Raw genomic sequence first — 144,179 nt, 5'->3', positions numbered from 1 at the left:
ACGCATGCAATTGCTTTCACACATAAAAATATATCAAGTACAGCACATGTAGGATTTATGGAAATGTAAAAGTACCCTGACATTATTTTGTTTAATGACAACTGTTCTATACAATGCAAGGGTTGTCACTATTGACAGAGTAGATGATAGAAAATTAGCAGAGAAAATGCAAGCTTCTCTCAGGCCCATCCATTCCCTCCTTCTTTGTTTTTCTTGAGTGCACAAGAAAGTACAACTTCAAAGTATGACTCCACACACTATTAGTGCTAAAATGTAGTGGTCAATAGGGAAGGCACACAAAATGCCTTCTTTTGATTCATCACCCAAGAAAACTGTTCTCATAGTCATGAAGCAGGAAAGTTCACTAAACAACTGGACTGTACAGTGGTACTTCGGGTTAAGTACTTAATTCGTTCCGGAGGTCCGTACTTAACCTGAAGCTGTTCTTAACCTGGGGCCTCCTGCTGCCGCTGCGCCGCCAGAGCCCGATTTCTGTTCTTATCTTGAAGCAAAGTTCTTAACCTGAAGCACTATTTCTGCCTTAGTGGAGTGTGTAACCTGAAGCGTATGTAACCTGAAGCGTATGTAACCCAAGGTACCACTGTACTGATGATAACAAAAGAATCTACAAAATGCATTGAGCATGTAATGCTAAACCAGATCATTAATCAGTTGGCTTGTTTCAATAAACCATAGTTAACGCTAACCACAATTTGCCAAGAATGAAGACAGTGAAAAGCCGCATTTAGAGGAAAATGTAAGTAAAAGCTTCCAATGGCCTCCTTGTGGTATGATTGATGAGGAGATAGGATTACAGTTCAAGACTGATAAGGAAGTAGTCCGGAAATACCTAGCTACCTTACATGAGTTCAAGTCTTTAGGCCTGGATTATTGCACCACAACAGTCCTCCATCTATCATATTTGAGAAATCCTAGGGGGCAGGTGAGGTGCCACAGGACTGAAGGCAGACAAACATCCCAATTTTAATTCATCTCTGCATGACTCAGTAGAGAAGCATTCCAAGATGAATTAATAGATCTAATGGAAAATTTTGATATGCAAGATTCCTTTGTAACTATTCTCTGTGTCAAGTTGGAAAATTGTTATAATTTTGCACTGTCTGGTTGATTCTCTCTTTTGTTCCTGAAAAATACAAAATAAATGCATATTATTATTATTAAAAAGAATAAACTCTGACAGACTACTTTTTAGATTGGGCTACTATCTTCATGGATTTTGGGAACAGTGTGGAGTTAATTGTGCTGATGTCAGCAAAATAGTTGAGAGAGTTCCACATGATATTTTAGTTAGCAAATGGTTAAATGTGGATTAGGTGGATAATTTCATCAGGTGAATTCACAGCTGTTTGGAAAAACCATACAGTGGTACCTCGGGTTAAGTACTTAATTCGTTTCGGAGGTCCGTTCTTAACCTGAAACTGTTCTTAACCTGAAGCACCACTTTAGCCTATGGGGCCTCCTGCTGCCGCCGCGCCGCCAGAGCCCGATTTCTGTTCTTATCCTGAAGCAAAGTTCTTAACCTGAAGCACTATTTCTGGGTTAGCGGAGTGTATAACCTGAAGCGTATGTAACTTGAAGCGTATGTAACCTGAGGTACCACTGTACTCAAAAAAATGTTCACCTATTATTCCTTACCAAACTGGAGAGATGTTTCAAGCAGGGTGACATCCAGGGCTCCGTCTTGGACCTGGTAAAATTCAATATTTTTACCAGTGATTCCAATGTAATCTGTATCAGATTTGTAAATGACACAAAACTGTGAGGAATAGCTTAACGCCTCAGAAGACAAGAATAATATTCAAAATGACCTCATTAAAACTGAACAGAAAATAAATTGAATTTAACAGAGACAAATGCATTTAGTTATTTTCTTTTTAATAAATACTTGTAGGATGGGGCTTGGCTGTAGTGCATGTCAGAATGTGATCACAAACTGGAGTCAGCAGAAACATGGCTGAATAGGGACATTCTTCAAATACCTAAAGGACTGTCATATAGAAAAGAGCAATTTCAGAGGGCAAAACTAGGTCTAATGGGCTTAATTTACTAGATAACTTTACTATAAAGTTGGCTATAAGGAAAACGTAATGATAAGAAGAGTATGATAATGGATCCAACTACTTGCTGGAGGTCTTCAAGCAGAGTGGGGATGCTGCCTGCTTGGGACACTTTAGCTCTGGATCCCCTGCATTGAGCAGAGGGTTGGACTAGCTAGCTTCCCAAACGTCCTCAAACTCTATGGTTCTGTGGGGAAGACACAAGCCTGAGGCTCATCCATCAGACATGTCCCCACTGTTTACAGAAACTGTATACAGGAATAGTGTCCCATATTTCCTTCCATGGGGCATCCATGAAAACAACAGAGAAATTGCAGCTCAAAACTCCCCGGGATTTTCTGGGTTAACAGGGTTCCAAACAGATTTATTTTTTTCCTGAAGGTGAATAACACTGAACTTCTATTAGATTCTGCTAGATTTCCAGAAGTGGCTTATCTGTTGTGTGAAAGGTCATATGAAATGCAGAAATTATCAGGTAGGGAAACATCAGGAAAAATGGAATAAGTCCTGTCTGAGTGCTGCCCTAGAATAACAAGGACTTATTTGGTGGCAGCGGAGAAGATGTCTTTCAATTTGCAGTTCCCTTGCATGGAATTGCATGCATGGTCACGCTGAAAATCTGGTTGGCTTATTATAAAATATACGCAGTGGAAATGCAGGGTTTTTTTAAAATATAAAAAGCACATTTAAGCACCATTAAGGATAAATTGGATTTGGGCACAGAGTTGAGTATTTTTAAGTCTTAGGACGTGTGTGCTTATCTTGCTCACTGGCTTTTAATTACATCCTATGAGCTCACTCGAAGCCTTTATTCGTGGCTTTTAGGTAACATAGCACAGGCACCAGGCCATGTAACCAAGCTAACGAGGTGCACAGACAAATGGCAGAGAGAACTGTCACAAACAACAGCAGCCCAAATGCTTTCCCAGAGGATTTGGATATGAATTCAATCAAGAGGATGAGGAAAAGTAACAGCACCAACCCTGCCTTCCCCAAACAAAGAGCATCTGCTCTGAGGAGTGCTTTCTGTATGGAATTACTACCAAAAAAAGAAAAGAAAAGATGTATAGCTTAATTTGGGGGGACTCTACTAAGACAACCAAACACCAGTTAGAAAACAGTATCACATTAGGGAATTTAAACTTTCTTTCTTTATCTTTTTCTTTTGCTAGCTCTGAGAATCACTATCTAGCTTAAATTCTCATACTTTGTCCTTTCTTTATTTCAAATGGTTTCCGGAAGAGACATGTGTTTAACTACACATCTTCACTTCAAAAATGAGCAGAACTCTATCACTTAATAGAATTTGCATTATATACTGAGCAAGAGAGCTGGTATTTATTCCTGTATTGTCCTTTACCATAGAATCTTGTGGATACTGACAGGAAGGGTGGATATGTATACGGGCCAGGCTGGATGCCAAACATAACATGATTTGAGCCATGGTGTATAGTGCAGCCACCAGCCTGTCACCCGCCATAGCAGCCATTTTCTCTCCTCCTGTAGCCTGACGCCTGAGGGGAAGTTGCAATTCTTTCTGAGGGGGCAGCCAGCAGTGGGCAAGCGAGCAAGGAGGCAAAGCATTAATGTGCCTTCCTCCTTGCTCTTGTTTTTCCTCCTCCACATCTTTGGGGGGGGGGGGAACACCTATCAGCTGAATGCCTGAAGTGCAGCAGCCTCCTTAGCAACATCAAAAGCAGCATCTGAGTAGCTGAGCTCACTGCCATTCTCCTTTCCAGGAAATTTTGATCGTTAAATGAAAACAATAAATGGCGGCTGGAGCCTTGGTTATGTGGCACTGCCTACTCATCACTGCTGCCACCTGTCTGGCAGTTCATACAACCCCCCCTCCCACCTCAGGCTTACGTACGTCCTGGAGTTTGGAGCTAACAGATCCACTGCTAGTTTTCTAGAAAAAGAGGTGCCAGGACTCACCATGAATGCCTCCCTTGTTCTCTTATAACAGCAGTGGTGCACACCCGAGAGGTGCCAGAACTGAGTCCTGGCGAGTTCCGGCTGGAAAAAAAAGCCCTGAACAGATCCGTTGCCTTCATATAGCACGCAGTTATGGAATTTGCTTCTTCGGGATGTGGTGATGGCCACCAAATTAGATGGCTTTAAAGGAGCGTTGCACGCATTCATGGAGGGTGACTGTCTATTCTACTAGTTATGACAGCTATTTGTCTGCTACCTCCAGCATTAGAGAAGTATGCCTCAGAATGGCAGTCGTTGGGAGCCGTGAACAAGAGTGTGCTATTGTGCTCATGTCCTGCATGTGTGTTTCTCAGAGGCATCTGCTTGGTCAGAAGCATTATGCTAGACTAGCTGGGCCTTTGAAGTAATACAGCAGGGCCCTTCTTGCATTCTTACAATATGTTGCCAACTCTTTTATGAGGCTTTGTTGAAAAGTCAGAAACTAGTTTTATCAGAATTTGGTCCATTAAAAAACCTTCCGTTCCAGAAAATGCTGTGAATCTGGGAGCAGCAAAGGCATGATTACCTCTCACGTGAATGTACAAGGATAATGTCCAACAGTATCGGGCTCATAAAGTGATTGAATTTTAATCTTAGCAACTTGGTGTTGTTGAGAAAGGAAGGGATGGCTTGAGAGAGAAATGTATCAGTTTTCTATTAAGAAAAAAAAGTATGCTTTAGCACATTTTACAGCTATTATGCATAGTACTCTGTAGACAAGACAAAGGGAGGCTTTTTGTCACCAAATAGCTAAAAATCTTAATAGATAATCTTTCAGTCAAAGCAGTTTTGTGAAGCACTTGAATGACATCAAAAGCTTGCTAACCAACTCAATTTTACGTGGATTTGATATGGATTTTCTCACCACAGCATTTGTTTGAAGTCTGCCAGATATACCTCTCTGCTCCTTCACCCCAAAGCATCTCTGTTCTATATTTCAAGGTAGATTAAACTTTATTTCAAGTCCGAGTCAAAACTGTTCTAAGAAAAAAGAACTTGTTGTGTTCAAAGTCGCAAGAAAAATATGCTTCATTTGAAGCACTCTCTTTCCTTGAGTTTGCTCCTGCTCACCTGATCTCCCTACAGCTCTGTTGCTGCTGCTCCTGCTGCATACGGCAATGGAGGGTGGGATGGGTGAGGCAGTGGCTAACTTTACCACAACCTCGCCAACTTTACCACAACCTCGCCCCTTACTGGCACCATTCCAGAGGCTACCATAGCGGGAAAGTGCTGGCTATTTTCACCAATCTTGCCATCCCCCTGCAGGCCTTAGCAACACCTCCTATGCTGTTTCAGAGAGTCCTCCAACTTTCCAAAACAGGGGGCAGAGGGCAAAAATCACCACCTCCACCGTGACAGTGGGTGCACCCCTTGAGCAGAACTTTCTAGGTTCCTGCCCCACAACATTTCCACTTATGGGATCCCTAGACAGAAGCCTGACTTTCTAGTTTAAATGCACAGGATTCCTTTCTCATTCTGCTCTTGTACAAACATAATGGGGAACACCCCAAATTTATTACTCCCCGCCTGCTTGCTGTTATTTCCAGGTATATACCACTGCATCGTTTGTTTCAACTGCAATTTGAAATATAGACGGAAGATGAGCAATGTCTCTCCCCCCCCCCCCCCCCGGTTATTCTCATTAAGACCTGCAGAGCGCCTTCGTTCTCATCCTGTTCTCTAATCCCTAGTCTTCCTTATTGCCCTGCCACCGAGGGAATTATTACCTACATTCTTCAGGCTAATAGGATCATCTTAAGCTTTTACCCATCCTCAAAGCTTAAACATTACAGAGAAGAAAATGCGTACAGATTCTGATCTCTAAATCTGTGTGTATGAGTGCGTGTCCCGACTGCCAACGCAATCAAGTAGTCAGAAAACTGCTTCCTTTCCACTTAATATTAGGGAGCATTGCCCTTTCCACTGAAGTTTTAACAGAGTTCTATTGATTCATTCACAGTAGCCGCTGGGTGTTTTGCAGCAAGTCATTGATTAATCAAGCTCCTTCCACCAGTCCAGGCAACATGTTTTCTAGTTCTAGTTAAGGCGACTCATGTACTTAGCATTAAGTAGGCATATAAGTAGTTTGTTAACTCGGCCCAACCCATTGACACTGAGCAAAGGCCATTCAAATGTGCAGCAACAGTCTCCAGATTGGCTTTGGTATCCTTTAGGAATCATTTCTCTCCACCCCTATCGTTAATTATGTTATGAATGAGGCCCAAAGCTTTTAACTAAGATGTAGAAGTAGATTAATTCTTGAATTCAGTTTTCTGCCTACTCAAACAGCGGAGTTAAACTGAGATGTTATGTACTGGGAACATATATTCGAGACAGGCCTCCTTGATGAATATGTCTTATTAATAAATGTACTGTTTAATCAGAACAAAGCAAAAGCAATAGACTTAAATTCAGGTCTCTCTTACCTCATTACTTCACCAAAACACTCCACAGTCAAAGTGGAGGACCATTGACCTGCTTGCATAATACACTGTGTAATAGTGAAGGCCATTTTTAGAATTTTGATGGAATATATATGAAAAAAATACAAATCCAAAACAACTGCAATAATTGAAATGAAGGCCATTTTGAAGGCATGCTATTTTGACTATCACTGCTGACTCTGATTCACATCTTTTGTCCAGTTCAAGTGGCTGACATCTGGCAGCCCTTTCCAATGTATTTATTAGCATTAAAACAACAACAACAACAAGTTTCCACAGTGCCGGATTACCAAATATGCAGAGTAGGCACCAGCCTATGGGCCCCATGCCTTTTAGGGGCCCCATGACTGGATCAAAATTGGTTTATTAAATTTTTTGGTTGGTAGAATAAAAAACATATTAGGAGATAATTTGCGAGGGGGTCCCCAAGATTTCGACTGCCTAGAGACCTCCACATGGTGTAATTTAATCTGGCACTGAGTTTTCACAATGAAAAGAGGAGAAAATACAGTGCCAACTCCATCCGGATTCTAAATCTCACCAAAACTAGATTCCATCTTGTCGCTTAATCAGAATTACTAGGATGAACATTAGATCGTAAATCCCACAGAGCACTAACTGCATATTAAAATTCCCTAGGATCTTAACAGTATAGTTTTTTGGCACAAGCCCAAACTTGTCATTTGTTGTAGGCTTTGATCATCAGACATTTTAACTGTATCTTGTGAAAATATTACAGCGTTACTTAACAATACTTCTAATGAAATGCGTCCTTTCTGAAAAGCTCCCATCTGTTCAGTTCTTGGGAAACGGGGAACTGTGATGATCTTGGACCCAGAAAGAAATCAAACTAATCGCACATTGAATCATACACTGAAAACAACAGAGAAAAGAGAATTTTATTTCCCTTGCTCTTGCGGGGGGGATGACACATTAACACTTCTATAGCTTGTTCCCATGAATGGGCTTTCCCCCCCAGAAGCAATCCACACAGGGACCAGCTCCCAAGTAAATGTGCGAAAGACTGCAACCTTAAAGATGTCTGGAAGTTTAAGAGATGTAATGCTTTGATCCTGAGGCTGAGAAGTGAAAGCCTGTCTGATCCTGATCCTCCATAGCATGGTAAACCTATTTTGCTATTTCAGTGATCTGAACATACTTTCTGCTTTTATTCTGAGGAATTATAGATGCACATTCCTTCTAATACCAGCCTCACCATCATCAGGTTTCCCCTATCCTGCCCTTCTCTTAGCAGAGTTCTGGGTCTTAACTAGACCCAAAGACCTACTTCTTCCATTATGTATTATATATGTCAGTGGCCTCATCCCCACATTATATGTAATTCCATGCACAGGAATGAGTCCAGGATAAGTATGAGGAAGCTGTGGCTCTCCAGTTTCTGCCAGACTACAACTCCCATCAGCCTCAGGAGGCATAGACAAAAGTCAACATCTGGAGGGCCACAGATTCTGCATCCCTGCTGTAAGGACTCTGGAGCAGGATGATAAGCACATCTAGCACTGCAAACTGGTGGGAGAAACTGGAAACTCTGGACTTCTGTAGAGTTTCTTAGCATATGGGTAACCTGTCCGAGATGGAATCAGGCAACCTTCTCACAGACAAGGTTTGATGCAAGATTCCTCTGTGTATTCCATACAGTGACCTAGAGCATGGATAGGCAAACTAAGGCCCGGGGGCTGGATGAGGCCCAATCGTCTTCTCAATCCGCCCTGTGGACGGTCCAGGAATCAGCATGTTTTTACATGAGTAGAATGTGTCCTTTTATTTAAAATGCATCTCTGGGTTATTTGTGGGGCATAGGATTTCCCCCCCAAAAAATATAGTGTCCCCCCCACAAGGTCTGAGGGACAGTGGACCGGCCCCCTGCTGAAAAAGTTTGCTGACCCTTGACCTAGAGGGATTATTCCATTCCCCATTCGATGTGTATGTGTGGTCACTGAATGAGATGCAATGGTATTGTAAGAACACCAAACAGTTATATCTCTTCTATGATCTCTGATTTTCCACCACAGTTGCCATCCCATGTGGACAAAAAAGGGTGTAACTAAATGTCACTTCTAACAAAAATAGAACGTCAAATGAACATCTATAAATTGGACAGTAAAATTAAAACTTCACCTTTCCTTAAGTCCTGTTGATTATATTTCAGAGTGTACACATAACAATCCTGTGAGGTAGTTTAACAATATAATGACTGGGCTTCATCACTGAATGGGAATTTGAACCTGAGTCTTTCCTGTCCTGGCCCCAAACTCTTAACCACTATAGCACACTGACTATTGATAATATTTATTTGAAACCATGTTCCTCATTTTGCTAAATGTGAATTTCCAGTACTGTGGGGGAAAGCAGCAAAGAGTGTGAGGCAGCACTAGCTTTCTTGTCTGTTGTCTTACTTTAATATTTCTGGAAGTTTGTTTGATTTTTCCACATAAACGCTTAGATACACTTAGGTGGGTGTCAAACTACAAAATAAATAGCTGGGTGTAGGTTTTAATAGTTTTCTGGATCCCTATTTCATATTTTTAGTCAGAATTTAATTCCTCCAGCACATTATAAAAAATAAAAAAAGCTATTGCTTTGGATAAGCAATTGCCAGAGAACACAAGCAATTGCTTTCTGAATACATTTGCCTGGTTTCGTACAACCCTATCAAGCAATAATCTTAAAACTGTTAGGGCATAATCCTGGTTTGTAAAGAAGACCGTGGGATTGTGGGACACCTTCTGAAATGCTGATAAATGGAGGCAGCACTGCCATCCTGAACACATTTCCCTCTAAACCGACATAAATTTACATTTGAAGCACACAGGAAATTGTTGCCATTTTAAACTAGCAGCAGAAAAAGCTGCACACCGATGTGCTTTTTGCCATTTAGGGAGCTGCAGTACAGATTAGTAGATGCAGGTTGGTTTTGTAGCCCGCAGACATATTATCACTGTGCGTTTCCCAGCTTTGCTGAGAAGCTCTAAACTGGGGAGCAGGTGTGAATAAAGCATGTATGAAAAACTGGCAGAACACTGAATGTGACTCGTGGGATGAAAGCCGGAAAGTAATAATAATAATATCGCCGAGAAACAGATGCTGCAAATTCTAATGTTATTCCAGCACAGCTACAGCCAGATTCAAATCCATATCAACAGGGCAAGCATCTCATACGTCAGCAATGCAGGCAAACTCAAATTGAGTGCACATTACCTGGTTATCAGTGTCTAGCTTTCACTTCTGCTAGTTTGGAAGTTAGCTGTCTTTACTAATTACTCGCTGTGCTGCTTCTGCTAATTACCTGCCTGGAGACATAACGCTTTGTGCTAAGATTCCACGGAGAGATCTGAGAGGTTGGTTGAGTACCTGGGTAAAAGACATCTTAAGGAAATGCAAAGAGAAAGATGGGGTGACCTTCTCCTTTTCACATCACACAGACAAGGGCTCAGGCAGCAGTATCGCACCGTTTTACCATTTGTATAGACTCTGCGGAATTTTATTTTGCTACCATTTAAGAAGCAGTTAAATATGAGTGCTCCATTTATGTAAGGAAAACATAATAACTGGATCTTTTCTAAGAAGTCAGGAGAGGAATCCCAAAATCTATAAGGAGAGGTGCGCATTATACACATACAAGCCAGATTTTAACTTAGAGCAGATATTAAAGAGGTTGCCATTCAGAAATCTTTATCTGCATTGATAGCTTTCTTTTTATTCTACCCCTTGACAGGGAGCCGTGGGTGCTTGAGAACCCACACTAATATCATTGTGGGGGCCGGGCACACATAAAGTCAATGGGCAAAGCCAGAGAGAGGCAGCCAGCCAGCCTCTGCAGCGCTACATCTGAGAGAGAAGCAGCCAGCCAGCCAGCCAGCCAGCCAGCGAGGAACCCTTTTCAAGGTGGAGGGGGACTCAGACATGGAGGCAGAATCTCTCTGCCTCCGAGTCCAAGCCCCTCCTGATGGAAAAGGGTGACTGGCTGGCTGCGGAGAGGAGGTGGAAGAGGAGCCCCCCTCATCAGTTTATCTGGATGGCACATGGTCACATTCCATTCCTTCCACTATTTACAGACTAGCATACAAGCTGCAGCCACAAATAACTTACAGAGTATGTATCCAAACCCTGCCATTAAAATTCCACACTGGAGTTCTTCCTCAGCACACAGTTAAAAGCAAGATCTTTTCTCAAATTCAGCCTCTTTACCGCATCTGTTCAGCAGCAGTTCATTCTTTCTCCACCCCCCCACACACAACTGCATTCCTCCAACAGCAATCCAAGAATAATTTTATATAAAGTCCATTCAGCCTCAGTCAAGGTAGGGGGGCATAGTAAAACCTTGTTAAATTCCTTGTTGAGCATAAATCAAAAGCCTCCCCCCTCTTTTCATTCAATTCCCTTGTAGATTGTTCTCATGCAAATAAAGACACCCCACGACCGGGGCAGACCTCTTTTTTACACCCCAAATCATTGTTGAATTAAACGAAAAGAAACATTTTTTTTAAAAAAAGAAAAAGAAAACAATGTTCCCTTTACAGTTCGTTAATTCTTGCTTTGAAATGTCAGAAAAGTTACCACTTTGATGCACGGAGCTTGGGGCTTTCCATCACGGAGTTGTGATGGAGCCTTGAGCTTTTGGCTCAATCTCTCACACACCCCGCTCTTTTCAGAACAGCAAGAGGGACAACAGAACTTGCAGTTTTGTGCTGCTGGACCTCTTGGAACCCAAAAAATACTTTTGGGCTTCTTTAGGTATGCACAGTGCCTTTGTGTTTCCCCCTAGGCTCTTGTGATGAGCAAGCCGTTCATGAAGAACAAAGTTCGCCGTCTACCGCCATTCCGAGGTAACCCGGAGGTCTGCAAATCCTCCTAAAATTAAATTCCTTCAGTTGTGTGCATTACGAGCAAGCAAGAAGCAGCATTAGCAGGACAAAAAGACTCACCTGTCTCAGACCCTATTAAAAAAAATGTTCCCTAAGACAACCTTCTGATGGCACATATCCTCAGTGTCACAGTAATATCAGTTTGTTTCAGAAAAGTTAATTCACAACAGCAGCCTTTTGCTTTTCTCATGGTTGCTCTCCATATGAGCTCACACAGAAGACACAAGGGTAGACTGATCTGATGAGTTCTTCTTTGCCATGTATCCAATAAATCAAGATCATTACACAGAACAAGATTTCCAAGTGTTTATTTAAAAAGAAACAGTGGAGCTGAACTACTTCTCAATTCCCAGGCTCTGATCCAATTAGGCTGAAACCAACATATCATTAACATTAATTGGATGCACCAAACCATTTCATCATAGATTTATTTCACATGTTTATATATTATTTAGAACAAGAGGGGCAGAATGTCATGTGCCCTTCTGAATTACAATTGAAATCCCGTGGAAACACTAAAGATAAAGTGCTTGTATGTGTCAGTCACAACGATACAAGCAAAATATGCTGCCAGATTTTGCAATATCAAACTACATTCCTAATATGTACCGCTTAAGTACAATCATTCTTGAAGCACTATCATGCCAAATGCCAAGATGTGATGTTGAACAAAGTTGTGTTGTACATCTTACAGTGCTGAAGTAAGACTTTCAAAATGCAGTCTCTATTAATGTACTTACACCCATGCACAGTTTTCAACACATTATGATGTGTTCATAGAAACCAATACAGTCGTACCTTGGTTCTTGAACGGAATCTGTTCGACTTCCGAAAATGTTCAAAAACCAAGGCACGGCTTCCAATTGGCGGCAGGAGCTTCCTGCACTCAATCAGAAGCCGCGGAAGCCATGTTGGACATTCAGCTTCCAAAAAACGTTTGCAAACCAGAACACTCATTTCTGGGTTTGCAGCATTCGGGAGCCAAAACGTTTGAGTCACAAGGCGTTCGAGAACCAAGGTGCTACATTAGATCCATCAGATAATGGGGAAAACATACAGCATGGGGTACACTTGCAATCCCCAATGAAATGAAAGATGTATTCCAACCATCTCACTTACCTCAGGGAGGCAGGGCAAGGCATCAAATGTTGCCAAGGGCTGCCAAAAAAGGCCTTGAGGACCATGTTGAACTGCCCTGATCTAGTTAAATATTATCTATGCTGACATAGGCTCTCCAGGATTTCAGACAGGGCCTCCCAGGCCCACATAGAGAGGCTGGGGTTTGAACCTGGGACCTTCTGCATGCAAAATACGGACCCAGGCCCTTTCCTCTAATGCAGGTGTGAGAAACATTAGACACCCCAGATGTTGCTAGACTACAACTCCCTTCACTCCTGGCCATTGGCCATGTTTGCTAGAGCTACATCTGGAGGGGCAGAAGTTCCTCACTCCTACTGCAAAATGTCTATTAAATATATTGAAGTTATGTGGACTTCAATATATTTAGGGGACTTAGGACTTAGGGGGTTCCTGCTGTCTTGTAAATACTGTGCTTAATATGTTTTCAGTCAGCTGTGTACAACAGCAGAAAGGAATCCAAATAGAACTCCCCATGCCTAGGTTTTGCTCCCATCAGCTTCCATTAGGCTGGAGATCAAACCACAGGTGCTACTGTCATTCCAAATGAGGGGCTTCTAAATGGATCTCCATTCCCTGTCAAAAGAGCAACCTTTAATAGAAGGGCAGCAAAACGGTTTAGAGACTTTTAGTTAGCAGTAAATATTTAAAGAGCAATAGGAAGGGAATGGAGTAATAGCCACTTTAGAAGAACGAGAGAACAACCTAGCCTCTTGGAATTATAGTAAGGGGTGTTGTAGTCATGAAGTATATAGGAAGGATGAGTGTTCTGAATTATGGCCTATATAAAGTGCTGGCACTAAATGTGTCATTGGTTTAAAAAAAAAAAAGGAAAGGAAAGGAAAAATGCAAAGGAAAAATATCCATTCAGCTTTTTGTTTTATCAGTACAGGTTTAACCATTTGGGTTGCCTGTGGTGGACTGATTTCTATAACCCAGAGCCTGGCTTAGGGATGGCTATCATCCTTCAATGATTGGCTTTAACACCGCAAAGGCTGAAGTCCAGGGAGGTAGCTGACCATACATTTAGAATCATAAAATTGTAGAGTTGGAAGGGACCACAACGGCCATCTAGTCCAAACCCCAGCAATGCAATGATATTTTGCCCTATATGGGTCTTGAACCCATGACCCTGAATCTAGGAATCCATAGTCCATCTGGGGAGAGGGAAGGCTGCACAAAGTCAAAGATGATCCAAGAACTGACCAGATGCTGCCGGGGAAGACTTCAGACAGAAGGCTCCCAGTATGATATAAGTGTCCATCAAGTTCTAGATGGAGTTGGAATGGCTGCTCTTATTACATCTGAAGTGGGGTGTGTGGCCATCCTAAGATAATGGCCCTTCTGAATAAGCATTCTCTGGCAACTGAGCACATTTACCCAACTCTGGGTAAAGAAAAGGTTCCACGGGCAGGATCCGGTCAGGCACTCAGAGGCTAGGAGGACACAGTCATCCTGACAGGATGATAAAATGTGGGTTCAGGTGTAATAAGCCCTGGCCCACAGGTTCTTGATGTGCTTACTGAAAAATAAATAAATAGAATGTGGTGCTTCTTTATTTTTCATATTTCATTAACTTTAAGCTGATTTAAGATCCATATACTGTAGTAAATGTAAAGGTAAAGGGACCCCTGACAGTTAAGTCCAGTCATAAAAGACTCGGGGGTTGCGGCGCTCATCTCGCTTTACTGGCCGAGGGAGCCGGCGTTTGTCCGCAGACAGTTTTTCCGGGTCATGTGGCCAGCATGACTAAGCCGCTTCTGGCAAAACCAGAGCAGCGCACGGAAACGCCATTTACCTTCCCGCCAGAGCAGTACCTATTTAGTAACAGGATATAAATTATATAAATATGAATATACTAAGAATAAAATAAAATAAAAATTATACTAATACAACAGTAACAACAACAAATACTTCACAATGGACTGAACTAACTTACTAGTTTACTTAAAGGATAATTTCTACTGTTTCACATATACAACCTTCATAAAATTTATAGTTTGTCCCTCTGCAGCACTCACATCTGATATAAACTAGGGCTGAGGCAGAGTATCTCTCAGCAGGAAGTCAGGGGTGAATTTGGGAATGTACAAGGTGTGAAGCCCCACCCACAACTAAAATAATAATATCAATTTCTTCTTCTGTAGTTCACAGCCGCAAGAGTTGCTACCATTTTACAAAAGTGGCCAAGTTATCCCGGCAATGTGGAACTGTATCCTGTCTTCTAGGGCTGTGCTCTGGAGGACAGAACAGGGAGACTGTACAGCATCGCCACTTTGGAAGGACCTCCTGTTGCCTAGGCAATATTATGGTACTACGCTGTATAGAACAGCACTAAAAAAAATAAAAATCAATGGCAGTAATCATTGTAGCTATGAACAGCCACATTAGAAATCAATAAATAAACTGGATTTTTTAGCTAAGTAGGTTGGCTGCAATGCAACTCTAATATGTGTTAATACAACTGTAGTAAAGTCAGGCCTGGTGCCAGTAGGAACATGCCAAGGGCACCAGGGACTCAGAAGAGGCCCCTTCTCAGGCTGACCTGACCATGTCACCACTTGCCATCTTCCCTGGATGGCCATTTTAGCAGTGGGCAGGTGGCAGTGCCAGTTTTGAATAAGAGCTGAGGTTGGCTCCCATCTACAGCATCTGCCCACCATCTTAATTCACCCAAAATGCAATGCACAGTGCCTTAAAGTCTAACCCAATCCATATATTTCACAAATCTATAGGCCAGGGCATTGCATTTTGGGTAAAGTAAAATGGTAGACAGACACCACAGATGGGAGTCAAACCTGGGTCCCATAGAAAAGTGACGTTGCTGCCCGCCCACTGCTAAAATTCTTGGGGGGGGGGTTAGCAGGGGAGGACCATGAGTGGTACTGCTGAAAAGAAGAGATTATTATATAGTTGTGGCAATGATGGGTGAGTATTGGAGGGAGGAGAATCAATAAGCAGAACCATGTTGAGCGTCTCCTCAAGTCTGGCGGCAGTCCTGGGTAACATAGGTGATCAAACCTTTTATTCTCACTACATTATTTTGAACCTGCCCCACGCCAAGAAGTTCAGCATGCTTTGTTTGTCACCTTCCCAGCACCATGATAAACATTTTGACTGCACCCAGCTGCTTTGCTTCAATCCCACTGATCAGCTGAATTTAAGCAACCCAAACGTGTGGCAGCTTATTTTCCATAAGCAAGTTCACCAAATTACATCCTACTCCAAATTTGTATTTTCATTACTTTCCAACTTAATAAAACCTCAAACACATAAATATTGCTGGAAAGCATGTGACAAAAAGACCACAAGGTCTAATCAAAGTGAAATTAATGAGAGGTTTGTTTCACTTGACATTTATGATTCTGTTAATTAGGGGGGGTGCTGTTCACAAGACACAGTGTTGTAGTATTTATAGAATTGTTGAGTTGGAAGGGATTGCAAAGGTGGAATCCCTTAAGCATACTTAATACACAGAAAAATAAGAATCTAAAGCAGGGATGGGGAGCCACTGGCCTTCCATATGTTGTTGCACTACAGCTCTCAGCCTCCTTGTCCTTTGGCCATCCTGGCTGAAGCTGAGGAGGGCTGGAGTCCAACAGCATCTGCTGGGCCACAGGTTTCTCACTGCTATCTAAAAATTTCCCACTTTGATATCCTAAATAAGCCTCTAGCCTATTCCACCTTTTCCATCCCAGCTAGAAGCTGTTGCTTGGGATGGAAAGTAGTGCTCAGCTCTGCTCCTTGATCCCCTGGAGCCTTGTGGAGTCCATCCTCTGGGACTTTTTATGGCAGGGGTGGTGATGACCTTCCAGAATATATTGTCCCCTTCACCACAACCCTGGAGTAAATGTTAGAATTCCTGCTCTGTGATTGCAGTCATAGGATTGTTGTCTTTCACATGACGGTATATGTTTTAACTCCAGAGAGTGGGAAGTGACGGAGACAGGATGTTTGTGTTACTGTGTTCCATGAAGTGGGACTATTGTCCTTTGTTCTTTTTCTCTTTGCTGTCTGGTGCTAGAGAGAGAGGGAGCCATGTTGCAGTGCTCCGTGTGTGTTTATATGTAAATAAAGTAGATTAGCCAAAATGCTGAGTTGCTGAGGTCTGTCACGCAGCTGCGCAAACTCTGCGGATCCCTAAGTATGCTGATGTCTGTTGGCATCGGTCGCTGTGATGTTCAGGCTGAGAAAGCTTTTGAAGCTCCTGAACAATCGAACAGGAGGGAGGGAACATGCCAGACGGGCATGTGTCTCTGTCAGGGTCCTACTCAAGTGTAGGCTGAGCTCCTGACAGTGAAGCCACTTGCAGGACGGTTCAAGATTATGACGCACTTCGGAAATTAGCTTCTATGTGTTCAAAGAATGCAATGGGTGGGGAAATTGGGGGGTCATATTGAGGTTTAGCACAATGTGCATATGCCCCCCCTTCAGACCTCCTGCCCAATGCACCACAGTCTGATGGGGACAGTGACACTGGGAGCAGGAGCAGTATGCATGCCTCCCGCCCATTATTGCTTGAACACGTGAAGGCATATGTCTTTTTTCTTTCCCCATTTTCTTTCAAACTCTTTCCCAAGGTGCAGTTTCATGAGGATCCAGGACTGTGCTTAGAAGAGGGAATCTGCAAGAGGGAGAGGGGCATGGCGGGGGGGGGGGGGGAGGAAGGAATGATAGACAAATACTAACAGTGCAAATAAAGTTCTGTAAAGAGAGAAAATAATTGCATAGACATTTGGGTGGAAGAAAATTGGAAGAAGTGAGCAAAGTTAAGTTGTGCGGAAGAGAAAATGCATATATAGAGAAAAGCAAAAGGTATATTCAGAATTTGTGCTTGCACAAAGAGGAACACAAAAGTGTGGAGGGAGATCATTCTCTTAGTGGAGCCGTATTATTTTATTCCTGTTTCCAATACCTTGGGATTTGACTTGCTTCAGAAAAAATGGTAGCAACATACCATTTGGTATTCCGCTTCTGGCAGCAAAATGTCTAGAACCATCACTGCTCAGACATATTTGGATATATTATGTTGTTATCTTTCTCAGTGCTTGCTTCTAGTTATTCTGTATTTATGTTTATTCCATTAGTCTTCATAGGCTTGCAACACAGAACATCAGGGAGCTCACCGGTTTATGCTTGCTGAATATGTAACGGGACTTTTATCCCATAAAATAATTGCTTTCCACTCCGAAGCAAGTGGATTAAAAAATGAAAAGCTGTTGATCTTGATGTTTGACCATGTTATCATCTAGATATTCAGTAAATGATGTGAACATGTTAAGTCTGGCTCTTATCTGTTATACTAGATTAACCTGATTGGAGTTTTTTCTCTGGCTTTTTCCCCCCTTTCATTTGTTATTTCTGGACTGATACTGATGAACTGCTTTCACAAATAAATGGGACTGAAAGTGCAGAAGCCTCGAGAATTCTTTATCACTGCAATTTTCACAAGGTTATAAAAGTCATGCTTGGATACAATCTTGGAAGTGCTTGAGCAATTATCTATAAAATGGATGCAAATAAGCCTTATCTATTATAAATTAGAAGCTCCATACACCTGTAAAGGATGCCTTTGACAATGGGCAAGGGACGTTCAAGCAGTCTATCTTCTCCCACCATTTCTAATTCAGCTTTGCCCCTTTCCATCCCGCCAACAACACCAAATGTATATTTATAATGAAAAAAGTTTATAAAGTATGCATGTATGTTTATAAAGAGAAAAAGTGGAATATAAAAACAAGATCATGTTGCTAACATTCTGAAAACCAGGTATATGGTTTCCTCTCATTTCAGAGCAACAGAAAAGGAATTGTGAACTAGTGCCACTGCCATTATTTACAGCAACACATGCAGGCTTTGCTCTTAACTTCCAATTTTCTAGCTTATAAGTAGACGGAGCCAACCAGGACCCTGGATCTGGGGGGGGGGGGGGAGTGGCCACTACTCTTTCCCCATGGCCACAACATACTGAGCAGACACCCCTCACCCCCTGCCACAAATCCAGACCCTCCAAGTGTCCCTATTTTCCAGGATGCCATAACATGTGACCACACACTACATTGATCATAGAATCATATAATTGTAGAGTTGGAAGGGACCCCAAGTGTCACAAATTTACAGCCAATTCAATTTAGGACTCCTCATTCCCAAGGACATTCCCAAAACCATCCAGAGGCTACCGGCACCAGATTCTGGGGCTATAATAACCAAACGTGCCTGCTGGCTGGATTTCCAACTGAGCACTAAAATGCCAGAGTTTTCAGCAAATTGCTGCAGAAACATACTCTAGTGGCAAAACCCCTTCATATCATTTAGGGAGGAAACAGTGTTGCCTTTCTATAATCCCCCAGAACATAAAAAAAAACCCAAACCCTCAAATGATGGGGCTGTCTGTCTCTTTGTTCCCATTCACACCATAGACGTGTGCAATGAAAATGTTAGTATTCAGAAATGCATTACCTGCTAGTACCTCAATCACAGGGTCTTTCAGCCTGTCTCCTGATATATTGCAAAATTCTTTCATGAGAGGAAAAAATAAAACCAAGAAACTCTGACATTTTTCTCAACAGTGCCCCTTTATAGCCAGCTTTCTTTCAATGTGTTAAGTAGCATGCTTTCCATATCAAAGGCAGGAGGCCAATTTGGAAACACCTGACACACAGAAGGCTTGATTTATTTATTTTCAGCGTTCAAAATGGAGGTAGTGTTGTTCTATCCCATATTTTCTCCATTGCAAGTCATTCACAAGGTATGGGGGACCTTTAGCTCTCCGAATGTTGCTGAATTACAACTCCCCTGGTAATGCTTATTGGAGCAGATGGACATTGTAGTTCAGCAACACCAGCAAGGCCAAGAATGCCCCTTCTCCCTTTACCAATGAAAAGAAGTGAATCACAGAAAGTGGTTTTGTGGCAGTAGATGTGCCTAATTATTGTCTTCCAAAGTATCTACTTTATTCCCAGGTTAAGAACGGAAAGCGAAGTGCTGGTGGACAACAAAAGAGGTTTAAATACACTCTTAAGTCAAATCTCAAAAAATGCAGCATAAGCACAAATAAATTGGAAACATTTGAAGACACTCAAACTCAGGATGAAAGGGAGAAATGAGCTAAGGGGAAGGCACATTTGGCAAATCCTCACTGTGATCAACTCCCGCCTGGAAACCTATGTCCCCACTGTGGAAGGACGTGAATTGGCCTCCACAGTCATTTATGGACTCACTGTTAAGACCATAGATTCAGGTAGGTAGCCGTGTTGCTCTGACGCAGTCGAAATAAAAATAAGATAAAAATAAAAAAATGTCCAGTAGCGCCTTATAGACCAACTAAGTTTCTTCTGATATAAGCTTTTGTGTGCATGCACACTTCTTCAGATACCATAAGACCATATTCATGGAAGACAATCTAACTTGGTTACAAGTGGTCTCCAAAGAAGAAGCAGCTACATGCACCTAGAAATTCAGTGCATAAAGAATTTCTTAGTCATGTAATCAGAAATTCATTATATAAGGTCTGGGTGAGACACAGAAGGCTGTTAGAACCGAAAATCCCATGGTGGGTATCACCGTTAGAAGTGATATCGGTCAAAAAGAAAAATACGACAGGAAGGTTGGCGACATATCAGCAGTTCCTAAAGGAGGAACAGGGCCAATTAAAATTAAGACCATACAAAGAGGTGACCCAATACTACACCACATGGTTACAATATCATAAAATTGCCCAAATATTTAATCAGGACAAAGCAATAGGATTTGAAAAAGAAGAATCAAAATTACAAAAAGTATTATTACAAAACTCAAAAAAGAGTATATCCAAAATGTATAATTTATTATTAGAATGGGAGTTAAAGGATGAAGAAGTAAAAGAAGTTATGACTAAATGGGCATGCGATATAGGTTACGCAATTCGGCTGGATCAATGCGAGAAATTATGGAAATGTGACATTAAATTTACGGCATGTTATACAATCAGAGAAAATTTGATGAAAATGGTGTACCGATGGTACTTAACTCTGGTAAAATTGGCTAAAATTTACAAATTACCGTATTTTTCGCCCTATAGGACGCACTTTTTTCCCTCCAAAAATGAAGGGGAAATGTGTGTGCGTCCTATGGGGCGAATGCAGGCTTTCGCTGAAGCCTGGAGAGCGAGAGGGGTTGGTGCGCACCGACCCCTCTCGCTCTCCAGGCTTCAGGAAGCTATCCGCAAGTTTTGCAAGCCCGGCGGGATGTCCCGCGGGCTCGCAAGGCTTGCGGGCAGCAGCCTGCAGCCCAAAAGCTCGGGGGACAGCGGGGAGGCGCAGCGCCGCCACCCCGCTATTACCCGACCTGATCTGGAGGCTGGCGGGGGGGGGAGAAGCAAGCTTGCTTCTCCCCCCCTGCCAGCCCCACAAGCTCGGGGGATAGCGGGGAGGCGGAGCGCCGCCACCCCGCTATTGCCCGACCTGATCTGGAGGCTGGTGGGGGGGGAGAAGCAAGCTTGCTTCTCCCCCCTGCCAGCCCCACAAGCTCGCGGGATAGCGGGGAGGCAGAGCGCCGCCACCCCGCTATTCCCAGACCTGGTCTAGTCCCACAAGCTCTGGGGATAGCGGGGAGGCGGAGCGCCGCCACCCCGCTATTCCCCGACCTGATCTGGAGGCTGGGGGGGGAGAAGCAAGCTTGCTTCTCCCCCCGCCAGCCCCACAAACTCGGGGGACAGCGGGGCAAGCTGTCCCTGAAGGCAGAAGAGGGAGACGGAGCGCTCCATCTCCCTCTTCTAGCTTGGGGATGGCTGCGCAAAGCCTCTGCAGGGCAGCGGAGTGTGCTGCCCCACAGAGGCTAGGGAGGCTGTCCCTGAAGGCAGAAGAGAAGAGGGAGACGGAGCGCTCCGTCTCCCTCTTCTAGCTTGGGGATGGCTGCGCAAACCTGGGGGGGAAATAAAAAAAATTCCCTTGATTTCCCTCCAAAAAAACTAGGTGCGTCCTATGGGCCGGTGCGTCCTATAGGGCGAAAAATACGGTAAAATCAAATACCTATTGGAGATGCAAGAAAGAAATAGGAACAATGTTTCACATGTGGTGGTAATGCCAACCTATTTAACAATTTTGGAATGAAATATATGAAGAAAACAAAAAGATGTTTAAAATATATTTTAGTAAAAAATCGGAGGCATTCCTTTTAGGTATAATCACAAACGATATTCCTGACAATCAAAGGAAAGTATTCCTCTATGCGACAACAGCTGCCAGGATGCTTATAGCAAAAAATTGGAAAGGGAGAAAAATTCCATCAATGAAAGAATGGCAAATTAAATTTTGTGAATATATACATCTGGCATGATTCACAGCATTCATAAGGGGACAATCGGACCAAAAATTATTAAAAGAATGGGGATGTGCTAAAGAGTATATGAAAAAACATTGTTCTGGAATAAGCATATCGGTATGTAACGAATGAAGCTTTGCAGGGTTAAAGAAAGAGAAAAATGGTGCAAAAAGTATAAAGATAGAGGTAACCTACATTAGACACAACAATTTAGAAAGAGTAAAAATTTCGAGGTCTTAGAACAAAGGAAGGAAGTCAATATGTGTATAGGTACGTAATGATTAGAATGATGATATGGTTTTATTTGTAGATGTGTGTTTTTGGTTTTTGGTTTTTGGTTTGTTCGTGTGGTTTTTCTCTTGTGTTTTTTTCCCTTGTTTGTACTGTTTTGTTTTGGATTCAATGTTTGTAATTTTTGTTGTAATTTTGCATTGAAAATAAAAAATTAAATAAAAAGGGGGGGAAAGAAGAAGCAGCAGCAGCAGCTACAGAAATATTGTGTAAAGTGGGCGTAGTTTGGCCCACAACTGCAGAAATAAATCCTGCCCCAGGACTATTGTAGTATTACTAGCAATTTCATTTAACAGTGCAGCTAAATTTTAATTAGCAAAGCACATCTTGGGGAAGTTTAAAGTCCTTCAGTCACGACAAGTAGGCACAGTTTACAGCTAGCACAGAAAAAGGGGTTTTGCAAATGGATGCATCCTACTCTAGGTGTAATGTTCAGAAAGTAACTTCACTTGTATTATGAGAAAGAACAGATGAAGGACCCTGTGTGAGAGGCAGGGAAGGGAAGATCTCCCTGGTTGGGAGGCTGGGAGAAGAAAAGAAAGCTCCCAGGTGAGAGCTGGGAGGGTTGGCCTTTCTCTGTGTGGGAAAAGCTAAAATTTACCTGTGAAGGAGGACTTTATAATCTTTTACTCTCTCTCTCTCTCTTGATCCTTTGTTTTTGTTTAGATTAGTGTCCCCCCCGTAACGTATTATGAAAAGTCTTAATCTTTTTTTCTTTTTTTTTCAGAGAAGTAACAGAATATGCCTGTTGTCTTTGTCCATTGAGTTTTCTTGGCAGGGATACTGGAGTGGCTTGCCGGTTCCTGCTCCAGGTGGATCACGTTTGGTCAAAACTCTCCACTATGACCTATCCATCTTGGGTAGCCCTGCGCGGCATAGTTTATAGCTTCTCTGAGTTATTCAAGCCCCTTCGCCATGGCAAGGCAGTGATCCATAGAAGGGGAAGAAATGGAGGCAGTGAGAGATTTTACTTTATTGGGCTCCATGATCACTGCAGATGGTGACAGCAGCCACGAAATTAAAAGACACCTGCTTCTGGGAGAAAAGCAATGACAAACCTAGACAGCATCTTAAAAAGCAGAGACAACACCTTGCCAACAAAGGTCTGTGTAGTTAAAGCTATGGTTTTCCCAGTAGTGATGTATGGAAGTGAGAGCTGGACCATAAAGAAGGCTGACCACTGAAGCATTGATGCTTTTGAATTATGGTGCTGGAGGAGACTCTTGAGAGTCCCATGGACTGCAAGAAGATCTAACCTATCCATTCTTAAGGAAATCAGCCCTGAGTGCTCACTGGCAGGACAGATCCTGAAGCTGAGACTCCAGTACTTTGGCCACTTCATGAGAAGAGAAGACTCCCTGGAAAAGACCCTGATGTTGGGCAAGATGGAGGGCACAAGGAGAAGGGGAAGACAGAGGACGAGATGGTTGGATAGTGTTCTCGAAGCTACCAGCATGAGTTTGACCTAACTGCGGGAGGCAGTGGAAGACAGGAGTGCCTGGCGTGCTCTGGTCCATGGGGTCATGAAGAGTCGGACACGACTAAACGACTAAACAATCAACAACAACAACAACAACAACAACAACAACAACAGAATATATTCTGGGAAGATCAGAAGCAGTGTGCTTTTCCTGTTATGTGATCTATAAGGGGCAGGGGAGAATTAGGGTATAAATATTTCTGTCTTTTATCAAATAAAATCCTGTCATGCATTTGTATTCTAAAGGGTCTCTAGCCTAAAAGCTGGAGGTAGCTTCTTTCACCAAGTCACAAATGCACTAATAAGCCAAAGCTGCTGAACAGCCTATGTTTTAAAGGCTTTGGGAATGTGGTTTCCAAGCAAATGCTGAAAAACACACAAGCAGCTTGAAGATTTTTGCTGGCTCTTGAACAGCAATGGGAAACATGTGAGAGCTGCATGAAGGCTTTGACAAAAGCCACAACAAACATTTTTACCTTGCAACATTTTGAAGTGCCTGAAAGCAGAGTCTTCTTACCCTTTTGTCCCCATTACCACAACTCATGAAGCCAAGTTTAAGACTACTGTCCTACATAGCCCACAATTGCCTGTGTACTCTTGTCTGAAAACAACTCTCTGGGGTGTCAAGTTGAGCTGCTGCCAAGTTCTTTGCCCGGGATCCATTTTTTAAATAAACTAAAATAAACTGGAGATAACTAGAGATTGAACTTGGACCTTCTGTATGCATAAACCGGTGTTCTGCCACTGAACTTTCAGCTGTTTGGGCTAAAGGTTTTGGCGCTTGAAAATGAAAGACAAGAGTGGCTGTAAAATACCATCTGTTTCTCAAAGGTATTTCCTAGCTTAATAGTGGTGAGTTGTTTTTTGCTTTGAGCGTTGCAATTTAGCCTCCAAGATTCCACACTTAGCCTTACTCTTTCAGCCCCCCTCTTCTTTCTCTGCAGTTTGACAGAACACTAAAAATAAGACCCCCACTTCCCAAAGCCCCCGTCTAATGGGGCTGTATCACAGTGTTATGACATTCCAGGAACGCTGTTGGTAGAAGTGAATGGTGACTCACTGACTCCACCCCCTGAGAATTGCTACCAGCAGCAGAGAAACATAGGAAGCTGGCTTATGTCTTACAATTCCATGTGCTCATTCAGTATTGCCTGCACTGACAGGCAGTGGCTCTTTAGGGTTTTAGACAGCCATCTCAAGCCTGGGAGGTGCCTGGGATCTTCTGAATGCACAGCAGATGCTCTGCCACTGAGCTACAGCTCCTTCCTTGCACAATATGTACATTTTAAAAAAGAGGTTATTTTTTAAAGGGTGGGAGGGGAATCAAAGGATTAGCTGTTGCTGCAAACCACCAGTTAGCACAAACCCTTGGTGAATATCATAGGCCTTTCCAGAAAAAGCAAATTGGTGGCAAAAATGGTGGCAAAAGTAGCATCTTGCTACTTTTTTTCTTCTTAATCTTAGAATGTCCTTTTAGATTGGCCTCATTTTCACACTACATCTCAAAACACAGAACTTTAGCCAAGGCTGGCTGTATGTGTGCAAAGAACCCAGCCATTGCATGAACCAACATGATGTTGAAGTATAGCTTTTTTGTGGCAAGGGGTTAGGAAAACTGAAAAATATTTCTCAACATTCATTCACATAGATTTAGAAAAGATTTCATGGCATAGAAAGGCAAACTGGTTCAGACATGGTTTTGAACTAATTTCCTAGTGTTATTCTTGAAATTCACAGCATCACACAGCTCTTTGACAACGCCTCAAATTTCTGTTAAAAAAAGGCACTCAGGCCCTTTAAGACGGGGGGGGGGGATGAAAACCAGGTTTGCTCTCAGCTAATTGTATTTTCCTCTGACCTTGTTTACAAGTAGTTTGTGCACGTGGCGGCAGCAGGAGGGGGGACTCTTTAAGTGAAAACATGTCTTTTGACCTTCAGTGCCTTAGAAGGGCATTCCTCTTTCTCATTCCTACCTTAATTTTCATAACACCGCACTGCTCATTTGGGAAACATGAAAAAGTATGGCTGGGCCAATTCCTCCAAGTTATTTGCAAACTCTTGGCGAGATACAGCGTGATTGAAATTCTATAATGCCACTGTTTATATTATTGAAAACAGAAAGCTGTCAGCTCCAGTATTATGGATGAAGCACAGAGTTCAGCACTTCAGATGTTACCTTTTGTGTCTATTTACTTTCCGGCTTTGAATCCACAAATACTGTAATATTTGGAGCTAAAAAGCTGATGTGCGCACACATACACACTATCTAAATATTGACACACATCTCTTTAATGCACTGGGTCAAAAGATTTGATTAGGAGAAATGATGTGTGGGATGCCCATTTGTATATATGAATTCATTTCAGCTGGGAGAATTTAAAACCACTCATTACAGTGATACTGAAGGCAATCAGGAGAATTACAAACAGACACCTTGGAAGGAAGGCAGTGGGTGGGGGGAATCTATCAAACGTGTTTTTTCACCATATGTGACTTCTCTAGTCAAGGGCTAGCAATACTTCCTGGACTGCAGCTCAACTCCTAGAAAGACAGGAAGTCACCTTATACCGAGTCAAATTATATTGGTCCACAGAGCCCAGTGATGTCTCTCTGGCTGGAAGCATCATTCCACTATCCAAGGCAGAGCTGTCACCCATCATCTGCTACCTTTTGGAGAACATGTTCATTACTAAAAAAAACAGTGCTGCAGCTGGTAAATAAGGTCTCAGCTGAGCTTTCCTGAATATTCGTCCATTAGCTCACTTACTGCACTAACATTTCTTGAGAGAGTCAGGCACATTTGAAAACTAATGTACATCTGGGGGGAAAGCACATTCATCATTTCCACTTGGAATTCCCTTCCTGTTAGAAGCATGTTTCAAAGTGAGATAGACCTGTACCTATGAGTGGACTTGCTTAACCTGATGGATTTTAGTCTTTTATTAATTTATTGCTGTGGTCAATTAATATGTTTAGACTGCATTTCCCTACAGATCCCCCCTCCTGCCTTCCTGCTATATAAGATGAGTGAACTATACCTTTGCTGTTGCCTCAAAGTGCTTTTTCTGCTAAGACGTCTTTACATCAGCTGAGGATTTAGCCACAGCTCAAACTGGCTTGACTTGGTTTTTACCCATTGGTCTCATGCGGAAATTTGCAGTCCTTTAGACAGCAATCCTGAGAGTAACCTCCATTGTGCTTACTTCTGACTGCTTAAGTCCAATTTCAAAAACCCAGCTAGCTGAAATGCAAACCATTTCACGAAGAAGTGTGCTCACATTTTAACTGGGTATGAAATAGGAACCCCACCAAAGACGTATGCAACCTCTGCTTGATTGTTTTCCTCATTCTCTGAAGATCCTCTATGCTAATCTATAAAAAACTTGAAAGCCTCGCTATCACTTCGTTCAGTTTCTTGAGTAAGGAGGATCCATAAATTTCCCTGCATTCCTCTGTGTTCCCCCTCCATTACACCACTGGCCTTACTTGAAGCTGCACCAATGTAGCAGAACTCTGGAACAGCTAAAATACTAAAATGTTTGCAGCAGCATCGTGAGAACTCCTGAAAGCCTAAACTTGATATTGAGGATTTCCAAACTGGCAAAGTAGTCAAAGCTGACAAATGTAAGTGCTTATTAAATCATTAATAATAATATATTCCAGGAGCTGGCATGCTTCATATGCAGATGCTGAATACTTTATTCAAGTGAAACCTTTGTCTGACCTTAAAGACTGCAGGCAGGGAAAAAAGTGGTTATGTAAGAAGTGACAGTTAAAATTAAACAAACATTAAAGAGGCAACCATAAAGCCAGGCAGAAGTGAAGGCTGGGCCAGGGGGAACTTGTCATCTTTGTCTGATGGCCTTTCACTGAAAATATTCCTACCCCAAGAGAAATTGCCAATTGCAAAATCAGCATTAAGGACCTTAGGCATACATACACACATCATATTAATAGCCTAAACTCAACTTGCTATTGTGTCACCCAAAGTCTTGTTCAAACACACACGCAAGGCTTCAGTCCTAGGCATTTGAATAAATTATCACCAATCATTTGCCCAGATTGTTTGTTTAAAATTCAACTTCTGGATGTGTGAATAGCAAATTATATATGGCATTTGTCCCTCATAATGATACAATAGCAGTATTGCAAAAACCAGAAAGCAGTGGTTTTAGGGCTTTCAAGAGGCAGCTGTTTCCACACCAGCAGTTTTCTTTAAATAAAATAAAAATAAAGGCCCTGTTTATTGTTGTTGTGTTTTTAGAACATTCCTCTGGCTGGTCTGACTCATAAATAATTATCCAGCCTTAGGAGCATGGACTTGTGGTGCAGCTAGCTAGCTTTATTTATGCTTAAGTCAGGTGGGAATCATTGTGTAGATGGCAATGGACGTTATCGCTCATAGGGAAGGATCAGGGTCACAGAGAAAGTAAGGATGTGGGGTTATGCTACATGGGATGCATGATTTGCACTCCCTGGTGGCTGATACTTTATCCTAACTGCTAGAAAGCAAAATGACTTTCTGAGTGCAACCTTTTAAGTTTCACATGAGCTTCCTGCGCACACCCACACCAATGCAGGGAACAAACACTGGTAGCTTATTTCAGGGGGGGAAACATGACTTACATCACCATGTATAAACAGCACCCAACAATCACATTTCACATAGTGAGTCAGATCATGAATGCTTCACCTGAGGCTTTCAAAGCTGTCAAACAGAGATAAAGTGCCATGTTGCATAGCTACAAACTTCTAGCATCCATCTGTCTCTGGAAACAATGGAGGAGTGTGCCTTTTGGGGGTGAAGTCAAACTGTTGGAAGGTTACAGCATCTGCTGTGACTATAGAGACCGATACAGGAGAGACATGTTTTGTTGCAGCTGGGGCAGATGAAGGTGTCTGGTTGTGCTGATGCAGATGCACCATAGTGCTTATTCTCACTGCACTCTTTCCATCGGTCAATCCTCCTCTGGTCACTGCTATGATTGCATGACCAGATAGCCTCTCTCCAAGCACTGAAGTCGTCTGCAAGGGATTCCCACATTGCAGGGTCAATGTTGCCAGCTTTCATGTCACTCTTGCAGACATCTTTGTAATGCGGAGTTGGCCTGCCAACGGGCCTGGTGCCTGAAGCCAGATCCCCATAGATCACGTCCTTGGGGATCCTGCCATCTTCCATTCTGTGGCCATGACTAAGCCAGCTTAGATGTCACTGAGACAGGACTGCAAACATGCTGAGAATGTGGGCTTGAGAGAGCATATCTTTCTTTGAGACTCTGCCTTGCCACGTGATGCCCAAAATCTTTCTGACGCACCGCATGTGGAAGGCATTGAAGCATCGCTCCCCCTGACCCATGCCCTCCCTATATCAGCTCATGAGAGTCAAGAGAACCCCCCAGATCAGAGTGCTAGGGGAGAAGAGGGGCGATGGAGCCATCTGGTGAGCAGAAAAGTTGATACTGGCAGAAAAATCACCTCAGCGCAACACTGAATTCCACCCAATGTAATTTATATAAGATACCTTTGTAATTTGGCATTATTAGAACTTTAGTAAGCTTATTATTTTTCTTATATGTACTTTTGTAAAATGTGTTAGCTGTCCCATCCCCCCAAATTTCTTTTGTAGGGCAGGGTTAGAAATGTTCTAGCCAAAACACAAGAAGTAAATGGGGCTGACTTCATCATTCTCTTAAATAAAACATATCATGGGTAAATAAATCATGAAAACACATTTTCACTGATGTTTCATGCAGTTCCTACATTAAGTAGGATGTTTCTTTTTTTGCTAAGACCTTCTCTCTATATTTTCTCTTCCCTGTCTTAGGTAATGCTAAGGGAGGAGGCCATTGATTCATTAAAAATGCTTCCACATGCTGCTTCTGTTTCCTTGATCTATTCAGCGGGCACCTTACCCTCTTCTCTCTTCCTGCTGTGTGTACAGAGGTCCACCCCACCTGTCCCACTCACATGACTGCCAAAATTGGACCAAATGTTGGACTTTCATCAGCTTCAGTCTAGTGCCCCTACTGGGGCATTTGCATTGCACTGACTTCCTTGCCACCTCACACCGCCAAGTAAACAGCGGCAACTCCAGCAACTCAGCTGTCAGGAGGTCAGATAAGTGGATAAGTGCCACTGCCCCATGACACCATCCACTACTGTGACATTCAACACTGACATTTGGGCATAAAAAATATCTGTTTTCAAATCCCAAGTGCTCGTAGGGGAGGTTTCTTGATTCAGCCCCACCATCCTCCAGTATTTCGTAAAAGAAGAATTTCAGTTAAGTCAGTTTGTGATCAGGGCTACATAGCATAAAACCCTCCATTCACGTTGTTGTGGCAAAGCTGATTGAGGGGCAGGGAATGAACTGTAAAGAAAATATGTGTAGATTTTTTGGAAGGTCTTGCCTGTTGATTTGCATTAAGTGTAACAGACCACAGGGATTGTAGGAAAAGACCTGCCAAGGAAATTAAAAAACATTTTCATGTATGAGACAACAGCGGCAAGAGTCTTAATAGCACAAGGATGGAAGAATGAGAAAATCCCAACTAAAGAACTGTGGCAAGAGATACTGATGGACTACGCGGAATTGGCAAAACTGACACATAAACTACGTGACAAGGATAACTGTGACTTAAAAGAAGAATGGGAACCTTTTACGAAGTACTTAAAGAAACAACAAAATGAACTGGACTCCTTGGCAGATTTTGAATTCACAAACTCTTTATTGGTAATATACTGATAGACAAACTGAGGATTTTTACAATTTTACAACATGCAGAGAATAATGCGTGCTGAGAAACCAGAGAGAGGAGCTGAGGGAAGTCTGGGGAGTGGTGGGGGGGGGGTTCTCTTTAGGGGGGAGGTGGGAAATGGGGGGAATGAGGATGATTTTTTTTGACAAATTGTTATGTTGAAATCCCTAATAAAAAATATTTTTTTTAAAAAAAGTGTAACAGAACGCAAGACATGGGTTTTTGAGTCAGAAAATAAATAGGTCCCCCGATGGTTGGCATAGAACAAATCGTAAAAAGGCTGGGCAGCTAGAAAAATCTCACAAGGTACTTGATTGAGGAGCATAACCCTTGTTTTTGCTGAAAGTATCTCATATGTACAGACTCAACCTTACAAAAATCAAGCAAGGTCCTTCAAAGGGAAGCATGGAATGACTTAATTAAAAATTGAGTGTGAAGATCTACGAATGTCAAAAAGTAATGTTTTCCATCGGAATGGAGAATCATGCCATGCAAGCCAAAATGTGCATTTGACCCTCATAGAACTAAAATTTGCACAGTGCTGCTAAAACTTGGGGCTCAACCACATTTTTGCTTAACCCATATTTTGATTGTATTGTGTACCGATTTATTCTCCCACGTCCAATAACTTTTCTCGTTGTTCAGTGGTTGTGCCTTGCAAAAATCTGATCTTAGCCACTTGAACTGGTTTGATTAAGCAAAATTTCTCTTTGGATTTTCCGCACATCTGATAAGAGCTGATTCAGCAGGCAAGATTGATATTTTGCAAGGCACAGCCACAGAACAATGAGAAAAGCTTTCATATCAGGGGGAATTAATGGGTACACAATATGATCAAAATACAGTTCAAGTGAAAATGTGGATGAGCCCAATACTCTTCTTCAACTATTCTCAACTCCCAGAATTCTGTCCACATATTCAGATCTTTCCGAGTATTACTTATGGAAGGATTTTAGGCTTAGAAATGAACCCTGTTTTATTTTCATAACTTGTGTGGAAGAAAGTTAAAACTTAGGTTTCACATGCAACAACTTAAGCAGGAAAGAAGCAACAAAATTATAGTTTATTATTGCATGTTATACAATAAATGACCTGAATTAAGGATGCAATGTGTTTTTTCTTCCAAAGAATATCAGAGTTTAACATAAATATGAACAATTCTGCTGTGCTTCAGTCAAAATAAAACTGATTTTTCATGCTAAATATTGAAATGCCAGTAAAGGTCAACAGGTTTACAAAAAGCTTTAAACAATTACAATTTTAATTTAACTGGTTATCTTAGATTTATTCATATAAACAAATATACTGGGAAAGGTGGTTTAAATTACTATATAATAGAATTGTAGAATTGAATGGTACTCCTGAGGGTCATCTGGTCCAAACCCCTGCAATGCAGGAATCTCAGCTAGAGAATCCATGACAGGTGACCATCCAACCTCTGCTTAAAGACCTCCAAGGAAGGATAGTCCACCACCTTCTGAGCTTGCTCTATCTTGACCTATAGAAATTTGAAAATGGCTATCATATCTCCTCCATCTCCTCTTTACCAGGCTAAACCTACCCAACTACTTCAACCGCTCCTCATAAGGCTTTGTTTCCAGACTCTTTTATCTTCTTGGTTGCCCTCATCTGCACACGTTCCAGCTTGTCAACATCCTTCTGAAATTGTGCTGAGAATTGGACACAGTACTCCAGGTGTGGTCTGACCAAGGCAGAATACAGTGGGACTATTACTTCCCTTGGAGACTATACTTTTGTTGATGCAGTCTAGAATATCATTAGCTTCTTTTGCTGCTATACACTGTTGACTCATGTTAAGCTTGTGGTTTAAACATTCTCTATCATCATCATCATTATTAAGAATTTATATACTGCCTTTCATTTCAAGAAAAAATGTCAAGGAAGTTCACAAGCAAAAAAAAGCCAACAGCAAAATATGAAAAACGAACCAATTATAAAAATACAGCTACCTTAAAATTCATAGCAAACAACTTCACTGAAGCAGCCATAATTAAAATATATAATGAACAAGTCCATTAAATCAGCTTAACAGTTAACAAATTTTAAACGACAACCAAAGCAGGAGATTCCAGTTGTGTTCTTATGGCCCCTGCTTATTTCCATGGAACACACAATGGAACCTGCATTTACTAGTCTGTAGAGGTGAGGCAAGTTAAATATCCCTAATACTGGATGGTAGTCAGAAAATTCATTTCTGAATTGAGGCTGTCAATGGCTTGCAGGGTTTATATACTTCCTGGGAGTGAGTCTGCTTGAACCCAATGGTGCTTACTTCTGAGAAGACGGCACACATAGTATTGCAGGGTTAGTGAGTTAAGCAATCTGCACATTACCTCTACCTCTCCTTTAAATCAGAACCAGTGAAGGCGGTGAAGGTCCTGTGTGAGTGTCTGGAGGCGGTTGGAGGATGGATGGCGGCAAACAGATTGAGGTTGAATCCTGACAAGACAGAAGTACTGTTTCTGGGGGACAGGAGGCGGGCAGGTGTGGGGGATTCCCTGGTCCTGAATGGGGTAACCGTGCCCCTGAAGGACCAGGTGCGCAGCCTGGGAGTCATTTTGGACTCACAGCTGTCCATGGAGGCACAGGTTAAATCCGTGTCCAGGGCAGCTGTGTACCAGCTCCATCTGGTACGTAGGTTGAGACCCTATCTGCCCGCGGACTGCCTCGCCAGAGTGGTGCATGCTCTGGTTATCTCCCGCTTGGACTACTGCAATGCGCTCTACGTGGGGCTACCTTTGAAGGTGACCCGGAAACTACAACTAATCCAGAATGCAGCAGCCAGACTGGTGACTGGGAACAGCCGCCGAGACCATATAACACCGTCTTGAAAGACCTACATTGGCTCCCAGTACGTTTCCGAGCACAATTCAAAGTGTTGGTGCTGACCTTTAAAGCCCTAAACGGCCTCGGTCCAGTATACCTGAAGGAGCGTCTCCACCTCCATCGTTCTACCCGGACACTGAGGTCCAGCACCGAGGGCTTCTGGCGGTTCCCTCACTGCGAGAAGCCAAGTTACAGGGACCAGGCAGAGGGCCTTCTCGGTAGTGGCGCCCTCCCTGTGGAACGCCCTCCCACCAGATGTCAAGAGAACAACAACTACCAGACTTTTAGAAGACATCTGAAGGCAGCCCTGTTTAGGGAAGCTTTTAATGTTTTGATGTATCATAGTATTTTAATATTCTTTTGGAAGCCGCCCAGAGTGGCTGGGGAAACCCAGCCAGATGGGCGGGGTATAAATAATAAATTATTATTATTATTATTATTATTATTACAACTTCCACATGGAGGTCATGGAGAACAGCATCCTTTCAGGCCCAAAATCAGTCTCCAGCTGAATCACTGCCATAATGTGGTGAATGTCTATGATGTGACCACATTAGTTTTGATGTTGTCTTGTGGAAATTCTAACACACACTGTGGCAGATACAGCTGCAGATATGGGTTATTCAGAGTGCACAGGCTGTTTGCTCTGGCCTTCACAAGGAGAGTGTGTCAGGCATACAGAGACTTAATCTATCCAGTTTACCACTGGGGGAAACTTGTTTGTGTCTTAAAATTCAGTTATTTATCACAGCACAGCTTAGAGAAATGTAAACACAATTAGCAGTTCATGCCTTAATTGCTCTATAACAAACCCCAAAGCACACTGCTACCAAAGTAACCATTTATATCCTATAGCACCCCACTGATAGTGCTGCATATTACCTCCAGATGTGTCACAGATGTGCTGATGAAAATCTTCACAGTTTAGTGGGGAGGGGGCGGGAATGCAGAAAGCAAAGTAGGCAATAATAATTATGTCATTTCCATTCAATGTAACTGTTATTTTTAAAACATGGCTTAAAGCGCTGACTCACAGTGGTGTCACTTCAACAGTTAAAAAAACACAGACAGAGGGAGAAATCAAATGGCATGACCATAGGCTGGAGGCAAAAGAAAATGGCAGACACAGAGAAACTGATCACAGTGTGCTTTGCTATGGATGCTGGGTTGGTTGCAGATTTTACACAGAAGCAAAGATTATAAATGTGTTTCACCCAAAAATTAGTTCACTGCATAAAATAACAGCATCCTAAAATAAAACAATAAGTGTGTGTGTGTGTGTGTGTGTGTGTGTGTAGGACTTCGCTCCCAAGACCACTTCCAAGGCACAGGCAGTTTCTCAAAAGTTGTTTGCTTGCTCCTATAGATGCTACCACAAAGAAAACAATTCATAATCACACTTAATATTTTAATTGAGCCTTAATATGCATGCCCACTTAGATTTCTAACCTATAATATTTAATGCGACTTCCTCCCAGGTAGTTGGATATTTTAAAGAAGAAAATTACAAAGTTCTTTTTACATATTTATTATATCTTTTAAAAAGCTCAAAAATGTTTCTCAATTTGTCAAACTTACATATAAGTCAATGTAATTTTCTCTTCAGCTTATTCAATGTAACAATTTAGTTAGGATATGGTGGGCACAAATTAACAGTCCTTTGAAAAGATTCATATAAGAAATGAAGCATATATCAAAACAATAAAACATAGGACAATATGCACCCTTAAGAACAATTTAAATGAATTTAGTGTTTAGTAATGTCTAGGACAGAATGGCCAGACCTTTGCTGTATATATTGTTAGATGTATGTATTAGAATGACTTGCTTTTATGTTTAATTTGCCATAAAGAATGTATTGATGTTGTAATAGTAATGTTGTTGGCATCAGCCTGTCTTGGGAGATAATGGAAGTGTGTGCCTTCAGGGGTGAAGTCAAACCGTTGGAGAGTTACAGCGCCTGCTGTGGTTGTAGATACCAATTCAGGAAAGACATGTCGTTGAAATTGAAAAAGGGAAGAAAAGATTCATAAAAGATGCTAAAAGTTTTTTTAAGCAGCTAATAAGAAACTTACCTCCCAGATCTTCAGAAGTAGCAAGAGTTCCTTCTAGGGTTGCCATATTCCAAAGAGCAAAAACCCAGAAACCCCCACCACTACCAGCATCAGAGCACCCCACTACTACTATCGCGCATCACCATCAGGCAACTGACGTGAGCCAGCTCTGTGCTGAGAGAGATAGATGGGATGGAAGGAAGGGAGAGGGGGGAAGAGAGACAACAATGTCGAAGGGCACTGAGGAGGGAGGCAGCTGGCATGAGCCAGCCCTGCGCTGAGAAAGAAATCAGCATTTCGGCAAGAAATCACCCCCGCTGCTATACGGACATTTTGCTGAGTTCCAAAAATTCTCCCCGGACACCATTTTCAGGAGTGGAATCCCAAGTATGTCCAGGAAAACCAGGATGTATGGCAGCCCTAGTTCCTTCAAGACATTCCCAACAGCTAAAAAATGCTAGACATGCCTTTGAATTGATAATCTCCCAGTCAAGTTCCAAAATATAGTGCAAGATACCGTTGCATAAAACCCAAGAAGACAGGAACAGGCTAGACTGTATATAGCTCACATTGGCTCCTGACAGCCACATGAGCTTGTGGTACTCCACATATCTGCAGAACAGGGAACAACAGTTCTGAAAATGCACTCCCAGGCTACTCAATAAGGCCTATCACAACATTCCCCCAGGGTTCTTCCAAGCCTGCCTCTGGTAGCAATGCTGCAGATGGTTAGCACAGAGCTTTGGCTCACCTTCTGCTATGATATCCCTATCCCTGCATAGTGCAACATCAGCAGGAGGAAAGTCTGGCTGATGGGGAAACAATGTATTAAAATGGCTCAACCAAACACCAGAACACTTTTAGTACACAACTTTGGTAGTACTTTGGGTCCCGCTGATGGTTGTTGTTTTTAGGAAGCCAGGCCCCCTCAAGGTTCAGAGGACCACACGTGACATTAGGGTGTTGCGTCAGGCCCCCTCAGTTGCTGGCACCTCTGTTGGACTCCAACTCCCACCAGCCCCAGCTGGTATGGCCAATGCTCTGGGACAATGGGACTGTAGTAAAACAACATCTGGAGGGCACCAGGCTCCCTGCCCCAGGCCTAGAGTGTATAGGAGTAATTTGTGTGGAAGACTAATAATGCCCTTAATCTATGCACAGGAGGTGATGTGTAGTAGTAGCTAGCAGCTAGGGTAGCAATTGCACAGCGGTGTACACTAAGACAGGAAGTAGAAACTTCCAATAGGAGATGAAATCTCTGAATTTGAAATCTCACAAGAAAGGCTAATGGATGAAAGGAAAGGGAGTTGGGGGGAAATCATGAGAATAGTAGGGAGCCTTTATTCCCAAAGTATTTAAAACCCTTTGATTCTACTGCCCTACTCAATGTCCCTAAGACTTCATGGTTTTCAAATGGCCTCATAGCCATTTTATTCATCCAAATCTCACTGCTTATGTGGACTCTCCCTAGCCTAATGGTCAACAGTGCACTCTCTCTCTCTCTCTTCCATACTATTTTCAGATAAATTATCTATACTGTGCAACAAATCTGCAAGAAATTAAAGGGCATACAGTGGTACCTCGGGTTACATACGCTTCAGGTTACATATGCTTCAGGTTACAGACTTCACTAATCCAGAAATAGTACCTCGGGTTAAGAACTTTGCTTCAGGATGAGAACAGAAATCATGCTCTGGCAGCGTGGCGGCAGCGGGAGGCCCCATTAGCTAAAGTGGTGCTTCAAGTTAAGAACAGTTTCTGGTTAAGAACGGACCTCTGGAACGAATTAAGTACTTAATCCGAGGTACCACTGTATAAGCTTCAGAAGATCTGAGTTTAGCACACCCTCCCTTTCTTTTCTTTTTAAACCAGTAATCCCCAGATAGTAATAAAGATACACATTCATTTCACTGGAAACATAGCCCCTTCTGGATATAGAATTCCAAAGAACAAAGGGGAAAGAAATCACATTCTATATCTTGCACATCCCTTCAATGTTAACATGGTCAACGAAATCCCATCAGCTGATCTGCTAAGGAAGTGCAACTCACATTCTGTAGTGCTCTCTGGAGATGTTTTTGCTGAGTGTGAGACAAAGAAATATCCTCTATCTGGTGCTTTTCCGTTACTCGTGAGCCATGAACATGCCCTGAAATTGCGTGCCTAATAGCATTGTGAATTATCACCTTCTGCCACTAAAAATATCCCCTTGATCACAGGCTGCCTTGGACAGAGCTCTGTTCTTAGAGGATGCTATATGAATGCTGGCCATTGTAGAAATGTTTTGTACAGGTAAAGAGAAATCTTGAAGAACAGGGGGGAGACCATTATTAAAATAATGACCTATGCCCCTCAATTAAAATGATATTAAAGCAGAGTGTAATCTTTCAGTAATATGTAATCATTTCAAAGTGACTGGAAAGCTTTCAAGAGAGCCTAGTAATGAGTTCCTCATTACCTGCAAAAAGACCAAAGCATTTCGGAAATGAGATGGCAAGAGGAAATGCTACAGTGTTGTGCCTGGGTATGTTTCTTGCCTGGTACAGAATAAAAACCATTGTTTTAAATCTAATTATGGTTTCATGATCAGGTTCCCACTATTTGCAGTAGAAAAGATAATAACTTGCTATCAGTGGCTACAACTTTTATTCCTCCTGGGCATGACACAGCTGCCCAGCAAGTAAACATTTAAATAAATGCAAGTTATTCTGCATGTATGCTCCCTCAGCATTCACCAACATAGCATCTAAGGGTGCAAGGATGCCCTTGAAGTCTCTGCCCAGTGCCTGAAAAGCCTCTGGGGCATGTGCCCCCCTATTTCCTCCTTGGCTATCAGGTGGTAAGGGTTGTTTCTCTCTTGAAAAGAACTGAAGCTGAAGGAAGAAGTTGGAAGAGTGACATTCTTCCCCACATCCTCTTTCAGGTCTATGTGCTTTTAAAAGACTCAAAATAATTCTGCTGGATCTGGCTTTTACTCAGATCCCTTGGGGAATCTGAATTTCTGCCTGTTTTGTAGCTGTTAATGACACACTAATCTAGAGTGGCTATTTACGATAGTCAAAAAAGGAGAAACACAACCACTATAATAGTAATTGTGAAGAGGGCATGAATTTGCATAAAATTTGCTTGTACACCAATGTGGATATTGACATAATTCAGCAGGCACCTTCTGTGTTAATTTTAAAACACCTGCTGAAAACTTTTCTATTCTGCCAGGGCTATGCAGGCAATTAAGAATACATCTTCCCACAATTGATATCTGATGTTGATTGATGTCAGTTAACTTTTTGTATGCTTTTTATTCTATGTTTTATGTATTATTGCAATAAAGCACTTTGAAATTTTTCTCTTTTTTGATATAGTGGTGAGAATCTATATCTATCTAGCTATCATCATCATCATCATCATCATCTATCTATCTATCTGTCTGTCATCTATCTACTGTGTGTGTGTTTGTGTTGTAGAGGCAGGGGTGGGGGAATAATGTGGAAACCTTATTTTGGGATTGCTGTGATTATTTTTTTTAAAAAAATAAAATAAAATTAAAATAAATTATGAGTATCAGGAATTGGTCCCATCCACAGGCTTTTATTTTCTCAGAGCAAGTATGAGCTTCTGAGCAGCACAGCTCAGAATTGGCTGAAAGGCAGAGAAGTGTGGAGAAGAGGCACTCTCTCTCTTGACTTTTAACTGGAAGATGTCATGCAACAGTGTCACTCCCATTGTAACAGCTTCTGGGTAGAGTGCCAAACTTTGCTTTCTGTTGTGTACTGACTCTTTAAGAAGTGAGCCTAGAAGGCATCAGCACAAGCAGGCCATGTGAGTGAACCAGAATACACAGTTTCACTTTTGTGTCAGACATCTGTATGTGGGGCTGCATGATATCCTCAAGAGGAAAATCCTGAGCCTATATGGGTCACTTCCTAGGGTCAATTCTCAGATGAGTTGCACTTGTTTTTGCTTTCTTTCTACAATCGAAGTTTTCCCAGTGAGTTGCAATAATAATCAATAGCTGAGGTTAAGGAAGGCAACTGGTACACGATGCTGTTATTGCATTTACAGTTGTGCCATCCTACAATACATTTTCAGCCAGAACAACAAAGCTTAGAAGATGGCAGACAAAGCCCACTCGCTTCCCTCCCTTCACAGAGGGAGGGACAGGAAGTGGGCTTCCTAAAGATATATCCACCTACTGTACAGTGGTACCTTGGGTTACAGGTGCTTCAGGTTACAGACACTTCAGATTACAGACTCCGCTAATCCAGAAATAGTACCTCAGGTTAAGAACTTTGCTTCAGGATGAGAACAGAAATTGCGTAGCGGCAGAGGGAGGCCCCATTAGCTAAAGTGGTACCTCAGGTTCAGAACAGTTTCAGGTTAAGAACGGACCTCCAGAACGAATTAAGTTCTTAACCCAAGGTACCACTGTATATCCTAGCCTGGCTACCTGAGTTGCCAATTTAGAGCTGCAACAGTGACAACAGGCCACATTAATGAATGGGGATGGCTCACCACATATCACTTATATAGTCAAATATGGCATAAAATAGGGAGTTAAGAATGTTGACCAAAATACAAAGCAACTGGTGCCAACTTTTTTAATACTTGCTGTATGACATTCAGCAGTACATATTTTTGAAAGCAAAAACAAATTCATCTTTACTTTGGATGCCTAGTTCTTCCAGCATCCCAACTTGCAATTTGCGTGGCAGTCAAATGTAAAACAAGGGTAGAATGCTAACACGTTTCAGTTTTGCTCACTTCGTTAAGCATTCCTTTTGTGAAAATGTACATGTGACATGCTTTCTTTCTCCATTTAACACTAAGCTAATAGTCTCCAGATTCTAAGAAACGGGTAATAATGGTCCATTTCATATTAATAGCTAGATATTTTTTTTAAAAAAAATGTGCAGAAAGCCAGCAAAAGGTAAAGCTGGATTTAGTCTCTGCCAAATCCTTCCTTTGTTCACCTTAAGTTTATCTACAATTCCAGCCAAATGGAAATCCCTGACAAGAAAACAGAAATGATGTTCCAGGAACATTGAGAGAGGCATTTCAAATCTTCTCCCACAAATCCTCATGGCTGCTCTGACTGACAAAGATGCTCAACAACATGCAGTCACAAAGCTATCTATAAGAGAGATCTGAAAAGCCATGCTCTGTGCTCTCTCCGTTTCCAAAATATGAAATAGACAAGTACATTCAATGGCTATCAAATCTGCAGGATTGGCTATAATTCCCAGGAATGGATGCTGTTTGCTCTCTGCCTGTAGTCACTAGTGTTGTTTTGCCATATAAATGCTACGAACAACTTGTTTTTGTAATTTCTTTTGCCTTCAGCCGTGCAGGAGAGCCTTCCCATAGCATTTGACGTGAGCATGATGGTGTAGAATAATAAATGTGTCTTCTTTTATTGCCAATTACAAATCTAACGAACAGGCAAACTAATGTTCTTACTGAGGTTTGGGTGGGAGGCACAGTGAGATAAGAAGTAAATATTATACAGGCTTTGTAGCACAGAATTGCAAATTCCAGACTTCCCTACTCCACAGTCTTCTCAGCCTATCAAACTACAATGGTACCTCTAGTTAACGAACTTAATTCGTTCCAGAGGTCTGTTCTTAAACTGAAACTGTTCTTAACTAGAGGCGTGCTTTTTCTAATGGGGCCTCTTGTTGCCACTGCGCCACTGGCACACGATTTCCGTTCTCATCCTGGGGCAAAGTTCTCAATTCGAGGTAACTCTTCCAGGTTAGCGGAGTTTGTAACCTGAAGCATTTGTAACCTGAGGTGTTTGTAACTTGAGGTACCACTGTATGTTCATCCAGACCACAACTATCCCATGGGAAAGTTGTAGACTCTTCTGAATTTCCAAATCCTCGCAAAATAAATCTCCTTTAGCTGTGTATAAACAGGGGTGGCATAAACTCTTTCTTAAAGATGTTATTGCAGAGATGGCTATATGTTCAGTGTACATGCACAGGTGAGAAAGTAAAAGGTAAGATCTGGGGTAAAATTCTCACATCTTTGTCCCCGGACAACTTGAGGTGCTGCACAAACAGGACAGAAACCACTCTTGTTTAGGTGCCCTTGTGTCTCTCTACAGCCATGCCAACCCTATAAACAGAGTTAAAAGTCTTTTTTGCTTGGGAGTTTCACCCAAATTCCTTATGGTTACCCATGCATGTCAGAACATTAGCCAGATATTTGTTCTCTATAACTACTGGCATCTTTATAGATGAGGTCTGGTGCAGTGAAGAATGATTTATTTTGTTAGTATTTGGGAATTTGAAAGCATCTTTCTACTGTTCCCATGGGGTGGTTGTACTCTGGAGTCAACGTAGTCTGGCAGACCGAGGGACAAACTACATGTTACATACAATCACATTTAGCATGTCTGGGGGTTTTTTGTTTTTGTTTTAAACACAGCCATGCGGAGAGCTCAGTCAGGATTGGGACAACGGCAGGCAGAGTGGGTGGTTGACCCTTTTACCCTGCACCACATTCTCCATAAAACTCACACCTCACAAGATCCTGTTTTATTTACTAATTTACACTGTTTCGTCTGTGGCTGAATTAGATGTTTTGTGTGCTGTTTTAATATGCTGTGATTTTTTTTTTTAGATTTGTATTACTATCTGTACTTTTTCACATTTTTAGTCATTTTGACTGTGATGTCCTGTCAGGGACTGGACTGAGGAGGAATGGTGGGAGCCCCCCCCCCCTTTTCTAAACATTCCCAAGGGCAGGAGGACAGTACAGTATTGATTTAGAACAGTGGTTTGCAGAAGGGCATAGTCCAGAGGGGAAAAACTGGGTGAGGAACAGCTAGAAGAGGAAACACCAGGAGAGAGAGAGAGAGCTGGCAGATTCAGTCTCCTAGGACAGCATTCCTGACCCTCCCCCCTTCACCTAAGACTAGAGGGGCTTTGAAAGTGATAGAACAGAAAACGCATTGGCAACAAGCTCAGATTACCCGATGTAGGAGTGATGCAAGTTAATGGGGACGGAGGGGGTGAACCTTTACTGGGAGCAACACCGTTTTTAGAGAGATATGCATTCCTTTGTCTCTCGCTGTGATTATTAAATAACTTATCTGGTAAGAATGCTCCTTTCGTTTGATTTGCTTATTTACTGCCACCGGGTGAGGGATCCGAATCCCCAAAGCCTAACACGTACATTCCTTTGGAAATTGGTTGACTTGCAGCAGTGGCATATGTGGCACTGTGGAAGCATTGAGCTTCGCTCTGAACATCACCACTGCTTAGCCGGGTGATGCTGAGGAGGGGCAGCAGCAAGGTTGTACTGACAACTAGGCCAGAGCACCAGATGGGCAGCAGTACTCCCATTGGTGCAACGTTGTGGCCTTGACCTCGCCATTGCCCAGGCTCATTCAGGTAAGCAGCAGCAATGTCAATTTCAGGATGGGGACTCTGTGGCTCCGCCCCACCATATAAACAGCTGCTGAATGGGGGGGACACACCCAAAAGTTAAAAAAAAATATGTGGCTGTTCTCACCATGTCCTTCTGGCTTTTACACATTGATCATAGCAGTGTTATGCAGAAGACACATTTCCTTCCTAATATATTTTATTACAGGTAGAACTGAAATGACATCTTCAAGCACCCTTAGAATTCACAATATTGTTCCAAAGTAGCAACCAGATGCTGAACAGCTGCAGTTTAAGCTCAGCACACGAGTGAAGAAAGAAGCCAGTCTCAACGTTTCAGCGTAATCAGGCTCAAACAAGATATGTGCTCCTTGTTGGGAAAGATTATACAACAGCGATTTCTCCTATGACAAGAAAATGGGATGTATCAGCAGAGAGAAGAGGAGAAAATAGATTGCTGCAGAGTGGAAAACAGAACTTCTTACTGAGTGTACAGTTCTGGAGAAATTCAGAGCCAAATGAGGCTTTAGAGATCACCTGAGGTTTTGCCTAACATTTGCAGGGAAAATTGGTATTAATTAAAACAGATTTATTGCAGAAGGTAAGAAATATGTCCAAAGAAAGAAAGAAAGAAAGAAAGAAAGAAAGGAAAGGAAAGAAAGAAATTCAAGCTGTGTACAATGGAATGTGGTTTGAAAATCCCAGTTGCCCAGCATTATTGAGAGTTGGTTTCTCAGGTTTCTTTCCAAACCCTTTTTTCTTTAAACTTGTTATAAGTCTTATTGCAGAGAAAGGAAAACATATCTTGTTAATGAAGGGGGGGGGAGGCGGGGGGGGGAGAGAATAGCTCTAGCAGAGCCATGAATCTAAGACATACAACAATGCATTACTTCTGCCATCTGGAGGCCTCTCATAAAAATGTCCTCTCGATGATTTAATCTGTCATTGGCCTGTCAAAGCTTCTTAGCTACATAACAACTAAGTTCTGCAACTGCTGCATTTCCTCTTTCCCAACTCATGAAGAAATGCCATGCCAAGGCACAGCCAACCTTTCAACTACTGCTCTGCTGGCTTGTTGTAGCCCAACGTTCCCCCTATTACAAACCTGTCAAGCTCCTCTCTTCTCCGCAGACATCAGATTGCACGTCTCCCAGTTTTTCAGCCGCTTTCAGCATTTGACAACATAATAAATGGGACCGTACAAAACATCCCAGCACAGATGCCGAAGCAAAAACTGATTGGTGGTAGGAAACCAGCTTGAAGGGGTTATGGTTTTCCCGATCCCCATGTGCTCTCCACATTTCTGTTACCATTAGCACCGATGCAGGACTGCAATAGCTCCTTGACGATGCTTATTAATATGTTCACTATGGCAACTGTCAATAGGGTTTGGAGTCTACTGAATCACTGCTTGTAAAGAGTGAATGTATCATAATATAATCAACCGTGAATACAGCTTGTCAGTTGATGGAGAGCAAGAAAACAATTCCCCTTGCTTTCCAAGGGTTATGAGTCTTGAAGTAGAAAGAAAATAAATGGGAAGCAAAACACAGAAATGGGAAAACAGGGTACAAAGGCAGAGGACTGACTTTGTATGCAATACTTTCAGATCAACACTTAGCCATGACACATGCTGGGAAGTCTTGGGCAAGACGGTCTCAAGTAGCTTATGCTATTTCCCTTTGGGTTTTGTGAGCATCTATATGCTGTGGTTGCTTTGTTGGATGGTGAGGTCGCTCAGAAGGTAATTGGTTCCAGCTCAGAAAGTAATTGGTTCAGGCTGCCTTGTGGGAAGTAGGCGACATCTGTATGGAGAGGCCAAGAGCACCTCCTTTGCACTGGGGCAAGATGCCAGGACCGGTCCATGGCATCTCTTATTGAAGGACCTTGGCTAGGAGGATTATGAAAGACATCTGCCTGAAGGCAGGTTTGAGTAGGGGCTGTCTCATTTTTGGATTCCATTTTTAATTTGCTTTTGTTACATATATTTTCAGTGACATATGCTGATACATACATTTTAAGTTATTGTAGTATATTTTTTTTTTACAAGATAAGTTTGGATTGTATTCATTGTTGGTCATATTCAGAACAGACTCATTGAAATTAATGAGCATGACTAACTTAATTTCAGTGGGTTTACTCTGAGTAAAACTTAGGCCTCATCTGCACTATACATTTAAAGCAGTTTCATACCACTTTGAACAGTCATGGCTTCCCCCAAGGAATCCTGGGAGATGATAGATGATAGATGATAGATAGATAGATGATAGATAGATAGATGATAGATAGATAGATAGATAGATAGATGATAGATAGATAGATGATAGATATAGATAGATGATAGATAGATAGATAGATGATAGATATAGATAGATGATAGATAGATATAAATGATAGATAGATAGATAGATAGATAGATAGATAGATAGATAGATGGATAGATGATAGATGAGAGAGACAGAGATCACCCTTCATTGCAAGGGCTCAGGGCAGTTCTAAGAATAAACTAAAAGATAAAAACACAAGTACTTAAAACAAACCCAACTCAATAATGACCACCACCCCTTTCCCAGTGTAGTTTGTTAAAAGTGCTGGGAGTGGTTAGGAGACCCCTGTTCCCCTCACAGAGCTACAATTCTCAGAACGGTTTAATAGTCAATCCCTCTTTGTGGGGAACTCTGAAGAGATATGTGGAAATGGCATAAGAGTGGAGAGGAAGCACTGAGCAACAACTTACCTTGCCCCTTAGGCAGCAGTCTATGTAATACACTTTCCCTGCTTCTTGTCATCTCTTGAAGCATGCATGGGAAGGAGGAGGAACAAAATTAATGTAATCTGGACAAGAAACCCAGAAGGGACAATTTCAGCCCCCCAAACTGCTTCACTTGTAAATGGGATGTGTATAACAATCATTACCCTACTTTTCTGCCTTCTCCAACAAAAGAGAGAGAGAGAGGAGGAAAGTCTGGCAAAGCTGTTTGGAGCCTGATTTACCTCAATTTATCAGATTATCCCCAAATTGAATAAACCTGAATTTACAGGGGACTGTTATTTGAAGGTAATTTTATGTGGACAATGCAAATTAAATGGGAACACAAACAGCTGCAGGGTGGACAAGCCCACGGCCATCCTTCAAAATGCACACTTCTGCCAATTTAGTGATGAGTTCTTCATCCAAATAATCGAAATGCACATAGCAGGGTAAAGTGTGCAAAAAGAATATGAAGCATATATTGATGACAATAACATGAAAATGCCTTCTATTGGAGGAGATTGTTTGCAAAAACGTATAAGGCAAAATTGCATACAAGCATGTATATTAGTATAAAATGGCATGAAAATGCTGGTGAATTTTCATGAGTTTTTTTAAAACAAACAAACAAATGGAATGGCAATGTGGAGAACTGAATTTAAGATTGGAAAAATGTGAACTAGAGAGAAGCCTACATTGACAGATCTGCTCTTCCCTATTCCTGATTTTTCACTACTGGATCTGAGGGTGTTCTTGTTGCTATCCTCGCTTCAAGCATTGACCCTCCTCCACCACTGCCTAGATATCAATGGGATTAACACAGGAAGCAAACTTTCCCTTCACAGAGGCTGATGGCTTCACTACTTCCCTGGGTGGCTGTACTCAAATACAGACTAGTTTTGGTATTTTGTCCCTGTGCCAAGACAGTATGTTATCTGGATCCATATCTGCAAATGGCGAAGCAATATACATTACATATACTCAAGTTATAGTCAGTTGGAGCTGCTGAGCCACATGTAAATATATTATTGATTTTTCCCCCTTCCAGATGGTGCAATTCAGAAAAAAAATTGTTTTTAAATTATGCCTTGCAGAGATGCTGAGAAGTGCTGCTAATAACAGGCATATTTCAAGTGAATACTGACCTGCTTTTCCTCCCCATCAAGCTAATGCGTCCAAAGTACTGCCAGTATTTTGTATAAATTACCTGCATTGTAAGAACTTAAACTAGAGCCTCTGCTTCATTAGAGCTATTTAAGTACCATCTCTTCCCAACAGCTTATTTAGGTTTCCAGTGGAAGTCATAGATGGGTGCAGAAAACAATCCAGTCAAATTGCAGAGAGAGAGAGAGAATTCATCGCAATCTTAGCCCTAAAATTAAGCTGTGTTATTTTTTTACAGCAGCCCAAACTAAGTGCCTTTGCTTCGATTCAACAAGAAAGTAGAAAAATGAATGTTCATGCACTGGTCTGACATAGACCTTGTTGAAAACGACTCTCCCTCTCTGCACATTACGAATGAAACTAGCTGCAAGCAGAAACAAGTATCCTCCCTAGGATTGCTCTCTGGAGCAAACCCTGACCTGACATCCTGTAGTATTATGCTAGAAGGGAATTTTACATAGAGAGTGCCAGAGGAAAGGAACACTCACTCTAAAAATTGCCTGCCTGCCCTGTTAAGAAATGGAGGCTATGGCATTTGGTTCTGTTGGGGAAGCAGCGCCGTAGCATGGAGGGGCAGCCAGAGAGGCCGTGACGACCCGGTACACATTTCTGAGGGGGCACTACCAGGCACCCCCCATGACAGGCTCCCTCATTGAGGCCAGAACTGTAGGGAGGCAAGCCAAGCTGTGCCCTGTCCGGGCCCACGCGGCTGGGGGGCGGGCAGCGGTGCCTCCTCCTCATTGCCGCAAGGAGGATGCCGCCACTAGCACTAACAACCAAGGAGAGGCAAGAGGCTCCACCTGGATCAGGAGGGAGAGAGGCAAGAGGCAGAAGGGCAGCCTCATTCTCTGGGGTTGTGGCTCCAGCACGGAGCAGCGGAAGGCAGATTGATCTAGTGGGCAGGTGGACAGAGGCAACAGGTGAGGAGTCTGATGGAGGCGGGCTCTGTTCACCCTTTGTGCACGCTCTGCACACATCCTGCAGGTGCACGCCTCCACCCCAGCTGTCCAGTCCACCAGGGGATGCGGCACTTGCCTTGCCTTGCCCTGGGCACCGGCAACCCACGCTACACCATTGTGAGGAAGACTGTGCTCGCTTGGTTCTTTAGTAATGGATTACATTGGTATCACACCTCTATTCCAAGGAGCATAAGATGGCATACCTGGTTCTCCCCCCTCCCCATTTTTATTTTCACCTCAACCTTGTGACAAAGGTTAGGCTGAGAGATGGTGACTGGCCCATGGTCACTCAGTGAACTTCATAGCTGAGTGGGGATTGAAGCCCTGGTCCCCCAGGCTGTAGTGCAAGGTTCTAACCTCTATACCACATGGACTCTACCTTTGCCCCTCTTATCTACCTTGTTCTTTATCCACCTTATTCTTTTTCTGATGACACCTCTGGATTTCTATAGCCACCAGGAATCTGATGGTGGCATCAGGCCTTTGAGGCTGAAATCATTAGGCTTTGGAGGAGGAGTGTATCTAAGTTGCACATCTGTCACACCATCCCAGCTGGTGTGTAGACACGGACAAGGAGAGGTAATAGGCACTTAATCCTTAACAATTTCTTAATCCTCAGTGACCTTTAGTGCTCCTGTTATCTCAGAGATAAAGCCAGAAGGGCTGTTAGCTTCACTGCATGTCTTTGTGAAGAAGCACAGTGTCTAGCACGGGTTCTGAGCAAAACTATAAGGTGCAGGGTTTTCTGGAAGTGAAATACCAACAACATGTTCTGTGGAACAGCATTCCTGTTGAGATAAAATAGGCACCTGCTATCTGTACTCACCGGAAACAATTGAAGACATTTTTGTTTCGATAAGCTTTTCCAGCTGGATGAAAAGGTCTATGCTGTAGGTGTTTGTTTTGTACTGCTTTTAAGCTTATTTTCAGGGGTGGGGGTGATGTAAAAAAAAGTAAAACTATTTTTGGTTGTTTTTATAGCATGTCTTTAAATCGCCCTGAAACATATGTAAAAGGTGAAATAATAATAATAATAATAATAATAATAATAATAATAATAATAACAATAATAATAAAAAAAAATACTACAGTCATTCCATAATAGACATAAGGTTCAAAACTGGATTAGTAGATAGAAAGATATCCAAAGTAAAAGAACCATTATTTTGCAGGTTTGGGCACTCTGCATGCAATATCAGCTCATCAGTATTAAAGACAGACTATCCATAGGCACTGATAATATTTTTATGGTCGCTGGATTACCATAGTAGGGATTCTCTGTCCCTCTGGGTTTGACAGAAGCTCAGCAGGACCTATCCCATCCTATATCTGTTGCAGTATTCCCTTTTCTCACACACAGTGATATAACACCATTGTGGGCAGGGATGAAGAGAAAATGTGCTACTGGTCCACCATCAAGGTGAAAGTGACTGTCTGTCACATAATTCCAGTTTAATAATGAGTTCTTTCATTGCTAAGTGTCTGGAAAACCATGTGCATGATCCCCTTTACGTTTGCACTTCTTCTGTCTATAAACATGAACAGATTTGTAAATGAATATGACCATAAAATAAACTGATTTCATACACAGAAATTGAGTGTGCGGTGATGTTCACATATTCAACCATTCACTGACAATAACAGATTTTCCGTAAGCTCCCTTTCAGATATTCTTAAAAGTAACCTGGATAGTACTACGGTGCAATACAAGCATCCTTAAACAACTTTGTTCCACATTGAAAGGATAAAAGGATGAAGAACTTCCTTAACATGCTATAGAAAGAAAGAAAGAAAGAAAGAAAGAAAGAAAGAAAGAAAGAAAGAAAGAAAGTCAAAGTTACCTGGATCAAACATGAATGATCTGATATATTACTTGATGCATGCCATATTTAAAAAATAGTGATTTGGGAGTTTCAGCTGGGAAATGGGTTATAAATCCCAGTCATAAAGAAACAAATACCACAGCCTCCTCACCATTTGTGAAGTAAAGCAGGAATGAGGAATTTGTGGCCCAACAGATGTAAACTGACTACAACTCCCATCATCCCTGATGGCAACACTATCTGGGGCTTGTGGGAGTGGGGACTCCAAAAACACCTGGAGAACAACAAGTCCCCCATCCCCGGATTTAAGACGCTATCCATTTTGAGCATTTTTCAGAATGGGTCTAAAATTACAGTGGTATCTCGGGTTACAGATGATTCAGGTTACAGACGCTTCAGGTTACAGACGCTTCAGGTTACAGACTCTGCTAACCCAGAAATAGTACCTCGGGTTAAGAACTTTGCTTCAGGATGAGAACAGAAATCGTGCTCCAGCGGCACGGCGGCAGCAGGAGGCCCCATTAGCTAAAGTGGTGCTTCAGGTTAAGAACAGTTTCAGGTTAAGAACGAATTAAGTTCTTAACCTGAGGTATCTCTGTATTTGCAAGGATCCCCATATCTTTGTCCTGGCTATGAGCCATATATTTCTCAAACCAGGACCCAGTTTGTAGAAGAATCATATAGGTGTGGCCTCATGTATATGGCTTTCCCCTCTCCTTCACATTTATTTTGTCACATATGCCTCAGAACAGAGGTAGCCCAGGTGGCATCCTCTAGATCTTGTGGACTCCAATTCCCACCATCACCATGCAGCATGGTCAGTGGTCAGGGATGACGGCTTTTGTAGTCTAACAGTATCTGGAGATACCAGGTTGGACATTCCTGCATTTGCATGTGTATCTGTATATGCCCAGTACTCTACCAAAGCACTGTTTTGGGATTTTATCTTATATAGATTATTTAGTGCTGTTGTTACTGTTTTCAACCAACAAATAAATGTACTTCCTCTTATCCTTTCCTTATTTTTTGATGGGGGGAAGCTCACAGGACATCAGATGTATACATGCACATTTTGGTAACTATTCCAAACACTGGTTGGAACAGTTATATGGTCTCAGTGTTGCAGTGTGTGTCAGAGATCGCTATTAAGGGTCAAGTATCTGGTTGCCACAGAACTAGACTACTTCTGCATTGAGTTCCTGGCAGATGGCAAGTGAAAATGCCCGTGTGTTAAAAACTGGCTGACACACTGATGCTTAGAAAAGTAAATGGCCTCAGACAGACCTCCTAAAGAAAATTCTGATGGAAGAAGCAAGTAAAGGGACAGGAGATATTTCTGGAACTAGTATGGACAATCTTATGTAACAGGAGGCGAGGCTGGTTAAATACAGTAACTTCTGAAGGTTGAGCGAGAGAGAAATACACCCATCAGAATTATACATGGCAACTCCTTTCCAACGCAGTGGTACCTCGGGTTAAGAACTTAATTCGTTCTGGAGGTCTGTTCTTAACCTGAAACTGTTCTTAACCTGAAGCACCACTTTAGCTAATGGAGCCTCCTGCTGCTGCCGCGCCACTGGAGCACGATTTCTGTTCTCATCCTGAAGCAAAGTTCTTAACCCGAGGTACTATTTCTGGGTTAGCAGAGCCTGTAACCTGAAGCGTATGTAACCTGAAGCGTATGTAACCCGAGGTACCACTGCATTTTTATTTATATGAATTGCTACACATGGATCACAGAAATGAACTTAATATAAGCAACTCTGGGCTGAGGAATGTTATATTCAAAACTGGGAATATAGTGAATCAGCCCCACGGACACTCTCTCTGGGGTTACAGAGGTCTGGCATACAAGAAGGATGTTTAATTTAGCTCCATTGTCTGGCTCTGAAAATTGACACGGGTTGGCTTTCTTTGGGGCTCACTCTGAGCTACTTTAACTTGGATGAACACTACCCTGCATCTTCTATTGTTGGCACATCCAGGGTTTGTTCTACTTCGTGTCAGTTGAAATCAATCAGAACATTCCCACTGGCTTCAGTGGGAGTTGGAGTCAGCCTTTAATCGCTATGTTTTATTCATCAGAGCGTAGGAAGATGCAAGAGCCTTGAACTCATTTCAGCTGACCTGATATTCCTTATATCACCAAAGCTGGTAGACGCGCTCCACCTGCCTCCAAATTGCAGTTTTGAAAAGCCAAAGTTCTCCAAGGTGATGTGTAAGATTAAAATAAAAAGCAGATTTGGAACAAAAATGAGGTGTGAGCACAAAGTCACCTTCTAGATGGCATTCATGAACAAAAGTCTGCAAGCCCAACCATGCCATTCACCACTTTGAGGCTTTGACATTTAATCCAGACATCCGTCCGTCCGTCCGTCTATTTATTTATTTATTTTACTTATTTACAGCAGAGAGAAGCCACATGGAAGTGCTCAACTCTGTTGATTAACATGGTAAGCTGCCATGTGTACTCGCAACAAATCAATCTTGCACCAACCTTTGCATATGTGTGCTGCACACAAACAGCAGCGTAGGAATATACAGGAACCAGAAAGGCTATTTTGCCTCTCTCTTTTTCAGAAACTTGCTGATGTGGACATAAATGAACCTATGCATGATGGTGGGGATGGTTCTTCTGAAGCTAATCCAATATCTCTCATTCCTCCTCCCTTTTTTTTCCAGAATAAAAATGAAAATATGAAGTTTCACCACCACAGGCCCTCTCTCCCTTATCAAACTTTTGTGTGTTCAAATTTAGTGACTATAAACCTTGGGGAAAGCATGAAAGAATGGATTACATTATGGAAAGAAGGGCAATGAGCATATACAGGATTTATTTTTTTAAAGCATAATATGTATTGATCTGGGATAAAATGGATGGTAGGTAGTCTACAAAGGCGTTTTAGGAAATTCCATAACAGTCTCTGTTCTGGACATTTCACCTGATGGATCTTCCTGAATCAATATGTATCACTGCATGAAATGAGGCTTTTCAATAAACTGCATCTAACAGTGTCCCAATATTCCTCACTCAGATTTAGGGGAGTAGGACTATTGGGCCCTGGCCAAAATTTTCTAAATGTGGAAATGGTTGTGGCAATTCTCTTTCATCTTTAGCACAATATCTTCAGGATGTGAATGATTTCATTTCAGAGACAGCAACAACAATGAACAAAAAAAATATGAATGAATGTAAAGTTCTCTGGGGCTTTCTTTCCCATGGAAGTGGAAGAAAAGAAACTGTCCCACATCATGAATAAAATAGCCCATATTTATACATCTCAATCAAAAAGGAAGAAAAGGGAGAGGACTAGGAAGTGAAACCAAGAGTTACACTTGGCTTAGAATGGTGACCATGCTTTACATTCCCTGCTTTGTCCAAGAAGAATAGATTCAATTAATTCTTAAAGAGTTCTTTACCCATATCATCCAGTCACATTCTGAACAATTCCCCCCCCCCCCACGCCTCTTTTCTCATCCTCCTCCCTTCTCTCTTTCAACTGCTAAGGACAAATGTCTTAAACACAACCTGATAAGGAACTGTTCGGAAACATTTGAAACAGAGAAAACTCAGGCATACGGCTATATAGACAAGTACCCCTTGAAACACAGGATTTCAAGATGATAATTTGGTACCTTCTCAAACTGGGCCATCTTTGTGTGTTTACTTGGAAGTAAAAGTATGACTGTGTTCAATAAGCTTACTTCCAGGGACTCGTAGAAAGGGTTGCAGCTTGGCAGAGCTGTGGGGGGGGGGGTGATGGGGAGACTCCAGAGTGGCTGTACCCTCACATCCTATTTGGAAACATAACAGAAGAATGAGAAGAATTAGGAACCTTTGGGTTTAGTAGAGCATCCTCTTTTGGCCTCCACTGCTGGCAGTACATCTACACATGCAGAGCTTTCTGCAGGTGTACTGTGCCTGTGTCCTGTGTACTGTTCCTGTGTCCTGTGTTCTGTCACTGTATGTGCTTCTCCACTGGCAGGACAGCATTTTATGCCACATCATATGAGCCCTCAGCCAACTGAATGCTGATTGTAGGGTTTCAGCTGTAACTGTCACCAATTGCACTCCGTAAAATAATTCATATGCTAGTAAATTGGTGGCATAAGTGCCAGAAACTTTAAAATATGATCTGCTAAATGGTTTCTGCACCTTTATTATGAAAAGTATACTGTGAGTTTAACAGCATTGTTATTAGGCAAAGAAAACATGTTTTCAAATGCATTTTCAACACTTCAGTGCCTTACTGACTTCCATGTAAAAATTTCAATGCAGATTCTATTACAAAATCAGTGACTTCAAAACCAAATTTAAGGTGTCTGTCAATAAAAACAGTAACATTTTGTGTTCCTACATTGTGTGAATGTTCAGTGAACAAATGCTCCACCAAACAATGTTCCGTGTAATTTATCATTACTCTACCTTTGGTAAATACTACTGTCAGCTCTGCTAAATACCTCTGCATTTGATTGCTGATATTCTTGTTTCCCTTTATGTTACTCAGTATATTAACTCTCAGCTTGTAATAAGCTCACAGCAGTCGAAGACCTCTTTTTTTTTTTAATCTGATGAGTCTTGATGACTTGAATAACTTGGTCTAATTAGCTCTAATTGTTTTCTCTCTGTGATAAGAATAAATTGGTTAGATACATCACAGTTAACATGCTTTAGGAATAAAATAAATAGTGAATGGTTTGGGCAATAAATGATGACATATGGAGATTTTCACTGCAAGGCTTACAGCAGTAATCCAGCAAAATGCCCGAACTAATTACCACCACCACCACAAATGATGTTGTTACAAGGAAAGAAGACATGTTGTTGGTTATCAAATGATAAAAGTAGATGTATTCAGATCTATACCCACATTTGTTTTTATAGAATGGAGCTGCATCACTTTGGCCCCATGTTGCAGATACTCTCTGGAAGCAGGTTCATACATCCATGTTTGTCACTTGACTACATAAGTAGTATATGACTTACATATATGAACAGACACCAAAGAATTAACACTGCGGACAGAACATAAATGCTTCCTTACAGTGGCTCAAATACATGTTTTTGAATGAAGTCAATCCCATCTCCTGCTGCCAGGCCTTATGGTCTGATTCACACTTGCATGTCCCTCATTTGATGGCTGTGTGCATGAATGACCCATCCCAGAAGGTATCTGTATTGTTAGCAAGTCCAGCATCACACCTGACATACCTGGGCACCTGCAGGGGCCCACACACCCCTCCATGGCTCAAAGGGAGTGACATACCCTTCCGGTATCGCCACTGAGATTTGCCACCTCTTCAGGTGCCTGGCAGCACTAGAGACACCAATTATCCTCTCCCTAACATCAGCAGTGGTGCAGTCATGGGATGGGAGCCAAGGCACTTTGGCTTGTCCACTTTGTTCCCATTTTATTACACCACCATTGCTACAAGGTAAGGCTATCCAGGGGCGAAGGTGTGGTTGCTGGCTGCAGCACTTCAAGAAGATGAAACTGGAATGGGTGGGGGGCATCACTGGGGGCTCAAGTTGGTACAGGGGACTAACAGTGTCAGTTCCCCCACCAGCCATCTTTGATTCTCTATCTGACATGAAACACACTGTCCAGTTCTTCTTTAAAAAGCAACTGTCTTTTAGATGCTCTCCCACTGACACTTGTGTAAACCCAACTCTCATTGAAATCACCCAAACACATATGTGAGATGCTTACATGGTCTCCTGTCCATGCAGATGTTCTTCAGGGATATTTGGGTCCCTTTTGACCTTTTGATGTTATTTTCATGGGGAATATCCAATCTATGGATTGGAATTCACCACAAACAAGTTAGCATTGACAAATGAGGAAAGTGCAAACTTCCCACAACTAATTGGGGGCTGGCTGATGAAAGTACAGCACACTGACAAAATGATTAAACTGACCAAATTGATTAGGACAGGAGAAGGTTGGCAAAGTCATAAAGATAATAAAATAAAATAGTCTTCTGATTTGGCGTAAGACAACCAAGAGCATTTTCAATATAGTATTTTCCATTGTTTTGCTCCCCACAATATAACTTTATTTAGTTTTATTTATAATTTCTTGCTTTTGGGGGTTTCTCTCTGTCATGAACATTATATTGCTTGTTGTACATTCTTGATGCATTGTTTGAATCTCTATATATGATTCTAATTTTGAAGCTCACAACACTGGGAGAAAACAACAAAACAGCCTTTTCTCTACCACCACAGCGTGCTTCTATCAAACTATTCCTAGTAAAGCTAATTATTCATTTACATGTAATAATTGCAAAACAATGTAAGCTATGGTTAATTTTGTTCTGTTAATTTAATGAATACATTGAAATATGCTATTTAAATTTAAACATGCTTAATCTTCATTATTACCCCCTGCTCAAGACATTATGGATCACTCTCAGTAGGATAAAGCCTTAATTTTAGATTAAAAATAAAAATTAACTGAGATAAAAAAATGAGGCTTACTAGTAACATTGGCTACTGCAACATACTGCCCATAGGACTGTCTAGAAATTTCAGATATTGCAGGATATGGTGGCTCAGTCCTTGATTATAGTGAAGTACCACACATGAACAGACTATCCATTGGCTCCTTGATCACACTTTAAGGTGTTGGCTTTGATATTTAATGCCCATGTTACATTAAAGCTAAGATGGCCTCGGCTCATTGAATGCCTGGGTTAAGAACTTCCTGGGAGCTGCTGCTGTGAGTTTCCTGGAGGAAGAGTAGGATGTATATTTAAATAATAATAACAGTAAATGGGCTGCACAGTGTACTTTAAATGACTGGCTATCTAGAGGGATAGTGGGGGTGTGCTCTTGGAAAACACACCTGTCTTGCTAAGCCTTCCAACAAAGCTGTGACTGGAAAAATAATCTTCGAACCTCATATTCAGCAGTGGCTAGAGAAATGATTTGCTAGGCAATTCTACAAGCAAACACTGTGTCATGATATCAAAGGGAGGGGAACTGCTATGGGGAGGTGTGGCAGTGGGGGTCAGGGCTTGCCACAGACAAGATCATGTAAATTTAAGGTTGGTGACTGGATAGTCAGCCTTGCTGACATCAGAAGCCACAGCCCATGCCAGGGAACTTGTACAGTGTTGGTTGAAGCACCCCACACCTCCACCACCATCCTAGCACTGAAATATGAGGATTCCTTTCTCTCCTTAAACAGCAGTTATACTGAGCTAGCCACTGTGTTGTGTTTCTTTCTGTTCCATGATTAGTTAAGTTGAACATGCAAAGCTGTCTTATGCCAAGTCAGAGCCAAACCACTAGTTTGTCCTCTAAGCCAGGGTAGACAACGTGGCATAGCTGTCAAATGTCCCTTATTTGAAGGGACAGTCCCTTATTCCAGCGCCATGTCCCACTGCTGTCCCTTATTGATAGATGTCCCTTAAATGTCCCTTAAATGATGTCCCTTAAATTTCAAAGGGAGCAGCTCCTCTCCCTCCCTCCCTCCCTGCCAGCCAGGGAGGAGGGAGGCTCCAACTGTGTTGCTTGGCTGTGTTGCTCACCCAATAAGAAGTCTAAGAACGACTGGGGGGGGGGTGGAGCTTGCATGCCTTGTGTGTGGCTAGTTAATGCAAGCTGAGGGGGGTTTTGAATGCTGGACGCCATTTTGTTGCACGTGCTGCTGCAAACTTTGCAGTGCAAAGCCAGGCCGGGGAGCCATCTTAAGTTGAGGCTGCATAGGCCTTGTGGTGCATGTGATTCAGATTCTATTCAGTTGAACCTCTGGTTACAAAGTTGGTTGGACAGTGTTCTCGAAGCTACCAGCATGAGTTTGACCAGATTGCAGGAGGACAGGAAGACTGGAGTGCCTGGAACAGGTGAGGCTGCAGGTCCCTTATTTTGGCTGCTGGTCCCTTATTTTCAAGGCTGCTGGTCCCTTATTTTCAAATCTGTAAGTTGACAGCTATGCAACGTGGTGCTCTCTAGATCATCTCCAATGATCTCAGGCAGTACTGCCAAGGGGCAGGGAGGGGCAGGCTTGTACTTCAACAAGACCTGGAGGGCACCATGTTGGATGTCCCTGTTCTAGCCCAATGTGCACTCAAACTGGCAGCATCTCTCCAGCCTCTGACTAGCTCTTTTCCAGCCCAACAGCTGGAGATACATTCAGCCAGACCAGGGGGTTTCCATATACAGTACATGTTCTATACCCCTGACCTGCAGCACCTCCCAGCACCCAATTGGACCAGACTTGCAGCGAGCCACAGAGTTTATGCATCCATCCTGCTTTTGACAACTGTTACTTAACACTATATTTAAAACGAGCTGCTTCTCCAAACACATTTTCTTGAATGTGCTGCCAAGGATGAACAGAAGGTGTGAACAAAAAGATCCAAGAAAATGGTTTTATTTGTCGAGTTATGGAAAGATTTCAGGTATTCCGCCAGCTATCATTCCCATCCTGATTCTCTCTCTTTCACCCACCGACACCCCCACACTCCCCTTTTCCCGTTTTTGACTGATGAACACCAACAAAGATCATATTAATCCTGTGAAGTTTAATTTCAGCCTCTTTTACAGAGCTGTCCTGGGGAGTCATGTATTTGTATTCCTGCTCAATGGGGTTTTTAATAATGCAATTATCAGAATTGAGTGCCAAGACACCCAAGACTCCTAAGTGCTATGTATTTCTGAAAAATTGAGGGCTTCGTGATGGCTATAGAAAGTTGGGAATGATTTGTAGCGCAATCAGGTTCACACAAAAGCAAAAGGACAAAAAAAGGGCTTCGTAGCAGCACATAATGCGTTTCAAGAATAAGAAGGGAGGAGAGAAGGTTTGGGGAAAGGAAAAAAAGGCCACCATTTTCCAACTGCTTAGTGACCATGTTCACCTTCAAAGTACAGTACTGTACTACATCAGGATGTATTTTTGTTGTTGTTGTTCAAACCAGGATTGGCAAACCTACACCCTTCAATATGTTATCAGGCTCCAACTCTCAGGAGCCCCAGGTAGCATGGTCAATGGTCAGAGATGGTGGAAGTTGGTCACAACATCTGGTGAGCCACAGGTTCTCCATCTTTGGTTTGAGATGTTGTTGGACTACAACTTTCATTATCCCTGTCCATTGGCCATATTAGCCACAGCACATGGGAGTTGGAGTCCAACAACATTTGGAAGGCCACAGATTCCGCATCCCTTGACAACACCCTGTAGATTTTTAGTTTACAGATTTCAGGTCAAGTCAAGAAAGCCATTGTGGCTTCATCACGGAATTCAGCATTATCTGCTGGCTTTGGATAACACAAGGAAGGAAAAGCCATTTTTCACTAGAGTTGCCACCTTTATGGTTAGTCTCCTATCCTTTTCATAGCTGTATGACAGGAAGAAATGAAATAGTGGAAGCTTGTTCCAGAGTGAAACCCTGTATTCAAGTAGCTTCCCCATCAAAACTGCAATATGAAGGCCCACCGATTAATGGGGGAAGGCAGGGTGATTAAATCTGCAATAAAAACATTAATTGATTCATCTAGTGATTAATTCAAGCATTGCTAATATTCTGTTATTTTTAAAAAATCCAAACAGGTAATGGAACCTTTCTGAAAAAAACTATGCTTTTGTTCATGCTTCTGCAACATCAATGAAAAGAACGCACTCACAGCAACCTAATCAGACTCAAGTTCTGTGAAAACACTGTTCCAATTCACCAGACAGTGACTAAATACTACAAGATATATTTTCAGGAGGAATGCAATTCTCTGTGCTGGCTAGGAATTGACTAGATGGCCTCATAATAGTTCTTCTGCATCTCTACATTATACTATTTCAATGCTAAGTCATAAATCATGCTCAAGACAGATTTATATGTTTGCTGCCATGAACCTCTGAAGTGAAGCCAGGAAGCTGCAACACCACAGTGAAACCTTAATAGTCTCCATTCCCACCCCTTAATCTTTCACTAGCAGGGCTGGGGGGGGGGGGATGCCAAGTAAAGCAGAAGCCAACAGTTCATAACTGCATTAGCGTGACCAACAGTCAAAGAGCAGGAGGGCAAATGAAAACAGCTAAAACTAAAACAAATAATGGACTGAAATTGTGAAAGGTGGCAAAAGGAAGTACAGAGTGGCTGATGTATTCAAATCATTGCAGCTTCTAGATAAGGCTGCCAACCATTTAAGATCTGTAGGGCTATGAAACATTGCTTCCCATATATTCAGGATGATCTGCAATGGTGACTGATGCCCATTGGGACTGATAGGAAGCATGCAGGGCGGCAAACAGTAGGTGGTTCTGGAGACTATGAAAGGTCGAGCCAAGGAATCCTACTTCTGCCCCCATTTCCCTCCCTGGTGAGTTATGCTAGGGCAAGATTCATGCTGAGGAGGAATTCCAGTTCCATGACTGTCTTTTTTCCACTGGCTTCATGCTGAGGAGGAAGCAGACAGCCAGGACCACACTCTGGACTGGTTGTAAGAAGGCAGGGGGAAGGAATCAAGACTGATGTTGGTGGGGCAGTGCCCCATTTCCCCTAATGGGCCACTGATGTTCGATGTTTCCTCTGCCCCCGGAGCAGCCACAGCTAACATCCACATATTTGGGATAAGGAGGCAAGAATGTGACATCCATAGAAATATAGGAAGCTGCCATGCAGCAAGTCAGACCATTGGTGCACTCTTGTCTACATCAGGAGTGGGGGACCTTTTCAAGCCTGAGGGCTGCATTCCCTCTTGGCCAAGGGCACACTCCAGCAGTGGGCATGACCAATAAAAATGTAGGTGTGGCCAGCACACATGCACCATTCAACTACACCAGGCTTCCTCAAACTCGGGCCCTCCTGATGATTTTGGCCTACAACTCCCATGATCCCTAGCTAGCAGGACCAGTGGTCAGGGCTGATGGGAATTGTAGTCTCAAAACAGCTGGAGGGCCAAGTTTGAGGAAGCCTGAACTACACATCAAACTACATGGCCTCCTCCCTACGACTCAGTTGTTTCTCAACTAGTCTCCAAGGCTAGGGCTGATGGGAGTTAAGAACATCAGAAGAACCTGATGGATCGGGCTAAAGGCCCATCTAATTCAGCATCCTATTCTTACAGTGGCCAACCAGATGCCCGTGGGAAATCTGCAAGCAGAACTTGAGCACAAGAACCCTCTCCCCTCCCACAGCTTCCAGCAAGCGGTATTCAAAGGCATACTGCTCCAACCATGGAGGCAGAACGTAGCCATGATGGCTAGCAGCCATGGACAGCCATATCCTCTACGAATTTGTCTAATCTTCTTTTAAATCCATCCAAGTTGGTGGCCATCTCTGCCTCCTGTGGGAGGGAGTTCTATAGTTTATCAATGCGCTGTGTGAAGAAGTACTTTCCTTTATCAATAATAATAATAATAATAATAATAATAATAATAATAATAATTTATTTATACCCTGCCCATCTGGCTCGGTTTCCCCAGCCACTCTGGGCGGCTTCTAACAAAATATTAAAATACAATAGTCTATTAAACATTAAAAGCTTCCCTAAACAGGGCTGCCTTCAGATGTCTTCTAAAAGTCTGGTAGTTGTTTTTCTCTTTGACATCTGGTGGAGGGCGTTCCATAGGGCAGGCGAGAAGGCCCTCTGCCTGGTTTCCTGTAACCTCACTTCTTGCAGCGAGGGAACCACCAGAAGGCCCTCGGCGCTGGACCTCAGTGTCCGGGTAGAGCAATGGGGGTGGAGACACTCCTTCAGGTATACTAGACCGAGGCTGTTTAGGCCTTTAAAGGTCAGCACCAACACTTTGAATTGTGCTCGGAAACGTAATGGGAGCCAGGGTAGGTCTTTCAAGACTGGTGTAGGTCTTTCAAGACCGGTCTCGGCAACCGCTCCCAGTCACCAGTCTAGCTGCCGCATTTTTGAATCTTTTGACATCCAGTTTCAATGGATGTCCACGAGTTCTGGTATGATAAAAAGATCCCGTTTCTGTACCACTTCCTCCATAGCATGCATAATTTTATACACTTCTATCCTGTCACCTCTTACCTGCCTTTTCTGTCAAATAAAAAATCTCAAACACTTTCCCCACAGGGGATTTGCTCCATCTAGTCATAGTTCAGTATAATCTGGAGGGCGAAAAGCTCCCCACTCCTGCTGCAGATGAACTAACAGCCCTTCTCAGGAGAGTTTCATATGCCTGGTATCCATATGACTAGATAAGCACTAGGTTTTGGGCTAACTAGGTTGTATAAAAGCTGCCTTGAAGAAAATGAACCTGTTTAGTCTGGACTGCAACAAATCTGGGGTTCAAGATCAAGACATGAAATAGATAGTTAGTTTCACAACTTAGCTGATGGTATCCAGTGATAGATAGTAGTCCGTAAGGTTTTCAAGCAGCACCTTTGGGGATAAAAAGCAGCCAGGGAAAGGTGATTTCAGGGTGTTTCAGAATAGGGCCCTGCAGCTGCCTTTTCTTGAGAATAAAAGTGTCCATTTTAAGCACTAAAAGGGGGGGGGGGAGCACAAATAATGTAACATGCAATTTGGCCCTTGGCTGTTTCTTGTGGTGTAACATCAAATTATACTCAGCATTTCAAATGACTAATTTTTATGTTAATTAACAGCATGCCACAAATTCCCTCATGCCTAATGGATGGGGATTGGAAAAAGCAGCCCTCAAGATATTACACATTACAGACTTTGTTGTTTTTCACTGTGTTCTGAATAGCATATTCTTTGTTTTGTTTTTTAATGCCGATTTGTATGATTGAATTGATTGGAGACTGGCACGTTCAGTTCTGCAGATATAAAGAAAGGGGCTGTCAGTCGCCGGGGCAACAACAGCAATTTCTAAGTTGTCACTTTCACTGGTTGGCTTGAATTTGTTCATTACTTTATTGCTTGAGACCACGTCAGTTGCAAATGCATTCACATCCTTTTTTACCTGGGTGTTGCTGTCCTTCAAACCACTTAATGACCAGCTGATCGTGATACTGTCTAGACTCTGAACATAATAATGACAAAATGTGTATTGGTTGATTCTTTCATGGATATTTATTTTCCATATTGGTATGAAGTTACTCTTCCCCAGGGAAGGTCGAGAAATTCTTTTGTGTAGACCAGCTCTCAGCATGACTTACTTTTAAGCCTAATGATTTGCATCCAATGCAAATTGATTACTTGGTATAGGATGCTTGTGAACTGGCATGTGGTCCATGAATAGATGCATTTCAATCAACACAAAGGTCAACAAAATAATTGCTTGCTTGGAAATCTGACTCAAAGGCTCACAACAGATGCAGCTTGAAGTTATGTGTCAAGGCATGGAGGAAGGTGACACAAGATAAGTCTGACGGAAACTGCCCTGCGACAAAACAATTTGTGGCTATGGGAAAGGGCCATGGCTCAGTAGGAGAACATCTGCTTTGCATACAGCTGGTCTCAGGTTCAATCCCTGGAGAACTGCTTCCAGTCAGTGTAGGCAGTACTGAGCAAGAGAGATCAATAGTCTGACCCAGTATTATTATTATTATTATTATTATTATTATTATTATTATTGAATTTATATACCACTTTATACCCGGGGGTCTCAGGGCAGTTCACAGAATAAAATCAAGACATAAAAACCACAAAATACCTAATAAAAATAAAAACAACAACCCAATAGCCCCTACCCCACCAAAAAACACATTTTAAAAGGGCATAGGATGTAGATTGGATCATCCAAGGCCTGGTTAAAAAGGAACGTTTTTTCCTGGTGCCTAAAGGTGTATAATGAAGGTGCCAGGTGAACTTCCCTGGGGAGGGCATTCCACAGATGAGGAGCCACTGCAGAGAAGGCCCGTTCTTGTGTTGCCACCCTCCGAACCTCTCAAGGAGGGGTGTAAAGTATATCCCTTTGTTCCTTTGGGTGTCCAGAGCAGCACTGTGCATGTCAAGAGGAGATATGTAGGAAAATGTGTCAATGAGCATCCTAGCAGAGGAATTTCTTGCAGCCATAGATTCGTGACGTTCATATTTTCTCATTCTAAATGCTACCCCTCGCTTCTGAAGTTCATTATTTGTACTAAATGTGGGAGAAATGCCCCAGGCCAAAATAAAATAAACTGGGAAGGGAGAGTGAAATGGTTTATTAGCACAGCATGTCTCTTCAATGAAAACAAACGTGTGCCTGGAAATGGCTCATTTTGAGCACTCCGTGCACCACCATGCGCAGAATAAATATTCCATGTTTGGTAACAAACGATACCTCTGCATGATGCCTAGGCACAGACTGTTGATGATTGCTCTTGATTTCAGATTTTCACTCCCATGCTGTGCTTGTCAGGATGGTATGTTATAGACGGGCATTCACTTAAGGCTGCTTCAGACTGAGCATTTCAACTTCCCCACATGGAAAGCACTTCTTTGCAGGGAAATGCATGAAAAGCACAAAGCAGCAATTGCTTGTGTGTCTTTTGGGTTGCGCTGAGCATTCAGCAAGAGAGATGCACATAGACATCATTGGACATGAGCATCCACATGTCCTCTTTTCCAGGGGTAAAATTTGGGACAAATTGCATTTATTTGCTTTGAATGGCCGTCATAGCATCCTCTTTTTTGCTCTTCAAAATATGGCAACTCTACACACATCTCTCCTGTGGTCTGCAACTCTGAAGCTGCTTACTCAATAGAAAAATTGTCACATGCAAATATAAGCAAATTATCACATCACGTTTGTATACCACTCTTCCTCCAAAGAACACCTGGCCAACATGTCCTCACATCAACTTCCCAAAGGTCATGCTGCACCTTCAAAAATAAGCATGGGTTTCAATCCTGATTTCCACTCCTGTTTCCAAAACTGCACCCACCATACTACTCTGGCTGTCAAAGGAAGAGAAAGCTGATATATTGAGCCATCTGCCATGACCTGCAAGCAGCCTAGAGAATCATTGCTGGTCCCATGCGGCGTCCAGGTGTGCTGCGCCTGTGTGCTGAATGCTAGGGAAACTGTCTAGCTGGCAGTGCCCATAGTAACCAATTTGTCTCCACCTGGGTACTGGGCAGATTGACTGGGTCATGCACAATTTAGCACTGGCTGCCAGTTTGCTTCTGAGCTCAAGTCAAGGTGCTAACCTTTAAAGCTCAAAATGGCTTGGAACCTGGCTATACTTTAAGGACCACCTCCTTCTGTATATTCTTCTCCACATGCTTCAATCGTCATCTGAGGCCCTCCTCCATATCCCTCAATCTTGCAGGCTTGTAAACTAAAATAGCTTAAGAAAGTTCACAAAAGAAAAGGTTTCCCCTTCCCTGACCTCCTAGCAGACCCTGTGTCCTATCCCACAATGTTCAAGAGGACCTCCTGACCTCCAGAGAGACTTGGGGGTGGGCAGTGATCGGGTAGCTGCAAGGGGAATGAGAGTATGGCACATTCCCTTCTGTGAACTTCCTTAAATTAACTTACTGGAGGGTCCAAGCCTACAGGTGTCAACATCTTGGTTGCTAGGTGGTAACTGCTAACCCACCTGGAAGATGGAATGAGTCCCGTGACCTAGCCAATGGTTTGTGTAAAATAATGCAAGTTTTCACATCATGCATTCTTTCTCAAGCATTGGTGTTCGAAGCAAAAATGAGAGGTGAAATTACACAGCGCCTTTGAAATATGTTCTTAAGAACTTATGCTGCATCCTCCATTGTTAATGGTGATCTAGCTCAGGAGTCAGCAAATTTTTTCAGCAGGGGGTCGGTTCACTGTCTCTCAGACCTTGTGAGGGTCCAGACTGGGGGGGGGATGAATGAATTCCTATGCCCCACTAATAACTCAGAGATGCATTTTAAATTAAAGCACACATTCTACTCATGTAAAAACACACTGATTCCTGGACCATCCGTGGGCCAGATTTAGAAGGCGATTGGGCCGGATCCAGCCCCCAGGCCTTAGTTTGCCTACCCATGCTCTAGCTGAATTAAACATACACTTACCTAGCTGGCTATAAAGTGTGAGTGGTTGATTTGGGGTTTTTTAATCCTAAATGGAGCATGCAAGAGAAGGTAGTGCATCTGTCTCTCCCTCCCCTAAACCAGGGACCTCACTGTGCTCTGCTGTTTTGAGCCAACCCACCCCCAACCCTAGACCAGCTTCCCAGTTCTACAGGAACTAAACTGTGAACAATAAAATGCTTGCACACTCTCCAGAACAAAAGTTGATCGATAAAAATGTTCTTATGTATTTTGTGCACCTGGCTCAGTTTGGCTATTTATAGAATCGTTCCAACAATAGAATGCCTAAAGCTCTCGATCAAAATCCCCACCCTAAAGAATAACATTCCTAGCAGGAATAACTTCAGGATATATGTTTTAAAAAAGCAGAAACTTCCAGGGTTGCAAGTATCTTGATAACAAACTTTGTTACTTGCCACAGTTGGTAGTTCTAGAAGATACTGAAAGATTTGCCAAGGCCCTGCTCCTTTTATGTTTCTGTCACAACAACGCCCATATACTAACTGCATTCACCAAGCGCTGCTTATTTGCTGCAATTAGCATCAATGAACTTTAAAGGAAGTTATGCAGTTATGTCAGGCTGCAGCCCTAAGACACACAAGAGAAAGCCCCACTGAATGCAACAGGACTTGCTTCAAAATAAAGATGTATAGCAGGGGTGAAGAATCTCAGCCTCGGGGATAATGTGTCCTCCATTTGGCCTACTGATTGCTAGGAGTGACACAGATACCATAACTGAAGACCAACTGAACAGCTGTGAGCCAGACATTTTAAGAGACGAATGTCCAATTGTGTGGGAATTCTTGCTGCGGTCAATAAAAATAACTCCCTTCCCTCCCACCATATGGCTGGGCTCTGTCAAGGAGACCTTGATCAAAACCCGCTCCAGAAGAGTAGGCCAAAACCTAATCGTAATTTTTTAATGATTGAGAAACAAGAAGTAGAAAGGTTCGCTACTGCTGCCATATTGAAGGATATAGAACAAGGGTTATTAATATGCACCGTCCAGATCAGTGCTGGAATCTCAATGCATCCCTGAAAATAGGCAAAAATAGACCTATGAAGGAATACTCAATCTATAGTGGTTTCTAGAGTGCCCTGGATATGTCCAATTCAGAACAAATTAGAGATAATGGTCGCTACACTCTAGCTCCTTAACCCCTTTGCGGTGACCCCATTTCTTATTCAGTGCAGGGAGCTGCCTCATATGATCTCAGTATAATAAAATACCCACAGCAAAAGGCCAATACCCCAAAGTCCACAAGAAACAATCAAATTCCTAAGAGTGTCCAAAGTTTAATTTAAAAAAGAATCCAGAGATCTTGAGATGTAATAAATTGCCTGGTTCCTTTAAGATTATTTATATTTTTTAAAAAAACTCTCCTCAATGTAAAAGCAAAATTTTCACATGCACTCTATGTGCTTTTTATAAGCTTTCAAAATTAATACCAAGAAAATAAACAAGCATAAAGTACACAGTGTTTCTCTGCTTTTAAAATAAGTATTTTTGAATAACTGAACTGACACTTTTTGTTCACTGTCCTATAGTTTTTACAAAAAAAAATACTTCACAATAGCACAAAAGCATCTGTATGGTATTAATGGAATTGACTAATTCTCCTAAGCCCCCCCCCCCCCACCGTCTGTTCTGTTATCTTAGGATAAATTGTCATCTTAGAAGCTAAAGAAGAAAAAAAGCATTTTTAAAAAAGATGGGGGAAGTCTCTCAGCTTATTTTGGATCCAGCAGTTTGGATCAAGTAATGAGGCACAGAACCCCATTACGGAAACTGCCACCCACACCATGACAAGACTTACTATGAAAAGAGCAAGAGAGCAACAATAGGAGGAGCTGGCGCTGGCTAAAGATTAACTGAAGTGGCTGAATTTAAGCAGAGGGTGCTGTTAGGTGGGTGGCTAAATCAAAAAACCCAAAAAAAGATGCCGAGGCCACACAAAAAATAGCAAAAAAATCTGGGTGACAAATTTAAGACACACAGTTGCAGGAATTGTTGTGACAATGGGAAAGTTTGGTGTTCGGGTGCTTATATGTCAAACTTAAGACTCTATTTCTTATCCAGTGTAGGGAGCTGCTTCATATGATCTTGATATAATAAAATACCCACAGCAAAAGGGCAATACCCCAAAGACAACAAGAAACAACCAAATTCCTAAGAGTGTACCAAGTTTAATTTAAAAACTGCTCTTTAGTGCTCAATCAGAGCAAATGACCATTGGGTTTTCCATTCACCTCCTTGGACCTTTGGTGATCTCATTTTGAAGGAAGGCTATGTTTCAGTTCTCATCCTAACTGGTCTCCCATCCTTGCAGGGGAGAATACAGTAGTTGCTGCATACCCCACCAGGAAGTGGTCTGACCATGGCAATGGAGTGACATCCATACACACTCCTGTTTCCAGACCCCACCTCTCTCCGCCTAATTCAAGGCGCACTGCTTTGTGCTTTGAACTGGTGATGATTTCAAACAGGTGCATGGTATCCATGGAAGCCATGAATTCCTGACCCAGACCTGACCCATCCTCAGGATGGATGTTGAAGCCAGTCAAAACCACTCCTGAGACCACCTGAATACAATACAATACAATACAATACAATACAATACAATACAATACAATACAATACAATACAAATATTGGCATTTTATTGGCATTATGAGTTAAAACATTTCAAAACCCTGGGATAAATTTAAAAGAGACAGGAGTGAGGCTGTCGAGGATCACAATGTACTCAATTGTTCTGCTTCACCCTGTCTATTCCCTAGAGAGATGATTCATTAAGAAGCCTTTTGGGTAAGATGGCGATTGAAAAGGAAGCCACTGAAGCAGTAATGTCCTTGTCCCTATCCGCTAGGAGGAACCTCGTTTGGCTTTCTCTTGGAGCTGTTGGTCACAGGTCCAATATCTTGCTTAGTGTCTGTTTGCGGAGTCTGCTGTGCAAAGGGCAGTGAGACCACCTCCGTCCGAGAGGCTGTTGAGCAGCTGAATGGGCAAGTACACCGACAGCATCCCTGATCTGTCTCTTTAGCTCAACACCAAAACTAATGCAGAAAGTTAGTGTTTAATGGTTGGGGGGGGGGAGTTAAATGTCTAATAGTCAGGCTCATAATAATATAATAATAATAAAATACTTTACTTCTATTATTGCTATGTCTTGTTTTTCCCCTGTCAATTACTACTATTAGGTAATGCAAGAACAGACAATAGGCACTGTCATTTTAAACAGGATTGGTGGCTATTTACCAGATAACTAAAGACTCATTTGATTGAATGCATCATTGGATTCAGATACTGCCTTGTTATTTTTTATTCCATAATGCTGTCATTTTTGTATGTTCCAACACTATTAGATTTCAATCATCCACTTTGCTCCTTTTAAGGTCATTGCTTTTATATTACCAGTCAGTTGTAAATCCACACATTCTTTTCGATCAGAAAGTAAATGAAATTGGGTCTCCTGGCTGTGCAGCCAGAGACTAATGTCTGCTGAAATGAATGATGAGACTCAGTTATCCTCTGGTGCTTCCACCTTTTCTCTACCTTCCTCCACAACCTGCTACAGGGAGCACATGAGAACATAAGAAAGGTCCTGCTGAGTCAGACCAATGGCCCATCCAATCCTGCACCCAATCCTGAAGTCCTAGAAGGACTGATAAACATTTGCAACTGCACGTGTAAATGTATGAGTTGTTCATCTTTAAGGGAGAGGATAATTCACAGTTGTGTGCTGTAGCTGCTGTCCCCCATTTTTTAATTTGCATTTCATTTATTTGTTAACATTCTTATATTACATTGGTAAACGTTGTCATATTACATTACAGGACTTACTATAATATAATTTCCAACATGTATACAAAAATTATATACAAATTTTATATACCTAGAAAGAAAATGAAACAAAAAAGAAAGAACAAAGAGAAAAAACAAAAACAATTTTCCCCCAAAAAATCGTATACATACCAACACACTAGACTTCCTGTCTTTCCTGCTGTATATTCCTTTTTTACAAATGAATGTACTCTTATTATTGTATATTTCTTTACATATTATCTAATACATTCCTATATCAATATGTTCTCTTAGTCTTATTTCTCAACTCAGTCTCACTCTAACGTCAATTAAATGCTAGCATAGACAGTGAACCTTTACTGTATTTTTGAACATATGTTTTATATCTATCCCACTTTTCCATAATTTTTTGTTTTGAATTGCCTCTCAGGGTATTTGTTAACTGCGCCATTTCAGCACATTCTTTTAGCTTGTAATGCCAGTCCGTTATTGTCGGGGCTTCTTGTTCCTAAAGGCCTTCGGGATGTCCCTGCCAACAATGCTTAACAGAAATGCCTCTGGTCTTTTTTAAAAAGTTACTCCAAACATTTTTTTCAACTCCTCGTAAATTAAGCCCCAGAACACTTTGATCTTCCTACATGTCCACCACATATGATACATGTCGCCATTACTCCCACCACACCTCCAACAAGTATTCACTAAGTTTTTTAACATCTTTGATAGTCTTGAGGGGGTGAGATACCATCTGTGCTGCATCTTTAACATATTTTCTTTGATGTTATAACACACCGTAAATTTCATATTTGTTTTCCAAAGCTCTTCCCATTTGGCTATCATTAATTGACATCCAATGTCCTGTGCCCATCTAATCACTGTTTCCTTAACCTCCTCCTCCTTAACTTCCCATTCCAGGAGGAGTCGATATATTCTCAAAATTACCCTGATTTTATTATTTATTAATTCTGTTTCGAGTTTAGAGGGCTGATTATCAAATCCAATCTTTTTATCTTGTTTAAATATTTTGTATATTTGATGGTGTTCCAACCAACCAGAAAGCTGGTCTTTTATCTCCTCATATTTTCTAAATTTAATTTGGCTGTCCTCTTCTAATGTTTCCAACAGGATCAGACCTTGATTTTTCTACCCTAACATTCCAACAGTGGCCAAGCAGATGCCTCTCAGAGAGAGATGAGGAACCCTGTCGTCCTCCAGAGGCTGCCAGACTCCAACTCTCACTAGTCCCAGCAAGCATAGCCAACGGTCAGGGATGATGGGGGTTGCAGTTTAACAACATCTGGAAGCCACAACTTCTGTCTTCCTGGTCTAGGAAGTTCACAAATAGGGCATGGCTATCCATGTAGGTTGTCCCCTTGTGTAGCATCTCAGACTTGTGGGGGCAATTTATGTGAACTTGTTCCTCTTCATAGGAGCCTACTGGGTCAGGCCAGTGGCTCATCTAGTCCAGCATCCTTTTCACACAGGGGTCAACCAGATGCCTATGAGAAGCCACAAACAGCACCCAAGAGCAACAGCATTCCTTTCTCCGGCAATGGGTATTCAGAAGCCTCCAAACAGTAGAGTGGTCTCTCCTAACTTCCCATCTCTTATACAATTAAGGCAACAACTTGTTCCTAGATACTGCTACTGTCCGCGGGCTCCCATTAGTTCCCCTGATCACTAAAGAGAAGCGGGGGAACAGAGCCCAGAGCAGCAGGAGTCTCCTGCGACGTGTGGCATTTGTTCCATTAGCATGTCACTCTGTACTAATGCAGATGGACAAAGATCACCCGCCACTTCCAAAGGTTAAAAGCTTTTCCATTTCGAACTTTCTGCTGAATGTAATTTTGTAGAGATAAAGCAGCACCAGAACATAAAACCGTGCCCTTTATTCCTGTACATACATAATTCAAGGACACTAATGAGAATAGAGGAATGTGGCACTGTGACCGCATCGAGGGACTCTTCCAGGAGAGGGCTGCAGACAAAGCGCAAATGGCTGGCCTTTAATGACTCCTCCTGCATCGCTGCGACGCGGAAAAGGGTTCAGGGGTTCCAGTCCAATTGTCTTAGTCAAAAGGCTGCCTTTGGAAGGCTTCTTTGGGGGAGGGAAGGAAAAAAAGGGGGAAGAGTAAAAAAGAGGAAGTGTTAATTGCAACCAAGACTGGCCGGTACACAAGTAAGGCCCATTCTATTATGATCTGTGTATCATGCAAGAAGGGTAAACTTTTTCTTAAAGGAATCTTTAGGAAATATCGATCTTATTGGGGGGGGTAAGAACATAAGCAGGGACGCGGGTGGCACTGTGGGTTAAACCACAGAGCCTAGGACTTGCCGATCAGAAGGTTGGCAGTTCGAATCCCCGCGGCGGGGTGAGCTCCTGTTGCTCAGTCCCTGCTCCTGCCAACCTAGCAGCTTGAAAGCACGTCAAAGTGCAAGTAGATAAATAGGTACCACTCTGGTGGGAAGGTAAACGGCGTTTCCGTGTGCTGCTCTGGTTCACCAGAAGCAGCTTAGTCATGCTGGCCACATGAGCTGGAAGCTGTCTGCGGACAAACGCCAGCTCCCTCGGCCTATAGAGCAAGATGAGCGCGCAACCCCAGAGTCAGTCATGACTGGACCTAATGGTCAGGGGTCACTTTACCTTTAAGAACATAAGCTAGGTGTAGAGCAGTTGTAGACATCAGCCTTGCATGTAGAAGGTCCCAGGTTCAATCCATAGCCTTGCCAGGTAGGGCTGGGAGCAGGGCTGTCTTAAGCACATCCAGTGCCGTGGTGCAAAGATCCCTCCGGTGTCCCCCTGGCAACTCCAAAACAAGGAAGGGGGCAGTGGAAAATGTCCTCTGCCTCCCCCACTGCTCTGATCCCCGGCGTGGTGGCAGTGACCAAGCAAGAAAACGTGCTGGCAGATATGCTTTCTGGCGTCAGGGCACCAGAGAAGGCAGCCCAGGAAGGCTGCGCGCTGCCTTTCACCAGGAAGCAGGAGGACGACAACCGGGAGCAGGGCTGTCTTTAGCAGATGCAGAGGCTTGGGAGGGAAGCTGCACAGCTTCCATCCTAAGCCTCTTTGGGGATCACTCTCCTCCTGCAGAGGCTTGGGAAGGAATCTGCATGCCCACCAGCCATATAGTTGGCCGGGTGCAGCTGGTGGGCATGCAAGGAAAGGGGAGGCTGCTGGCACTCGCTAGGGCGCCCCTGAGAGGCCGGTGCCCTGGCACAATGAACCACTAAGACCAGCTCTGGCTGGGAGAGATCCCTCCCCGAGACCCTGGGGAGCCACAGCCAGTCAGGTAAACCGCAGATGGACCAATGAGTCTGACTCAGTATTAGGCAGCTTCCTATGTTCCCAATAAATACAGACGACATAGTGTTAGTGTAGGGGTTTGTGTCAGCAGCATGTAGATAAGTCCTTTGCTTACACACACACACGTATGTGTGTATAGAGAGAGAGAGAGAGATTGTGAGAGGTTAGAGCAGGCTTCCTCAACCTCGGCCTTCCAGATGTTTTTGGACTACAACTACCATGATCCCTAGCTAGCAGGACCAGTGGTCAGGGGTGATGGGAATTGTAGTCTCAAAACATCTGGAGGGCCAAGGTTGAGGAAGCCTGGGTTAGAGAGCCCAGAGCTTGATTGGTTGCATTCAGTTGGCTGCAGTGTGGCTTGTTTACATGTGGGAGGGGGTGGATTGCTGGGTCAGGTTAGCCATATTAATTTGTATGCCATTGTGGAAGATACGTCATTGCCTTGTTGTGCACAAAAATGTCTCTCCCTACATGTAAACAAACTGTGAAAAGTGGAGGTGTAATTTCCCCCATTTATTTGCTTGTTTTATACCACTGTAAATAAAGACAGAGGACAGAGCAGTGCAGGTACAAAAACTAGCAAAGAGCTAGTATAGTGGCTAAGAGACGGGCATTCCAACCTGATTAGCAATGCGTTTGTCAACCAAATTTATAGGTGACTCTTCATTATGTAGGAATCACAGGATGATTTCTGGAAAAGTGTAGAATTCCTGCCCCACAGCGTGCATTTAGCACCATCATTGAATGGCTTCCAGTGTAAAACATTCACTTCTTTACCACCCTATTCAGCTGATTGTAAATTATGTTGACTGATTATAATGTATTTTATACTGTCATAACCAACCCTGGAGCTTTACAGTAAAAGGCAAGTAAGAAATATCATCATCATTATCAAACAAACCAACCATATAGTACTAATACACTAACATGCAATATAAAACAATTTTGGGCTGACAGCATCAGATCAAACAAAGACCTTAGGTATAAGTGGAAACCACAATAAGTCAAGTATCTCCAGACACCTGAGATAACAGGTATGTTTTCACTATCAGAATTTCTTAGAACAAAATTTATGGCAAGTGTCTACATTTGATAAATGCTTTCATACTAATAATACTTGAACCAGATTCAGAGATGGGGAAAAAGAGGGGATTTAGTCATGGCAAACAATCCACTTAAAAATGGCCACCTGCGTCCCATGAGGTGGCCCTATTTGGAAGAAAAGGTTACCTATGACGGCTTTCTTGTCCTTGTCAAAGCCATCAGAGAGGCCTGGGCTGAACTTGGTTTGCAAACACAAGAATGGTTTTAAGGAGGTAGTCTGCTCCTTCTAAGTGTACAAGAAAAGAGTTTTTCTATCATCAAGGTAACATGTGGAAGGTTATGGCGAAAGGTGCTTGCTTCTGGCTTCCAGCTGCAAATGGATCATTAGAGCCAGTGAGGATTAAAGGTGCACTTAGCTAACCTAGGAGCACTTTTTCCATTTGATGGTGTGTTTCCTGGAACAACTCTACCCTGGTTTTCAAAATAGCATAGAATCAATTCAAAAAGGACGACTCTTTGGCAGGATTGTTGGAACAGTGAAACAGCATCTCCTATGGAATGTTTAAAGGAGTGGCTTTAGGAAGCTACAACCCTGGTGAACCTTAAGCACCCATTGTTGTAATCATCATAGGCTAAACTGTGGCCTATAAGGCCAGTGCTTTTATATGGCTGGCTCACTGAGGCCAGCATTTTAAATCATCATGAGTGAACTTGATTTTATAACCAAAACAAGCAGAGAGACCACCTTTTTCACCTTTCCTGTCCCTTGACCAGCAGTTTGATGAGCAAGTGCACATATGAACAGGTGAAGTTATCTCTCATGGAGATGCTTTGTTAAGGAAAGCTGCAACCACTCAAATTCTGCTTGTGGTAAAAGCTAAGGAGATCATTCAACATTTAAAAACTTCCCTATACAGGACTGCCTTCGGATGTCTTCTTAAGGTTGTATAGTTAACTCCTTGGCTCAGGGATCGCATAGCTCCATAACCTCCAACATTACTCTGATGAAAATAGGGACGTCCTAAGGAAAAGCAGGACATTCTGGGATCAAATCAGAAACTGGGATGGCTTCTGTAAATCCAAGACTGTCCTTGGGAAATAAGGACACTTTGGTTGAATATACACACATATAAAAAAAGTTGTGAAAATGCTGTTGTAAAAAACGTTTTGAAAAACATTTTGAATTTGCCATGGCTCACAATCGCCTTCTAGACACATTTGTATAATGCACTTTACAACACACTTAAAATGTTTTATTTGCAGCTGTGTAGCTGAGTCCTTGGAGGACCAGTAGAAAAGCTGGCAACCCAAGGCAAAAGGTGCTCAGAAAAAAGCTGGTTTCCTCAGTTTATATTTCATACTGCTCTTTCCTAAACACAACAAACTGAAAGAGTGGAAAGGAACTGACTTGAAAATGAGTGAGGAGGGGAGGCTGGGAGAAAAAGTGAGAGAAGGGCACTGAACAGAGAGTGGCGTTAACAGGATAAGGAGACGGTAGCAAATAAGACAACCTTTGCAATGCTACTTGGGTCTTACAATCCTTGGATAAAAATGCTCTTCACCACAGCTAATAGGACCCTACTTGCACATTCAAGGGGAAGGGGGTGGAATTTGCTTCATGAGACATAAAGTAAGAGCTTTTGAAAGAGATTGTATTTCAGATACCTGGCAGGTAGCAATAAAAAAAAGTAAAACAAAATGGTGGAAATTTACAGCCTCTTCACTTCAAAGACAGTATTAGTGACCTGCGCTTTTGTTGGTGTCCCCTCCAATAGCTGTAACTTTTTAAAGCGTTTTTTGTTTACAAGGTAGCAAGGAATGTGATTTATTTTTATTTTTTTTAAAAAAAGCATTTCAGAGTGCTTCAAAAGTGTATCTTGATAGCACTGTCTCCTTTTGATCAACCCTTGATAATTGGCTTCTTTTTAAACAAGTATAATTCTGTTTTCTTCCAAGATCAACCATAATTATGCATGGCAAGTTTCTGAAATGTAGAACTTTTTTTGTTTTGTCTGAAAGAAAGATGCTTCAGTTGCTACTGTCCACCCACATTTTCAAACTGGCTTTTGTGGGGATGGGGTGGGGGAATGAACAGAAAGAAGCTGGCAGTTCTGTTAACCCCCTTTAGGCTGGAGTAGAGGAAGCACACAGATTCGAAAAGCAGGATTGGATTAGGGCCCTCTCCTCACATTTCTCACCCACACCCACCCACACACCTTTAATGGACTTTCAGAAGATAGTAAAAACAAAACAAAAAGACGTCTCTGGGTTGATAGAAGGCTGGTGGTTTTATTTTAAGTTGTTAAATGGTGGCTTTATCTTTTTAGCCTTTTACGGAAAAATGCAGAGCATAAATGCTTTAAATCTTAATTACGTTTTCATTCTGACCATTTTTGTTTTAATGGGATTGTTTTGTTGTGTAATTTAACTACTGTGCACAATGTTCTCTAAACGGTTCTTATATTTTGTAAACTGTTTAGGATCTTATTTTGGCATTATGTACATAAATAAGCAGAGGAACACTGCTGGTCTCCGATTGGTCGACAGTGACGAATCAGCCTGGGGATTTGCACTCTTCCTATGAGATCCTGCAGGGGTCAGGCACATAGAATCAGTGAACCACACTCCTGAAAAATTCTCTACCTGGAAGCACCCAGTGAGATGATATGGGACTGAAACCAGGCTACACGGGCTGGTGCTCAGGCTGATGAGCTCACTGAGCATGTAAATAGGCCAAGTGGCTTGTTTCTTATCTGTATTCCTTTCCTGAGGACAGAAAATTCTTCAAGGCCATAAGGATAGCTGAAAATCCAATAACCTCAGGTCAGCTCAAATGCCTCATTAGGTGTTGTTGTTGTTGTTTAGACGTTTAGTCATGTCCAACTCTTCGTGACCCCATGGACCAGAGCACACCAGGCACTCCTGTCTTCCACTGCCTCCCGCAGTTTGGTCAAACTCATGCTGGTAGCTTCAAGAACACTGTCCAACCATCTCATCCTCTGTCGTCCCCTTCTCCTAGTGCCCTCAATCTTTCCCAACATCAGGGTCTTTTCCAGGGAGTCTTCTCATGAGGTTGCCAAAATATTGGAGCCTCAGCTTCAGGATCTGTCCTTCCAGTGAGCACTTAGGGCTGATTTCCTTAAGAATGGATAGGTTTGATCTTCTTGCAGTCCATGGGACTCTCAAGAGTCTCCTCCAGCACCATAATTCAAAAGAATCAATTCTTCAGCGATCAGCCTTCTTTATTGTCCAGCTCTCACTTCCATACATCACTACTGGGAAAACCATAGCTTTAACCTTTGTCAGCAAGGTGATGTCTCTGCTTTTTAAGGTGCTGTCTAGGTTTGTCATCGCTTTTCTCCCAAGAAGCCGGCGTCTTTTAATTTTATGACTGCTATCACCATCTGCAGTGATCATGGAGCCCAAGAAAGCAAAATCTCTCACTGCCTCCTTTTCTTCCCCTTCTATTTGCCAGGAGGTGATGGGACAAGTGGCCATGATCTTAGTTTAGGTAAGGGATCATTAATATTAAAATGATCCATCTTGACTTTTGCTGGAATGTTTGTATAGCAAAACAAAAACCACACACACACACACTTTGCAAATAGACCACACGTGATGGAGAGATGGAGGATCACATACAATGGTACCTCGGGTTACATACGCTTCAGGTTGCATACGCTTCAGGTTACAGTCTCCGCTAACCCAGAAATAATACCTCGGGTTAAGAACTTTGCTTTAGGATGAGAACAGAAATCACGGGGCAGCAGCGGGAGGCCCCATTAGCTAAAGTGGTGCTTCAGGTTAAGAACAGTTTCAGGTTAAGAACGGACCTCCAGAACGAATTAAGTACGTAACCAGAGGTACCACTGTACACACTTTAAATGCTGGCTGTCACCTGGCCTACTGTAAAGCACCTGGGAGTTTTAATTTATTTGTATGTTTCAGACTGCCAGTGTAAAAACAATCGCTGGAATTGGGAAGGGCAAATCTGTCTTCCATTATGTAACAGGAAAAATGGCAATTAAATTAAATGCACTGGATAAATAGAAACAACTCCTATGGCATTTGGAATCTGGATATATGTTATGAAATCATTTGGGCACGAAGAAAGTATTTAAGGTTGAAATCCAAACACCCTTTTCAACAGGCTGGAGGGTGGCAGCACTGGATTTGGTGCTAACATCACTCTGCCCAGCCCTTCTGGCCTCCAGCAACACCAGCATTGCTCCTCCAACACAGAGCTCCCCCATTCTGTTTGCTGAACAGCTAGGCAGAACTTTTGCCAGCAAGGCAGACCATGGAAAGGGAAGGAAGTGACATGCATTGCAGGGGGTTGGACTAAACAACCCTTGGGATCCCTTCCAACTCTATGATTTTATGACAGTGTGGAGGCCAATTCATGCTTGATTATTGCTGTTTGCCTGCCATCCACCACAGCTGGCCTGTTTAACCCTACCATTCCTCAGCAGGGGTTAAAGTCACAGCCCTTATGCATTATTTTCTCTTTCTACCATTCCTAAATCTCTGCTGCTGCAACTTTGTATATCTTAGGTTTGTGCTTTCTGGTTATATTTAATTTTGTCATTTCTTCTCAGAGAATTTGATGCAAGCTTTCATCATTTCAAACTGTTCTAATTGTGTTAAACTTTCATTTGAATTAGTCATATCTTACGGCACACATAACATGTCCATCTGTGGAGGCAGAGAATAGGACGTAGCTGAGAAAATGGGACAGCGAGGGCTCTGTGATGGGAAAGAAGTTACGGTAAATAGGAAGTTGGATCCTACAGGAGAAACTAGTAAGGACAAACACATTTTACCTTCATATTTTTCTCCACCCTTGTCCCAGTGTTAAATACTTATCTGTGTTTTTCCTGCCATTTTCCTCAAGGAGCTCAAGGTGGGGTAGATGGCTCTCTTCCTACTTGCTTAATTCCCACAACAATTCTGTGAGGTAGGTTAGGCTGAGTGGCAGAGGCTGGCACAAGACCAGCGAGTTTCATGATTGAGGGGGGATTTGAACCCTGGTCTCCCAGGTCCTAGTCTGACACTTTAACCATTACACCACACTGGCTGTGTGGTAAAGCTATGACAAGAGTGCTACACAAGGTAATAATGTGGAGTCTATATTAATTAAGTGATACCAAACTATCCAACCATGGAATGCTACTCCGGTTTCAACAGCTTCAGAAACTTAGGTAGCCATAATATACTAGCAGTACAATCATATCTACTCAAAAGTCCTGTTGAGTTCTGTGGGGCTTATTCCCAAGTTATGTAGTACAGGGCTGCAGTCTAAATAAAGGGGTGAACAGGTGGTACACTACTGGTTTGATTCACCTCCAGCTGTTCTTTTTGTTTATCCCTATGCAGTCAATTGTTTAAACTTCAAAAATAAATAGTAACAAAAACAATGTGTCTATACAGAATTTTAATTCAGATGGCATGTTCAAGAATATTTCCTAATGACTGACCATGTGCTAGGAATTCTGGCAAGCCATCTTCTGGTTCTGACAAGCTTGTTCATCATCAAAAGCTTTATGGACAGAAAAAACATGAAGATTTACTATGGCCTTGAGGATAGGCTTCGGGTGGAAGTTGAATTCTTTACAACTTGACAACTGAATGAGATCACTTTTAGCTCAGTGTCTGGAATACAGAAACTTGGTTTCATTCTTAAAAGCATACTAGTGGTGCGATCCTATGAATGTTTATTCAGAAGTAGAGTCTACCTCATTCATGTGCGTTTACTCCCAGATGTGTGCATACTCTTGCAGTCCAAGGCACCAACTGGCATATCAACCCACATTTGCTTCCAGCAAGAGGATGGATTACTAAGCCAGTTAGAAAAATGAAGGTGTACAGCTCAATCATATGCACACATATTCCGTTGCAACCCAGGGATTTAAACAGAAGCGCAATGATCACACAATGTAAACACATATTGCAATCAAATATCAGTAGGTGTAGAAAGCAAGTATCAAATGTTCATGAACATTCAGTAGATATTGAAGGCTTTTTACCTTATGCCTGTGCCAATGCCAGAAGTCCACCTGGCACCATGGTGGCAGCCACAACCAAAGCTTCCCCCCAGCAGCTGGTATGCAGTCCTTATTGTTTCTGCACTTCTAAAGCAGCTAAAGCACATTCCTAAAATGTTCACTTTACAGTGGTACCTCTGGTTAAGAACTTAATTTGTTCCGGAGGTCCGTTCTTACCGTTCTTAACCTGAGGTACCACTTTAGCTAATGGGACCTCCTGCTGCCGCCACGCCGCCACTGCCACACGATTTCTGTTCTCATCCTGAGGTAAAGTTCTTAACCCGAGGTACTACTTCCGGGTTAGCGGAGTCTGTAACCCGAAGTGTTTGTAACTCGAGGTACCACTGTACAGTATAGCATTTGAGGTTTGCTCTCAGTTTAGTGTGTCCCAAGAAACCCTCCCCATTACTCACCACACTTTTAACTGTGAAAAGAATACAGGCGGATGGCTTTAAAAGCAACCACTCTAAAGTTTAGAGTCTAAACAATATTGTGACAAATTTAACTTTCTCTTTCCACCAACCTCCTATCTCCTTTGTAACTTACTTCCCCTCAGGAATTCATCTGTCAGATCTCCTGTTTTCTGTTAAACTCACTTTGCAGCATCCTCAGGGACTCCTTCTGCCCTTGTTGACTAGAATTTCTTTGATTTCCACGCCATTTGCTCAAATGCAAAAAGGTACAGTTAAAACAGGAAAGCAATTTAGGTTGCTCACTGAAGGACAAAGCAATCATGCCGTTTGCCGTTGCAGGCAATTGATTTGGACCAATAAATGAAAGGCGCTTGCAGTCATATGGATCCTAAAACCTAATTTACCTCAATTTTTTGCTTGTTAAAAGTTCGGCCATGCAATGTGTGTAAGACAGACTACACTGAATCAAAGACATTTACTGAGACTGGATCCCTCCCCCCCCCCCAACTTATATTCTAGTGTTGCGCCTTTATATTTCCTCAGGATTTCTCCTTTCTACACTTTTTCATGTTGGCCGGTGCCATTTCCCTCCTCCAAGAGATCTGCAAATGAGGCCCTTCTTGTGGACCCCTTTGGAGAGGTTCATGGTGCAATGCCCCAAGATGGATACTGTTTATAGCAGCTCTCATAGAAATATAAGAATACAGAATGTTTTTCTAATCTGCAGGCTGTAATTTAAAGGTGAACATATGGAAAGGCCTCGTTGCAAACTTACTGTTCATATTCCGTCTTCCAGTTTTACCAGTGTGCTTCAATTTGCTTGTCATACTGTTCTCCCTAAATTTTCAACGTTTTCACTCTCCTCTTCAGATGCCCATTTCAATTCCCAAATAATATACCCCTTGTCCTCTGTGAGACAAGACATTTCTGACAACACAGGCCACCTTTCTTTAATTTTGAAAAACCTGGCAAATCCTGTCTTCAGAATTCTTTTACATGCACCTCTTTTCTTGTTTGTCCATAAAGTGCTCAGTTACTATTTTCAATGATGGGCAGGATCCACTCATTTTCTCATTTGGCTCCATTACATGACAGGCTGTCATTTCCTTCTGTAACATTGCACACTAATTTAACTGTGTGCTACCGCCTTAACCTCTACAGCTAAAACTGATCGTACATCAAGGTCCCTGCCAAAAAGATCTGTATACTGCTTTTGAGAAACCGGCTGCATAAGAACATATTGTTTCCTGAAAGAAGAGTTCATTGGAAAAAAAGAGAGAATGAATTGACTACAATCTAATGCACGTTTTCCTGGTGGTAAGCCCCACTGAACATGCTTACTTCTGACTATACATGCTTAGGTGTGCATTGTACGCCCTTGACTTGTTTTCTGCTCCAAGTGGAGGGGGTGGAAATGAGTGTCTCTGAGACCCTGTTGTCATGGTCAGACCACTTGCTGGTGATATTTGGATTCATGGCAGCTATCACCTCCACAGAGATGGGGGACCGACTGAAATGGTGAACCCAAGGAAACTTACAGAAGGATCCCTTAATGCTCCAGAGGGCTTCCCAACAGATAGAGGGGATATTGTCAAGACTCTCTCCTCTTGTTGTGGAATGGCAAGGTGAGAAGGTGTGCCGATATGAACGCTCCTTCATGCCCTTTCCAGCATTGCAGTGCCCACAAAGCTCCCTGACCTGCTAAGGAGCCGCAGACAATGAAACAGACCGGACAATGGCTACAGTGCCTGCAATGCTGATGGACTGCTTTCCCTTTGGTGGAGCATATGTTGTACGGGCGATGTGTGGTTACCCATCACTATCAAACCTATAGTTACGTAAATCCAACTAACAAATATACCCACAATGTAACAGGCTGTGTTTAACTATATGAATTCTTTATACATCATATAATCATAACTCTTTTCACATTATCTAATTGAGTAGAAACAATTAAAGACCAACATATAAAACAGGAAATACAAATAGATCAGTTTTTATATACATAATGTCCAAATAGAAGCTTTTGTGTTCCATGCATGTCTTTGTGAATACAGGTGTCAAACACAACTTTAAGGAGCAGTACTTGCAAAAGATGAACTTTTCTTTGTAATGTTCCACATCTACCTTTGCAAAGTATAGTTGTTGTGTGCAACTGCTGTATGCAGGTATCAGACGAAGAATACAAAAGATCTTAACATATGCCTTTTCAAAATATAGTTGCTGTATGCAGGTATCAGACAAAAGAACTCAAGACAAGGATTCCCGGAATAATACCTTGTTTCGCCCTGCCTGGGTTCATCAGCTGTGCATACTCATATTTTGTGTATCAGAGACATGTGTGGTTACCAGCATATTTCTACCATGTGCATGGAAGGAATGGGGGGCAGGAAAAAGAGGGCTGGAATGAATGCTTATGTGGGTTGCAGAGAACCGCCAGATTAAATTATTGCAAAAAGGTACACAGTCTAATTGTGTGATAAACAGAAGGCTTTGTATTTGCTACTTCACTTAGAAAATGAAACAAGTGACAGTTTCAGAACAGGTCATTCTGCATTTCTATTCACCATTTCTAGGAAATATATGACTGTGAAAGGTACTTTATTTCAGTGGAGCAGACCATCGCTAGTTCTGACATACTGCATTGAAATGTGTTAGATATCAGTCAAATTTATGTATCTGAATAAAGAGCAACGGAATCTAGCACAAAATGTCACTAGGTATTCTCATCCCCAAACAGGAGTGCTCCTTTTCAAGGTGCCAAACCACCATCCCCTCCTCCAGGGATACCATAAGCTGCAATGGTCAATCAAGCAGGTCAATTCATTCTTCCTTCTAGTATGTTTTTCACACTCAATATTCTGTGGCTACTAAGCATGCCCAGTACTTATTGGGCCAGTACTGGGGAAGGACTTCTTTTTAAAGATTTTTTTTTTTTTTTTTTTTTTTTGGTACTTCTGCATACACCAGCCTGGCCAAGCATACTGAAACATCCCTCTTGTTTGTCAGAGGCCCTATTTTGGCTGCACATCTGTTGACACTCACCACTTGAATTCATTATTAGCAACAGTGATGTTTGTCATGCTCAACTGCAATTACTGAAGTTCTTATAAGGCAGAACCACATATACAATGCAGTGAAGCCCCACAAGAATGGCAAGCGATAAATCCTAGATGGAGTTACAGCCTCAAGTTAAAGTCCTAGAATGTGGCTAGATTCCATGTGGCCTAACTTGCTCACAGTCCCTTGAATTTCTACATACATGCCACAGGTAGAGGGGTGTCTGCCGGTCTCTAAAAGTTAAAACATGCTGCATTTCCTGGAACAATAGTCCACAGTACTACAGTGCTAGACACCTTAACACAGAAGTAAACCCCAGTAGTTGAATGGGGCTTACTCCCAGGTATATATGCATAACTGTGTTTACTATGAAATTCACCAAGACCTGTCTTGGGGTTATATGTGTAGAATCAATCTGTTGATTACATAGCTAATCATTTTACAATGTCAAATCAGACACTCAGATTTTGAAATCCTAACTTATCAGGGTGTCTAAGCATCAGTTGTCCTCAAAATGGTTGATTTTGGGAGATGTTTCACCAGGAAATCTTTCCTTTTTTTTAACAGAAAGCTAATCCATTTTATTACTTTACCAAACCCTTGAGAACGACAGCCCCAGATGTCAGCTCGTGACTTTTCTGCTGCATATTTATCAAAGCAATTTTGTGTGCAGTATTAAGACATTGAATGAAAAATGGTGAATTTTTGAGGAAGACATTCTTTCCTCATTAATATATTCAACTCACAATCCTGACAAGTTAGAATAACCTTGTGGCCATTTTGTTATTCTCCACCCTTCCTGCTTTTTGCACAGGAGTCATCCTTTGTGCTGTTTTGCCTATAATTTCTAAGAAACTCATTTTGAAACCTGGTTTGGTGTGTGTGTTTTCGTTATACGTTTTAGGAGAGAAACAGAGTGTATGGAATATCAATAAGAATATCTGAAGGGCAAACATCACGAATGATCAGAACACCTTTTTTAATGAGTTGTACAATTATTACAGAAATGGATGTGAAAAACATCATTTATAATTTCATTAACCCATTCCCTTAACAATTGATTCGCAACACATATACACCACAAAGCAAGTTCTGGGATAATGAAAGATAGCTGTTAATGTAAAAATATTGCAAATGATTATGGGCTAAGAATTAAGTTCTCAAAACATTTTTAATGTTTAACATCTGGAGGTGGGGACGAGTCTGTATTTCTTTCTAGATCACATTATCAAGACACAGATGTCAAAGGCACTTCATGAAGTTGGTTGCTTTTAGACATCAAGTATAGTGTTCAGGCATTCTTACATTTCAATGCTGTTTTGTAGTTTACAAAGCTGAGGGCTATATCCAAGCATTCAGCAGCCAGTAGCAGGCCCTGTAATCTGCAAGCAAACATGCAGTTGACAAGGCACCCAACAACCTTGCCTGTGGTTAACTGAAACAATCTGTGATATTGCGTAGGCCTTGCTATTAGAGAACATACATGCCGAAAGGTTTTGTGGTGCATGCAGTGTGACTTGAGGTAGACCTATCTATACATTTACAGTCTCCACAGAGACGCACAGTGGCTCGCCATGCAAGTCACACCTATTGCAAGAAGAATTCCCATGCCTTCACATTGCTGTGCCTCCATTACATCCTCCTGCAACTGCCAATAGGATGTCAGGAGTCCATATGGTACGCTGCTCCACACAACAGCCACACAGAGGGCACTTTAAGATTATTGTACTGTTTAGACAGGGCCTTAGAAAAGCTGCTTTCTGATACATCGCCATATTTGCACCACCTGACATACAAATGTATTTGTGCCATCCATCAACAGTACAAGATGCTCCCTTTTTAAACGCTGAGATTAATCTCCACATGGGAAAAGGAGAGGCTCTGTGAACTGCTTGGAAAAAAGCAGACGAGCTCCTTCAAACTCTGTAAGACCTGATGTTATATAAAAATGAAAATTTCTAGCTTCCTGGAATGCAATGAGTACATGTAAAGCAGGTGTTAGCTACAACTTAGCAAGTCAGAGACATAATGTGAGGAAGAATCTAATGAGCCTGACATACAATAGTGTTCAAGGAGGACTATAATAAAAAATTCAAGAAAGTAATTATCTCTCTTGCCTTATTTTTTTTAAAAAAAACAAGAAGGCTGACCTTAATATAGTTGCAGAGACTATATACACACTCCCTGAAACAAGATTGCAACAGCATTATTTGGATCTCAAACCTCTCCAGCTGGAAGACTGTTACTCATTAAACCAGGTAGTCACCCTTTTTATACCTACCGCCCACTAATGCATCTTTCTTGATGGTAAAACGTCCTCACCGCCCACCAGTGCTCGATGGAAGGAGGATTCAGCTTGTGCCATAGAACCCCCTACCGCCCACCTAGAATCCTGAAACTCCCACTAGTGGGAGGTAGGAACTGGGTTGACAACCCTTGCATTAAATAGTGCAAGATTTCTACTGCACAAGATCCTGTCCTCTTCCAAATGGCCCGAGAGTAGTAGGGTGCCAAGGCAATTATACCGGTCAGCAGGTATTAGGTTAACAGGTAGTATGTTCTAGGTAGCTGGTGCAGATGAATTCTGGGGGGACTCCCAGACAAAACAGATGCTATTTCACAACAGTGCTATGGACTCATCTGAGCACTTAAAGGGCAAAAGCAGATTTGCTTAATGCCCAAGTGCTGCGCTTGCAGTACTTTATGAGGTACTGTCACTGGCAATGCTCATACCATAACCCTGCTTCCAGTTCAGTTCAAATGCACACCCAGCTTCCCTGTTTGTTGCATTCCTATTTTAACACTTAAATCACAGATCCTTAGATCCTTCCTTCTTAAGGGCTCAGTTGCTTCTCAGCACTGAGAAGGCTTGGAAACACGTGTCTATTTTTCCTCTTCTTGCTTTCAACGTGCTTAGCGAGAGGGAGCAAGAAAGGGAGGCAGCCAGCAGGGCAGTTGGCACACTTTTCAGTCCCATTAGCCAGCTGTCAAATAGCTGTTCAAATGACTGGTTAGGCTGGCTCATTGCTAAAGGAAATGAATTAAAAATGACCTGACATAACTGCTGTGCCGGGTAAATCTAAATTTAATCCAGACTGCTCCAGCAATCTCAGCCATAAAACTGCAGGTGACAAGGTTGAAAAGGACATGGTTTTATGTCAAAACAACATAATCCTCCCTACTGCTCCAGAACATATTTTATTTAACCAAGACTTAAATATTTCTAACACTGAATGTGTACCTAAGCATCACCCAGCAGACCATATCATGTTTACAATGTCTATCCGGCGCAGAGGAGTTACCAGATTGCGGTTATTAATTGTCCTTCCAGCACTTCACCTAATGTAGAACGCTGACAACATTTTGTGCAAATAAAAAGGAAAATTTTTATATATGCAGACATTTAAGTACTTATTAGCATTGTGGCACACAATTATTAATTATTAGTAATTTGCAAATCTAGCGTTAGTTCTCCTTTATTTCAGAAAAGGGCATTCAAGTAACATTTCATATCTGAAGATAGAATGGTGTACACACACATTTTTTAAAAAAACAACATTACCAAAAATGTTCAAGAAAGAAACGAAAACCTGAGCCCTTATGTCAACTTACCACTTAATTAGATGTCAATTACCTAGTTACAAGCACTGAAAGACTAAACAAGTTTTCCATCTTTTTAAAGAGGGCTACCACTGAATTCAGCATTAAGTTAATAAAGATTCTGAGAAGCTTTTGTAGGCTTGAAAAACTAGCAAGGTTTGGCAACAGTTCACATTTTAGAGGGATACACTGGCAAACTGGAGACGCATTAATAGCATTTTGGAGGTTTTAAAGAATGGTATTTGCATAATACAAGAATTTTGAAACTAAAATAATCTTGCAGTTCATGCAGAGCCTTCATGAGACATAGATTCACAATACCTGTTAATAAAATGTCTCAATTTCAGTTGCACTGCTGTGGAATAGATTCTCTGCCCCGAACAACGGACCATGTATTAAAACAAGAGTAAAATCTTGTTTCTTTTGGCTGATAGTCTTTCCGTAGTGCCAATGTGTGTGGGGTTTTTTGAGGGGGTGGGTGGGAATCTTTTTGATGATTAGTTTATGGGAGATTAAAGTGCAACTACACAGTGATGTATTTTTCCAAACCATATTTTCGTTCCCCATGATCACACTGGTTCACAGATTTTAAGTTGTGCCATTCCACATATGCTGCTTAGTTTGTAGGCAATTGTCTTCCTTCAACTCAGTCTTTCCTTATTCGTTAATATAACCCATAAAGTTAACTTCAGCAAGTAGCAGGCCTGGTAATGAGGACATATTGCTGTGCTTCTACTTTAGAAACATGGAGATTTCTCCTCCTGTAAGGTACAAAAAAGTGTGTCTTAGGAGAACATTTATAACAAACCAATCAATAGCCATTTGTTCTCATTTCTAGAACTACTTGAAGGATACATACATTGTTCTCCATGAAAAATATATGGGGGGGGATTACTTTTATGAAAACTACTGAATTTGATTATCACATTCTTATAAAAGAAACAGTATAAACACACTCACATTTCCTCATTACAAAAAGGGGCTCCCAAACTGTTCTTGTAGAAGTTTCTCCATTATCGTAACACCCTGTAAAAAGAACACAGACAGTAATTTTGAACCGTCTGAACATTTTACCAGCACACAATAGCTTTACAAATTGAACCTCTCTGTTTAGAGATCATCTAAGCAGATCAAGACCAATATCACTAAGGAAATATATCAGTCTTTACTGCGATGCCAAGATTGGTGCCCACCACTCTGGGTCCATACAAAAGATTGGGGTGGGGCAACATATTCCATCCTGGAGCTTTGTCTAGGGAAAGCCTCTCAATAAGACTTTTGATTTCTGCTTCAGTGACAGGGGACCAAACAGGTAACCTCTCCAGGGATAGTTTGTCATCCATTTCATTCCCTACTGTTTCGTCCTCCTTAACTCAAAGATACTGGCAACCTGATGACAGAGCAGTGCAATGGTGCACTGAAGCTCACATCAATGGATCTGAAGGAAGGAAGGAGAATGGATCACATGGTTGAGGACAGCAATAGCTCAGCAGTGGAGTTCATGCCCTGCATATAGAAATGGGGATTGTAGGTTCTGGTGATCATCAGGTCACACTTTTGGACATTCCAGATTTGTGTGCCTACTCACAACTCATACATGCTATTTTAAGTACAGTGAAACTAGAGCTGGAGCATCATTTTGCCTTGTTGTCATTTGTGGGATGTATAGATGGGGAATCTCCTCTTTACCTGCACATCTACATAGTGTAGAATATTATTTCAGCCCTGGACTAAGTCTGTTACAACTATGAGAAGTATACCAGCAATATGCAAACCACAACTTGGCAGATTGGTTGTGGTAATTAACTACATGCTACTTGTTTTGCAGCTGTCATCTCAGACCTGGGCAAGCGTTGAACAATGACCATGAGCGAAAGCTCTGCAGCCACAGGATCTCTCTGTTCCCTTTTAGCAAAAGGGAAGTTTCTACCCACATAGTGAAGAATGCTCCCCTCAAAAAAAGACACAGCAGGTTTCCTGTCCCATAGTGCAATATCATGACAAATATGAATCACTTCCAAACAGCAATAACCTAAAGAGACCAACACTCAGTTTGTTTTATCATCAAGTAATGCAAAGGTTTTTAAAGTGATGCTTTCCAAATTCAAGCCAAACATTACTTTAAAAAAAATCAGGGAAAATGCTTTCTCTTTCTCTTTCATTTCCAGAGGAAGTGAGAATGGGCTAGCACAACCCATCTGTCCAAATTAAGTTTACCACCATTTACTAAGTAGTTAATTGACATAAGTGAAAACCCCGAGGTTTGCCTTGAGAATTTAAAAATGTTATTTATTGAATCAATTATGTTCAGACTGTGACAGTTGCTTTTTCATTTCTCCTCTTAGCACAGCAGTTTTAAGGGAAATTGTTTGACAGAGGGGCTTAAGGAAGCAGAGAAGGGAGATTTATGAAATGAAGACGAAACATTAAATGACAGCTATTAGTAAGCACCACTGTTCTTTTCGATTAGATGAGGCTCAATCAAAGTCTGATCAATATATTCCTTTAAACTAAAGCTCTTGTGCTTAAATCTTGACACATGAGATCAAGCTTCAGAATGTTAACCTTACAACATGATGCACTTGAAATGTAAAGGAACCTATTCCTACCTATTAAAATGATAAAAATTATGTTTAATTTTTTTTTAAACCATCTTTTAAAATGTGGCTTAAAAGCCCTTTTCTTTACTTTTTAAACTTTTAATTCAAAAACTCATCAGATTACTAACTTCATAGCATAGTTATTTGTTCGATTCAGACACAGTTAGTTACATAAGGTTCCCACTTACTTCAGTGCAACTGAATATCCGCTAACAGGCAGGGCAATCCTAATGCTGCCCCAAGGTTGCTTAGACAGGTAGAGCCAAGCACTTTATCCAAATCTCTGCTGGTCAGGGCAGAAAACAGTGGGTGGGTGTTTCTTAGTTTTTGCTGCACCAGCTCCAGACAAGCACTGCACCATGGCTCTCTGCAGCAAATGGACAAGCTTAGGATCAAGCAGATTGTTGCCTTGCACTGCTTTGCCTCTGAAATGGCTTGTTTCAAGGACTTACACTTCCTACCTCTGGCAGGAAAACAACAGGCAGTACCTCCGCAACAGTCTGCACTTTCAGTAGGTGCAGTTTGGACTTCCGTGGCAGCGGAACCCCACTACCCTCTGCCTCCTGGACATAGCCTCTGAATTCATTACATATTGAATTATACACAATACATATTAAAACAGTATTTGACATAAAATGATTGGTTATCATCACAAAATCTAACCAAGGGTATCCATGTGTGGTCTTTTTTTTTTTTTAACACTCCTTTCTCACATATATTTTTGCACAGATATTCACTGGTTCCCTGTTAGCTGGTACACGAAGGCCTAGCAACAACATGACCCTAAGTTACCTTGCTTAAAAGTAGATCTCATTGAGTTAAATGGGACTCGCTGCCTAGCAAATTGGTACTGGCTGTAATCCTATGACAAATGACACATGGGAGCAGGTCCCATTAAAGAAAGTGGGATTCTTCATAAACATGCATAGGGTTACTCTCAACATGTCTTCAAAAAGTACACTCTCTTTAGCATATGATAAAAGAAATAATAGGTCAAGTAGTTAAACTGATCTTAAGATTCTCACCATTACATAGATGTAATGTACAATCTAGACAATATTTTAAAACGTTTCTCTAGTATACGTGTTCAAGTAAAAATTATAATAATTTATCTGAAAATATTCCCTAATAATCTAAGGATTTTTCCTGAAATAGCTCAAGGTATTCTACCATATAATCTTGACTTGTTGAAACTCATCGAGCCATATTTGAAAAAAATCTTGCAGTTTTTCAAATATAGTTTCCCAAAAAAAACCTATTATACTTATCAGTTTGATCTTAAAGAGGAAAACAGATCACCCTGTCATGGTCATTTAAATTCTAATATTTATATATCCCTTCTCCTCCCAATCTCAAATTTTCCCTTGTATATTCAATTATAGGTCATCTGTTACAAAAGCCATTAGTGACATTGTGGGTCCAACTGTACTCCATTTCCATCTTACATTTTTGACCAATTTGATAATAAAAAAAAAACAATCTTTTTATACTTCTCTTGGATTTGAGCTGTTATTTATTCATGTCACTTACAAGCATAAAAGCTTTTCTGATTGACAAGTCACAGAACAAACACACACACACAAGATCCACTCCCCTCAAATACTTCCTGGCTCAGATGCCAAAGCAGAGGTGGGCAACCTGCAGCCCGAAATTTATATTACATGTGTCCCCCTCCCTGCCACCACCTCCAAGATGCCTCCTGGAGCTGTCCAATCCCCTCCTTCCATCAGAGCTCTTTCTATTGCTGTTTCTCAGCATCTGGTATTCAGTGGCACACCGCCGCTGAATGCGAAGGTCTTCTATAGCTCTCATGACTAATAACACACCAATCTACCATGCGCTCGACTAATCCTCTTTTAAACCCAGCTTAGTTCGTGGCCATCACATCTCGTTGCAGCACATCCCATAAATTATTTATTCATTGGTCTGTCCTAAATCTACTCCAAATCAATTTCAACTTGGGCGATCTCAAGTTCTAGCTATTATGAAATGGAGACAAGCTTCTCTCTATTACCCACGCCACACATAAATTTTACGAGCCTCTATTATGCCCCTCACTTCATAGTCTAAACAAAAAAGAGAGGACCAAACGCTTTAGCTTTGCCTTGTGGGAAAGGTCCTCTGACCCCTCAATCATTTCGATTGACCTTTTCAGGACTTTCTCCAGCTCTACTATATTCTTTCTGGGAATTCCCAGAATTTTACACACACTATTCCAAATCTACCAGATCCATACATCTGGATAAGAGAACTACAACTCTGGCAGCTTTATTTTCAATGCCCTTCCTAATAATCCCTAGCAAGTATGGTCGTACTTGCCAGGGAAGGCCAAAGTAGTCAGGGGATCCTCTAAATGAGTCACATGATAATGAATCCTAACTACGTGTTTTAGAAACAGTGGGTTTTTAGAAACAGTGGCTAAACCAGGGTTTGTTTTAACCATGGATTGTTTCAGAAAACGTGAGTTGCCTCACAGAGAAATAAATAAGCTACAGCTTGTTTCTCCAAGGCTTGGCTTGTTTTCTAACCGCCCTTGTTTCATGCTTCTGTAGTTTGGGCAAGCATCTGAGGTCAGGTAGCCAAATAAACCATGGTTAAGCAAGTCTACTGGGTTCAGACTTAGCTCCAAATCAGCTGAAACGAAGTGTGGCTCATAAACCAACAAGTCATGGCTTCACAAGGTGGTTTGCCAGGAACAAAACCAAGGTTACTGGGCTGGTTTGGATTTTCAAACCGCTCACACTTTGGCAAAATAAGCCAGGGGGCTATGTGCAAATCTGGCAAATGGGTCTAAATTATGTCGCAACACTACCTGATTTGAAGAGTATATCCATCCGTGATGAATAAATATATACTTATAGCACCGTTTAAATGTTACAATACATGTTTTCCAACCTCTATAACAATACAGGTAATTCTCCCTATTGAGGTGTATCAGGTGACTGTTTCAAAATCTAAAGCATGTCCCTCGTAAGTACAGTGCATCCATCTATTTCTTCCTAAACTGTGTGTACTGTCGGTTGCTGATGAATTCCTTGCCTTGCTTGTGCCGTGTATAGACATAATGGAAAGGTCAAAAAGCAAAGCTTTCTCCCAAAGAACAGCAACAGAAAATACTTACAGCTGTAAGAAGATTTGAGCCACCTATAACTACAACAAAAATGTCAAGCATCCATTCAGACAAAATGAGTTTCCAGGTTTATCTGGCAGAATAAACAGCAGAGGTCTGAATGCCTGCAGACTAGAGGGGTTAAAAAAAATCAATGATTCTCTTTATTTAGAAAAGGTATAGAAAGAAGAGCTCATGTGGCATCCATCACTTCCTCTCATGATGTGATGCAGTTCTATCTGCACAATCTTAAAAAGTTCTGACATTTATCCGGAGAACGCCAAAAAGGTGCCAGAAATCAATTGTTTGCGTTTCTCAGAATAATTGTGCCAAGATTTTTAAATTATTCATATAACTATCTTATCAGCTACCACATGGCTGAATGAAATCTACAAGATTATGGAGAAGTAAGGTTGGGGAATACACAGAGAAAGAAAGAGGAGAGATTTGCATAGTTCCGCCCCCTGCCCTGAGGACCCTCCTCTGCCCAAATGCTCCTGAATTCCATGTCCATGTAATGACACTCTAGGAATAAGAAACAGCTATAGTGCCCTTCATTCATATCAGCTATATTTGGGAACTATTTTCCCCAATAACATTGCTGAACTATTTAAAACTTTCACACCACGTGGCTGATGCAGATTGCAGGTTGGATAAAGTCATGGAGATACAGCACTTATAAACCTTACTACCCTGGAGTAGATATTCTAGTACAGGGGTCAGCAAACTTTTTCAGCAGGGAGCCGGTCCACTGTCCCTTAGACCTTGTGGGGGGCCAGACTATATTTTGGGGGGAAATGAACGAATGCCTATGCCCCACAAATAACCCAGAGATGCATTTTAAATAAAAGGACACATTCTATGCATGTAAAAACACGCTAATTCCCGGACCACCCGTGGGCCGGATTTAGAAGGCGATTGGGCCAGATCCGGCCCCCGGGTCTTAGTTTGCCTACCCATGTTCTAGTAGTATTTAGCAACTACATGCAGCTGGATTTGGATGTGATTTTTCGTGTCTTTGAGTAGCAGAGACTAGGGAATACTGTAAAAATTACAGCTGTGATTGGCCCCAAAATTAGAAGCACGGCTCCATGTTGAAGTACTCTTGTGGCCCACTTGGCATGAAAAGCTGGACCATCCTCGTTTAGCTCATAAACATTCTCACTTAGTTCAGCACCTGTGTTTCACACATTTGCCACATCCCCATCTGAATGAAATTACAAAGAAATGGAACACAGACAGGAGCCCAGAAGTAGATGTAGGCTATGAATCTAAATTAATACATAATGGGAGTTATTTTGCACAGGAAGCTGCCAAACACCATCAACTGAAATTACTAAGGAAGGAGTTGGGGGGAAAGTCATAATGCACATTCACTAAGGGTGACGCATAATGTATCAATAACAAAGAAAAAACTTTTTTTTCCAAAATAAAATTAAATTAAAGAGCTTACCCTTTTCACTCCTTGATTTAAAAAGGTTCGTGCAAAAACTTCTAAGAAACAGTTCAGTAGACCTGATCCTCTTATTGATACTTTGCCATTCTGAATGAACTCTGTCCTACAAAACAGAAATGCAATTAAACATTTTTTTCTCTCCCAATAGGTACTGTGGTTCTCTAATAAAATTTCACCCTGTAAAAGGAATAAAGACCATATTTGAACACACACACACACACACACACACACAGTGGGTGCTTGTTTCAAAATCTCAGGGCCAGAACAGAACAAGTCTTCTTGCATGCCACCACTGATTTTCCAGTATGCGTGCAATTGCAGTAAATTGCTGCTACTAAATCTGATTGTGGAAAGACAAACTCGCAGCCGCCGGAGCTCATAAAGTACTGATGTTATGTTTCCTGTAACCAAACACTGGTAATCAAACTGTCTCCATCCTTGTGAAGTTTCTGAATCATCCCAGGCCAGGCTCATCTAGAGTGCAGTACAGAAGTATATAAATGAAAAGTTATCAGCACATGCAACACATTGGCCCCATTCCCCCTTGTTCCAAAAAGGGGAGTAGTTGGACTATTTTAAAGGCAGGAAGACATCCTATGGCCTGTTTCATAGGAAAGAGATGCTGCACATCATGAAATAAGAATCACAGCGTTGGAAGGGACCCTGGAAGTAACCTAGCCCAACCATCTGCTCAGTGCAGGGGGTGGAATCCAGCACAGCACTAAGACTCTTGTCCCATCAGCACAAGGATTTCCCCCTGCGAAATGGAACATTCTCCCCCTCTTCTCAATCTGTGCGCCCCCTAAATCTGTTCTAAAGGTTCTCCCCAATTTGGGGAGGGAATGGGGCAAGTCGGGAGGGGAGGAGTCCTGTTGTGCAAGCAGAAATACTTGAGCTCACAGGTGAGTTGAGTATCACTCCAATCCGGAATAGCGGAGGCAACTACAACATCCCTGACAGATAACAGCCCTTCCTACGCTTAAATAGCTTGATCCTTATTCCCTTCTGCCTCTGAAGCGGTTCAAAGACCCAGCATCCCTATAAGTGGAAGCATTAAAGATCCAAACTCACATAGTTGTTTTGAGTTGCATTAGAAGAAAGCTCTTTGCATACGCAATGTGCTGTAGAAATAACCAATAATATCCCATCAATGCAAGCAACTAGTGGGTGAGGTTTTTCCTAAGAGAGGCGGCAACAAAAGGCAAATGGCATTTGGGGGGTTATTAAACCTGATAAAGTAATTGTGAGAAGCAGCCCGATGTTGCTATTTCTTTTTTTCTTTTTTTCACAGCCTATGAAAGACACGAAAAGCTCACAGAAAATATTGATCTCCGATTGATCCTTGCAAAGCAGAGCTGGGTGATGCGCCATCATTACAACAACACAGTGGCAGAGAGAAGTCTATTAGCGAGATCCAACTACTGAATTATTGACTAGTTAAAAGTATAGCAAATTTGGCTTAATTGTTTTTGTGATTGGAGTTTTCTACTAAAGATCCTTTAATTAAAGTCTTGATGTTTTAGTTCAGATAAGATTTCTTACCATGGACGCCTTTAAAGGAAAAAGAAAAGTTTTGAAACTTTATCAGTTGAGAAGTTCTTGATAAAATATTCAGTGGGGGTTCTGAACAAACCCCCGTCTCTTCTGTCACTAGCAGTCCCTCTTCTTTTCATGTCATGAAACTGCTCTGATAACTGAAGCATCTCACGGGCTTCATCTGCAGAACTGGGGTGGGGGTCGGAGGGGGGAGGCATCTGCTCAAGCAAGTTTCCACTTTCTGTCCCACAGATTGTTTCCCCCATATTGCACTCTTCATGTGAGCAGACTGTTTGACATACTGTTACTCATTCAAAGCAGGATAATTTCATAAGAAGAATCAACCCAGGAGTATGAGAACTCGAAATAAAAAGAGATGGACAAGACTGGCATTTGGGGAAATGCTCAATCGTTAGAATCTTACAGATCTTTTCTTGCATATTATAATTTTTATGGTGGCAAATGGCATTTCAAGGTGTGCAGTGCATGAGACTTGAAGGAAAGGTTCAGTCAGACGAACAGGAAATAGTGGGTGCCTTCATGAAAATGTGATGAAGGAAACAGTGCAATTTTATGCACAGTCACTGGAGGAATAGGTTTCGCATCTGGCAAAGCACATCTACAGACAGAATCATGCTCACTGCTCACTGTATACTTGTGCTAAAAAGGAAGAATCCAAATTCTGCACCTGCATAAATTATGAAAGTCTGCATTGTTTCTCCTGCAAAATGTGTCCTTCAGCACACACCCCTATTTTCTATCATTTACAGTGGTACCTCAGTTTAAGAACAGCCCTGTTTACGAACTATTTGGTTTACAAACTCCTCAAAACCGGAAGTAGTGTCCTGGTTTGCGAACTTTACCTCGGTCTAAGAACGGAAGCCGAACGGTGGAAGGGCACCGGTGGCGGGAGGCCTCATTAGGGAAAGGGTGCCTCGGTTTAAGAATGGTTTCAGTTTAAGAACGGACTTCTGGAACAGATTAAGTTCATAAGCCAAGGTACCACTGTATTTTGCTTCTTTTAGTGATGCGAATAGGCAAGGCACTGAACCTCAGCTCCCTGGAAATCTTAGCAACTCCTATAGCAGGTGTTGCAAACCTGTAGCCCTCCAGATGCTGTTGAACCCTAACTTCCATCAGCCACAGCGACACAGGAATGATGGGAATTGGAGACCAAAACACCTGGAAGGCCACACATTCCCCACCACATTCCCCTATAGCTTTGGGGATTTTGTCAAGAACTACCCACAAACTAAAGCATATCTTCACAATCATAATGACTAGCAATTTTCTTCTTTTTTTTTTAAACCTATTAATCTTAGTAATAATAATAATAATAATAATAATTAGGAATAATCTTAGGAAGCTGGATTCTGCTTCCAGTATATCACAATTTGTACGTCTGTAAAACTGTAGTGCACAGTGCTGGCTATAACTGAGCATTTAACATCTGCTGAGATGGCATGCTTCACAAATTACAAAATCTGGAGATAAATCAGACTTGTCTAAATACCAGTGTCCAATACCCAGTGGCAGTGAACCAAAGTTTGGTTCTCAATAATAATAATAATAAACAACTCATTGTTATATCAGCCTAACAAATAAGCAAATCTTCTATACTCATGGATCTGCAACATACAAATTGTTTCTCAAGTTGGCCTTTTAAAGCCAGGTTTCCCACCTGAGATTTCTAGGTCTAGAACCTCTTCTTGCCAACAAGGCCAAATTGTCTGATCTTCCTACCAAGCATATTTCTAGTTTCATAAACAGGTATATGGAGAGCTTTAGTAGCAGAGAGCACACCAAGTTTGACTTTCCACATTCTGTTTTTCTATGACTACTGAGAAAAACACATTCCTTTGTGCAATGCAGATTAGGGGCAAGGTTCAGTCAAATTTAATGATATAGAACAAAGCTTCAGCAAGCTGTAATTTCAAAGGGAACAAGTGCTGCTGCTGTAATTTCAAGGACTGCCTTTCATATATTCTGGCATCACTTTTGACAGAGTATTTTTTAAAAAACAGGATGAGTGAGAAGAATAGAGGGGGAGCAAAATTCACACTGTAAAAAACTCCCCCCCCCCCCATGTATAAGACATAGTGCAACATTGATTGATATACAATAAACAAAATAACCTTAGACACCAGGCAAACATGCATTAAAACAACATAAAATGAACTGGAAATTGTCACAAATTTATTCTTTCTAAATGCATGGGTGTTTCCACCCCAGAACCCATCATCAAATCCATCACCACCAAGTAACCTAGCTGCCAGAACTGTTGATAAGATCTAAGTTTCTAAAAAGGTGTTTTTCAATTCAGTAGTAAGTATTAAGGCTACCAATATATATTATAGGCTTGTAACTTTTGCTTTACCATTGTTATTTTCTCATTTTGCTTTACCATTGTTATGTTTGTGCAAGGATACAGATAGCAGCCTCGTACCCAGCATTGCTTAGGAATTCTAAGAAATAATAAATGGGTGCAGTTTTGGAATCACTGGTTAAAATCAATGAAAGGTTCAGACTGCTATCTTGATTGAAAAAGGAGCTCAATTTTATCCCAATACAGACAAAAACCTGCTCCTTGAGCTTAGGAAAAATTATGCAATATTTGGTTACAATATTTTAAGATGCATAGCAACCAAATAAGCAACTTTCCAAAAAGATACAGTAGATTTGGTTATATCCTATCATATACAGTGGTACCTCGCAAGACGAATGCCTCGCAAGACGGAAAACTCGCAAAACGGAAGGGTTTTTGGTTTTTTGAGTTGCTTCGCAAGACGATTTTCCCTATGGGCTTGCTTCGCAAGACGGAAAAGTCTTGCAAGTTTGTTTCCTTTTTCTTAAAACCGTTAATACAGTTGCGACTTGACTTCGAGGAGCAACTCATAGCACGCGGTGTGGTAGCCTTTTTTGAGGTTTTTGAAGACTTTGGTGATTTTTGAAGCTTTTCCAAAACTTTTCCGACACCGTGCTTCGCAAGACGAAAAAACCGCAAGACGGAAAAACTCGCGGAACGAATTAATTTTGTCTTGCGAGGCACCACTGTATTACTTTATATTTGTAATAGTTTTTAAGGCCAAATATTGAGCCTTATTAAACAGGTAAGTACCCAGGACAGAAGCACTTCTGTAAGGAGACGAGAATACACTGCAACATTTTCCTGCTCTGCCCCATTGATAATAATATTACCCATTGAATATCACCAGTGAATTCATGTGCTTCACTTGTGTTTCATAGGAACTCCAGATTTTGGAAGAAACTAGAAGAGCATTTGTTGTCTCCTTCCACTCACACCACATTTCAATAACGACATATACCAGATGTTTCAGGAAAGGCTGAAAAGAGAAATATACACCTGGCCATTTGTGTTCTGCAGTAACATTGAAGAGGTTTTCTCTTCAGCCCAGCTGGCCACCAGCTTACACAACCTGAAGTACCTTAATTAATAACCCTTTGATGTTTACACTGAATATATACTGCCAGTGCAGCATATGCTGAGAAATAGTGATATATTGCTGCCCCTGGGCATGGGTGCCTTATACTTTTTACAAATTAAAGGGTAAATTTGTCAGTGGTGCTTTTATTTCCACATTGCAATACAACTTGGTGGTTCATGGAATCACTTAGGGTTAGAGATGTAAAATTTCCAGAAATTTTGAAGCCATGGGGGGGAAACGTTCTCTCCCCCCCCCCCCCCCCGTTTTTTTCCGAAAAAAATGGAAAATTTTGGAAAAATTGAAAAGAAGTTCAGTGTGGAGTAGTTTTACAAATTGCATGAAACGCAGTGTATATAAAAGTATTGTGCTTGCAATAAAACAGGTAACCACGCCCCTTTCCCTCAAAAGCAACAAAAAAGGGCAAGAAACCATCAACATAAATAATAATCAGATTTGCCCCTTAGCAACAACAGCAAATAAAGTTAAGGTCCACCTCAATATTTAAGCTCCATGTAAGGTCTACCCTTTGAGTAGTGCTTTAAAAAAACAAAAACAGAAGACACAACATATACATGCAGTTTATTCTAACTCATTTTCTGAACTACTGCTATCATTTTCCATTTATTCTTCCTCTTCCTGTTTGGCATTTTTCTCATGGACTTCTAAAAAACGGCTTTGGGGGGAAATGGGGGGAAACTGTCCCCCCCCCCCCCATTTTTTCAGCTTTTTCCCAAACCTTCCCATCTCTACTTGAGGACAGCCAGGGCAAATAAGGAAATTTTTTTGCATGCCAGCCCCAGAAGGAACCAACATCCAGTTACTGAATAGTATGTTGCGCTAAGGCTCAAACTCTGTTTGAAAGGAAAAGGAGTGTGTGTGTTTTTTAAATTGAATTTGTTATTGTATATTATAAACAGCATGATGGTTAGAGAGCTTCTAAACAGTTTACAAAAATATACAACAGAACATTAAAATGATTGATAAAACACAGTTAAAAGCAGGTATTTAAGAGTATTCAAAAGATGATTAAAGTCAGTAGTGGTTAAAAGGAAGTAAATCGCATGCAGCTTCTGCGTGTTCAGATGGGCTGGCCCTAACGAAAATGTTTTGAGCAGTTGCCAGAAAGAGTACAGTGAAAGCACCTTCCTGGTGTCAGCCGGCAGGGAGCTCCAAAGTGTGGATGCTGGAAAGCCTGGGGGGTGGAAAAATGGGGGGGTAACACAAGGTTTTTTCTGTTTTTTCCCCAAAGCCATTTTTTTCAGGAAAAATTGAAAAAAAAAGTGTGCTGAATATTCAAACTATATCAAACTATTTTTTTCATTTTTTTCTGGAAAAAAACGGCTTCGGGGGGAAAACCTGCCCCCCCCCATTTTTCCGGTTTTTCCCCAGGCCTTCCCATCTCTACTTAGGGTCCCCCCACCCCCGCTTATATTTTTATTACTTATTTCAATAATTTGTATGCCACTTACAGCCACCTGTAAGTTGTGTACAGGAACCCCAATACTCTAAGACTAAAAATGAATTAAAACTATAAAAACATATATAAAGTACGGTAACAGATAATCCAACATGCTCATCAAATGCTGTGTGTTAAAATCACATGGGCTGATGCAAAGTTATCAACAAGAAGGAAGTGAGCTAGATGAAAGCACTGTGAGACTCCCTATAAAGAGAAAATCTACAAGGGATTTTGAATAAAAGGAGCATGTTTTGCTTCTTCCGGTCTCCAGGGATGAGAGAGCAAAGCTTTAAGTCATGTATACCGGAGCAGTTACTGTTTGATACCAGAGTTGTTTTTTTCCAATGTGTACAAGCATTATGTTAACACTGGACTTCAGTCTGCTATATTTGTTGCCCATTGTCCCAGTGTCACAAGATCCTTTGGATCTGTCCAGTCCTTCAGATTCCATCTTCCGGATCAGATCCTAGGAGTATGCTTGAATATTCCACTTGATTGATGAGGCACAAATTCTGTTTATAAAATTCACAAAGACCACTTTCCTGACAGTACTTAGAACTTACGTCATTCTTCCTAAAAGTGAAATGAAAATTTCAGAACCATTCCTGGTACCATTTTGAAGGACTAGTATCACACTACCTTATTCATTTTCTTTTTTGGATAAAATCTGAGCTCATAAAGCGGTTACATATTTGTTGGCAGGTTAAAAAAGGAATTCTGCACTCTTTCATAACCCGATAGCTTATTGTTTATATACTTTATTAAGGAATTAGTAAAAATTTCCAGGCAAAAATAGTAGGATGTCAATGGGAAAGGATAGCTCAGAATTCAAAGCAAGTTCACCTGGGGCAAAACTCATATACTCTTCCCTGCAAGGCTTACACCACTATCTAGTGAGAAGCTGCCCTATAGGCCTCTCTAACGGCCAGAAATGGCCTTCAATAGTTCATCTCATGAGCATTGTGGGAAATGCCTTCCTGTCATATTCCAAGCACACAGGTGAAGCCAACTGCATGTCTTCCAAACCAAATGTCACCCCAAGCAATTGGCCCCAACCCACTGGTTAGAACAGGGATGGGGAACCTCAGGCCAAGTGGTTAACTGTAGTCCCCCAGACATCTCTACCTGGCCCAGGGGACTCTCCTCAGGTCACATCTCCTCTCCCCAGAACTACACCCCCTAGGTGGCCCTGCTATGCACTCTCCTTGAGGGTTTTTGCATCTTTGAACCCAGATGATGCTTCCTGCTTGCATGGATGGAAGATAGAGCGTATGTGAGAGTGTTTGTGTAGAAGCTGGCCTGGAGTAGAAGGGTGAAGTTCACTTTTTGAGGGTGTGCATTGATGAAAGGGGCCCTAGTTTTATGTATACAGGAATAAATGAGCAGAAGTGACTAAGACTTGCTTTGGATTTAAATAAGCTGTTGAAGAGATTCCTAAAATAAAACTGAGTACACATAAGAACAGCTATCCAAAATACGTCCCATATGTCTTCACACTTCCAATTGCAATATTTTTTTATTGATCCTTTTTATTAACTTGGGGAGACTGTTTAGTTTTATTTTTACTTCCCGGGTTGTTGTTGTTGTTTTATTTTTGAGGCATTATTGCAGTGAGCCAGTAGAAGAATTTGCAGTGGATTGTGTCATTCAGTATCATTTTACGCTCCATCACATATTTCTTCTTATTACAGCCCAATTATTCATGGGTGCCATTTCTACTCTTACTGAGGGTTCATTACATTTGTTGCTTTTTACCAGAACAAATTCAATAAATATAGTTCAGTTGCCCTAAAACATCCAGCCAGCATTGGCAGAACAGATCTCTACCTGAAAATTAGAATATATTTATTTTTTTAAAACTGGCACCATGAGAAAAAGCAGAGGGAAGCAAACCTGCCAAACCAATCCCTCCTCCTTAACTTCACCATTGTCACTAAGTACTTTTCATTCATTGTCTCAGCTGCCTCCACTAAACAGCCCTTTAACTTTCTGGACTTTAATTGGTCCAACCTACTCCCAATCTCCCTGGAAAAGACCCTGATGTTGGGAAAGATGGAGGGCACAAGGAGAAGGGGACGACAGAGGACGAGATGGTTGGACAGTGTTCTCGAAGCTACCAGCATGAGTTTGACCAAACTGCGGGAGGCAGTGGTAGACAGAAGTGCCTGGCGTTCTCTGGTCCATGGGGTCACGAAGAGTCGGACACGACTAAACGACTAAACAACAACAACAACTCCCAATCTGGGTAGAGTGATCTAGCAGGCAGGCACAGGGTGAATATAAAGGTGCAAAGGCCTGGGGGGAACTGGAAAAATGGGGGGAGGTTCCCGATTTTTCTGGGGTTTTCCTGAGCTTTCACATCTCATTGTGTAAAGTAAGGCCTCAGACCTATTCTATCCAAAACAAACTATGCTTTTATAGTTGGTGTTCTTACTCACAACAGAGCTAAATGCATCCAACCATGCAGAATACACTTGCTGTCCCTCAATAAGGTAAATATAATATGCAAATTTCTGTAAGTTATACTGGAGACAGACTCACAACTACTTTGGCACAGTATATATTTTTTTAATAGCGAAAGTACGCACAACCAAGTTTGCAACCCTTCTGTTTCCTACCATATCAAAACTGCAGTAGGAAAAATATAAAGACTTGACTCGAATGACAATGGCAACCATGTACCTAACGCTTACTCATATTTTTATATTTTCCCCTATGTTTGGCCTATGCAAGATTTACCTGTACAACTTCTGACATAGCACAGGAGCCGTGTATTTTCATGGCTCGGCTAACACACAGAAAGAGCCTGTTTTGGAAGTCTAAGGCAGGCCACCGGAAGAAGTTCAGTAAGCCTTCAGTTATGCATGCCCAGCCGCCAGCCTGCACTTGGCTTGGTGGGTCACAAGTTGTGCAGACCTAATTTCGGTATCAGCTGTGAAATTCTGGCTTGAAGGCTACTTGCTACAATGTGGCTGCCTACATTATCTCAACAGCAACCATCAGATCCTCCTGGTGTTGCCTGGTAAACAGAATAAATAGAAATTAACTAGAAGGCCATTTACAACAATGTGCATATAAATAAGTTACACCTTACCAGTTTGGATTCTCTGAACTTTCCCTGAAGACTGACTCTTCCTTTAGAGTAGCATACTGTGTCCATGTGAGGCACCGAGTCTTCATAGACATAATTCTATCCTGCTTATTAAGCCAAGATTCTTCTTCTAGGTAGACTTCGGGCACTTTCAGGACACTGATCTGTTAGACATAATGATTACATGTTTAAATAATGTCAAGGTTTTTGAAGAAAGAATGAGGAATTTGTTTATATTTAGCATTTGTTTCCATCCTCACACAATAAAACGATTAAGGACTGAAGCCACCCATAACATTTATCTCTTGACGCCAACAGAGAAATTAAAAACTTTTAGCTGTTAGTGATGAAACCATGCAAACATTTAGGGACTTGTTCTCACGGCTCGGTGCCTAGTTAGATTTTGCCAACTGCTGCATCTTAAGCATCAGCTTAATTTATGTGACATTTTAGTTGCCTACATGTCCTGCTTAAAGTAATGGATTCTAACAGAAGACATTTGTCGACTGTTGCACTCACGACATAAACAGCCAAAACATTTGGTTCATTTTACATTCTGTTTGGTACCTGGAATTTTTATGTTTCCCCATCTGGACGAGGCATGGAAAAAAAAGGCAAACAGAAATGTGACAGAGAGAAATCATTTGAGTTCTGACAGACAGAATAAGGATTGCAAGTAAACAGTTCACAAAATGGAAGGTGATACATAGCAGAATGTAAATCCAAAGAGTTGCCAAGCTACAACTTTAGGACACAGAAAGTTTAAACGGAAGAAATCACTATCCTGTTATGATTTTTTTAAAAAAAACAGAGTCCTAGATTAAAAGGACATTGTTTTGATTTCCTTTTCAAGCTCCCAAAATGGCAGATAAGAGTTGTTTTTGGGAAATGCTCTTTTAGGAACTAAGGGAAGGATACAGGATTTCAAACACAGTCCCATCCTCAGTAGTGGCTCATATGGGGGGGGGAGAGCGAGCAACAGCATCCTCTGGGCAGCATTGCTGTGCTTGTAAGTACGGGGATGAGGCAAATTGGTAGCAGCAAGGTCAAGGGGGCTCTGAGTGTTGGTGGCAGAAGCCTTGCAGAAGCCTCTCTGACTTCCACCCCATCCCCATCCAAGCACAGTGCTTCCACCAGGACAAGGCCACTTCCCCACACCCTCCACGCCCCACCCACATGAGCTGCTGTTGCCTATCCTCACGTGGTCCACCCAGGATACTTAGAACCTTCCTAGTTCAAGTAGACAGTTCATTCTTTGTGGCTACAAACCTGCACCGTTTCCCCTATATCCTTAAAAACCAGCATGCATCAACCTTGACTGACATTAATTACCTGTCTTAAGAAGTGTGGAATTACATTCTGGCACGTTGCAATCCTCCTCCGGTATATGATTCCTGTAGACAAATCTGAGGATAAAAGAACAAACCAACTTAGTGCTATTTTGGAAAATAGAGTTGTTGTTTTTTATAGTAAGAAAACAAAACCAAATGCTTGCACTACAGATGCAAGTAAGAAGGCGAGGAAGCCTGAATGTGGTAGAGGGATTCAATGTCCCTTCTTCTCAGCAGCCAAAGGATTCCAGCCCAGTTGCCAGATGGACCATGAAGAAAACGTTTAAAGGGTTATATGCTTAGTCCAAAAACTATATTATGTTTGCCCACCTCAACACATACAAAAAACCCTACTGGGCAGGGGACAGATGGTGTGGTTCAAACATTTTATTGGCATCTATGCTGGCAATGACAAAGCATCACACAATTCCAAATCCGAGCTTCATAGATTTGGCTAGAACTGCAATGGAATTGCTCTACAATTGAGCTGGTAGCAGTTGGGGAGTTAATTTTCGAGGCTCTCGTGTTGCTAGCTACAAGCTTCAAATATCTTCCTGGGTCAGCACTTCCGATCAAAAATGGCTTGTTCTGCTCACTCTGCATTCTGAAATACATCCTAAGAGTACAAAATACCTCTCCACCCACCATTGTCAATGTTTGAGGCCTAAAGCAATTCTCTCAAACAATTAGAATTTATTTTTATAATGAGTTGGGCCAGTGACAAGAACAAAGCTCCCTACCAAAAAAAGAAAGAAAAGCCCCACCGCCTCTAAAACCCTTCACAAATTATAGTTATTGAGCTACAATAAGAACGTGACTGGCTTCCAAACTCACTTTGCATGTTAATATTTAATGATCCCAATCAAGTCCAGAAGCCTCAGGATGATGTTAATTGATGATCTGACTAGGCACACAGCCCAGTGGAAAAGGAGTTCTAAGGAAGAGACAAATCTCTCCCGCACAAAGTTTATCTGTGTTTTTTTCTTCCCCTGGTTTTGTTCCTGGGAGGCAGCATTTTGCAGTAGGCTTTAAATAACCACGCTGGCAGTATATTTGTCTTTCCCAATGTGACACATTTACAAGGGGTCATAAACTGGTATTTCCCAAGAGAAAGGGATGGCTAAAACTATTATTATATATAATATGCAATGGAAAATCCAGAATTTGAGCCTCTTTTTTTTCAGTGGTGGAGGAGAATAACTAAGCTCCCCACCCCAGACCTCTCAAAAGACGGAAGTGGATGGTGTGAAAAATGGGAAAGGGGAGATTTGTGCCGAGAGCCCTGCCTGCCTCAGCTTCGGCTTCTTGAAGCAGAGATCACCTTTTATGTAGTCCTTTTGCAGCATCTGCATTGGGGAGGGGGAACAACACTAATTCCTTTCCTCCACCCGGGCTGCTCCTACTTTCTGTTCTTCTGCCATCTCAGTATGAGAGACTCGGCTGAGAAGAGGGTTCTTCTGGGAGAACAGAAAAAGCAGCCTGGCTGCGATAAACTTGGTCTGCAACCGCTTCCTAATGGTGGGCAACTGGGCAATTTGTCTTCAAGAGCCAGTTGAGGAATGAGGGCAATGCACAGAAAGAACAAGAGCCAGGGAGATAGTTCGCAAATTGCTGTCTCCAAAGTGCTCTGAGCCACAGAGGCTGAATCTCAGAAACAGGGATGAATATTTATGGATTCTGACTGCAAGTTTAGTAATGGGTAAGGGTTGGGTGCGGGGAAGAATTCAGGAGGTTCAATGCGAGATCACCTGATCCACAGCTCCCAAATTAAGGTGCAAGCAATTCAGTAACTACTGCCAAATTGGAGTGAAGTGGTCCAAGGGCAGCTTAAAAATTATCTCTCAATAATCACCCACCTCTATATATCAATGGATCAGCTCACCCCATGCATGCCACAAAACCACTTAAATCTCTAGAAGTGGCATTTTTACAGCTGCCCCATAACATTTATTCTGAACTTGTTAGGAATTGGTGTTTTAGTGTGGCAGCTTTTACACTCAAACTCCCTCACCATTAGGCAGGCCTTTTCACTATATTCTTTTCAGTGCCTGCTGAAATCTTTTCTATTTAGGCAAACCTACCCAAACATGTACTCCTGGCAGGCAAAGAAGATGAAGGTACTCTGGGGTAGGGAAGGGAGACCTTTCCTCCTATCTCCATTTACCTCACAACCTTAGCAGCACAAGTATAGAGGACTAGAAGGCTGAAAGAGAACCCTACTGGCTCAATATCACCTGCCTAAAGCAGAGGCCCTTTAAGTCAGGGCATTATTTGTGCCAGCTGCCTCAAGCAATGTGTGAGTTGAGTTCTAGACAAGGAATAATTTCCATTACATTCAGCAGCACCTCCAAGCTGTATACCTGATCCTTCATCAAGAGTGCAAACCACACAGAATAAGCTTGTGCGCCTATCCCCCAGCTGGAAGAACCCCTAGCCAAAACCACCCCTTCTAGCTAGATTTAATTTCAGTGTGCTTTCCCCCTCCATTTAGCTCCAAGGTAGAGCAAAGGGTCACAACATACTGATGACATTTCACCCCAAACCTCTGAGTAACCTTAGTTACTGCTCTCACGTACCTGTAAATTACTGAAAACTTTCTGGAGCCTTCCAAGCAACAGTGAAGTGTCCAACTTACCTGTTTTTTCTTCTACTGTTTTTACAGCCGTGACATGCTTCTCCATGGGACTTGGATACTAAAGGCAAGAGAGTACACATCACAATTTATTATGTGTTAAACACTTTGGGAAACGTTTTTCCTGAAAAGTGATGTACAGTGGTGCCCCGCAAGACGAATGCCTCGCAAGACGAAAAACTCGCTAGACGAAAGAGTTTTCCATTTTTTGAGTCGTTCCGCAAGACGAATTTCCCTATGGGCTTGCTTCGCAAGACGAAACGTCTTCCGAGTTCTTGCGAGTTTGTTTCCTTTTTCTTAAAGCCGCTAAGCCGTTAATAGCCGCTAAGCCGCTAACAGCCGCTAAGCCGCTAATAGCCGTGCTTCGCAAGACGAAAAAAACCGCAAGACGAAGAGACTCGCGGTACGGATTAATTTCGTCTTGCGAGGCACCACTGTATACGTTAATTACATCAGTAAGTAGGTACATAAAAGGAAATTTCCTACTCATTGATAAAATCCTATTAGAATTTGCATGGTATTTCTCAACAGATCTGAGTGTGGTGGCTGATTTATGCTAGGAGTTTGCTGTGATTGTTTAAGCCAATTAAGAAATTTCCCAACAAACTTCTTTAAATGGTCAGTTAACTCTCTTCACTATTGCCACACAAAACACATTAAGAACATATTTTAAAATTGTGATCTAGATTACAAGGTGCCTTCAAAACAGTAAAATGAATGAGATGGGAATTTTAAACTAGTGTGATATCGTCCAAACTCCACCCGCTACCCACATCAAATGAACCCAGGCTTTTCAGATGAAGGCTATGCCATGATGAAAAACTGGAAACACACCAGGGTGGATTTAAGGACTTAAAACCCTTTGTGGTGTGAGGAAAACAACTGGGTGAATCTACCCTAAGAGTTGCATGGGGGAATTTGAAATGGATACTCTTGCATGCTCAATCCATTTTAACAGCCTTAAAGCTCATCTTAAAAGAAGCCAAGATCATTCTCTTCCCTACACAACCAATAATCAATCTTGAAATAGAAAACCCAGCCTTTGAATTTCTGTATCAAAACTCAGAATCCACATCTTTCCATTTTAGGATACAATTTGAATAGTAATTATTCTTCAACTCCCCCCTCTGCCACCACCCTAGGCATTTCATTTTATGTGGGACGTTGGAGTAGTAGTGTGTCTATTTGACAGGATAAAGTGTCAATATGATCACAGGGTATGTTTTAAATCTCTCATTCTTAACACACTGGCCAGGTTAAAGTACAGCTAGAAACCATGGTTTCTTTTCACATACACAAGCACCTCGGGCTAATGCACAAAAGAGACTTGTTGCATTCCAAAAGAGGTGCCCACTTTCAATATAAACCAACAGAGTTTTCCCATGACACATGAAGCTGGGGCACAGTGATTTGTTTCCAACTGTGTTTTGAGACCACAAAGTGAAACCATGATATGGCTTTTAAAAAAGAAAGAAAGAAAACCCACAGCTCCCCAAATGTGTTCAAAATTGAACAATATTCCAATCTCCTTCTCTGGAAATTGAATCAGGAAGCGGGGGACAGGAAGACAGCACAAAACTGATATTAGATAAAAGATAGTAGTAGTAAATGTACAGTGATGATAAAAGCCAGGTATACGAGCAAATATAAATGCCATATGAGAAAACACGGTAAAACTCAAGAAGAAGATACTAACTGAACTATGCATTTCTATGTTCACTGTAAGAAGTTTCATTAAGTGAAGTATATGGCAGTTAAATCTGATGCTTCCATGCAGCTTGCTGCTTTCAAATGGTAAGTAACAGTCTAATTACATTATCAATGAAACTTACAGTCTATAAGACCCATTCGTGTGAAACAAAAAAGCCATTTGCATAAGTCTTCCACTAAATAGCAGACTCTATTACCCAAGTATTTAACTAGGAATAGACTCAATTTTGTGCACAGCTTAATATAAGGGAGATGAGTTAAAAGCTTATGAGTATGCGGACGGTTTAACTATTAGCAGCACCACAGCTTTCCCCAAGTCCATAATACCTTGTTTATAAACAAAATGCAGAAAACCCAAAAGGAAGAAATGCATTGACTGATCAAGCTGAATAAACTCTCTGTTGGATACACAGGTTATGTGCTCATGCTGGGATAGCTCAATCAGTAAAGCAAGAGACTCTTAATCTCAGGGTAGAGGGCAAAAAGTAGCAACCCCACATTGAGCAAAAAGATCCCCCCTGCCTTACAGTGGTCCCTTACCAACTCTACAATTCTATGATTCTACCATTATATCAGCTACTTTCTTGGATGCTAGTATGTTAAGTTGCATTCTAAATTGGTGAGTTATATGTGTATGACCTGTTGTGCCTCAATCACCTGAGCAAGGAAAAGAGAAAGCAAGAAAGATCTCACATTTCCATTCCATACGGTTGTACCATGTAACAGTTGGAGATGATGATTACCATATAAACCCTACATGTGAAAACAATTTAGCTACATATAGCTATCAGTTACATGTAAAAAGAGAGAGAAGGGGGGGGAGGTCCCAGAGATATGTAGAATGGTAGCATTCTTCACTGCTTGGTGGGCATTTGCTTTGCAAAGGTGAAATATATGGATGAGTGAGCTTAGCTGAAAGTTCTGTTTTACTGGTGAGCAGTTAACATTTCTTTCCAAAAACAAAAAAACTTCTTCAACTAGACCACAGCCTTCAAAAATGATATGATGCCATCTCGTGGTCAACTGTTCAAGTGCATCAAATATGCAAGTAGGAGACAGCAACCAGCAAGAGGTGTGTGTAATGGGGAAAACATGCACTGTGGCTGTTTATTCCTGGAATCCCTACAGATTAACTGATGCTCATCCAGTCTTCCAAAGCTTCAAAACTGACTGCTTAGCAGATTTCACAGTTGAATGAGAAAGTGGCGTCCTTATGAGGTGTCTTGTAAACCTGATACGAATTAGGTACCAATCACAAGCATCCCAGGTTGGACCCATATTGAATACTAGTGTTATATCACCAAGCTGGAAACTTTGTTTTAAAGTTAGACAGCACAACCTTCTTCCATCAGAGATCAAAGATACAAAAGGTTTTACAGTGACCCAGGAAAAGGTTAGGATCATGTGTTTATCACAGAGGCATAGGAGCTACTTCTCTGTGGTATAATATCTCTTATGTCAGAACCACACAGGTGGCCCCTGTTTCTGCCTGCCTGCAGAATAGTATATAGTATATAATAAGCATACATTAGATATATTCTTCCTTTTAAAAGATCACCCATAGGTCACAGCAATCTCTATGATTTATTGCAACTATGTGATTCACTTTGCTGGGTGCTCCAATATATTAATTAGACGTATTAAAGATTCAATTTTCCTGAAAATTTAACAGATGCCATGCTACATTAAGAAGAGGCTAACAATTCAGCAAGCTTTGCATGTGGAGAAGACTTTGGGATTATTTACTGGGGCTGTAATTCTTTCTCTCCCCTTCTACCATCCTCTACAAAGCACCAGGTCACAACAGCTTTTGAAACTCCACTCCAATGACACTATAAAGACGTTTGCTTATGATACAGCAAGAGGCTGTTTTGAGAGGGAGATGAAAGCACTTCTTGGTGGGAAGATCAAGTAGTGCTCATCACTGAATTCTGACATATGATGAGCTATAATGGTGATTTTCCTGCTCTGTTGAAAAAGATGGATTACTTTGAAACCCTGTGTTTGAATAGTATGCAATTATTGATTAATATTGTTTTTGCTTTATGTACCGCTTTTTCTGAAAAACATTTGTTTTCCATACAAACCTTCCACAAATACAAAATAAAGTAAGTATCACAAAAGTCAGCATGAATTCACTTTTCAAATGGGGCTTCCAACAAGGTTAAGAGAAGACGCAATCCTCAGAATATGATGAAAACCAAAATACAATGCAAGGACGCTATATAACATTCACAAACACATAAATGGCTTAAATTAAATCATAGCAAGAGAACCATCTAGTCTTCTAGTTGACTGCACAGAGAATTCAGCATGGTTTAATATAATTTGTAATGATAACCAAAATCCTTCAATGCAAGAACTGAGTTGATATTGAAGTACACATGCTCAAATGCAACTAAAAAAATGGAAGCATCACAGGACTGCAAAATATATTTGAAGATTCTCTTTTAAATCCCAGTAGGAAAGAAATCAGTTCCAACAATTTCAGACTTCCAGGATATCACAGCAAATAAATGTATCATAAAGTAAACTCTAGTAAATGCATGGCACAGCTAGTAAGAGAACACATATCAAACACAAGACCAAAAAACAAACAAACCAGTAGAAGTTGGAAACCAAGTTGCTATTTTCAAAACCTATCTAAAGTGGCTGGTATTTTATTTTACTCAAAATGAAGCATCCACCCGCTTCAGATCTCATTCCTTCTACATTAGTAGTTATGACACAGAGCAAAGATGAGATTCCACGGGGTCCTTGTGCATGCTTTTGAGCAACTGAAGCAGCTCCCTTTATGTTGCTGTCCTTACAGTAACCAAAGGAGTGTGATGACAGTGAAGATATAGAATCATAGAATTATGCAACGGTTTGTCATGGGAGGAAAGACTGCTCACCCTTTTAAAAAAGAAAAAAAAAACTTTGACAGTTGAAGAAAGGCATGTTGGGAAATAAAGGTGCAGAACAAATGTCAGCACTCAGGAGCAACTCATACATACACACACACACACCCCTAAATTAGGTACAAAAATTGTAGGAGCATCATAGGTGTGGGTGGTTTCCTCAATTAGTAATCTTCTTCTTCGGCGATCACTCGTAGCCGAGAAAGATTGTCTTCCATAAACACGGTTTTAACAATGAGTCCATAAGTGACTGTCGAGACCAATTCTGGATCCACATGTCCTTCCACAGTGGGGACATTGGCTGCCAATGGCTACCACACAACATGTTTACGTGGATGTGATGGACAGAGAAGAAATGCCCCCCCCCCACACACACACACATTAGCAACCAGAATTTATGGCTCAAATGCTGGGGAAAATGCAGTTTACTCACAAGGATTAAGTTAGCACTCCTCAGAAGATTATAAATTTTCCCCAAATTAGTTACTTCAACCCTTCAAAAGCATTTATCACATTCCCATGACCAAGCACAGACACGTTTCACCTTTTCTTGGGCAGCAAAACTAAAATGCTTTCTGTTTTCAATATTGTTAGTTACTTTTAAGGGACGCGGGTGGTGCTGTGGGTTAAACCACAGAGCCTAGAACTTGCCAATCAGAAGGTTGGCGGTTTGAATCCCCACGACGGAGTGAGCTCCCGTTGATCAGTCCCTGCTCCTGCCAACCTAGCAGTTCGAAAGCACGTCAAAGTGCAAGTAGATAAATAGGTACCATTCCGGCGGGAAGGTAAACAGCATTTCCGTGAGCTGCTCTGGTTCACCAGAAGCAGCTTAGTCATGCTAGCCACATGACCCGGAAGCTGTATACCGGCTCCTTCGGCCAATAAAGCGAGATGAGCACCGCAACCCCAGAGTCGTCCACAACTGGACCTAATGGTTAGGGGTCTCTTTACCTTACCTTTACCTAGTTACCTTTAAGTTTAAAACTACAGGTCTGTCTCAGTGCAATCTGGTGTTCAAGATCAAGTCAAAATGTTCAGTTATGGAGTGATAGCCTTCCCACACAATCATACCTCTCAGGCTATTTACAGATGCATATTGCACACAGAAGTTTTTACTGCTGTGGAGTAAATGCTACTTTCCCTTGCATCTACTCCTCAAACACACACATACAGCCTCTGAATCAAATGCCAAGTGAACCTTCTTTTTTTGCCACCTGAAGTATGCTTCAGGTGAACCATAGTCCTTTCTCTATCATGCATCTTGGATAACAGCTTGGCACATTTTCTGTTTGGTCCTAATAAAGGTATTATCCAACTATGGATTTCTCGATTTTTATTTTCTTATGTATGATGCCTGCCTAGATTCACCTTCAGTGTTTGTGGTTTTTTAGAAAATGAATAATCCAAACTAATATTTTGCTGCTGTCAGAGGCAGAAAATGCAAAATGATAGAATGGTCACATCACAGCTGCATCCTAGTGAAAATGAGAAGGACTTTTACTAAGTATTTAGGCAGTGGAAAAGGAAAAGGATTTGTCAGTATACTGGACTGGAGTAGTAGAGCCAACACCATCTCAGGGTTGCAAGCAACAACCCAAATGAACCAAGGAAACTGACTATCACTAGAGAAAGAACAATTAAATGTATGCCCAACAACAACAACAGATCATGCAGAAATAAATGACCTATCTGGTGTAGGCAACAGCGGCATACTGCATGAAATCAGCTGACATACATAGCATTTACAAATCCTGGACAATTCTGAATCAAAGGGTGAAATCAGTCTTTTTTAAAAAAACAAAAACCAACAATAACCACTTCATTTATTTTAACTGAGCAGGTTTGCAGCTTACAGTGGAAAGGCATGACCCAAACTACTGTAATAGGAATTGTCCGACTCAATACCTCACACAAAGATTTAGATTAAATTAAAAAGCAAAATACACACATGAAGAATTGCACTGGGCAAAAATTGCACTGTTACTAGATGCAATGATGATCTGTAAAGATGGGGGTCACATTAATTACAAGAGAAATGCACGTGCTGAGAAGCAAAACTAGATAAAAATGAAACTGGTAACAGAAGAGTTTGCAATAAAGCTTACATTGCTAGATATAAGGTGGAAGAACACCTCAATGGCAGTGCCTCTCCATTCTCTTACATTCAGCATCAACAGAAAGTAGGAAAAGAAAGCATGGTGCAAAAACTACAAGCCTGCCAGTGAAGTCATTCCACTGAATGAAAAGTACTGGGTTGCTCAAAAAGTTGTTCTTTTGTACTCCTTGAGCAGAGGAGAGATAGTATTGAGCAGGGTCATCTGACCTTAGCATGCCGGTTAAAAAACTGGCAAAGAAATAGCAATTACATACTTTTAAACTTCAGTTTCATTTCTCAAAAGCCACAGCTAGAGGGCAATAAAGTCACCATATTATGAACATCTATAATTAAACAGTTTCTATACTTCTATTCAGATTAACAATAAAAGAATAGGAAAATACACACAGGAATTGAACACCAAAGCCAAACATCAAACACAGATGCATGTAACCTCTCTCTTTTTTTCTTAAATGAAAACAGACCTTTCTAACCATCTGCTATCAGGTAAGACCAGCATGTAAGGGGAAGCGCTCAAAAGGAAGATGGCAACTCCCTAAGGCTCCTTTTTCATTTTAAAAGATTGGTAGGCGAGAATTAGGCATCTGTGTGTAACATCAAGCTTGCCCCCAAGAGTCAATCTAGTGTTCTTCTGTGTGAGCTTGAAGCTTCGAGGAGAGGCTGGGATCTCTACCACTTGTAACGGGGTTATGAAGAAGTAAAAAAGACACAGAGAAAACTCCTGATGTGTTTTACCTTCCCCAAACCTCAAGGCCAAATGAGATAGTAAGGCCCAGCCTGTGGTGCGCTTTAGAGAAGAAACAGAAAGAGCTTCTCCATCCCTGGAGGAATTTATGTAAAGGGTGTGGAGTCATCTGTCTGGGACACTGCTGTCCCACCATGCATTGAGCAGGCGACTGATCAAGTTCTCTTGCAGCTCTGTAATTCTATTATTTATTTAAAAGAAACAAGAGAAATACTTGCTGCTCCCTTGAGTCCCAAGGTAGAGGCAGTGCCTTATCTCTTATTTAGGAGGTTTGGGAAAGGTAAAAATAATAAAGGTCTCTCCCTCTAGTTTTTGTCATCTAAAAACCACACACCATAAAGACTTTGCTTCCCCCTAAAGCTCCACAACAAGCACCAAAGGCTTGGGAAAGACAGTCTTATATTACTTGCACTCAAGATAATTCCCCCAGTATGTTGATGACACCCATTTTTCATTTATGATACATCAGTAATGACTTGTGAACTGATGGAGCTCTAGTGAGGAGTGCATGCATGCCCTAAATTATTTGAATGCATAACACACATACCATTTTGGCATACCTGAAACATTTTTTTGGTTAGTTTGAACATAGGCATTTGGCGGCAGTGTTTAAAATGCTCATTATTCTGGGTGCATTTTGTGACAGAGAATTTCATTGACGGGAGCAGTTTCTGAGCTCTGGGTGCAGTACTGCGTCTAAGGTTTCAGATTAAAACTGCAGAGGGGAAGAAAAGGAGGACCTTTCTCTGCCTCCCCACTTCCAGCCACTCTCTGAAGACTGGAGACCCTCCAAAGAATATTATGGGGGTGGGCAGAGGAAAGACTAGACCAAGTGAAAAATGAACATAGCTGCAGTTCATTCATTTTCAGCTTTCTATTCTTGTTATAAAAAAGTGAAACTTGTTTGATGTCACTTAAAATCATTTAAGGTTTAGAATTTCTTTATTTCCTTCTGAGGAAACTGATTAGTTCAGTGAAACGAGTTTTGTAGCCGGCATCTCGTTAAGTCTTTGTTTAATTTTAGGTTAATTTTTCCTTAAATTTTTTTATTTTTGTTATTTAATTCAATTCTATAGTTGATTACTTCTCGTTTCAGGGATTTTCACAGCAATTCTTTTGTTTTGTGTAATTTCTTGGTTCCGTGACTGTCTTTTTTTCATAGGTTTAGCTTTTGGCTTTCATATCTCAGTTTCTAACACTGGCGGGCAATCCTGTCCTGTGATGAAGCCAGCCAGGAGTGGACATTAACCCCCAGCTGCCCCTGCACGTTTTGGCTGCCTGGGCATGGAGGCAGCACGAGGGGCTGCAACCACTACCCAGCCAGGACGGGGGTTTGCAGCCACTCTATCCTCAGGACTGGTTGCAGTTAAATAGGGGAATACAGATGTTTCTCGCACATCCTGCAGTCTGTTTCAATCTTAAGAGGACAGTGCAAAGAACTGTGCCTTTATAGTTACATCTTATCAATATAGTTACACAATGTATCAATAAACAGTAACATAACAGTACAGTATTCATTTTATTATTTATTTATTGCATTTATAGACCACCATAATTGCCAAGGCATCCAAGGCTGTTTACAGTTCAAAACATTAACACACAAATGATACAAAATATTCTCAGGCCAACTTCAGAAGCGGATGGCACTAGCTCCCTGCCTCCGATTCCTCTCTTCTGCTTTTCCTTGGGGCACCTAAGTCTTAAGCATCCCCAGGAATGGTTGAGGTAAGGCTGCCCCAACCGTTCACGCAAGGCCACTGAGGTTTCCTCTGGGAGCTGAAGGCAATGTGTTCACTGGCCTGGACTCCTTTGTACTAATGGTATCACGTTATTAAATGGTAGCAAAACAGTTTGACAAAAGCAGCACATTAATATATGATCCTGTGCATTCCTTCTTAAAAATAAACTCATTAATTTCAATAGGGCTTGCTTGCTTCCAAATGTGAGCTCCAATAATCCCACTTTGGAAATACAAAAAAATAAGTCCTTTTCAGATCCCACCTCTGGCATTCTTGTTTTTAAGTAACCCAAGATAAGGGTTTCATTTGAGCCAAGGTTTCAAACCAGAACCAGATGTGAATGCCATAGCTAACTATGTAATCCTAACCACATCAGTATTAATTAGTAGTAGCAGTATTGATGGTACATATTCATCACTTGCAACAACAAAAAAGTGACTTACATCTCAATGTGACTTACATCTGTAAAAGCATACAGGAAACAAAATATAAAATACATCAGAAAGACAGAAGAATGTTAATTGACTACAATAACATAAAAGGGATAAACCTTACCCCCAAAATATGAACAAGAATACAGGCTTGGGTATCATTATGCCCTATTACACAACAGCTACTTCTGCAACCATGTTTGGCCACCTGTGGCAGGTAGATGAAGCCGGACAGGGTCTACACTCCGCACAAGATGCATGGATATTATTTGCTCCCCTTTGTGAATAATTTTTTACAGGCTAGCATTCTCTTGGGCCATGGCCTGCTGCCAGATTATAGCCAAAGGCACAAGTGCATTTTATCAGCTCCATATTTTCATTGCTTTATTTATTTAGATATTTGTGGCATTTATATACCGCCTAATTAACCATGTCCCCTGGGCAGTTCGCAAATTAAAAACAATAAAACACAGATGCAATTAACAACTAAATACAATCAATATGAAAGTATCACCAGTACAAAAGTCTGCGTAAAACCAGCATAAAACCATACAAGTTGCAGTACAGTACTAAGATTTGGGGACCATCATCCATGCTTTTGTAACTCCCATATTTGATTGCTGTTGATACATCTCATGTGTGGCTTCCCTTTAAGGGTATTTGGATGAGCATAAAATCATACAGTTGTAGAGCTGCAAGGAACCCCAAGGGCAATCTAGTCCAACCCCCTGCAATGCAAGAATCTCAGCTAAGGCATCAGTGGCAAATGGCTATCCAACCTCTGCTTAAAAACACCCTAGGAAGGAGAGTTCGCCACCTTCCAAGGGAGTCCATTCCAGTTGGCTCTTACTGCCAAAAAGTTCTTCCTGATATTTAGTTGAAATCTCATGTTTAGTTTGTGGTCCACTAAGACCCCTAGATCCTTTGCACGTGTATTACCAGTAAGCCATGTGTACCCCATCTTACATTTGAGCAGCTGGTTCTTCCTGCCTAAGCGCAGAACCTTACATTTGCTCCTATTAACATTCCTTGTTAGTTTTGGCCCAGTTCTCCAATCTGTGAAGGGCATCTTGAATGCTGATTCTGAATTCATCCTGGCTGTTCCACCAAGGAGATGAAGACATGCACTTTGGAAAGTATACAAGACACCATGGGTGTAGCTGGGGGGAAGGGGCAACTGCCCCCCCATCAATAAAAATACATAAATATACATAGTTAACTGAGGTTCTGCCCCCCCTCGAAAAAACAAAAAGCCTCCCCTCAATAAAATCCTGAGTACACCCTGCCAGACACAAAAAACCTTGTCTCAATTCAAAGGAGTGGGCCTTGGTATTTATAAGTTCTGACGAAGTAGCACTTTCGTGAGAACTAAGCGAGAAAGCAGCAGCGCCCACCAGCAAACGCCAGGGCGAAAAACGTGCCGGAGAGAGAGCACGTGCGAAAGGCAGCAGTGGGAAGGAGAGATCCAGAGGCGCGTTCACACTCCCATCGGATAAACACAGAGAGCCTCTGTCTCAGCCAGGCGGATGGCAGCTGGGTTAGATAGCACGGCCCCCACCCGCGACGCAACACGCACCCCCCAAATACCCCAAAGGCTCGGCCTCACCGCGTGTTACTGCAAGGGGACACTTTAGTCGGGGCTCTGCTGACAACCAAAGGAGAAAATCGGAGGCTGGAAAACACTTCCAAATAGTTTTGCCAGACTGGAGAGGGCGTGCGTGGAGAGTATTCAATATGAAGATTGGGCTGGGGCGCACCGTTGCCGCCATTTCTCCTCCTTATCCTCTCCCCCCCCTCCCCACACACTTGTGAATGAACCCCCTTGAGCCCAAGGAAACGGGGCCTGACACACAGCTTCGGGGAAGGGGAAAGAAAGAAAAGGAGCTCCCCTTCTTTACCTTGCGGAGATAGCTGGCCACTACCTGCTCGAAGGGGTATCTGTAAACCTTGCGCGCCTCCACGGTCACCCCCATGGCGGGAGCCGAGCAGCTGCCACCGCCGCCGCCCTTCGAGCGGGCCCCCTCCTGCCAGCTTGCTCCCAAACGCCGGCGGCGCTCGCTGGAGGGCCTGGCCGCTCCCTTCCCGCGCAGGCTCCGGCAGCCCCCTCCCTCCGTCCCCCTCCCTGCACAAACACCCGCTCTCCAGCTACGTCGTTCTGCAACGGGCCGGCGCGTTGCCTTCCGAGTAACACCTCCCTAGGTCACAATGCTAACGCGCGCCCAGACGGGCTGAGCGGCTTAGGCCTCTCTGGAGGGCAGGGGAAAGAAAGTTCGCTACGGTTACGAAGTCATCGGACCGTTGCGCTGTTGTTTTGAACCAAACTGTGCTTTTTTGTTCTGGGGACTTCATAACGCGGGAACACAACGACACGTGTTCGGCGCTGGCGTGTGGCCGCTCCCACGTTCCTTTACTTCCTTTACGTTCCTGCCTCGCGGGGGAAAGTGCATTTTCTGTAGAACCGTAATGACGTTTGAAGTGGAGAGAGGCCCCCTCCGCAATCCAATTACGCAGCCCAATTCCCCCACGTGTGCCAGAAGCCACGCCCCCTTCCTCTCTCTGTCGGATTCTTGTTCAGAGGGTCAAAGTTTGCGGAACTGCTTGAGTGAAAATGTAACATACCCCAGGCTTTCTGAAAACAGAAATATACTCCTAAAAATAGCCATAGTACCGCATTTTCCACGGGCATGGTGGGAAACAGCACGCCAAGAGAAAAACCCAACTGCAGTCCTTTGCGTGTCTACTCAGAAGTAAGCCCCGTTGACTTTAGTGGGATTTAACTCTCGGGTAAGAGTGCGTATACCCTGTGCACATTTAACTTGGAAGTACGTCACACAAAGAATAAACTGGCTTAGGACGGGGCTGCCTATGCAGATGCGTTCTGTTGCCCTTAGAGGGTGTACAAGGAAAAGGATTCTGGTGAGGCTACAGTTTTCAGAGAGTTAAGTCTCTTGCACAGAGACTCTTGTGCCACCTTAAAGGGCATTTCCAGGCAGGATTTTATTGTCAAGTCAGTCCTGGTCAGGCCCAGAAGTTTTCTGCAGTATCCACATAACATTGCTTTCATCATAATGCCAGCCCCCTTTTCACATTTAAAATGGATAAATGAAAAAATAGCCTGTTGTACAGTCTGCAGCCACTACTAGTCTAGTGTGGAACACTTTTTTTCCATTTTTGTGGGCATTGTGACATTTCAGTGGCTGAGCTCTGTTTCAGCACTCCAACTTCTTTGTCTTCCCACCCAAACACAGCCTAGCCCATGGGTAGGCAAACTAAGGCCTCAGGGCCGGATCCAGCCCAATTGCCTTCTAAATCTGGCTTGCGGACAGTCTGGGAATCAGCGTGTTTTTACATGAGTAGAATGTGTCCTTTTATTTAAAATGCATCTCTGGGTTATTTGTGGGGCATAGGAATTCGTTCATTCCCCCCCCAAAAAAAAATAGTCCAGCCCCCTATAAGGTCTGAGGGACAGTGGATCACCCCTCTGCTGAAAAAGTTTGCTGACCCCTGCCTAGCCATTTTGTTTCCAGTGGCCTCCGATACCAAAGAAAGAAACCTATTTCCACCAATTGCCACATGCCCAGTTTGGAGGAGATATTCTCACAGTAAATGCTGGGGACTATCTGGGAGACCAATCTCAGTACATACATCGGGCTTATAATATAACACTAATAGGAAGATCTTGTACACTCTTGTGCAAAACCTTAGTGTTTTTTAGAAACGGAAATGGATATTCCCCCCCCCCAAAAAAAATCTAGAAGTTTAGTTAAAGCACTTAGATCATAATATAGTCATAGCTTCAACTCTCAGCGACTTTAGTCCAAATGCTGTCATTTGTAACTAGCCTCAAATTTTTGGACTTCCCTAATGAGTAGCTAGTTGTCACACTTTGTTAATTTTATAGAGCCTGCAAAATGCCCCTTGTCATGACTGGAGAGAGAGAGAGAGAGAGAGAGAGAGAGAGAGAGAGAGAGAGAGAGCTTCTATACTGCAGCAATGTAGGTAGATGAGGAGAGGAGAGGATGCTGCACTTTCTTGGAGAGAAGCCATCCAGTGACAATGGTGGGAGGCAGCTTTCACATTTGCTGCAGTCAAACCCTAAGTGCAGATCTTAGACTTGAATGGCAGCCCTTCGCGTACATGGAGAAATTAATGGGACACACTCAGGGACACCATTATGACCAGGGTTTAGTTTGCTTCCTGTCCCTGGGGACCCCCTATCCTGTTCCTACCTATGTAACCCTATCTCTCTTCCCTTTCAGCCACCCTGCATTCTAATTCATTAGTGTGTGATAAAGTGTTACCACTGGCTTTTGACGTGAAAGGGGGGGGGGAGAAAGAGAGGTGGCAAGGAGGGCTCACAAAATTCTGCTTTTGATCAACAGTTAGGATGGATATCTTTTCTGACAAATATGATATAAGATCAGAAAAGAGAAAGGCTTCTTTGTGTTGATGAGGAAATGATAGTTTGTCCCAAATTAGACCTAATATAAACGAGATTACCCAGCAAAAGTAAGCTTACTCGTCTCGTTGAGTTTGTTTACATATTTAAGGTACTATGCAAGAGGTTCGTTTATAATTATATTTTGGGAATGATTCATGTACTTAAGTATCTTCACTGCTTTATACTTTCTGGATGTCGCATCTTCATATTATAACGTAATTGTGTTCTATGTTATTATAAATCAAGCACTGCTAGGAGTTGTTTCTTGTTGTTTCCCATTGTATTTCTTATCAACAAAAAAAATCAGTGTGGTGCTAGAAAACAGTTTGAGAACCACAGGGTTAAGGCTTGTGGCTGGACCTGCAGAAATGGGTCCATGGCCTGTTGTTATGTCTCTCCAGTGACATGAGTGACAAGTTGACGGGCACAAGCTACCCGCTTCCCAATCCAGGTTGCCCCTGTTGCTGGACAATATCTTTTCCAGGACCTATGGGAAGTGCTCCTGCCATCTTGTGCCATCTGACCTCTCTGGGAAATAATAATAATAATAACCCCACAGGAAGAATTTACGCATTTCAGTGTGCTGCAGGTACAGAGCTATGCTATGTCTTTTGATCATGTTGCAATGTGACCAAGAGATGAAAACCAGGAACCATTCTTTTTTATATTTATGAGCCTGGTAAAACATTTCCTTTTGTGCAAATGCTAGGCTCAGTATTTCTGTCACAGGTAGCTTGGCTGTGATAGGCAAATACATGTTGAAATATTTTGTTCATGTTTACTTATATGAATAAGAATGGCACTTAGGCAGAACTTGTCTCTGTCTCAATGCTGTATTGTTTTATTGGTTTTATGCATTTCTTACTCCACCCTGTGAAAAGTCCCCAGGGTAGTTTACTGGGTCATATGCTTGTCACAGAGAAGCATGAAAGGCTTGATATTACTATAGAACAAAAAAGAGAGCTTTAACAAGGTTCACATGAAACATTGCAGTTTTATTATTTTTATCCAAGAGAGTAACATTCACCTTGCCAACAAAGGTCTGTATAGTTAAAGCTATGGTTTTCCCAGTAGTGATGTATGGAAGAGAGAGCTGGACCATAAAGAAGGCGGATCACTGAAGAATTGATGCTTTTGAATTATGGTGCTGGAGGAGACTCTTGAGAGTCCCATGGATTGCAAGAAGATCGAACCTATCCATTCTGAAGGAAATCAGCCCTGAGTGCTCACTGGAAGGACAAATCCTGAAGCTGAGGCTCCAATATTTTGGCCACCTCATAAGAAGAGAAGACTCCCTGGAAAAGACCCTGATGTTGGGAAAGATGGAGGGCACAAGGAGAAGGGGATGACAGAGGACGAGATGGTTGGACAATGTTCTCAAAGCTACGAACATGAGTTTGACCAAACTGCGGGAGGCAGTGGAAGACAGGAGTGCCTGGCGTGCTCTGGTCCATGGGGTCACGAAGAGTCGGACATGACTCAACGACTAAACAACAAAAACATTCACAAAATCACTAACATGTCAATCATAAACACATTTCTTGGTGGTGTGTCCCATTTATTTCAGTGGGATGCATTTCCAAATAATACATTTGGAAATTTTCAGAAAAGCACAATCTAAGCCATGATTAAGGAATCTAACCAATGGCAATTACATATCTGAGACCTGATTGAAAAACTCCTTAGGCATACATGATGCTGTGTGAAGATGGTATTCTCACCTGAGCATGGAGTATTTTCATGTGAGAACTTTACTGTGAGTATTTTCATGTGAGAACTTTACTTTACAGAACTATCCCCATTGAGTTGAATGGAAAGCTCTTGTGGATGCCAGTGCTTCTACAAACCTTTTAGATCACAGCCAAACAACCTGACCCAAATTTGTTTCTCTAAGGCAATCCCAGTGATACTCCTAGAATTTACTCACTACTGTATTTAGAACCTCTTAGCCGATGCCTTAGCCTTATTACTTAGTAGTCATAAAGATGGTGCTGCCTTTTAGAGTGGTGTTCAAATGGCCAGAATGCTGCCAAATGTGAATTTTGCCTCTGAGGTTCTCAGCAGATGTGACAGCAATGGACCTCTGTCTTCAAAAGCAGATCTGCCCCAATGACACCTATAAGTAAGAATAGACGATGGGGGTGTGATTAAAAGCACCAGCAGTGGAACACCAGGTGGGACTGAATCACTGCTGTTAGCCCTTCAGTCTATTCCCCAATATCCTTTGTTCCCCAGCTGGCATCCTTTTCAGGAAGTGAGCCTGTGGGGTGTTGTGGGGAGTCCCTGGGGATGAGGGTGACTGCAAAGTGGGAAATAGCTGACTGCAAAGGGTTCTGCACCAGGCAACTGACACTTCAGTGCCTTAGATCAAATACTATATATCCCTCTTGCTCAGAAATGTAATTTGCATTTGAGGTGCTCAGCTGAGCTCCCATGTTTTTCAGAGCATCTATTCAGAGCGGAACTGATGTGAAGTTTTCATTTCATGGCATTTGCATGGCTTGTAAGACGTATAGCCACATTGAAAGGCCTAAAGCTGAGCTGCTGCCATGCCCATTTCAGAATGTGGTAACCTGAAGCTGATGCAATCCAGTGCAGCACTCAATCTTTTTGGAGTCCTGAAGGAAAATGATTTTTGAGTGGTTTGTTTGTTTGTTTGAGTGTTTTGAGCGTCTTGGCCATTGGCTAGGAGTCAATGCTGCACACAGGACTCCTGTTTTGCTTATGGAAAGGCAAAGTTTCCATACACATAGGATATACGTAGCTGCCCCCCCCCCCCCCATTGTAAACATGTGCTATTCTGGCTTTTCACAAGTCACAGACCATATTTGAGGTAGGCTTCAGTCTCAGAGTCAGCAGTGAAGCGAAACTGACATGGAATGATTCAGAAATTAAATACAACAGGGGTCATAAGTTCTATGTGGATGGAAGGATAACATCTGAAGCACCCCCCATTTTGTGCACTAGCCATGCTTCCATTAAAATTCAAGGCATTTTTAGAACTGAGAAAAGTCTTAGCAGTAGTTATACATTTGCAAAGACGATCTTCAAAGCAGAATGGGATTCGTACTTGAGAATTTCAACATTAAGAGAATTCAGTCAGGTCTTAGAAATATGATGGCATTAGTGCTACTAATACAGCTGTTTTCAGAGAAATCTTCTAACATACACATCCCAAAGTACACAGTTGACCATAAATTACACTGGCTATCCTTGCAAACTCAGCAGGCAAACAATGTGAGAGATCTCTTAGCTCATCAAGAGCCTTAGATCTCATATGTAAGCAAAGCCAGCCTTGACATTAACAGAGTAACAGTAGAAAGCACTTTCATTGACTTCCTTATTTGTAGTGGTTTTGGCGCTGCAAGTGGTAGCATGCTAAGTATTCAGCACTGCTTCTTCATCTAAACTAATTAGAGTTCATGGTTTAGAAATTACAACTGGGGACACATTTTAAACAACACAAGCTCCATTTGTTAACAAGTGAATCCTGAGAGAGGCAGAACTTCCCCCATTAACATCAGTGGCAGCATCTCTCTGAATAAGGCCATAAAATACACATTTTTTCTCTCTCCCCCCCCCCCATTGCACTGGTGTTTCCCTCCCTCCTCTGTGGTAGTATTTAGAACTGGGAGGTGCCTAAATCATACAGGAAAAGAACACTGTGCTCTAATAACAATAAAATTGAAATGAGCTAGATCTGCAGAAACGGCATGCACCTCAGGAGGGATAAATGTGCAGTTATATGCAAAATGGGGTGTGGACTGAAAAAGCTCACAAATGTTCAAAGTAAAAGGGCAAGTGAAATTATAAATCATATAACATGTTATGATTTATTCTATCAGTTGAGGTGTAGATGCTTCTGCTATTGATTGCATCTAGAAGGATCCTTATTCTAGCAAGCTGCAAAAGGAGTGTTCATTTCTGTCCTACGATACCCATAACCTGAAACCAGGAAATCAGATTACAAATTACGAGGAATACCATTAGCCTAAACATATGCAAAGTTGGGGTAAACATGTGTTCAAGAGTTGTGATATAGTTATCAATAGGTGCAAAACTTCAATATCTTTTGTGGGAAAGGGGATAGGAGGAGGTGAGACTATTTCTATGAAAAATAACCCAATTTATGCAACAAGGAAAAGCTTCTCTCTCATTTGGCTTCCTCATTTGAGTTCTGCTGCTGCTGCTGTTAGCATGGTACTTATTCAATGCTGCTACTTTGGGGACACAAATTAGAGTTTCTCAATTGGATCAGGAGAGTCAAATAAAAGAACCCAGGACATGATTCAGCCAAACTTAAGCCCTTTAAAAATGATTTCACTGGGAGAGTTAATCTTAAATCTCATCCACTGAAATCAATGAGACTTGGCTGGATCATGGCCCAATTTGTTAACAAGCTGATAGCAAGCCATAGCACTTTTAATGGCATGGAAGGGAACTGCTATTTTTAAATTGGTACCGCCTTATATCACGTATTAACACTGCATACAAACACTTTTATACCTGCAGGTGTAGCCTGAGTGCAAAGAGGTAAATACAATAGACATAAAAACTTGAAGGATTCTTTTTCAACACAAAACAAGCAAATGAGGGAAGTAAAAGGAAGCCAGAGAGTAGATACAGTCATTGAACACAGGTCCGGCAGGGTTGCCGGCCATTTTCATTGCAAGCTGGACATCGCAGAGCTCTGTAGGACTCTTTAAATCGGTTCGCCAACATTGAAAACTTGCTTCCGTGGCACACAGAGCAGGGTGCAGAGCCTGATCCCTTACACTGGGAGCAATTGATATCACCATTTGCTTCCTGAAATACAAAGGGACTGATCAAAATAAGCTTCCTTAACACCAGTTCACAGAATCCTTTACCTAAAGTAAATCCAATCGGCAGGCTAAATCCCTCTAAGATGTGTATGGCTCTTATGGTTTTTGAACATCTCGCTTTTCTGTTTGCTTGATAAATATTAGTGGGAATACTAATATCTATTCCTCCCTGTGATTCTAGTTCCTTGCTAATGTTCCCTTGTTTCTTGTACAGGTTGCACAAAATAGATAAACACACATTTCCTCAATTTGCACAGGTCTGATTTCGGAATTTTAATGACTAGTTGCACATGACTTAACTTAGTCGTGATTATTGATTTATATGGGTCTACTGCAAGCAACACATAGCTGAGCACCACCCACAATGTTACAGCTCATTTATGTACCTTGTTTTGGCCCAAAGGCCCCCATCCTGAAATATCCCTTTGGTACCTTCTTGCATGTCCATTCAAGTCCCATAAGTCAGTCCATTGTTTTGAACCCTGATGCCTTGTTTTTAAATATAAATTCTTTAGAAATGTTCACTTTATCAATGAGGCAAAGATTCTTTTTATACAATTTTATACAATTTTGAAGCTGCAAAGCAATCTCTTGCCATTAAGCACAATGGATTCCCCAACTGGATATCCCATAAGCTTTAAAGCTGCAGCATTCTGAATTAGAGGATCAGTTTGTTTACTAATTTTATTCATTAGCATGCTATAAAGTCCCATTGCATTACTTTTCAATTACAGTGATACCTCGGGTTACAAACACCTTGGGTTACAAACACTTTGGGTTACAGACTCCGCTAACCTGGAAGTAGTACCTTGGGTTGAGAACTTTATCTCAGGATAAGAACAGAAATCGTGTGGCAGCAGCAGGAGGCGCCCTTAGGTAAAGTGGTACCTCAGGTTAAGAATGGTTTCAGGTTAAGAATGGACCTCCGGAACGAATTAAGTTCATAACCAAAGGTACCACTGTATTTGTAACAGAGGGCTACATTCAGCCACTGGACCTGAGGTTCCCCACCTCTGCCATAAGTCCTGGAACTGACAGGTTTCGTATCACAACATTTGGAGGATGTCATCATTTCCCTTTTTCTTTTAATTCACAAACATATACTTTTACATCTCTAGAGCAGGGAGACGCCACTACCTTACGTCTTAATGCCTGCATCTGCTCCCAAATGTACCATGCATGTTACCTGCATATGCTCGTTGTGAACAAGCTCACATTCAGTCTCCTTTATGTTCTCATCACTTGGGTTACTGCAAGTTTCTCCTCTTCCTTCGTGGTATGTGAAGGACCAGTCTTCGAGTCCTTCATCCTGTATTATTTTTCTCACCAGCTCCTTCTTAGTCAGTGGTGATCGGATGATTTTCAGATTGCTAGTGTAGATGATAATCTTCCCAATGTCTAGAACAGGGGGATTCTGAAATGAAGCAGGGAACATGTAAATTGAAAGTCCAACAGCTCTCTTAGGTCCCCATCTGCTGTACAGTACAAATTTGAAGCAATGTCATACCACTTAAAACAGTCCTGTCTTCTCCCCTCAGATTCCCGGGAACTGTAGTTTGTTAAGGGTGCTGAGAGTTGTTAGGAGATCCCTACTTCCCTCACAGAGCTATTTCCAGAGTTCCCTGGGATTGATACCTCGAGTTGAATGTGCTTCAGGTTGAGCACGTTCGAGTTGCGCTCCGCAGCAACCTGGAAGTAACAGAGTGCGTTACTTCTGGGTTTTGCCACTTGCACATGCGCAGACGCTCAAAATGATGTCACGTGCGTGCCCGGAAGTGGCACAATGCAACCCGCGCACGCACAGACGCGCCGTCAAGTCTTGCATTCCGTTTGGGATGCGAATGGGGCTCTGGAACGGATCCCGTTCGCATCCCGAGGTACCACTGTATACCACACTGGAAATTTTTAACTCTGTGAGGGGAATAGGAGTCTCCTAACATTTCTCAGCTTCTCCATCCTTGCCTAGAAACTTTGATGACTCCCACAACCAGCAACAGTGACTGGTACTTCCTCTAGTGAGTGGCTCCTGGATACAGGAAGCAGAAATGGTGAAGTGGGAATGGTCCAAAGAAGTCTGCTTACCCCTTCATGGGCGCGGTGGCCTTGCGGGCTGGGCAACACCTCCTTCCTTGAACACAATGGGAGTCATTAGTGCCAGAGGACTTTTCCCCAGCCCTCATGTGAGCTCTGGCTCACATCCTCCTGGTGTGGAAGCCAGCTCCGTGCCAGCCTGCTGAACTGGCCAATGGCTAGCCGGCTCAGAGGGCTGGATCCGCCCCCAGGGGCGAGCCTGACGGAACATTTAGGCTTCCCTCAGGTCCACTCTGGGGGGATTTAAGCCGACCTTCTCCAGCCCTCAACACTCAGCTCGCTCGTTGCATCAACACACTCACGCACTCCTTCAACAATGCATTCCGCAGCTGCTTTGGCCTTGCTGTGGCCATGATGGTTGCCATATTGAGAGCCGGGTAGGAATTTGCCTATCAGGCGAATTGGCTTTGGCCTGAGGGTTTGGCCTACCTCATAGCAATTGTCACAAATTTGGCAGTTTAGGCACTGGGTAACCTTAGTCTTGGATGGAGGGGAGGTTGTACCTTCAGCTCCCCCTCCAGAAGTGGGGTATCCCTGAAGGAATTGCTTCTGTCCATATGCCCAGACAGGGGCCTGGACCTCAGCACTCCTCAAGGCAGTGATCCCTGCGGGGATTCCCCTATTTGACGTAAGTCATATGAATCCCCACTGTCGGGTTGACCCTTGATGTCATTTCCGGCAGGCAGGCCAGAAGTAAATGGTTACCCATTGCCTATGCCAAACCTCTTCATCTGTAGTCAATAAAGTTGTGGCCTGATTCGATCCCATTCTGATGATGTGGAGTCCTTCATTTCTAGCCCGGTTGGTGAGGTGGGGAGAGTGCGGGTCCTGGGCCTGCAAGGAGACATTCATTCTTTCATCTTTTACCATTATTTCTATCCTGTCTTGCAGGGTGCAATTCTTCCTAAGGCAACTTAAAAGTAACATTAAAACACAGTTTGAAAAACCACTGTAGACAATATCCACCTATAACTAGAGTCCCACAGGACCATGAATAGTAGATTGCCCTGTGTGCCTTGGGATGGGGAGTGCAGCTGGAGCAAGCTCTCAGGTATCTGTATCACCTGTATCCACCTGTCCCTTGGAATTTCTACAATGCTTACATGCTCCATTGGGTCGGTATCGTTGGTGTGCTTCAAATCATTCATTTTTGTAGGTTTTACTTATGGATGCATCTATTTTATTTTATTTTATTTTATTTCTTATAAGAACATTTCTAGCCCACCCTTCATTAGATGATTCCAGGGCAGGTGCTAATACAAGAAGAAAAGGAACATTACAATAAAACCAATTCATCATAACTTATTACAGCAGCAAAAACACAGCAGATCCTTAAGAAGCCCAAGGAACCACAACCTGGACTCCTCATTCATAGCAGTGACAAAGCTACTAATAACCTCCCAAAGTCCAGGGAAACAGATGAAAAAAGAGTTCGCCTGAAACAGCAAAAGCAGGCTGGGGGGGGGGGGGAGATTCCATAGGCCAGGCTGTCACCACAGAAAAAGCCCTGTCCCATACCACCATATAATGTACTGTTCCTGGTGGTGGGACAATGAGAAGGAACTGCCCACCAGATCTAAGAAAACAGGCTGGCTGATACAGGTCAGGGTGAGGTACTTCTTCAGGTATTTGGGTCATGTACGGTTTTGGTGGTCAACACCATCATCTTAAATTCTGCAGTGGTTCTGAGTACCTGGTGGCTCAGAGTCAGCGAGAATCAAAAGCCATTTGAAATTTCCAGCATTAGGTCTGTTGCACCTTCATTCCCATGTATATAAATGGACATTGAAACACACCTGTGTTGTAGGAAGGAGAAGGCAAAAAGGTAGCCGCGCTGTTTCCTTCATCATTCATGTTTTACAAAATTCTTTCTCTCATTGAAGAAAAAGTGCTGCAGAACCTAAAAGTATTGTCTGTGTCCTATTGGATTTCACTTTTCACAATAAGGAATGAAACTGAATAAAGTGCTTCATAAATCCTGCCATTTTCTTCGGTGATATTGATTTTAAAGCTCTCAGTGGTTTTCTGGCTGGTGTTTGTTTGTTTGTTTCCTATGTATTCTGTAGCCTTTCCCAGCTATTTTACGCAGGTTGTACTTCATACTGCACATTCCATTGTTGCCAGGGCTGCTCAACAACTTTAGCAGAAAAGAAAAGAAAAGCTCAACAGCTTTTCTGTCCACATTTTCACTTTTTGAAGTATGGCAACTCTACATTGTTGCACACCTGGGTCTAAACACCAACACATAGGAAGAGTTGCTTGGCCAACATGAGAACTAGGTTCTGGCTTCTGACTACCACATTTGCCATTTTACAATCATTTCCATAATGGGTCATTATTAAACAAACATTACTTACCATATGGCTCCCCTCTGCCTGGTGGTCATTTAAGAGGGAAGGGCTCCCCGTGAGGGTGTATTTGTTCCCTTCTCTAAATACACTGATCCTCTGTGCATTCATTTTAGCTGATGGACAAAACCCGGATCCTGGGGCTTCACCAAGCCCAAAGAAGTCGTCTTTGGGTTCAAAGCTGCAGTGCCGAAAACTATGAGGATATTCCTCCTGTGGGATTTCAAGTTCCTGTCCATCTTCATATACCTGCTTTAAAACTCGACCACTGTAGGCAGAGGAGATTTTGAATCTGACTTTTCGGGATCTTGCATCATGTCTGGGGCTCAGTTTCATCTGAAGCTCATCCATAGATAGGGGTTTTTCACGGTGCTTCCCAGAAATTAGTTCAGCAAGGGATAGCTTTGGACTTACAAAAAAAGGCTGCTTACATTCAGCTAGGCGATGTATAATTCAACAGTTCTAGTTGGCTCTCTCACATTACAGTTTAAGAGGACACCTTGATATGAAACATTGATAGCGCCTCATGAGAAGCAACAATTGCTGCGATGAAATGTAACAGGAAAGTTGCTCAAGTAAAATGGTGACGGGGTGGGCTTGTAAGACGTAAAATTGTGTTGTCTTTGAAGGACAACGTTAAAGTGGATTTATCATCAGAGGCAAAGGAAATAGGCATATAGATGCGTGCGGACAGGAATTCATAGCGACAGGAATCATTTCAAATGCACAGAACCTGCACTGGGTTTTGTCATTATTTGGCAGCTGAGTTGAGCCATTTCACCTTAATGAATCACAGAAATAAGTGGCAGAGTATCAAGAAGAAAGGTTCACCTCCAGTTTAAAGAAAATCTTGATTTTACCACCAACAGAAAGAGCAATGTTGTGTACATTTAAAACACAACATTTTAAGCATATTTAAAACACATTGCTTCCCGCAAAGAATTGTGGGAGCTGTAGTTCACCCCTCACAGAAATCCAGTTCCCAGCACCTTTAACAAAGGACTGCAGGTAATTCAGTCGGGAGAGAGGGAGACCTGCCAATGGGACGGCACTTGAAATGTTCTTGGGGCAGACTGAAAGGAAATTAGAAGGGACCAGTTGGTTAAGGGTATACAAGTCGGAGCTAAACAGTACAAGTTGAGAGCATTTGCAGATGACTTAGTATTGACGTTACAGGAGCCAGAATCTAGTACTAAAAGGGTTTTGGAACTGATTCAAGAATTTGGTCAGGTTGCAGGATTTAAACTGAATAAGTTAAAAACAAAGGTCTTAGAGAAAAATTTAACTACGATGGAGAGAGAGAGGTTTCAGAATGAGACAGGTTTAACAGTGGTTAAGAAAGTGAAATACCTGGGGATTAACATGACAGCTAAAAATGGGAATCTATTTAAAGACAATTATGAAAAATGTTGGGCTGAAGTGAAAAAAGATTTAGAAATTTGGTCAAATTTGAAGCTTTCACTGCTAGGCCGTATTGCTGCGATAAAAATGAATGTATTGCCTAGAATGTTGTTTTGGTTTCAAACATTGCAAGTTTTGGACAAAATGGATTGCTTCAAGAAGTGGCAGAGAGATATTTCTAGATTTGTCTGGCAGGGCAAGAAGCCCAGAATAAAATTTAAAATATTAACGGATGTAAAGGAAAGAGGTGGATTTGCCCTGCCAGACCTTAAACTTTATTATGAATCAGCAGCTTTTTGCTGGCTGAAAGAATGGCTGCTTCTTGAAAACACAGACATTTTGGACTTAGAAGGTTTCAATAATGTATTTGGATGGCATGCATATTTGTGGTATGACAAGGTCAAAGCACATAAAGCATTTAAGAATCATATTGTCAGGAAAGCATTGCTTAATGTCTGGATAAGATATAAGGATTTATTGGAAAATAAAACCCCAAGGTGGTTGTCACCGATGGAAGCGAAAGCACAGAAAAAGCTCAATATGGAGGCCAAATGGCCGAAATATTGGGAAATTCTGGAACCAGAGGGAGACAGATTGAAACTGCAGAGTTTTGAGAAACTAAAAAACAAAGTGCGAGATTGGCTTCATTATTATCAGATAATGGAGGCATATAATTCGGACAAGAAAATTGGCTTCCAGGTGGAAAAATCAAAATTAGAAACAGAACTGTTAGAACCCAAAACTAAGACTTTGTCAAAGATGTATAACTTGCTGTTGAAATGGAATACTCAGGATGAAACGGTGAAATCTGCTATGATTAAATGGGCACAAGACGTTGGACATAACATAATGATGGCTGACTGGGAACAGTTATGGACCACAGGTATGAAGTTTACGGCATGCAATGCCTTAAGAGAGAATATTATGAAAATGATATACAGGTGGTGCATGACACCAGTCAAGCTTGCAAAAATCTATCATTTGCCCGATAATAAATGTTGGAAATGTAAAGAAACTGAAGGTACATTCTTTCACCTTTGGTGGACGTGCCCAAGGATTAAGGCTTTCTGGGAGATGATCTATAATGAATTGAAAAAGGTATTTAAATATACCTTCTTGAAGAAACCAGAGGCCTTTCTCCTGGGCATAGTCGGCCAATTGGTGTTAAAAAAGGATAGAACTTTCTTTATGTATGCCACAACAGCAGCAAGAATACTTATTGCAAAGTATTGGAAGACACAAGATCTACCCACTCTGGAAGAATGGCAGATGAAGGTGATGGACTACATGGAATTGGCGGAAATGACTGGCAGAATCCGAGACCAGGGAGAAGAGTCGGTGGAAGAAGATTGGAAGAAATTTAAAGACTATTTACAGAAATATTGTAAAATTAATGAATGTTAGAATGATGTCAGAATGAAATTAAGTGGTTCTAGCAGCAATGTCATAAAGGTGTATGTAAAAATTGATGGTTAATAGGTGAGAATCTAAAGTTATAATATATTGAGCTAAAGGACTAAGACATAAACAAAGAGGGAAAGGAATTGCTGAATTAACCAATTGAACTGGAATACAAAAAAGGGAGGTGAGAGGAGGTCAGGGAAGCAAGGAAACGAAATGTAAGATACGGAAGGATTAATTTGTTTTTAAGTGTGTGTGTTTTCCTGTACTTTGTATTTTGTATGTTTTTTCTCTTTTTTATATATATATTTTCCTTTGTTTCTTTTCTCTTTAACTATGTAATTTTTTGTTTCTGAAATTTTAATAAATATCATTAAAAAAAACAAAACAGACTGAAAGGCTAGCTGAAGACAAACCTATTTCCTTAGGCCTTTTCAGTGAAGCAATGTAACTGAGACTGGATTCCGTTAATCAATTGTTTATCTGCTCTGAAATTCAATATGTATGCTTTCAAATGCAAACAAATTTGTTTAAGGTGCAGAATGATTTTATTTTTTGTTTTGTTTTATATTGTAATGCACCCTGGGATCAATAAATTGATGAAAGGTGGCCTAAACATTGAAATAACAAATAAATATATGTATAATGCTCCTGCATTATATCAGCTATGCTGGCTTCCAGTGCGCATCCAAGCTGAATTTAAAGTGTTGGTTTTATCCTTTAAAGCCATACATGGTTTCAGTCCAAACTGTCTGATATACATACCATCCTTCTCACATGCTGAGATCTCAATCTGCCTCCTAGATCTAAGAGGAACATGGCCATAAGAGAGGAGACCTTTTCTGTGGTGGCCCCACACCTTCAGAACTTCCTCCCTTTGGTGCCTGACCAAATATGGGGTGCACCACTGGCATGATAATGTTTGATCATATATATATATGTGTGTGTGTGTGTGTGTGTGTGTGAAAGTTTATGGGGAGGGTAGAGAGGGACAAATTTTACTGTCATGGCCGCCTTTTTTATTAAAAAAAACTGAATTAAGAATTGTAAGTTACAGGAGGTGCTAAGAAGCTCCCCACACTCCAAAACTACAACAACCAAATACGATTTCCGATGTATGTCCGATGGCCCTTTCACGGGCTACACAGCAATAAATATAGATTAAGAGTACACATAAGCAAGGAGCCCCAGACAATCCTGGCTCTCTCATTAGTGTACCTGGATAATACACACATTTTCAAAAACACCAGATTGTGACATTCATACATTGTATTCTCAGGTACGCTCTTAGATTTCCAGATATTACACCTAAAATTTGATGTGTGAAGAGCCTTTGGTGCTTAGTGGGGTTCAAGGAGAGCTGAGCTTTGACATCAACACAGCTTGTGCTCCCAGGCTCTAGCAAGTTTGACAAGTGCCCAGCCTTCCTTCCAACTCTGAAGCCTCAGAGTTGGACAGGGATGATCCCTACCATTGCATGGCAACAAGCACCACCCAGGGTGGTACTTCCTTAGTGCGCTCTTAATTTGTATTGATTGATTTGGTTGATTTCTGTGCCCCCGTGATAGTTGATGCACATGAAAATTTATACCTTGAGTTTGTCTACTAATTAACTGTTTGAAATTAGTATAGAAAGTAGCCATTTTAGGCACACGTGCATCATGCCAAACCCAGAGGTGACCCAAAAACATCACAAAAAGGGATGGGATGGAGCAGGGATGGAAAGGGGTGTTTGCAGGCTTTCTCCATGGTGTTTCAAATATACGCAATTTCACTTAAATGTGCAGTGTCTTGGAATGTAATCCCTGCATCATCATTAAGCCACAAAGCAGAAACTTTGTGGATACAACCCACCTTGAAAGTTTGTTGTGTGGGCAAAGGAAAGAAAAAACACATGCACTGCTCTGAGTTCCTTTGGGAAGCGGTGAGATAAAAAGACTAAATTTTTGGGAGATACCAGAATCTCTTGACTAATTTGCACTGTAATTTGACTAATTTGCACTGACAGTCACTTTTCTGGAAAAGCATTTGAAGAAAACACCTTGCCTGGCTTAAATGTTACAAGCATTTTGTTTACATCCATGCTATCAGCAATGAATGTCCTTTTACAGATGACAGCTCTGATGAAAATTTACATTTTCATTTCTGGTCTATTATTAACCAGCTAATGCAGTCATCTACCAATTTATCCCAGTCTGCTGTCAGACACATTAAAATGGGTGCTTCCTGTACATAATGTATAATTTGAACCTCCTGCTGTTGCAGTCCGCTACTGTAATTTGCTTTGTTGTTTTTGTTTTGTTTTGTTGATGGTGATTAACACCAGCGTTGCGTAAAGTCCTAGGAGCCTAAAACTGGTGACTCTAGCAGGGTCCAACTGTGCAACTAAATGGCGCATACAAAATTATTTGTGCTAGCACAGTGGAACTTCCCCTCCCTTTCCTTCTCTCACATACGCTCTCCCCAAAATTTCCTCTGGGTTTTCCTCATCCCTCTGGAACAGATTTGGTGGCGGTGCAGGTAGTGGGGAAGAAAGAGAGAGATTAAGTCCATCCGCACACATAATGATTCCATTTGCTACAGCCCTGTATATTTATTTACCTAAGAGTAGTTTTACATACTTGTAGAAGTAGCCAAGAATAAGCCACCGACAAATGTGGAACTCAGTTGCCAAAACTGCTTTTTGATATATGTGCAGGAACTATGTAGGAGGAATTGTGGCAAGGTGTGTGGGTTTCACAACATGACTACCACAATTTTGAAACTGGGACATGGCCGCTATGCTTTTTGTAGTTCAGTAATTTGCATGCTCTGCCCAATTTTAAAGTGGTAATATTGTTCTCACCAGCAGACCTTACTCTGGCCAACTCTCTGCTGCTTGAATATCTCTTCCAGAAGGTAATTCAGTAAGGGACTCAGGTACTGGTGTTCAAGATCAGGTTATGCTAAACTTTTAAACTGTTGCCCACATATGAGATTGAAACTGGAACAGGGTCAGTTTAATAGAACAAAAAACACCTTGGTGGGTATCACCAATTGAAGCTTCGTTACTCAAACCACTTGGTAAAAAGGGGAAGTGGCCTACATATAGAGATTTACTGAGAGACCAAGAAGGAAAATGGAAATTAAAAGATTATGAGGAAATCAAAGACTATGCTCAGAGCTGACTGCATTACAGACAGTTATATGAGATGTACAAGGAAGATAACAAAAAAAGGGTTTAGCTATACAATTTCTAGATTTCAAAAGGAGGTTATGTAAGAAGAAGTGAAGCTGCTGAAGAAAGCATATAGTATTCTGCTAGAATGGGAAACAAAAGATGAGGAGGTCAAATCCATTATGATCAAATGGGCACAAGATATTGGACATAATACAATTTGAGGACTGGGAAAAGTTGTGGAAGGTAGATTTGAAATTTACAGACTGCTCTCTTTTGAAAGAAAACTATATGAAAATGATGTATAGATGGTATATTACACCAGTAAAAATGGCAAAAATGTATAAAACTGGGTCAAATACATGTTGGAAAGGTAAAGAAAAAGAAGGTACTTTGTATCGCATGTGGTGGGAATGTAGAGAAGGTTAAAACTTTTGGAGATGATATATAACAAATTGAAAAAAATGTTTAAAATGACATTTGTAAAAAAACCAGAAGCATTTTTGTTAGGGATTTTGGGACAAGACCTGCCAAGAAAAATAAATAACTTATTTATGTATGCTACAACAGCTGCAAGAGTCTTGTTAGCACAAGGATGGAAGAATGAGGAAATCCCAACGAAAGAACAATGGCAAGAAAAAATGATGAGCTATGCGGAGTTGGCGAAGTTAACATATAAATTACAGGAGAAGGACAATTGTGACTTCAAGGAAGAATGGGAACTTTTTACAAACTATTTAAAAAGACAACAAAAGAATTTGGATTACTTGGCAGGTTTTGAATAAACATCCACAAATTTATTAGTAGAATATATGATAGACAAGGCAATGATATGTACAATTTCACAACATGCAGGGAAAAACAGGTATAAACAAATCAGAGAGGGAAGCTGAGGGAAGTCTCTGGTGGGTGGGGGGAGGGGGGAAATGTAATTGGTTATATTGATTTATAATTTGATTTGTTAAATTTGTTCAATAAAAAATATTTAAGAAAAAGAAAAGAAACTGGAACAGGGTCAGGTTGCATTCTCCAAAATGCCCATACATCATATGCCGCTATCAACAGCGAGGCACTCATGCCGTGTCTTCTGAGGAATGGCCTGTGATTCAGTAGTAAATCCCATGCTAAACTTTTCTGAAAAACTCCAACTGCTCAGATAATTGCATTTCAGAACAGAAACATGGCTGTTTCTTTACACTGCATTTAGATATAGTTCTTTTCAATGAAAATTCACCAGCAACCCAGTTCATGGAATCTTGTGGTTGATTGACCACTTAGACACCTCCTGGAAAATCCTGGAAACAGAAGTAATGTTCTGTGCTCTTTGGTGCACATAAAATGTCCACACCAATGAGAATAACTTGCTGAAACCATAAACCATTTTTTAAATATAAAACAACAGAAAATCAAAAGGAAGTTTTCTTTTCTCTTCCCCTCCATAGAAGGCAAAATAAAATCATCAAGGGGAAAAGAGAAGATAAATGTATAGCTCATATGGTTACAGAACTGTGCATGGTTCTTAAGTACCTAAGGAAGGTCAATTGAAGGATGGCTGATAAGCAGGGCTTTTTTTTCAGCCGGAATTCTCTGGAACTCAGTTCTAGCACCTCTCAGATAGGCGCATTGCCATTTTCAGAGAACAAAGGGGGCGTTCATGGTGAGTTCCAGCACCTCCTTTTCTAGAAAAATAGCACTGCAGATAAGTATCTATTTTCACGAGAGTTTCCAGAAAAATGAACAAGAACCATTCCTTCAACAGCAAACTCTGTGGCTTGACTAACAACAACAACACAGTGGTACCTCGGGTTACAGACGCTTCAGGTTACAGACTCCGCTAACCCAGAAATAATACCTCGGGTTAAGAACTTTGCTTCAGGATGAGAACAGAAATGGCGCGGCGGCAACGGGAGGCCCCATTAGCTAAAGTGGTACCAGGTTAAGAACAGTTTCAGGTTAAGAACAGATCTCCAGAACAAAGTAAGTTCTTAACCCAAGGTACCACTGTAATACGAATCTGAAAGTAAAAAGAGGGGTCAATTTAATACCAGTTAAAGCATTCTCTTACTATTTTAACAGCTATAGCTTCCCCCCAAAGAATTATAGGAAGTGTAGTATGTTACAGGTGCCAAGAGTGATTAGGAAATACTTCACACATAGCAACTCTTCCTTGTATTTTGGTGGAAGTACCTTTCCTGGAGCATTTATTCAGGAGTACATCTTCTCACTAATAAGTGTTCTAGCTTGCTGGCTGCTACAGAGGATACTTGTTGACATTTCAGATCACAAGCTTCTATAGTACCCCTCATTTGCTCTGTCCTGTTATTTCCTTAGACATACCAGGGGTGGAACAGCAGATGCAGATGCTACCTAAAACACTGCCTTATTACTGGATTATAACTTCAAGCAGGAAAAAACAACCCCCAAATTATTAGTTTCTGGAACTTTGGAACAATTGTTCACGCAAGCCAATATGATTTAGTTCCTCCCCTCCCAGGCATTAGTTTGAAAGTCTGAAAACACAGGTAAGTACATCTTTTGTTTCTGCCAGCCTTCAAAGGGAGCAACAATACAGAACTTGTGTGGAGTATTTATGGGTGGGAGGACAAGCAGTTAGCTTTAGATCTATAATTTGTAGCATCTAGTAACTAGCAACCAATACACCCTATCCTTGGGGATATTTAAAAAAAGGAACTTGTCTGCTAAGATTCCCATGAAATCTGGGACTATTTTATAACAGAAGCCTTTGAAAGTATCAGTTCCAAAGAGAAATGCTGTACGATATACTCCCTCCTGCCTGTTCTTCCCATTCTTCCATTGCTCACTCCATGATGGATGTCCAGTTCATTGCCATTTATATTATTATTAATTCATTTCATCATGGGTATCAAGGTCACATAAGGTCAGACTCAGTCAACCTCTGACTTGATGCATACCTATGGGGAGAGGGATCAAGGTCATATCTGTGACTGCTGCATGCTCAAGGTGAAGTTTGCACAGACGCCTATACATCTGAACATGCATGTTCATCTCATCCATTCTAAGGTGTAAGAGCACAGGCTTTCTTTGAAAATGATACCTTGAACACAGAAAGAGCTGGATTGGAGCCAGTGGGCACAACTGCAGCCCCACCTCCATGCATTAATTTCCATGTGGAAATGAACAAAGGCAGAGGACTAAACTTCACTGCACAATGAAATCCTCTGAATTTCATAGGTACATGAGCATTTAATGAATGTGCACATGTGCACACACACCTTCAAAATATGTAGTATGACTGCCCCCTCTATCCTAGCAAGTTCTCTGTCTTAGACAGGGATCCCTTACTTTCCAGGTTCTGCATTAGGTGCTATAGTATACCTTATACCTAACAATTGTTGCTCTCTTTTGTTTTGTTGACTTCTTTCATACAGATGGACAAAACCCTCAGTTTTGGTTCTCATTTTTCCAGTCTTCAGTTCTCCACATTTCCACAGCAATTTGCAATTTTTTTAAAAAATACCCATAAAAAAATTTTTGTGCAAATTTCTCCTAATAAATGTATGTGGGTACTGTATGCTGTTTTGACTAACAACCACATTTTTTGTGAGCACTTTACCAGAATGTATGCATTTTTCATGAATAGAAGTGTTTATATGTATCCATTACCCTGGGATGCGGGTGGCGTTGTGGTGTAAACCACTGAGCCTTGGGCTTGCCAATCAGAAGGTTGGCAGTTTGAATCCCCATGACGGGGTGAGCTCCTGTTGTACGGTCCCAGCTCCTGCCAACCTAGCAGTTCGAAAGCACGTCAAAGTGAAAGTAGATAGATAGGTACCGCTCCGGTGGGAAGGTAAACAACATTTCTGTGCACTGCTCTGGTTTCGCCAGAAGCAGCTTAGTCATGCTGGCCACATGACCCGGAAAAACTGTCTGCGGACAAACATCGGCTCCCTCAGCCAGTAGAGCGAGATGAGTGTCGCAACCCCAGAGTGGTTCGCGACTGGACTTAACTGCCAGGGGTCCTTTACCTTTACCTTTTTTAATGAGGTTTTGAATGTATTACTCAACCGGAGAACTGCATTGTGAAATTCAGAAAAGTGCAAAAAAACTGGAACAAATATTATTGGACTTAGAGACTCATAAACTGATTTTACTTGTTTAAAAACCTTGAAGAAAATTTAGACTTGACGGATATCTGGAGACACAAAAACCCATTGACAAAACAATTCACATTTTTTTCAGAGCCGCACCAGAGCTGGGGCAGAATAGACCAGATTTGGGTATCAAGAGAACTAGTAACAAGAGTTGCAAAATGTGAAATACAACCCAGAACTCTGTCTGACCATAATTCAATATCCCTGGAAATTAAGTGTGGAATTCAGGGTATGTATCGATGGAGAATGAATGAATACTTATTTGAAAATGAAGATGTAACTGAGAAGGCCAAAAACACTTTAAAAGACTTTTTTGAGTTAAACCTTAATAAAGAGACAAATATTGATATGGTTTGGGATGCTAGTAAGGCGGTGCTAAGAGGCTTTCTAATCCAGCAAAATAGTCATAGAAAAAAAATAAGAGAACAAAAGAAAGATGGAATCCTGACCCAATTAAGAGAATATGAGAAAAAATTAATAACAAATCCTAGTGATGATCAAATTAAACAAACATCCAAATGGTTACAATTACAATACTCAGTGCTAATTAACCAAGAAGTTGAATGGAGAATTAAATCAATGAGGCAAAAAATTTTCGAATCCACAAACAAAACGGGAAAATTTTTAGCCTGGCAACTACGAAAAAGCAAAAAGCAAAATGTGATCAATAAGATAAAAATAGAAGAAAGGCTTGTGGAAGAGCCAAACGAAATAAAGAAAAACTTCCTAAAATTTTTTGAAAAATTATACAAAAAAGTAGAAGAAGACATAATAGAAATAGGAAAATATTTAGAAAATAACAGAATAACATCCATAACGGAGGAAGAGAAAACCCAATTGAACAAGTCCATAACAATAGATGAAGTCCAGGAAGCAATAAAGAAAATGAAACAAGGGAAAGCTCCGGGCCCAGATGGCTTATCGGCCAAATATTATAAAGTTCTTGGAGAACATTTAGCCCCGGTGCTACGTGATGTAATGAATAACATCCTACAAGGAGGGAAGATACCGGACTCCTGGAAAGATGCCCACATAACGTTGATACCCAAAGCGGAGTCAGACAAACTGAGTATAAAAAACTACAGACCGATATCACTTCTTAACAATGATTATAAAATATTTGCGGAAATTATGGCAAACAGACTTAAGCATTATCTAAAAAATGTAATACACACGGATCAAGTTGGATTCCTTCCTAATAGACAACTAAAAGATAACGTTAGGCATATAATAAATATCATCGAATACCTGGAAAGGAAGAATGAAATCCCTGCAGTATTAATTTTTATTGATGCAGAAAAAGCATTTGATAATGTATCATGGCAGTTCCTATTAAAGTGTATGGAGACAGCAGGGATAGAAGGTGCCTTCATGGAGGGAATCAAAGCAATTTATTTTAGTCAAAGAGCCAAACTGATTATTAACAACAATTTAACTGATACATTCGAGATTTCCAAGGGTACGAGACAAGGCTGCCCCCTGTCACTGCTTCTTTACATAATGGTATTGGAAGTAATTGCAAATAAGATAAGGAAAACACCAGAGATACGAGGAATTAGAATTGGGGTGAAAGAATTCAAACTGAAAGCATACGCGGATGACTTGGTAATCTCACTGGAGGACCCAAAACAAAGTATGGACAAAGTCCTGGTACTTCTAGAGGAATTTGGGAGAGTAGCGGGCTTTAAGCTAAATAAAACTAAAACTAAAATGATGGTTAAGAACATAGGGGAAGACTTAAGGAGGCAGTTAGAACTCCAATCAGGAATTAAAGAAGTAAAAAAGGTAAAATACCTAGGAGTGTGGCTTACAATGAAAAACATAAATTTAATGGCTGATAACTACATAAATACCTGGAAGGATATCCAAAAGGAACTAGATATCTGGAACAGGATAAAACTCTCCTGGTCAGGTAGAATGGAAGCAATCAAGATGTGCATACTGCCGAAACTATTATTCCTATTCCAAAATGTCCCGGTGATTAGAGGAAGTGCAATATTCCAAAACTGGCAAAAAATTCTCTCTAAATTTATATGGCAAGGTAAAAGATCGAGAATCAGATTTAAATTGTTAACGGATAAAAAAGAATGGATTACTTTGAAAAATACAGATCTGCTAGACTTAGAAGGATTTGACTTAAGATTCGGTTGGCATGCTTATCTCTGGCAGAATAAGGAAAAGGTGCATAAAGGCTTCTCGAACCATATTATCAGAGGAACATTGTTAGAAACATGGGAAAAGAACAAGAAACTGTTGGGGGGAAAAAACCCTGGTGGTTATCGCCTATAGATATGTTAACTATTAAAAAAACAAATATAGAAGGTGAGAGATGGACCTATGAAGACCTCCTAGAAAGATCAGAAAGAGGATGGAAAATTAGACCATATGAAGAGTTAAAAACTAAATTATCAGGTTGGCTGCAGTACCATCAAATTAATGCCTTATGGAAGGAAGATAAAAAGATCGGAATGAACGGGAAAAAATCCAAGTTCCAGGTAGAGATAATAGAAAGTAAAACCAAACTGCTATCTAAAATGTACAATCAGCTATTAGAATGGGACACCAAGGACGAGGAGGTTAAGGATGTCATGACAAAATGGGCAATAGACCTCGGATACAATTTGGATTTCAACAAATGGACGAGGTTGTGGACTAAAGGAATGTAATTTGCAGCTTGCACCACCGTTAGAGAAAATATGGAAAAGATGATGTACTGTTGGTACATCACCCCTGTGAAACTGCAAAAAATGTATAAGACCGGAGATAATAGGTGTTGGAAGTGTAAAACCAAAGAAGGAAGTTTCTTCCACATGTGGTGGAAGTGTGAAGAAATAAAAAAAAATTGGGAATCTATATACAATGAACTGAAAAAAATACTTAAATACACTTTCGTTAAAAAACCCGAAGCCTTTCTTCTGGGAATGATCGGAGACGAGATTAAAAAAGAGGATCATATAATGTTTCAATACGCAACCGTAGCTGCCAGGATTTTGTTAGCAAAAAATTGAAAAACTTCAAATATCCCGACTGTTAAAGATTGGCAAATTAAATTATTCGAATATATGTATTTGGCAAAAATGACACAGAATATCAGAGAGCAAAAAGGTACAAAGTTTATTGACGATTGGACTAAATTTATAACATACATGGAATCAAATTCTAGAGATATAAAAATCACAGTAGGTTTAATATAATCCTTGCGATGTTTAGATGACATAAAATGAAAACTGCAGAACAGAATTATTACTTTACATAACCCAAAACCGAGATGGAGGGAAGTCAACTATTATTTGTGTTAACCGATGTTTGTCTTCTGGTTTGTTTATATTTTCTATTTTGGTTGATGTTTTTTCTTTTTTTTTCCATTGGTGTGTTTTGTTTATTTTTCTTTTTCTTTTTTGTTGTTGTTGTTTGGCATAGAAAATTAATAAAAAGAATTTTTTTAAAAAAAGGAAAGTGCAAATGTGTGTGGAAGGAGCAGGGCAGAGGCGACTCAGAATCTGGCTGGCCCCACTGCTGTCACATGACAGCATCTGGCCCAATCCAGA

General features: G+C 41.6%; 2 protein-coding genes and 2 long non-coding RNA genes across 6 annotated transcripts; 1 reads left to right on the top strand and 3 right to left on the bottom strand.

Moving 5' to 3' along the window:
- Window positions 1-42,878: 42,878 nt before the first annotated feature.
- On the bottom strand, window positions 42,879-48,507 carry LOC308472454. The gene is made up of 3 exons (XR_013983527.1): window positions 48,342-48,507; window positions 45,378-45,431; window positions 42,879-43,044 (listed from the first exon to the last, which is right to left on the bottom strand). It is a non-coding gene; the product is annotated as an uncharacterized lncRNA (long non-coding RNA).
- Window positions 48,508-61,875: 13,368 nt separating this feature from the next.
- PRELID2 (PRELI domain containing 2) lies at window positions 61,876-118,956 on the bottom strand. Of its 3 annotated transcripts, none has more exons than XM_080997302.1 (7): window positions 118,735-118,946; window positions 107,199-107,256; window positions 104,565-104,638; window positions 103,236-103,396; window positions 93,698-93,803; window positions 87,496-87,561; window positions 61,876-62,082 (listed from the first exon to the last, which is right to left on the bottom strand). In XM_080997302.1, exons 1-6 carry the CDS (start codon window positions 118,807-118,809, stop codon window positions 87,505-87,507), a joined length of 531 nt encoding a protein of 176 aa, XP_080853428.1. In that variant the 5' UTR covers window positions 118,810-118,946; the 3' UTR covers window positions 61,876-62,082; window positions 87,496-87,504. The 3 variants fall into 3 exon arrangements, with proteins under 3 accessions (XP_080853428.1, XP_080853427.1, XP_080853429.1); XM_080997301.1 differs by lacking the exon at window positions 61,876-62,082 and adding an exon at window positions 87,072-87,296 and having other exon boundaries at window positions 118,735-118,944; XM_080997303.1 differs by lacking the exons at window positions 61,876-62,082; window positions 87,496-87,561; window positions 93,698-93,803 and adding an exon at window positions 100,371-100,714 and having other exon boundaries at window positions 118,735-118,956.
- LOC308472439 lies at window positions 81,906-85,062 on the top strand. Its single transcript, XR_013983518.1, has 2 exons — window positions 81,906-82,214; window positions 82,253-85,062. It is a non-coding gene; the product is annotated as an uncharacterized lncRNA (long non-coding RNA).
- A 5,986-nt stretch (window positions 118,957-124,942) lies between the features above and the next one.
- On the bottom strand, window positions 124,943-131,545 carry GRXCR2 (glutaredoxin and cysteine rich domain containing 2). Its single transcript, XM_080996626.1, has 4 exons — window positions 130,435-131,545; window positions 128,897-129,157; window positions 127,287-127,514; window positions 124,943-126,083 (listed from the first exon to the last, which is right to left on the bottom strand). The coding sequence occupies exons 1-4, from the start codon at window positions 130,888-130,890 to the stop codon at window positions 125,904-125,906; spliced, it is 1,125 nt and encodes a 374-aa protein (XP_080852752.1). The 5' UTR covers window positions 130,891-131,545; the 3' UTR covers window positions 124,943-125,903.
- Window positions 131,546-144,179: the final 12,634 nt, after the last annotated feature.

The sequence above is a fragment of the Podarcis pityusensis genome, assembly GCF_964106645.2.
Source record: "Podarcis pityusensis genome assembly, chromosome: 2".
Taxonomy (NCBI): Eukaryota; Metazoa; Chordata; class Lepidosauria; order Squamata; family Lacertidae; genus Podarcis; species Podarcis pityusensis.
This window is presented reverse-complemented; position numbering and strand designations above follow the sequence as displayed.

Excerpts from the sequence above, each read along its gene's own strand:
- PRELID2 (XM_080997302.1), bottom strand. The coding sequence starts at position 118,809 with ATGGGGGTGACCGTGGAGGCGCGCAAGGTTTACAGATACCCCTTCGAG. Across the intron at positions 104,639-107,198 it reads AACAGTAGAAGAAAAAACAG|ATTTGTCTACAGGAATCATA; the intron begins GTAAGTTGGACA and ends TTTTATCCTCAG. Across the intron at positions 103,397-104,564 it reads TTCCACACTTCTTAAGACAG|ATCAGTGTCCTGAAAGTGCC; the intron begins GTAATTAATGTC and ends TATGTCTAACAG.
- GRXCR2 (XM_080996626.1), bottom strand. The coding sequence starts at position 130,890 with ATGGATGAGCTTCAGATGAAACTGAGCCCCAGACATGATGCAAGATCC. Across the intron at positions 129,158-130,434 it reads CCAAGCAACTCTTCCTATGT|GTGGATATTGTCTACAGTGG; the intron begins GTTGGTGTTTAG and ends CTCTAGTTATAG. Across the intron at positions 127,515-128,896 it reads AGGTTTGGCATAGGCAATGG|AATCCCCCTGTTCTAGACAT; the intron begins GTAACCATTTAC and ends GCTTCATTTCAG.